Source organism: Festucalex cinctus, chromosome 11, assembly GCF_051991245.1.
Source record: "Festucalex cinctus isolate MCC-2025b chromosome 11, RoL_Fcin_1.0, whole genome shotgun sequence".
Classification (NCBI taxonomy): Eukaryota; Metazoa; Chordata; class Actinopteri; order Syngnathiformes; family Syngnathidae; genus Festucalex; species Festucalex cinctus.
The window spans coordinates 27,978,875-28,100,770 of record NC_135421.1 but is presented as its reverse complement, the minus strand read 5'-3'; the positions used below and the strand labels follow the sequence as shown (position 1 = coordinate 28,100,770).

General features: G+C 41.7%; 2 protein-coding genes across 2 annotated transcripts in view; one reads left to right on the top strand and one right to left on the bottom strand.

Moving 5' to 3' along the window:
* Window positions 1-2,874: 2,874 nt before the first annotated feature.
* On the bottom strand, window positions 2,875-80,080 carry anos1 (anosmin 1). Its single transcript, XM_077536987.1, has 14 exons — window positions 79,687-80,080; window positions 64,964-65,011; window positions 35,481-35,543; window positions 33,736-33,958; window positions 28,641-28,825; window positions 27,812-27,941; window positions 24,533-24,738; window positions 21,072-21,216; window positions 19,270-19,422; window positions 13,436-13,524; window positions 10,498-10,669; window positions 9,393-9,616; window positions 6,915-7,056; window positions 2,875-3,863 (listed from the first exon to the last, which is right to left on the bottom strand). The coding sequence occupies exons 1-14, from the start codon at window positions 79,897-79,899 to the stop codon at window positions 3,805-3,807; spliced, it is 2,052 nt and encodes a 683-aa protein (XP_077393113.1). The 5' UTR covers window positions 79,900-80,080; the 3' UTR covers window positions 2,875-3,804.
* Window positions 80,081-97,208: 17,128 nt separating this feature from the next.
* The window catches only part of tbl1x (transducin beta like 1 X-linked), a 30,257-nt gene continuing 5,569 nt past the window's right edge, over window positions 97,209-121,896 (top strand). Inside the window, exons 1-6 of the mRNA XM_077536249.1 lie at window positions 97,209-98,064; window positions 117,032-117,137; window positions 118,919-119,064; window positions 119,146-119,365; window positions 120,716-120,848; window positions 121,778-121,896. The exon at window positions 121,778-121,896 is cut by the window's right edge and continues 23 nt beyond it. Coding sequence (XP_077392375.1) covers window positions 117,080-117,137; window positions 118,919-119,064; window positions 119,146-119,365; window positions 120,716-120,848; window positions 121,778-121,896 — 676 coding nt within the window. The 5' untranslated portion in view covers window positions 97,209-98,064; window positions 117,032-117,079. The remainder of the gene's footprint in view (window positions 98,065-117,031; window positions 117,138-118,918; window positions 119,065-119,145; window positions 119,366-120,715; window positions 120,849-121,777) is intronic.

The following is a 121,896-nucleotide window of genomic DNA, read 5'->3' as shown; positions in this document are numbered from 1 at the left end:
GATGTTTAATAAGCAGTTTTTGGAATTGGACATATCAAAAGGTACGCGTTGAAAACCAACAATTGATCTTCTGCTATCCATCAGGCAGCACCGTATTAAAACTAGTCATGAGTGTATTCAGGATATTACTACTTGGGCTCAGGAGCACGTTGGAAAAATGATGTCAGTAAAAAAAAAAAAAAAAGTTTGTTGCTGCATCTCCAAACGTAAGCGAAGACGCCGCCATCCAAGGCGAAGGCCATAAATCATCAGCATCCACAAACGCCGCCGACGTCTGAGCTCATCCGAGATCCTCTGACACAAAATGGAAAAGTGTGCCTTGGCCTGAAGAGCCCACGTTTCAAATTGTTTTAGCGAGCGCCGGTTAAATCGGGCTTGTCAAGTGGAAAAGGAGCGTCCGGGTTATCCAGGCAACATCTTTTTTTTTTTTTTTGCTGGGTGTAACTAATAGGTAAAGTCGTGTTCCTTGCCGTCATATTGGCAATAACAAACAATTGCAATAAGACATGGAGTCTTCGTCAGGTTAATGTATCCGATACCTTAAATTAGCCGTTTGTTTTGTTTTTTTTTCGTACGTTTTTCGGACCACGTTGGAATTTGGTGTGTTTGTAAGAGTTTTTCTCAACATGGGCCAAAAGTGGTATGTTCTTCTTCGATTTATTTATTTTTCAAATGACAGTTTACGGCTTGGTTGGGTACCTGATATGGCGACCAAAATTTGTTCGTATCAGAAGTCAGACTCCAGAAATAGGTCGATGGTGAACCTTTTGGTCATGGCAGACTTTAGTGAGTCAACTGTGACTATGGTTGGGTAGGTTATATTTACCAACCGTGCTTCATGGTCAGTGGGAAGGTTTCAACCCAGCGGACCCGTCAGAGTAATGCCCTGAGATGGTGTCAGAAGTCGGACGGTTTTCCCGCACGCGAGTGCCTGTAAAGCAGCTCGATTCAGCTCTAGATTTTGAGTCCTTTACTCATCAGAGCTGCGTGAATGACGGTTTTCGGAAGTGGGATGCTTATGTCTCCGTTGAAGGGGGAAATGAGTGTGCCGTCACAATTGATGTATTTTTCTTTAACCTTTATTTATCCAGGTAAGGCAATTGAGAGCAGATTCTTTTTTTTACAATGCCGACTTGGATGATCTGTGCATGTCGTGCTGACACAACATTGGTTGTGTATGCCTGACTGCCTCCTTGTTTGTCCCTTTGGTGTCATGGTAAGTGTCGAAATCGTCGCAGGGTTAACAGTAGTAACAAGCAATGCGCTACCGGGATCAGGATCGCTTTTTTTTGTCCCCAGCAAAACGCACGTGCCGTCGCAGACATGACGTCTTACTTCCTGATTGGCTTACGAGGTCGTGCGGGCGGGGGCGTGGCTTACGGTAAGGTCAATTGGTGTTAGGAGTGAGAACGCATTGTAACATTTGTAACCACGCAGGAGGTGTTTGCTTGGTGCTGGATTTCACTTTGATGGACTGGATGTACTGGTTTCTGCGGATCTCACTCTGCCTCATCGATCCTTTCCACCTTCCTCTCTTTAGTCTTTCCTCTGCTCTCTTGAGATCTCTTTAATTTGTTGGAATTTCGAGGCTTCTGGGGTTGGCGTAAGACTTTTGGTTTTGTAACCACGGGGAAGGCAGGAAGTGTTTGGTCGGCGCAGGATTTCACTTTGATTTATCTTTCTTTTCCTTTGATCTTTTCTGACCTTTTCTCTGGTCTCCTGACCGTTTGAACCTCACGACTCTGGCGAGACTCGGAAGTATCTGGTTAAGGTGAAGGGTAATGGGATTTTTATTGGGTTTTAGGTGAATTAATGAGTATAAATTTACACGTATTTGTACGCACACGCACGCACACACATACGCGCACACACCCCTATACGCGCACGCACACAAACGCACACATACACGTAAAAAAAAAAAAAAAAAAAGAGAGCGAGAGCACGTTGAATCTGTAAGACTACCGAATGAACAATTCTGAGCTCTCTCACCAAAAAAAAGAAAAAAAAGAAAAAAAAGAAGTGAGAACACATTATGTAATAACTACAAGTGGATATTACTTAACACTCATTGAGTGTTGTTTTCAGTGGATGTCTACCCACACTCGACCCAGATTCCAATCTAGATTGACATATTTATACTGTACTTCCGGGATGAATGTCCAAAGTGGGATGGTTCACCGTAAGGCCATCTGGCCAACTTGGTATAGGACCCTTGGGGCATCTGTGTCAGACATGGGCTCACCTCCAAAAAGGGGGATGCAGTGGCCTCAGATTTAAAAAAAAACGAGACAGAAAGCCACCATGTAAACATTCTTGCAACAGAGATAAACAGACTCCTGATTGAACATATTTTATGCACAAACAAACAAGTTTGAGAGCGTGTCTGAGCATTTAAAACCCTCCTACGCTACTTGAGCAGAACTTTCCAGAAGAATTAGTCACATTAAACGATGTCAATGTTCTAAAAGGCTCCATTCTGCATTCACTTTTCTGCGCTCCACAGACGCTATCGTACGCCACACGGGAATCGACAAGTGGCGCAATTTTAATGCGGCAATCATACGACTGGATCCAAATTGTATTTTCTTGTATACATTTCCACCCTCCGGGTTTACGAGGGCGGAAAGGCGAGCGAGCGTAGGCGGCATTTTGATGAAGAGGTGCGCAACCTCCGCGGCGCTAACCGCTAACTGGATGACCCGTTTATTTGGACTCGGAGCGCATGTCGTCGGCTCCTGGACCCATCTGTGAATACGCTGCCACGGCGGGGGCTTCATTCAGCCAAAATAAGCATCGACAAGGGCCAAATCGCTCAAGCGCGCGTTTATTTACCGTTTTTCACACACTCTGATTGAACAAACAACACAAAGAGGATCTGGTTAAGGATTATTTTATTACTTCGCAGTTTGTACAGTTTCTACCATGGAAAAATAACATGTAACATAAGACCGTATTTACAATTCCATTTTTACAAAGTGTCTTTACAAGATTTGTGTAGCTTCCAAAAAAAAACCAACAACAACAAAACAAACGTGATACTAAAAACACACACAACACATCCACATCCACACATCCAAATCAAACTGGAATACACACATAAATAAATATAGACATTCACTGACTGTTCCACGACAAACATTTCTACAGCCAAGAAAGATGTACAATGCATCATTTCCACATGTTATAATTTCATTAATAAACATGACATAGTATTCCCAGTATAGTTCTTTGTTAATCCGTTAATGGCATATCACTAAACATATTGAAAAAAGGACCATTGAATTTATTTTCTTTTTTCTTCTTCTTCATGCCAACAGAATGCAAAACGGTCGTCATGCAAAACCACTGCAAGCTCTCCAATTGAAGCACATACTTTTTTTTTCTTTTTTTTTTTTTTTAAATGGACTCCATGCATCTGAACTATGTGACGAATTCCGAGTTAGTCAACCGTGACCGATCATCCATCGGTCAAAATAAATAGATCTCGTACCTTTCTTCACAAATCGCCTATTGATAAGATTTTGGACTTCCTTTGGATTTCCGTACTGACAAATTGCACAACAGTAGACTTTGTAGTAAAAGAGTCAAATGAAAAGTGTACACACGTCGTGAGTCAGAAAGCTTGAGAAGGGATGTTCTTGTGGTAAGGAAGAGAGGACTTGTTATTTCTGAAATGGAAACGGAGGGCGGCGGGGGCGGCGTTTTTTTTTTTGGGGGGGGCAGTTCACGATTCCACACTTTCTTCCCGGAGAGTTTTTGACAAAACGGGAGGGAAAGAGCCGCTGGATTTGCCTCACTTTTGACTCAGTGTCTTTCGACTGACACTTTCTGGTGATGGGGATGGTGTTGCCGGAGTCTGGGCCCTGGGAAAAAAAAAAAAAAAAAAAAACGTGCACAAATTAAGGAAAGGCAAAGGACTCTTTTATAGAGTGTTTTGAACGACATCAGAGTGTCACAAGCAGTTATTGCGCCGATACATTTCTGCTTATGAATCTCTTCAAGGCCGTGTTTTCATCACTGTCGGTCAATTTTGTGGTGTTGTTGGTTTTGTGTTTCACGCAGTCGTTGAATTTCATTGCCAGGCTCCACCCACACACAATGAGAACAACTCCATTTTTATCACATTGAACGTTGGCCATCTGTGTAAGTTGAAAGTGTTTCGCTACGTTTATTGAGCCAATGAAGGCGCATATTTCACGTCGGAAAAATCTCAAGGCACACCACCAAAAAAAGAAAAATGTCAGGAAAAGCGTATATATTGAAATAATGATGATTGCATGATGGCAACAGGTGGATGCAAATGTTAATTGTACCTTCTGCCATCTAGTCCAAACTTTTTCTTTTGAGGGCCACATACAGAAAATCAGAAGGACGCAAGGGCCACGTAATGTTATGAAGACAAATTGTGTTTAGTCCTAAAAATTGTACAAATAATTTCTTTGTGCTTTTGCATATTTAGAAAAATGCGACTTTTTGCAATTTTTCATTTTATTTTTCAGGGTGGTTCTGTTAGTTTTTTTTTTAAATTAGTTTTAGTTCTTTAATAAATGCTTAGTTTTAGTTTAGTTAGTTTCAATATTATTTTAGTTAGTTTTTTTTAAATGTGTATTACTCGTGTGCAACAATTAAAAAACACCATGAGTGTGATGTCATTATTCCAGTTTATATCAAAATAAATCTATGAAAAATCACATTTAAAATCATCCCCCAAAGGCTCATGCATTCAATTAATTACCAAAGACTAAAACGAAGGACATTTTTGCTATAATTAATTATAGTTTTATTTTAGTTAGTTTAGTAAACCTAAAATGTAGTTTGAGTTAGTTTTCTTTGTTTTATTTCGTTAACGAAATTGTTTATTGAATTTTAGTTTTCCGTTTTAGTCAACTAAAATAACCTTTAATAGCACCTGTTTTTCGATACCCTCCCTTCTTACTTTGACCATCTCCAAACATTTTTGTTTTATTTATTTTATTTGAACTGAGTCAAATGCCATTTTTTAGCATATGTCGCGGGCCACTAAAAAAATGGACGGCGGCCGCAAATGGCCCCTGGGCCGTAGTTTGGACACCACTGATCTAGTGGAAGAGAATTTAATAGTAGACATTTTAACCACTAAAGCAAAAAAAAAAAAACCTCAATGATCATAAAGTGGACTGAAAATGTCATTAAATATCATTAATGCAGTTTTGCTTTCAACTGTTATAACATCACTATCAGTGTCCCTGTCCTGTCTCATCCACTTACTGGTTATTACTCAAGTGATCCAGGGTTGCCATGACAACACATTAATTCTTATCGAAAGTCAGCGTACCATCAAAAAAAAAAAAACAACTTCTGAAGCCCTTATTTTAATCGTCAAATACACCATATTGTCGTTAGCGTGTCATGTTGCAGACTGATATATGTGCAAAGTCCGACAATAAAAGTCTATATTGTCACAATCATTCATGAACGCGAGCAACGCTAACCTGATTTAAAGAGACAGGCCTGTCACCGTGATTTGCGGCATCGTAGATTTTTGGCGCCTAATCGGACGCGCGTTCACATTCGTTTGAATTTTATATGACAGCTTGGAGTCGTAAGGAAAAGTACCGTGCTTCAAACGCGCGTGAAAATATAGACGTATATTGTGGTGTTTGCATGCATATTTTGGAACTGACAATATATATATATATATATATATATATATATATATATATATATATATATATATATATATATATATATATATATATACATATATATCGTATTTTCCGCACAATAAGGCTCACCGCATTATAACGCGCACCTTCAATGAATGACATATGTTCAACCTTTTTCCATATATAAGGCGCTACAGTAGAGGCTGGGGTTACGTTATGCTCCATTAGATGGTGCTGCGCTAAAGGGAATGTCAACAAAACAGTCAGATAGGTCAGTCAAACTTTATTAATAATTTACAAAGCAGCTTTCTGACAACTCCAAAATGAATAAACAGCTGTTTTATTATTTTCTCTGAGGTAAAGTATTAGCATTAGCTCGCGATCCAAGATGGCGGATTCTTCTGCGCATGCACGTCACCGATCGTGCAGGGTCACCGATAGCGTCTTGACAGCGAGACCTGTTGCGGCTCATTATTGATCCATATATAAGGCGCACTGGATTATAAGGCGCATGGTCAGATTTTGAAAAAATTGACGGCTTTTAGGTGCGCCTTATAGTGCGGAAAATACGGTGTGTGTATATATATATATATATATATATATATATATATATATATATATATATATATATATATATATATATATATATATATATATATATATATATATATATATATATATATATATATTAGAGTGCTACGATACAATTCAGTTAGCTTCAATTCAATTACCGGTACTTTAGTGTCACATTTGATTTTTGATTATTTTTTTTTTATGTAAAATTTTCATACTATTTTTTTTTTATTATTATGTATACGTTATTAGCTTCAATGCTGCTTTGATAAGAAGAAGAAGAAGCCGCTAAGATAGTCGAAGAAACACACTGAGGTTCAGAAATGCAAACATAGGAGGTTAAAAAAATAAAAAATAAAAAATAAAAAAAGGTTAAAAAGATGAGCTTCCACTTCCAGAGCAATTTGTCTGCATTTACATATTTTAACATTACTGCGTGTCTGTTATGGAATGGGAGGAAAAAGAATTCTGGGAAAGTCGAACGTTCCCAGCGGCGTTCCCTTGCTGCGATAAGACCGGAAAGCGGTCCAGCGTGTCGTCTATGCGGGATAGGCTCCATCTCTCTGCAATTCTCAACAGGATAAACGTTCTAGAAAACGGACGAGCGGTTCCCGAAAGGGCAAATCATATTGCAGCACGTCATTGTTCTGATCACGTTTGAAAGAGCTCGAAAAGGTTCGTCCTCGTCATACTTACGGTGTTGATTGACTGCTACAATGTTTGGAGTCTGGAAGGTCTTGACGGTGGCGGGGCCTTCCCCCCCGCTCGTTATTACTTGCACCTCCAGTCTGTAGTAGGTGGACGGTCGCAGGTTGGACACCACCAGCAGATTGTGATCCTGCCGAGCGATCACAGAGAACACGCAATCGAGATGAAATCCCCACCAAGGTTGGCAAACGCGGGGGGAGACTATCTTTGCACGAGACTCAGACAAAAAAAAAAAAAAAAAAAACAAATCAAGGCTTTCATAAGGCCGCCTCGCTCTCGTCTCTGCAGCCGGCGCGATAAAGCGTGCGGTGGGTGGCGTTATTTATAGTCGAGCTCCAGAGGCTGGGAGGCGCAGATAGGCGCACCGTGTTTTTGATGGGAGCAGATGATGTCAAAAGAGCCGCTTTCTCTTTCTTTTTTTTCTTTTCTGCAAAGGATGAAAGACGCCAAGGCAGATGAAACGATATGAGAGTGTGAGAACAACGTCGTCTCGGAGCTTTTCCCGAGTGTCTGTCTGCACACAAGATTCATGCAAAGGAGGGCCACGGGGTGTTCACCTAAAACCAGCCTCGGCGCTGAGAAATAAAACACGAGAGACGGAGCTTTTATCTCACGGGGGGAAAAAAACACAAGCGGCCTGTATCGTAATTCATCATGCGCCTCTTATAGGAGTTTTAAACACCGTATTGATTCATTGATTCAAGCAAGGGGATACATGTGATCCATAACTAGGGGTGTGCCAAAAAAATCGATTCATAAAAGAATCGAGATTCGCATTTATCAATCGAATCGAATCGATATTAATATCCAAAAGTCGATTTTATTTAAATTAGAAATGAAGAGGAAGCCGGTTGTAGCCCACATGGTGTTTTTTTGTGGAAAAAGGCACTTACAATACAAAATTAATACATGTTTAAACAAAAAAAAAAAGACACTAACTCTTTTACTGCCACACGTTTTCATAAAAAACTTTGATATGAAAAAGGCTTTGATCATTCACGCCATCCTTGAAAACGTCCTCAGATTCTGTCATGTTTCATTGTAATTTCGTATACCGGCAGCCCATTGAAAAGAGATAAAATTCTGACACCTGCTGGCCATAGTTGGAGTTTTTGATTCCACAATCCATTGACCAGGCAGTTAAAAAAACAAACAAAAAAAAAACGTTTACGTCATTTACCGTTTATGGTTGCATACATCGGGATTTTACTAATCGTTATTAAACGTTTTTGGCAGTCAAAGAGTTAATGTCATTTTGTCTGCAAAGCAGACTGGAGAAGATCATGACAATCTTGTTGTGCATATCTGTAAATTGAAGCAGAAATCATTTGTCAATCAAATCATTTTGAATCGAAAATCGTTTGAATCGAAAATCGATTCTGAATCGAACCGTAGACCCAAAAATCGTAATCGAATCGAATCGTGAGACAGTCAAAGATTCCCAGCCCTAATCCATACGGTCTGGCGTGGATCATAATTTGCAATATGTTTAAAGTGATTACACCACGATATTTTTAGACAGTTAACGGCACTATAGGCATATAATGATTAAATCTTACCTTTAACACCATGGCAACATAATTTTATTTAATTTTTTTTATGAAATACTGGGTGTTTTGCTGGTTAGTTTTCTAATGCGGAAGTAAAACGTCCGGTTCAGTAAAACCCCGCCCCCGGAGAGCCGACTGCAGTCTGCTGTTTGAGCACTCCTCTGAATGCAAGCCATCAATTCTTCAATAAACATTTGAAACAAAAGGGCTCCTTGCCGCAAGAAATCGTGGAGGAGGACAGGGAAGAAGAGAGAGGAAAGAAGGACGAAAAACCCCCGCCAAAAAACGTTGAGCTGGTCTTGAACCGGGTACTTGCTGCTTACAGAGCGAGCGAGCGAGCGAGCGCACTAACCATTATACTAAGCTCCAAAAAGTTGATTTTTCATGTTGCTGTCCCATTAACAGTAATTCTGTTTGGGTTTTCCTTTATGAACTCAGCATTTGTCGATACATTATGATAAACTATTGGAAGATTGTCTTGTAGTTGTCGACAACCATGCATCTCGCCAAAAACGAGCAATCTGTAGTAATATGACAGTTAAGTTAAGCAGTCTTTATTTGGGGATCATAATTAATCATGTGATTTGTTCATTTGTTGTTGACACAGAGCTGAAGGTGGAGGCAATTTTTGCAATTGCATATAGTTTCTCCACTAGAGCAAGTGAATATCAGTTCCAAATACTTCTCCTATACTGTTTCCTAATACGATCTCCTAATGATCAGTATTGGCTCTGGGAAAAAAAACAAAAAAAACAAAAACATATTGGCATATCTCTTGTGCATACCGATATCTCGTTTAAATGATACAATTGAGGCTCCAACACAAAGAAAGGAGACAACTACGAACGTGCCGGGATGACCGCGTTGCCCCGGTAACCAGAGTTGAGCAATGTGACAAAGCGGTGTTATTCCTTACCGGAGGCAAGATTTGGGACTGCGAAATGATGCTGTTGGGCAAACTGTTCTGTCGACTCTCGGTGGTGATTTCAGCCCAGGTGACTTGGAAGCCCGTCATGCGCTGGTGGGCCGCCACCCGAGACAGCCGCCACAGGAAGCTGCCGCTGATGTTTCCTCCTCCAGTGATGGAAAACGTTGCTGTCAGATTTTCGGGCTTGGCCAAAACTTTCGGAAGCGCTGCAGCTGTTCGGAACGAGAGAAAAAGAAAAACACTTTTTTTTTCTTTTTTTTTTTTTTCCGGTTTCTTGCCAAGTATTCGGTTAGAAGATTGATACCGTTTTAGGTCGGTATGCTATCGATAAAGCAAAGGGGATTCACTAAATTACACGTCAAAGTTGAATACCACCGCCAAGGACGTTGCTTTTTCATCCATCCATATGTGTGACGACATTTTGCAAAACCTCCATCAATCACAAGACGTGTTTTTGTACACTGGCCTTGCAGGAGGTTTGCGCTTCCACAGAGATCTACAAACCGACACGTAGCGCTTTACGTGCCAGACTATTTCTTGGCCCAATCAGAAGTTGTTTTTTTTTTTTTTGTTTTGTTTTTTTTTCAATGGCAAGAATCCCAAAATGTTGAAATATTGTTTTGATCGTTTTTGGACATTTGTGTCATTACCTTGATTAAATACACTTGCAGCGTTTAATTGCTATATCAACAGTAATCAAATGGCCGTCGGGGGGGGGCGGCTTGTTTGGGGGGGGGGGGGGGGGGGGGGGGGGGGGAGGTATGGGTGGGTGGGGGGTTGGGTGCTGGCAAGATTCTGAAGTACCTGGTTAAGGCGAAGGGTAATGGGATATTTATAAGGTTTTAGGTGAATGAATGAGTATAAATTTATACGTATTTGCACGCACGCAAACGCACGCACGCAAACGCACGCAAACGCACGCACACATACACACACAAAAAAAAAAAAAAAAAGAGCAATGATGACAAGACGTTGAATCGGTAAGACTACCGAATGAACAATTCTGAGCTCTTAAAAAAAAAAAAAAAAAAAAAAAAAAAAAAAAAAAACAGTAATCAAATGGTTTTTTTTGTGTCAAACGTCAAATACTTGCCTATCTCCCCCGGGCAGGGGATGTGTTTGTGAGTCTTGCCCCGGATGGTCGCGCAGGACGGCGTGAGGAAGGTGACGCTCTCCTCCTTGGAGCGTCTCTTGGACTTGAGCATGTGAACCGTCACCTTGTACTTGCAGGAGAACAACAGGCCCGGGAGGTTGATGTAGTTCTCCTGAGCCAAGAAACACACCATTGAGCCCCCGTTGATGACTTTGACGTGACATCGTGGGGGGCGGGGTCACGTCCCGTCGAGATAATTAAAAGCGCGGCGCCGAGGCGGCGGATCACGTTCCCGCTCGGGCTCGGTGAACGCGGCCCGCGTTACGGAACCTCCACTTTCATTTTCTTTGCGATGATAATTCCTGTAAAACCTGTTGGCCAAATAACGAGCGCTTTGAACGACTTTCAGCGGGTGAATTCTGGTGGTTCGTTTGATCGAGTGCGAATGATGTCATCCTAAACTTGGAGTACTTACACAGGTCGGAATCGGCCCCTTTTGTAACTTGAAATTGTGAACACAGCACCGGACCAGATGAATCAAATTGTAGAGTAGAAAGATTGGAGATGTCGGTATAGTTTTGTGCATGTCAATAATTAAGAGTATCATAGCAGAGCTCGTTTATTTCAGTAGTTCAATTTACAAAAGTGATCATATAAAACCATATTGTGTAGGGGTGTGAATCGCCGAGATTCGATTCATTCAATGCTTTTTACGAGACATCTTTTGGTCAGAGACTTTAAAGACTTAAGTGGATCAAATCGTTTCCTGCTTTGGTCCAGACCAGAGAACTAAATTATGTGAAGTTGTGAACACATCCTCAAACGTTCCTCATTTATCGGATTCAGCACCAAAAAAAAAAAAATGCATTCTCATCTGCTTTTTAACTCATTTGCTCCCAATAACGCATAAATACGTTTTTTTATAATGTTCTAAGTGTCCCAAAGACGTATTTATACGTTTTTTTGTTGTTGTTGTTTTTTTTTAATGCTAGAGCATACAGAAGGCTTTGATGCAGCCTCTCAACTGCAAAGAATGGTTGCAGAAATGGTAGTTATTACACAAACGGCCAGCAGGTGGCAGCAGAGCAAAGGAGATCAACCAGGGCCATGTAGAAAAAAAAGCTCAATTACTTACAATTTGAAATAGATTTGTGAAAACTGATGAAACTTAGCTCTCTTCTAATTGCTGCAAAACGGAAACAGATAGAAACTTACTTTTTTTCTCCTGATGAAAGAAGAGACTTTAATCTTTCTTTTGGTAGGTTCCATGCTTTTATAGCAATAGAACACAATATTCTGTGGGCCTTGCAAAATCAGTCAAAATCCAGTAAAACAGCCGGGAGCCAACGGGATTGCAAAATGTGAAAATGGTGGCGAGTGAATGAGTTAAGTAAATCACCGCTGATGTGTGAATTTCGATCTCTTATTGGCAAAAGTGAAGCTTCGACATGAACACGGCGCTCCCTGGAGAGCTGGCGTGTACGTTCTCTCTGATACCAAACATCTTTGATTAAAAGTGAATGAGGCGCCGCGCTCGCATGAAAGCGCAAGGCTGGAATCCTTCCCGGCCATCTATAGAAGCAGGATGTATATTTCCTAGCAACCACAGTCGGGCTCCCCAAAGAATGTGTTGATTGGCCAGGTCTCTGCCGTCCTGTATCAGCCTAAGCCCAAACAGCGTCTTCCCTTGACTCTCCTAAAAGAAGCCTGGTGTGGAGGCACAGTCAATTCTGTCCTCCATTCCGGGAACATTTGCTTGATTAAATGCCTTTTATTGGCCCATCAGCCACCACAAGACTGCATCAGAGCGTTCGCAACAACAGACATTGATTTGCCGAGTGCCACCGGGCTTCGGGTTCAGCGAGCGGAGGATTTGTCCGGGCTGAAGCGCCAAACAACAAAAAAAGAGGAGGCGACGTGCTTTGCATAGCGCGGAGCTGCCTCAGCAAAGGTTGTTGGCCAAAATTAGAATTTCGGTTCCTTTCTTGGGAGTCGAGCATGAACTAAAAAGCAGTTTGGCAAGAAGCTGCATGTCTGCTTCAAAACTGACCCACAAACCATTTTGGATCACAAACCAAATTTTAGAATGGATTGATACAACTGCGATTTTTGGCTCCCAAATGGCACAATTTGGATATGCGCCATGGCAGCATAACCAGGATGAAAGCGTAGACCATTAACTCATTTACTCCCAATAACGTATAAATACGTTTTTTTTTTAATGTTTTAAGTGTCCCAAAGATGTATTTATACGTTTTTTTTGTTTGTTTTTTTATGCTAGAGCATACAGAAGGCTTTGATGCAGCCTCTCAACTGCAAAGAACGGTTGCAGAAATGGTAGTTATTACACAAACGGCCAGCAGGTGGCAGCAGAGCAAAGGAGATCAACCAGGGCCATCGAAACAAAAAATCTAAATTACTTACAATTTTGAATAGATTTGTGAAAACTGATGAAACTTTAATCTTTCTTTCTTTCATGCTTTTCTAGCAACTGAACACAATATTCTGTGGGCCTTGCAAAATCAGTCAAAATCCAGTAAAACAGCCGGGAGCGAACGGGATTGCGAAATGTGAAAATGGCGGCGAGTGAATGAGTTAAATAAGGTCTAAATATGGTACATTAGAAGTACATGGACCGTTAAATAAGCAAAATGATTGGAGACGGCAGTCGGTTGGAGTAAGGCTTAACGTTGCCTGCATTTAAATGGGTGAAAAAGTCACTCCAGGCCAACTAAATAGATATTTGAAGTATTTAGCAACTCGTGTTTTCTCCCTGAATGATGGTTGACACTTGTAGACTATATGTGCATTTTGGGCGCTCGTCGGATGTTTCAGGCATTCAGTACACGTCAATATAAATGTCAACGGCAAAAATCATAATTTGGCATCAAAGTGAATCTCATTGTGAAAGGTGGGAAATGGCCGGCTGGGAACAAACCTGCGTGGAGGATTTTTCTGGTCCCCGCGTCTCGTTGTGGTGGCAGTACTCGGGCATCCACTGGACGTGGTAGCGGTTCATTCCAGGCTCTGGAAGATTAGACGGATACGAGGGAAAATGTTTTCAAATCAAAGCAATTGCAACAAGACCGTTGAAATGAAACATCCAAAATGGCATAATGGCGTTGTTTGTAGTGTTTTACAACGTTGTAGAACTGGCAATCAAAGCCAGAAAGCAGTTTTACTACATCAAAAAAAAACAAAAAAACATTGTCGTTTAGTGCAGCGGGCTGGAAAAAACGAGCAATTTGTCTGTGGGAATGAGTTGCTTTGACCATTTTTTACATTCTTTTTTTTTTTTTTTTTTTTTTTTTTTTTTTTTTTTTTTCTTTTTGAAGAGCTCAGAATTGTTCATTCGGTAGTCTTACCGATTCAACGTCTTGTCATCATTGCTCTTTTTTTTTTTTTTTTTTTTGTGTGTATGTGTGCGTGCGTTTGCGTGCGTTTGCGTGCGTGCGTTTGCGTGCGTGCGTGCGTTTGCGTGTGTGCGTTTGCGTGCGTGCGTGTGCGTGCGTGCAAATACGTATAAATTTATACTCATTCATTCACCTAAAACCTTATAAATATCCCATTACCCTTCGCCTTAACCAGGTACTTCAGAATCTTGCCAGAGTCGTGAGATTTAAATGGTCAGGAGACCAGAGAAAAGGTCAGAAAAAAAAAGAAATAAAGAGAAAAGAAAGGTGACATCCAGCACCGACCAAACACTTCCTGCCTTCCCCATGATTACAAAATCAAAGTCTTACGCCAACCCCGGAAGCCTCTAAATTCCAGCAAATTTAGCGAGATCTCAAGAGCCCAGAGGAAAAACTAAAGAGAGGAAGGAGGGAAGGATCGATGAGGTAGCGTGAGATCCATAGAAGCCAGTACATCCAATCCATCAAAGTGAAGTCCAGCACCAACAAGACCCCTCCTGCGTGGTTACAAAACCGGAGTCTTATGCCAACCCCAGAAACCTCATACTTCTAATAAATTAAGATCTCAAGTGACCAGAGGAAAAACTAAAGAGAGGAAGGAGGGAAGGATAGATAAAGCAAAGTGAGAACCACAGACACCAGCACCAACTGATTCAAGGGGCTGTGGGAGGGAGAGGGTACTTCTGTTGAGTTTCAGTAGATGCTGGTGCGACGGATCTGGCATGCATAAGGACCACCACCAAAGAAAGAAGCCGTCAACCGCGGTCCAGCAAAGCGAGCACCCCCCCCCCCCCCCCCCCGGAATCCCCAGGCCGCGGCAGCACCAAGGCCACCCCCAAGCCACCCGAGCGGACACCGGTCGGCGAGCCGACCCAGACACCCGGAACACCCCCGCCCCAGCCCCGGCCCACACCCCCGAGCCCAAGGCCGCAGAACGAGGCCCAGCGGGCCCCCACAGCACCCCACCGGTCCCCAGCCCCCATCCCCCCACGACCCCCCCGCACCCCACCCAAACCCGCCATCCACCACGACCCAGGCCCCACCACCCCCGACCCCCAAACCCCCGAACACACCCCGACCCCCAGCACCCAACCCCCCACCCACCCATACCTCCACCCCCCCCCCCCAAACAAGCCGCCCCCCCCCCCGACGGCCGCCACCCCCCCCCCCCGCGAACCCGGCCCCCCGCGAGAACCCCCCACCCCCCCCCCCCCGGAAACCGGCACCGGGCAGCAGCGCAGAGAGGGAAGATGTGCCCACCCCACCTCCAGCCGCGCGAGATTTGCACAGCGGCAGGAGGGGGGAAGCAGAGGAGGAAGCACCAGGGGAGAAGGCGGAACACCAGAACACCGAGCCCGGTGGGGAGAGGCCCCGGTCGTCACGCCAGAGTACTAGTGACCATTTTTTACATTCAATAGAGTAACTGCTTAAGAGATTAGTCAATAACAGTTCACTTTTCTATCGCCCGTCAAAGTGATGGCGGCCAACTTGGAGCAATTCTGTTTCAGCAAGAATTGAATGCAAAAATAAAAAATACAAATACTAAGTCTGCGATGTAGCGACGTACAAAGCTGTCCCATCCCCCCTGCCGCCTTTCCATCGTGACAGACTTTGATTAAACGTGCAAGATATTTCATTAGACAGGCTGAAATGATGAAATGACAACACCCGCAGCTTGAGATCAAGATAACGCATCTCTCGCTTCCTGTTTTGTAAAGCTCAGTCAAAACTTTTCCACTTACAAAGTTGCCACTGATTGGATTTCGAAATCTTTATTGATGAACCAATAGAAAATATAGTCTTGTTGTTTTTAATTTTCATTTAGCCAGGCTCTTTTTTTTTCCCCCCTTCACTAGTTTTTTTTTTTTTTTCAGCAGCTGCGTTTTGGAAGGAATCTCTTAAAAAGGCCACTTTACACTATCCATTTGGCAGCAAACGCACACAGTTAGCAGCTAGCTAGTAAGCAGAGCGAAGCGTTTAACAGCTGAAAACCTTTCCAGATACGCTCCTCCGGGACTTGCTCGAGACTTAAAACAGAGCTAACAGTGCGTAAATAGTGGACAGATGCGCAAGGCCGCGCGGACGCCGTCGTCGCAGCTGTTTGCTATCAAGTCGGCAAAGTGTCAGTTTGGAACCCCAAGTGACTGAAAAATAGGATCGTAGTCCTCTTCAGCGCAGTCGAAATGGCCTTAATTGGGCACGTTAAGCCCTCGTAAACGCGCTCTCGTGAGCTCATCGCCGACGCGGCCCTCATCTTATGTTAGCCGATTCATTATTCATTCAACTGTGTCGCCTGAATGTGTGCAAAAAACGTGTCTGATTAATAATTGAGCGACGCTCCGTTCGCCTTGCAGCGGCGGAGAGATAAAAGGGGCCCTTTGAAGGCTTCGATGCGGCGCTGGCACCCGGAGCCCCTTGAGCTCTTTGGAAGCAGAAGAGAGGAATTACAGGGTACCAGGAAGTAGAGAGGAGGGGTGAAAAAAAAAGAAAGAAGATATTGCTTAGCTGGTGTCTGGCACTGAGAGGAGGTGACATGTACAAGGAACAGGAAACGAAAAACAGGTAGAGAACAGAAGCAGCGCTCGGTGCGTCTCGAGCGATGATTTAGTCGTTCACGTCAGCTTGCTTGTTGATGCGAGTTGTGACTGTCTTGATTGGCAGTCCAGGTTGAACTACGACGCCTTGTGCCCTAAAGCCCATTGGGGGGCAAACGTAGCCAACGTTCATTTAACTCATTCACTACCAGCCATTTTCACTGAAGCAACCCACTTCAATATGACCCTGGTTGAGCTCTTATACTCTGCTGCCACCTGTTGGCCATTATTGGTAAGAACTACCATTGCTTTAATCGACCTCTTCAGGTCAGGGGCTGCATCAAAGCCTTTTGAATACTCAAGCATAAAAAAAACAAAAAAACAAAAACGTAAAAATGTATGAATAGGTTTTTGGGACCATGGCAATATTTAAAATAGAACGTTTTTATACGTTTTTGGGAGCAAATGAGTTAAGTAGTGGTGTTAACAAAAATCGATTCGGCAATATATCGCGATACTACAGCACGCAATTCTCGAATCGATTTTTTAATGTCCATTTTTGATGGAAAAATATTCAACAAAATGTCTAACTTTCACACCTTAAGCATGGAATATTAATATATTAATTTAGCCTTAATATTTTATTTCAATGCTGTTCTAACATGAAAAAGGTTACAACCTGTTTGTTAAATACAGTGGCTCACAGTTATAAAACTGAAGTTTCAGATCAATAAATAAATACATTTTCATGGTATTTTCTAAATTTGAGTAAAAAAAATCGCAACAATCGACTTGTAAATTCATATCGGGATTAATCGGTATCGAATCGAATCGCGATCTATGAATCGTGATACGGATCGAATCGTCACGTACCAGGCAATTCACACCCCTTAGAGTTAAGGTTATAAACGGACGCAAAAACATTCACCAAGTTTGAAAGGTTGTCGACAAGAAAAACCAGTCAAACTCTTGGCAAATGTCTGAACGTTTTTTCGCGACCGTTTGCGACCTTGAACAAACACCGACGAACCCTGACGAGAAAACATTCGCAAGCATTCGTCGCTAGGCGGGATACAGGCTTAAGTTCGCTAGCATCAGCTGATCCTGAACAGGATCAGGAGTTTAGAAAATGGATGGAAGGATAAGCGGGTGGAATCCATCAGAACGATTCCGACCAGACCGCCATCGCGTTGTCCAGCCTTTTGGTTTGGGTTTCAGGCAGACAAGAATATTTGATCTGATTTGCTTTGGTGTTCTGTGTCTCTGTATGTGCCTTGTTATTGACTGGCGACCAGTCCAGCGTCCGCCTTGTGGGTTTGGTTCCGTCTCCCTGTGACCCTGAACAGGACAAGGTGTATAAACAATGGATGAATAGATGGAATCAGTAAGAGCTGTTGTTCCGAGACTGTCGCCATCCTACAGCCTTTTTGTCTGCATGTTGGCTAGACTGCGACATATTATCTGATCAAGTACACAATCACTTTGTTTTGCGGTTCTACGGGCAAACCGGAGGCAAACCAAACGAGGGTTCACTGACTTGTTGACTGTGTGAAAAGATGTCCGTCCTTGTGTAAGTGCCCTGTGATTGACTGGCGGCCAGTGGAAGTGGCCTTTTGCCCGAAGTCAGCTGGGCTGCACTCCAGTTGACCCCACGACCCTGAGCAGGATAAAAGAGTATAGAAGGGACGGATGGAATCCGTCAGAACAGTTGCTACCAGACTGCCGCCACCGTCCTACAGCCTTTTGTCTTGCGTGGTGGCCAGACCGCGATATATTATCTGATCGAGTGCGCGGTGCACAATGCTTTGGAGTCCTGGAGACAACCCAGAGGGCCGAGCTGCTTTTGGATCAGGATGAATGAGAGTTTAATCACGGTCCAGTTAACCTGTCCCTTCATTTTGTCTGTCACACAAACCAGATGTCCTTAGACTGCAACTCTGGCGGGGCCATCTTTGTGTTTACAGTAGTAGAACCCGGCTTGCCGGAGCCAACGGCCGGGGTCATCCCTCAAGTCTAATGAATGGCAGCGGCACATACTGTAACACTGCAGACGGGGAGAAACGAGGAGCCTGGATGAGGATTTACAATGTTCTCGAACGCAGCGATTCCCCCGGCCGTGATTGATCGCAGTTTAGCGACACTCCAAGCCAACCTTTGCGAACAGTTTTGGGCCGACTCCATCTCCTCGCCTCTCTCTTCTGATTCAGCAGTTGGTGTCTCACCAGGCCCTTCCCTTCAAGCCAGGCTTTTACATTCTTGACTCCGGCATGTAGCGTTTGGCTCGGCCCATGACATAGATTAGTAACAGAACATCGAGCAGCCAATGGAATTTGACAGGTTACCCTGAGAAGCGTTGTTTTCAAGGCTTCCATATTTCCACCAAGACTTGGGAAACGGACGCCGCCGGGACAGGCAACGTCTCCGCGGGCAAACACGCGACCTCTTCCCGTGCCGCGTGACATCGGCTCTTGCGAAACAAAACGGAGCGCTTCGCCGCCCAAGCGAGGATCTATTAAAGGCAGCTGTCGATAAATCCCATCGCGCAGCTCCCGCTCCGAGTGTTTATTGTTCTTTACTAAACAGTGGCTCCGCTCTGCCAGCCTGTGTGCAGGTTTTACACCATTTTTTCCCCCCGCTTCAGCCCTCACACAACGACACGTTGATTCATTTAGTCCATCTACACAATCAGGTAACAACTATGAAGAGATTCTTCCATTGTTTGGCTGAGGAGAGCCAAGCATAACACATTATTATGGCATTCATCATTCGTGGCCTTAACGTGGTGCTAATGGGACTTTATTAAAGCTATAAATCAACATTCATACCTCCACGGTTCTTCCAGTAGACACGAACTTGCAGCTGGCCGTCTTGGTAGAAGGGCGTGCCCACCTCCAGCGGGCCAGAAGGTCGCTTGGCCTTGGCCACGGTCGGCCCGGCGTGGGGCATCTCTTCTTTCTTTGACTTGTGCACGGATTTTACTAGGGAGAGAAATGAGAAACGTTTGCTTGTGCAGCTGAAACACCACATTGATTCCGTCACGGCCGCGGCGCGGCGACACAAAGACAACAGTTTCCTTGTCAAAAGCGAGCAGCTACAACATGTTCTTTATGCATGAATGTGCTGGAGCTGGATGGGTACCAACAGGCACGATTCCAAATCCAGCCAACTTGTATGCTAACATAAAAAAAAATGCGTATGCGCGTAGCACTGAGGCTTAGTCTGTCTGCTAACAGTTCATAAGAAGAATTTTGTGTTCGCGGAATGCAAACAAACTTAAGGAAAACTGACTTCAGTCACGGATCAGCGATATCACACAGAGCACGACTTAGTCTTCAGATACTAAAGCCAATTCGGTTTGCTTTAAATATAAAGCACTAAAGTTTGAGTTATGGTTTTTCTTTGTTGATTCATTTCCAGGTTAGCTTCTTTTGCTAGTGATAAGGCTAATGCACAATGGCAGTTTTTTTTTTTTACCATAAGTAAATTACACTTCACAACTGTTAAGGGGGCGGCATGGCTCAGTGGTAGAGTGGCCAACTTGTAGTCACTGTTCATCAATCATCATCAGAACCATTGATCGGTAGCTCAGCATGCGCACGCGTCAGTCATTACTGTGGCAACCTGATCCGCAGCTCGACACCATTTTTTTTTTTTGCTTCATGTTGCAAACCAAAATTTGAATGATGAGCATGTTTCAGTGAAGTGAAAAAAAAATTAGTCGCCAATGCAGTTTCAGTCGTTTTTTTTTCTTCTTCTTTTTTTAACGAGTGAAACACACAAATACAAAACGATAAAACTCACAAGGATAGAGCAGACACTATTTACTCCAGAATGACCAATCAGAGCGGAGCCACAGCTCATGATGTCACACGCTGGGCACACAACATAAAAATAATGGACTTTGTATGACTTCTATGGAAGGGGGCTCATTTTGGTAACCAATATGGTACTACTTTCTGCTGCTTTAAATAATGCTTTAGTGCTGACTTGTATTATGTTCTTAACTCATTTACTCCCAAAAAACGTATAAATACGTTCTATTTTAAATATTACCATGCTCCCAAAGATGTATTTATGCGTTTTGGCTTTGATGCAACCTCTGAACTGAAGAGAATGCTTGAAGCAATGGTAGTTATTACAAAAACGGCCAGCAGATGGCAGCAGAGTATAAGAGATCAAAAAAATATTTTTTTTTCCCGTAGTTTTAAACAGATTTGTAAATAATGATGAAACTTAACCATATTTTAATGCTAATTGCTGCAAAATGGAAAAAGATAGAAGTATACTTTTTTTTTCCTGATGAAAGAAGAGGCTCTAATCTTTCTTTTGGTAGATTCCATGTTTTTATAGCAATAGGACACAATATTCTATGGGCCTTGCAAAATCAGTCAAAATCCAGTAAAATAGCAAAAATGTCCTGGGAGTGAATGAGTTAAATGGTGGGTAAATGACATATTTGGCCTGTTTATTAATATGCAAACATTTGCTTCTTTGTGACATGATGCATGACAATAAACGGAACCACTTTCTTGGACAAACACAGAAGTCACAGTGACACCTAATATGTCGTACAAGTCTGGCAGTTTGAACGAACGAGTAAATATTATCCACGTGCCGTAGTGTTTACCTGATTCTGAATTCTGGGCGGTGCTGAAGTGCAGCAAGGCCTTGGAACTCTTCAGTCGCACCTGTCCCCAGTACGTCACGGCCTGCAGCTCCACAGCGTAGCTGCTGTTGACTTGGAGGGCCTCCAGGTCCACCCAGTTCTGGGCCTGTGATGACAAGACAGCGGTTGGCATTTTCGAGTAGTGTCGCTAAAGCGCTTTCTCAAACGCTCGTCACCATCCAAGCTCGAGCTGTGCCAAACAAAGCCGGGCCTGCGGGAAAGCCCTTTCTTATGACGAACACATGCGGAGCCGCGGAAGGCCTCCTCGCGGTGAGGTCGATAGCCTTCAGGGGCCTCACGAGGGAGTCGTGTTGTCACAGCCTCCCGGGGCTTCCATCCCCAGCTTGGCTTTCCGGCATTCCACCGGCAGCGGTGAGCCTTGATGAGCTCTTGTTATCGACTGCGTGCGTGTTTTGACATTCTTCGGCCAGCAGGGTGCTTTCGAAGCCCCCGAGGTGCCAAAGTGGAAACCAGTAGTACATGTGTCAATAGGTGTCTGGTGTCTCGGCTCTCGGCGCGACATCTGCTCTTCATTTTGAAAAACTAATTCAGGAGAAGGCTCTCCGCAGGTGTGTGCGCGCTGTCTAGACTAGCAGGCTTTCTGCTTGCACCCCTAATGAAACGATTTTCACGGGCTCTAAGCGGCTCTGCGTGCTTGTACTGATAGATGAATGATACGGAGGAATCACAAGTTGTTGGTGTGCAGTATATGTACGGTAATATGTAATTATTACCGTATATAATCGTATATATACCGTATATAATTGTATATACAGTATACCGCAATATATACGGTATATATACCGTAATAATTGTAATTAAGTTCACTATTCCACTATTTGCTGTCACTGGTACCCCATCTGGTGTGTCATTACAAAAAAAAACACAAGGAAAAGACAAGTTGATTCTTTACATAAATTTGGCAAAATTGATTGAATTTTAGAGTGTGTCACTGTATTTACATATAAAACAAAATACAGACTTAAGCTAGTCAAATTACTGTGTTAGGAGTCATTTTGTTCAAACATTTCAGCCCTTAAGTGGTTTGTCACAGTCCATTTGGTAGCCGGCCGCAACCAAGAATTCCAGAAAAAAATGAACGTCTTTTGCCAGAAACCTGCACAGAATCTCACAGACGGAATAAATGTCAGAGAAAAGAACTAATACTGCATGCAGCCGTGGATTTATATTTTTCATTTTTTAGACCGGTTTCATATATGGTTCAGTATCACAGTTGTAAATTATGAGGGCTGGAAAAATTGCACAAAAAACACAGTGACCGACTCAAAAGATGGAGGAATGTGCTGTCTTATGAGCAAAGGATGTCTTTAAAAAAAATTTGGGTAGGTGACAAAGTGATTTTTGATCAATATAAAACAATGAGATGAAAAAGCACATATTCTTATGGCACTGTGCAAACTCGTCAATTATGTGGCATTCATAGCCTTGAAATTTCCTACGTCGGTCGTGTTTTCTTGTTTCTTACGTATTTTACAGCAACATTTTGACCCTGGAACAGATTACGGGCTGTCCTGGGTTTATGAAAGCGTTTCGTCACTACTCGGGGTTGATCGGACTAGTCGACTAGTCAAATTTAGGTGTTGAACGGACGAGTCAATTAGTCAACTTAATCACTCCACAATGATGGCTATAGGTTGAAGTTGACTGGTCAACTTTAGGGGTTGAGTGAACTAGTTGACTACTCAATTTTAGGGGTTGAACAGACGAGTCGATTAGTCACCTTTACCACTCCACAATGATGGATATACTGTAGCTTCAAGTGGACTAGTAAACTTTGGGGGTTGAACGGACTAGTCGACTCGTCAATTTTAGGGTTGAAAGGACTAGTTGATTAGTCAGCTTAACTACTCCGCAATTATATCTATAGCTACAAGTCGATTAGTCAACTTTAGGCGTTGAACGGACTAGTTGACTGCTCAATTTTAGAGGTTGAAAGGACTAGTCGATTAGTCAGCTTAACCACTCCACAATGATATTTATAGCTTCAAGTCAACTAGTCAACTTTAGGGGTTGAACGGACTAGTCAACTCATCAATTTTAGGTTTGAAAAGACTAGTCGATTAGTCAACTTAACCACTCCGCAATGATGGCTGTAGCTTCAAATCAACTAGTCAACTTTAGGGGTTGAATGAACTAATTGACTACTCAATTTCAGGGCTTGAACGGACTAGTCGATTAGTCAGCTTAACCACTCCACAATGATATCAATAGCTTCAAATCGGCTAGTCAACTTTAGGGGTTGAACGGACTAGTTGATTAGTCAACCCCTCCGCAATGCTAGAAATAGCTTCAAGACGACTAGTCAACTTTAGGGATTGAACAGTCCAGTCAACTTAACCACTCAGCAATGATACTTATAACTTCAAGTTGACTAGTCAACTCTATAGGGGTTGAACGGTCTACTGCACTAGACTAGTCAACCACTCTGCAATGCTAGCAATAGCTTCAAGATGACTAGTCAACTATACGGGTTGAACCGACTATTCGACGAGTCAACTTTACCGCTCCGCAATGACAGCTACAGCTTGCAGTCGATTAATTGCCACTCACGTTTCAGCATTAATAATCAACATGGAATCAACATGTGGTTGGTTGGTTGGTGTAACAAACGAGCACATTACATCGATCCATGTGAAGAAGGTATGGCCACTTTTAGATCACATTTTTTTGGGCATTATTCTCCTAGTGACACATGTTGAGTTGAGGCTACATTCCGACAGAGGCGGGTAATCCAGGTCCAGAAAGTAAAAACCCTGCCGCACAGTTTGGCTTTAGCCACAGGTGCATCGAATCAACCAGCAGGTAAACAAGTTACTTACCAATCGGTCAAGTAGAACCTCCTGTGACTAAAGCCAAACTGCGGCAGGGTTTTTACTTTCTGGACCTGGATTACCCGCCTCTGCATTGCGAACACGTAGCCTTGTTTCATCCAATGCTTCATCTATTTACAGCCGAGTGGATATGGCAATCATAATCACATTATCTGTTCATAATTTGTACTCGTTTGTTGCAAGTGTGACTAAAATGCCTACATGTAATAAAGCCACAGAAACAGACACCATGAACAACAAGACGGGTTGGCTGCCAGTAGACATAAATAAAGTCCCCGAGCAATTTTTAGCATCCCGAGTCTGCGTCGAAAGTGCAGTTAATAACGACCCAATAATGTATCTTAGTGGAAATACTCTATGAATCAGAATGAATGTGTCGTGCTTCAAAGCATAACCGGGCTGAAGGGTTCTTCAATCAGTCTGAGGAAGGAAAAAAGCAACCAACAGAATAGCCGACTCTGTTTGTGATTGATGGCTTCGCACGCAACGTTGGAGAATCCCGAGGAGGGGACCTCGAGTGAGATAATGCTGGAAAGCGGAAAAAGCGAAGACGGGGGAGGGCGCGTTTACCCCGTTGGTGGTCTTTCTCCTCCTCTTCTTGGACGGAACCGTCGACTTGGTGGGCACGGTCCAGCTCCAGAACACTTTGTAGTGATGTATGGGAATGTCGGGCTCCTCTGGCAAGCTCCAGTTGAGACGAACTGTCACCAGGCCTTCGTCTCCCTGCGTCACGTTGGTGACGCGCAGGCTGCTCGGGCGCGGCGGGGCGGACGGGTCTTGGAGGACAAAGAAACAAACGCTGTCACGGACGGGGGTGACAAATCTCACACATCTGCAGACATTTAAGACGCCGAGGTTTCTTTCGGGCGAGTCTAATTTAAGGTGGAGTACGTTTGCAGCCAGAAGGCCTTTCACCACTTTGGCTGAGGAGCGGAGGGCTGACTGGTATGACACTACGTAAAGTAATTAGCCCTCCGCTGACAATGCGCTGAGGAGATGTTATGACAGGTGTCATATCACGGCTACGGCAGCACAAGCGGTCACGGGTTAACAAACACGGCGGCCAGCTTTGGCATCGGGGCGCTGTGGAGCCGAGTCAATGCGCTCCTGCTTGCTTCTGATGTCAGAGAGAAAGAGGCGGGGCCACTTCCCAGCAGCCTCATAATGTAACAGCATTCAAATAATGAATTTACTTACGTAGAATTTTCACTGTATGTACCCTACTTTGTTTGTTTTTTGTTTTGTTTTTTAAATATATTTCTGGCTACTTTAACTTTCCCTCCACTACATTTCCTAAAAAACAGACAATGAGCGCGACACTGCCACCTACTGTAGTGGATGTGCAGCTACATTTTAATTTAGTACAGAAAAAATAAATTAATTAAAAAAAACCTATAAAAAACACATGACCTCCTATTTGAGAAGCTTCTTTTTTGATGAATTGTTCAGTATTTGCCTTCCTGGGTGGAGTTTGCATGTTCTCCCCGTGCCTGCGTGGGTCTTCTCCGGGTACTCCGGTCGCCTCCCACATTCCAAAGACATGGCAGGTTCATTGGGCACTCGCCTACTGCCCAAAGCCAGCTGAGATAGGCTCCAGCACCCCCCGCGACCCTTGTGAGGAATAAGCGGTCAAGAAAATGGATGGATGGATGGACTTAAATACAGCAAATGTCAGACTTTCTTAAGTAATATGCTACAAGGTGACCATAAATTCGACCCGTTATTTCCTATTACTATACGACTATTTTGTCACTATATCCAAGTATTGCTTTCAGGAACTGTAACAAAGACTCCTTGCTTCTAATGTCAGAAAGAGAGAGCAAGAGAGAGAGCGAGAGAGAGCGGCAGGGCCACTTGCCAAAGCACCAGAGCAAACGGATAATGAGAAAATCACTCCTCTCTCTTTTTCTCCTTCCCTCTCCCACCTGAAACACATTTAAGCCGCTCAAAACACACACATTCGGACACACGGGCTCTGCATACCAGCTGACGTTGGCGGCGCAAGACAAATAAGCCTCCCCTTCTTTACAAATTGCCCTAACAAAAATTGTAGCAGGGGCGAAATTGCAATCAGATGATACAGGTCGCTATGTGAAGAGCGATGCTGTGACCGAACGTCCAGGAACTCATCAGAGCCGTGACAGCTCCCATCAATCTATCAATGTCCTGCCGCTGATTGGCCTGATTGGGGGTCGCTTTCTATTCCCCCCCTCCCCGAGCGGAATCCCTTTCCCCCCCCCCACCTGGTGCCGCAATCTGTCGGAGCGCCATCCACAACGCTCTTGGGAGCGCATGCGTGATGAAGGATTGACAGTACGGGTCAACACGCATGTATTACCAGACACATGTACTTGTTTTTGGAACAGAGCCTCTAGGACTGGCATGTCTTTCCATAAATTGTTACATTTAAAATAATCACAAGGGATAGGGACTGGTCCCTGCCGCAAAAACTTGGAACTCACAACCTCAAACCAACCACTTCACACTACTAGTCTTTATACACATAGACACCGACAAATATATTCAAAAGATGGCCGCTGGTGATATTGTCAATAGCTGGCCTGGCATGCATAGCACAACATTGCGGGTCTGTGTGATCAGAATGCAAAAAAACTAAAAGCATTCCCTAAAGCCCAATTCACACTGACTGCGGAACGGCTGAGGTGCGTTTTCCGTACGGACGGCGGCAAGGACTGCAATTCACACCGCGTCCGTTGCGTGTCCGGAAATCTACTCCCGACAGACCACGTGGATCACGTGGGGTTCACGCTGGCGAGTTGAGTTCGTGTTTTGTCTTAAATGTCCGACTGATGTCATGCTACGCAGCTAGCTAGCTTCCCTCCCCAAAAAAACGAGTTCCCAAACGGTTTTATTTTGAAATATACCGGATTTACCTTAACGCGAGACGCTCGATTTCCTGTCCGGCTCGTGTCATTTCTTCAAGCTTCATGAAAATCTGCGGAAACATTGCAGCAGTCGTTCCGCACCGCACCGAAGCTGGTGCGAACTGACACGTAGACTTGAATGCGTTCTATGCTTTCGGCGTCCGTGCGGCCGCGTACGGAAAACGCACCGCGGCCGTTCCGCAGTCAGTGTGAATTGGGCTTAAGCGTACCACTGTTCAACATTTTTTAGGTTGACAACACAGATAGTAAGTAACTCACAGCACTAATCTACATGAAGTAGTCAGTGCATGGCCCTGCCAACATGTCAAACAAACTTGCTTCGCGTCATGCAAGGAGGCAGCGACATGACGCTAATCTGTAGCCAAAGATCTACAGCAACTAAAAAAAAACTTATGTGACTTTCTCCGGGAGCCAAGACTCCACTTAAATTCGTTTGGAGCTGAAATATCCCATCTAATTTAGACATATTACATTAAAGCATGACTGTGATGAAGCGGGATGGGGATAACCCCTCCTGAAATTGAATTTGGTTGCACTTAAATGAAAGGTTTTGAGTGTATTTAGTTTCACTTTGAACTACACAGTACACCTGCATAACCTTATGAGATCCAGTACAGTTTGCATTTGGCGACCTAGATTTTATTGCATCCAGTGGAGGCTTAAACGTCAAATCAACATTAAATCTGTAAAGTGGGCGGGGGCATTGATTGTGCGGCTGTACTTGAGGATGTTTGTCCCTTTAAGTCTTCAACAAATAAAACAAGTGTTTTGATTAGAACAAGCAATCAGAACACGGACATTTGCATAAGTAGGTCAATCAATCCGTAAGCCCCACCTACTCTGGGGTCTTAAGCACAACAAATGGAGGTCAGTGGGTGTCAAGCAGGAAGTGACACTTTAGTGCGTAAGGCCACACACCAAGCACACGCGTGTACGTACACACCTCGAGTGGAGCGGAAGTGTTTGCTTGGCGCAGTGAAGCCGCGAGTCCCGTGCACGTTGACCGCCGCCACTCTGAACTGGTACCATCTGCTTGCTCTGATGTCACCCAGTTGGACCCGCTCCTCGGCAGTCTGAGGGACAGATGGGGGGGGGGGGGTAGAACAGCAGGGGTCAGGGTTCGCGCCGGGTCAGAGTCCCTGTGTGAGTTCGCTGCCACATCAGTCATCCGCGTGTTTCTCCTCAGCGAAACGTTCAAAAGACGGCGTGACTTTGAGGAATGGGCGACTGTGTGGAGACGTCTGTCAGCGTAGTGCTGCATTTCCACAGCTGCGGCACTGAAGTTACCACCGTGCGTTTACATTTCAGTTCGCTAATCGTAGTTCGGTTCGGATCAGTCAACCTTGGACAAGCTTGTCCGTTCATCCATTTTCTTGTCCTCATTAGGGTCACGGGTGACCTAGGATCTATCCCACCTGATTTAGGGTGAGTGGTCATGGATTGGTCACTAAGTCAATGGCAAAGAATAGTTTGCGATTAGACAGCTAACTAAACATGTTTTCTTCCCATTCACAATTGGTCCGAAGCTTAGTTTGCGTTAGATATTTTGAGAACGGAAAGGCTTTACTACGGAAGCAAACCCATTGGTCCAGCAGGTAAACAAGCTCCCGAGGATCTCGTTTACTTGCTGCTAGAGTAGAATCACCTCTGGCTAAAGCCAAGCTCTGGCAGGGTTTTACTTTCTGGACCTGGATTTGACAGATCTCGTATAGGTTGAATATTGAACCACAAATATGTCGGGCATCACGGTATCGGCCGCGTAGTTTACCGACCTGTGCGACCGTCTCCCACTGAGTCGCATCATCCTCACTGGGGTGAATGCCAAAGTTCCAGCGCCGCTGCACCACGTAGAGAACGGGTTCCACCGAGATGTTGAACTTGGAGGACCAGCGGATCTCCAGCTGACCCGAGGACAGCTCTGCAAACACCAGCTCCTTCCTCGGCTTCAGCGGGACTCCTGCGGAAGACGACACGCCGGCAAGCACAGCGGTCTGGAAGTTAACGTTGCGTTTTATTCATTTGCGCAAAACGTACTTCGAAAATACATAAAAATGCAGCACGGACATTTGAGAACGAGACGTGATCTCACTGCAATAGTTGGGATCCACGCTGAGGGTCAACAACTCCTTCTCTTTGACCGTGACACATTGTGACACTTTTGGCCACAGCGGTGTGTTTTAGTAGCTGCGAACGTCAAAGTTCACTCGCGTCACTGCTCTTTGCAATCGGCCTTTGAGGTGAAGCCGCAGAGTGGATGTGTGCGTGAGCTTTATTAAGTGCAGGAGGTCAGACTAATGCTCATCCAAGACTGAATTTACTGCCTCTCGAGTAAAAGATGGGAGTAATGATAATGAGATAGTGATTGGACTACTTGGTCAGTAAGCTGACAAGCACTTTGGAGCGTTACATCAGAAAGTACAAAAAAACGTATTGAGTGCATCAGTTAGATTAACGATTAACAGACAACAAAGTAGAATGATGGTTTCTTGTATTTACTTCTCTGCATATTGGTCACAGTAAGGACACTGAGGGGAAATTGAGCTATTGATTTGTCTGTCTTTGTATCCTCAAATATTACAGTGATGCAACGAATCTGTTCGAACAACAAGCGCCAGCAAACCGGAGTCTACGCCAAGCAAACCAGGTACTAGAAACGCCTAGCAGTACCTACTTTTCACGAGCAAGTAGAGACACACCAAGAGGAATCGGGAGTACCTGGTAGGACCTCTGTCCAGAGCCTCGAAGACCTTTCTGGCGACCGTGATGTTTTAGCAGCTGCTCACTTTGCATCACTGCCTTCAGCCTCGCTCACGCTGTGTGCAGTAAATGTGAGCGTTATCACGAGCAGGAGGTCAGCCTAAGAATCACCCAAAACTGAGTTTGCTGCCATCAAGTAGAAGATGGGAGAGACAGGGACTGGACTACGTCGTCAATAAGATAAGACTTTCTTTTTTCTTTCAGAAAACTCTTCAGGCTTGCCTTTTTATGCCAGGTGCACGTGTCAAAGTAGTTCTGATGGCTTCATTGCCTCGTTTGCGAGCCTGTCACAACATATTACGCAGAGCAGACCATAAGTAGGACTACTGAGATGGATCTTGGAACCTTCTTCTGTCTCGTGATTTGGCCTGCACCCCTTTTTCGAAGAAGCTCTCCAGACATCTTTAATATTTGTACTCATTTTTGCATGCTTGTGGGCTCTCATTTTTCCCGGACGTGACTGAGATGAGCATTTTGACAGAGGCTTAAGCAGATGATGCACCTGATTTCAGACTGATTTAGTAAAGTTCAGTTGCTCCGTGCGACCTCTGATTAAAGGCCCTGTGGTCGGGTACTGGTCTACGGCCAGAGGTGGCAAATCCAGGTCCAGAAAGTTTAAATACCACAATTTGGCTTTAGCCAGAGGTACTTCTACTCAACCGAGGACCTGGATTTCCCACCTTAACAGCTAACTGAGCTTGGTTCCCTGCCGGTTTAGCAGAAGCATCTTTAGCTAAAACCAAACTGTGGCAGGGTTTTTACTTTCTAGACCTGAATTAGCCACCTCCGTCTACGGCCTTGTGGGCGGGCCCCCCAGTTTACACCACTTATATAGTGTCAGCTTGACACACTTAGTTCTACCAGCTTTTCCGCACCAAGTAGCGCCATGTTGAGAGGAGTAGGCACTACCTTGTAGTCCTAGACCTTAGGTCTGAAAGTCCGTTCCTCCATCACACCTGAGTCAAATGACCAGGATCATTGTCAGATTTCTGCAGACCTTGCTGATGAGCCGATCCTTTGAATCAGGTGTGTTGGAGGAGGAGGGCGGCGGCCCTCGAGGAACGGACTTTGAGACCTAAGGTCTAGGACTACAAGGTAGTGCCTACTCCTCTCCTTGAGACCTATGCTCTAAACTGCGATATTTCTAGCCACAGTGGTGTGTTTAGAAACTGCTCACATGCATGTTAACTTGCATCACTGCACTTGCATTCAGTCTTGCAAAGGTTCTGCACAGAAAATGTGAGCTTCATTAAGTGCAAGAGGTCAGCCTAAGGCTCACCCAAGACTGAATTTGCTGCCATTAAGTAGAAGATTGGAACGTCGGCTTCGGTGATAATGAGAGAGGGATCGGACCGCGTCGTCAATAAGCTGTCAAGCCCTTCCGAACGATATATTGGACCGCTGGCGTCCAAGACACGCTCGAGGCTACCGCAGCGCTTCTTGGTGGGCAGCGTGATCAAGACAGCGTTTTTGACTTCACAGCATTTCATCTAATTGCAACTCATAAAAAGGGGATTGGATGAACATGCTGGAAGATGAAGAAAGGGCCCCTTGAGCGGCATGAGCACTCTTTTGTTTAGTCCCCCGTGATAACGGCGTCGTACATGCGTGCAGCTGGGGGTCATTGCGTTGCGGTTTCACAGCTCGTGTGTGTTTTGTGCGCGCCAGCGGACCGACGTGTCACATTTCCTGCGCCACGACGTGCGCCTGGCGAACCGCAGCATTCCTCCCTTCCCCTCCGCCTTAGCTCATCCTCTCACAAAGTCACCCAAGTCCTGGCGCAGACACCCGAAACCGCACCAGCGCACATCTGCGCTCGCTGCCTGCCTGGCTTCTTCCGCAAAATATGGGAGGGTATCAAATGCGCTTTCTCGCAGCTTTGCGCCTTCCAAAGATAACTTGCGAGTCGGGCTCGCTCCCAAGAATCACACAGAATTCATCTTTCAATGGCCCCCGCATGCTTACTCCAGGCACCATGACGTAACCCTTCTGTCCAAGTGCCATTTGGGGGTGGGAGTGGGATTGGGGAGTGGGCTCCATTCATGTCTTCATCGTGCCAGAAATAATCATTTCCACCGCTAACACTCACGCTGTCGTTAGGACTGCGCTAATCACGGACAGGGGAAGAAAAACACTATGTAGGCGGAGGATGGCAGATAGGCTAATTAACTTTCATTCGATTAAATTCATTTGAATCATTTTGACGTCTAAATTTTACGCTCCATTTTTCACCGTCACATTCAACTTTATACGGAGCTATTTCAAACAAGACAGATTAGTAGCATAGATAATGAATTATCAATGGATTTTTGTCCCAGTACAGTTAGTACTGTACATCAATTATTTACACGCTTCCTGTTATCGTTGGCAAAATATTATGATCTGCTTTTAAATACAAACATGAGCTTTGTTGCTTATCACTTAACCCCTCGGGGGTCCCGAGATGCTCAGGGACACATCTGAGAGTGATCTCACCGGGGGAAATGCTCCATTTCACTCTGCTTGTGTTTGCTAATAGCTTCCAGCATCACGGATCATCATGGCAGTGACTGCACACGCATACACATCAGCCGCTTGTGCGCACATAGAAACAATCATACCCTTTAAACCATGAGCGACTAATTAGACCTTTGACACAGAGAGGCCACGAGAACAATTTCAGTGGAACGTCGGAGCGGAATGTCGGCGTAATTTTGAGTGTAAACGCGGCGGCGACGGCGAGCTGTCACGCGTCCCCCTTCGATGACGGCATAGGCGGGCCCGTATGTGAAGGTCTCCAAAAAAACACTGGATGGTTTTCATTGACCGGGTCACTGGACTGCTCCAAGGTTAGCGCTCTTTTCATCTTTCCACGTTAACATTCTGGATGTCAGTCTCTCTCCCTTGAGATCTTTCCACCATCTGCGTCCGTCCATACCCTCGCATTCCGGATTGCGTGCACTTGCCGGTCACGACTGAGCACAGCGACTGCGTGTGTAGTGTTGCCGCAGCGTGATTAAAAGCAGGCCACGGCAGCCGCCGTTCAAAGATCGATGCGGACTCGTTGCCCGCTTGCACTCTGTTTTTGGCCTTGAGCGAGCGACAGCAACGACGTGCTGAGAGCGGATGTGCGATGGTGCTTCAGTTAACAACTCGGCACAACAGCTTATTCAGCCCACTCAAGTGGCACAACTCAAGTGTTGGAGCAATATGCTGGAGCAGAATAACAACATGTGTCGACTTTGGGCTCATCCAGTAATATTCAGGACTCCAGATGACCACATTTTGTCAAATTCTGGCCTCTAATCTACTCTCATCTCTTTCTCCACAGACAAACGCATATATTTATATATAGGAAGTGCTGAGCTACCTCAAAACTGTTAGTCTTTCCCCGTCAGACAACAATCTAACGTATTTTCCGCACGATAAGGCGCATCTAAAAGCCTTCAATTTTTTCAAAAGCTGACCATGCGCCTTATAATCCGGTGCACCGATATTGAGCCGCAACAGGTCTCGCTGTCAAGACGCTATCGGTGACCCTGCACGATCGGTGACGCGCATGCGCAGAAGATCCCGCCATCTTGGATCGCTAGCTAATACTAATACTTTACCTGAGAGAAAATAACAAAACAGCTGTTTATTCATTTTGGGAGTGAATGGAGTTGTCAGAAAGCTGCTTTGTAATAAAGTTTGACTGACCTATCTGACCGTTTTGTTGACATTCCCTTTAGCGCAGCACCATCTAATGGATGCAGAACGTAACCCCAGCCTCTACTGTAGCGCCTTATATATGGAAAAAGTTTGAAAATATGTCATTCATTGAAGGTGCGCCTTATAGTGCGGAAAATACGGTATTTCAAGTAGGGTGTTCGTTCAACTGATATTGGGCTCGTTGAGTGTTTAGTTTTAGTTTAGTTTTTTTAGTTTATTCATTTTTTCCTTTCGGACACATTACAGCTCACATCAATCACATCACATCATTTGCAACATTGACATCCGAAAGAAGGGCTGACGGGTTTGAAGTTCCCCTTCCGATCTGGCCAATTAGTGTTGAAAAACAAGATTAGATTTAATCACAAAATGAGAAAATCCAGAGTCCCATAAATGCTTGATTTGTTTGCTTCCGCTTACCTTTGTACAGGTTCTTGGGAAGCTGACAAGTGTGGCCACAGCCATTGGAGCAGCATTTCTTGACGGCCGAGCACTCGCCGTCCTCCTCGCAGCTTTCCACGCAAGCCGCCGCGAAGCCGCTGGCCTTCTCCGGTGCGGGACAGTCGCCCTGCTTCACACCCTCGATGGATTTGAGGAACTCGCAGCTGGTGAGGCACTCGTAGTGCTTCTTGGGAAAGAGGGGCTTGTGGTAAGGAGGGAAAAAAAAACAAAAAAAATCCTCTTGTTTGCATTAAATCACAATTGAAGGATGAGTACATAAGTTTCATTTAGATTTAAAATATAATTTGTATAAATCAAATCACATCCAAAAAGTAAAAATAAATAAATAAATAAATAAAAAAACAAACAAAAACAAAACAAAACTTCAAAGCCGACGGAATTCATTACTGTTTACTAGTGTGAAGTCAACTCGTCACAGTTTTTGGCTTCTTAATTCATTTAAATTGTCGTAGTCGAAGCATAACGAAATTATTCCATGTGCCATTTTGCACTATAGGAGGTCTGTGATTATTTTCTAACATTGCAAATTCCAACCTTTTGTTAAGCAACTCTTTTTATTTTTTAATTGGTTGTTACAATATACTTAGTGTAATGCCCTCGCATGTGGGAAAGGAGAGCCACGTTTACCACTGCATTTTACAGTTTTCTGTTGAACGGCGGGAAAACATTTTTTATTCAAATATGGGTCTGGGACATATCTCCAAGTCTAAGACTGCAGCTATCATTTATTTTTAGAACTGAGTATTCTATCAATTGTTCCATTGATTAATCGAGTAAACTGTCCAAAAATGTACATGTGCAGTACAGGTTTTATTTTGATGGGAGCTTTCATCCTCTCGTTCTCCTGTAGTATTTTTGAGTGTGTGTGGCTTTAAAAGGTGGGGCTTAGCTTGGTGAGTGACGTGGGTGTCAGCAAACGAGTGTGTGGACTTGGCGGGCTGTTAACTGTCCGTTAACACGTTAGCCAATCCACATGTTGAGTGAATTGTAGCCATTGTCAGCTTGTGATGAAATAATAATGAATTATGTGTTTTCTATTCTTACCATAAGCTAAATAAAGTGACTGAAAGTGCACCCGTGGCTGTGATAATCCTTGAGCACTTGTGGGGACATTACAATGGGGTATATGCCACGGAAGAGGCGGGACTGTTTTTGCACATCAGCTTCGGTTCTGGTTCGGTTTGCGACGTGTGGGCTGCGTCAAAATACTTGTGCTTCCGACTTTGTGCTCATCGGTTGCGCGTTCGCAACCCGGACCGGAACCAAACTCATGTGCAAAATCGCGGAAGTCGGAAGTCCCGCCTCTTCCGTGGCATATACCCCATCGGCTCTAACTAGCGATGATAGGCTGTATGAAATGAGTTAACATCGATACGTTTCCTCATGTTGGCCATCATTTATGTGCTGTTGTCGTACCAACTGTATTTGATCTTCCTTAAATGTAAAATGATCCCAGACTTTTGACTTTCTCTGTCATCACCACAACTTATTTCTATATTGAGTTGGGCGCGCGACCGCAGTAGCATTAGTCCCCACGGAAAAATGATTCCTGCGAAGCTTTGAGGCAGAAAGTTTACTCCAACCTTTTTTTGTAATCCAATTACGGTGAGTTATTCGATTAAATGCTACAGCTCTGCCCCGGGCTATTCCTTACGGTGTCAATAAGGCAAAACAACTACTGTGAGCGTCTGCTAGTGATATACCTCGCATAGATCCTGGCACTGGTTTTCCTTCAGGTCCCAGGATTCCTTGCAGGGCTCCAGGCACTGTAAAAGCAAGAGAACAGGTGTCAGCAACATCAAAAGATGTTTGATTCCCAAAGGCCACACACACTCACACATGCCTCCTTTTGCTACAGATGCCCCGCATACCTTGAAGAGACATAAATAATCTCTATCATAAAGCAAACACGGCCGAGGGAGGTCTATTATGCGCAGGCAGACACGCCTTGTCTCTTGTAATCTAGTGCTGTTTGGATTCCTGTTGACGTAGCCCCTGACAGATTCCTCCTTCATGCCTTAACAGCGCAAGACCCCCACACACCCAAACCGCCACCATCCGCCCCCTCAACTGCACTTCATACTCTTCACTTTGCCACTTCACCTGCTCCTCATTTTCATGTCCAGGCCTGATTTTTGTCCATCTGGCACCAGTAGCAAACTCCTCCCCTTTACCAGCGGCTTCATAAAACAACACACTTTGCCTTCAAGTTCTTGGGATTCCCACATGGAACACATTGACGAAACATTTGGCACAGGTGCAGGATCAAATCGGCACGGCATGAAGCAAATTTTGACAAAACATAATGGGATGGTAGAATGTAGATTTCGTTTGAAAAGCGTTTAATACATCAGCTCACTCCAAATGAATCACATTCAATAAGAGTGATTGTGCCCAATAGAAGCTGGCAGATGCAGCCGAAGGGGGGTGGGGGGGTGTTCACACATGTGACCGGGATAGATGGGGGCGGGTTCGGGCACTCCGGTTCCGCGGGCCGCTGTGAAATCACACAAAAGCGATGCCAGACTGCATCTGCGAAGCGACCAGAGCGGCCCAAACCGCAGCGACCGCAGCCAACGCCACTCGCTGTTCGCATGCCTCATCTTAGCATCTTAGCGATGTGACGCTGGGACATCGCTGCACACATTCTTGATGTGTGACACTGCCATCATTTTGCATAGGGTGGAATCATGCTCGCTTTGTTGAAGAAAATTCTTGCATTTGTCCGCCTTTTTTTTTCTGTCGTTTGTTGGATGAAGTCAATCCGACAATTTTCCCTCTTTAGGCGTAGCATCGCATCGGCGACATGACTGTGTGAAAGGGTTGTCCGCCATGACTGAAGTGTGGATTTTAACGCCTGAAACTCGCTTTTTTTTACCCCCCAACCGGTTGTACTGAAAGCAAATTGCACTGACAACATCAACGTCAATTAAATTATCGGGGTTAACTCTTGTTGTCTGAAAGCTGGATGTACTTTAAAATCTATAGGATTGTTGTTGTGACATAGTCAGTTTGAAGATAAGTGATAGCTAGTTGTTGTGGTTCTAGAAATCGGTCTTAGTCTTAAGACCCATTTCCCGGTCTCGTTTCAGAAACAAAGACTTTTCAAAGGCATTTTTTTACTTGGTCTTGTCTTGGTCTAGGACAAGGCTGACTAGATTTTTGATCAAGACCAGGCCTTGCTTAGAGTTGTGATTTGTACAAAATTGTACAAAATTTGTCCGAAAAAAATGAAAGAAAAAAAAATTCTGCTCATTTTGTTCATGTGTATAAAGTCTCGGTCTTGTCTCGTCTCGACCACCAAAAGTCTTGGTCTTGTCTTGATGTCTTGGTCTCGTTTGTTGTGGTCTTGACTACAACACTGCTGACTTGAGAACAATTTTGAGCAGCCTTGATACGATTCTAATTTGGTGTTTTTGGTAGACTTCACCGTCCTTCACCATCGGCTGACATACAGTTTACCAGATAATGTAAGCTTTAAAGTCCAAAGATTGACGACCATGTTTAAACCTCATCTGCCGGCACCATCATGTACCAAATCCTGTACGAAAATCAAGAGGCTGCTTCTCTGAATATGTTAGAATAAGTCTTTCAAGTCTAAAGAACATTGGTTCAGAACTGCGGCCTGCCGAAGACCACGTCCCTGGCAGGCTTACCCTGGCTAACATGCCTTGTGGTTATGTAGTCAGTTATCCCTATAAGTTTGAAGATCAGTCGAAAACTCGGCTGACATGCTACAAGAATTTCCAGAAAGTACGAAGATACAGACGAGAGCGCCGAAAAGAAACTCGCCGATTTAAGATGACTGATTCTGATTAGATTTTTGGGCAGACCACCACTTCCTCAGCCATATCAGTGGACATGCAGGATCTGTTTTGGATAGTGGACAATTAGCAGTAAGAGTGTCCTTGTACTTTTTTTTAAAATCTATTATGATTGAAGAGCCATGTTCAGATTTGACCTGATGGTCATTTATTAGCGAACGGTGCCCTGTCAAGCACTGACAAAGACCAACTTCCTGGCAATATCACTTCAGATGAAAACTGTAGCTGAAAACAAATCTGTACCTTCAACTGGCTTGCGCCACTTTGAAAAGAAATAATTCATCCTGAGAAGTGTGAGGGGGATCTGTTGTGACTGGTAGAGCACCGAAAAGGAACTTTGACTCCAGATTTCACAGCGACCTTGTCGAACATCACGTTTCAAGAGAATCCAGTAGAACTGCCAGGTGTAAAGCAGTGTGGAATAACGCAGCAGGTCCAAATCCTGCGCAGCTCAGTCACTTGACGTTGACTACAAGCAGCTAAAAGCGGAATACGATACTTGTAAGGTGCGGAACGTGATCGTGGTTCTATTTGGCACTTTGGGCGGCACTGATTTGACATTTTCTGGGATTCTGCTTGAATGAGACCATCTACCGTCCAGAGTACATTGAACCCAATATTGAAAATTCACATTTGAGGGCTCATATTTATGAGCCTCTAATTTGGTCATTAGGCATCTCTGTTCTTATTCTGCCATTGCTGATGAAAAGTTTATTTGCATTTTATGGAGTTCAGCAGTGCGGGCGTATGATGAAACATAAATCTGGCTTCTGGAGGAAGGCGGCGCGAGCCCACGCCTGTCAGCTCTCGGTTCCACTCGACATGATGCTCTCTGTGGGCCAGGTGGTGGGTGTTTAACAGATGCTTTTTCAGGGAAGGGTTTATTTTTTTCAATCAGTAACTTCATGACAATATAGATATATGATCCTTTACCATGATGTCATGCATGCTGTGTGACTCAAAAGGACCAATGAAGGGGGGGAGGGGTTACGACCTTGTGGGAGCTCAGTAGTAAACTGTCTAGCCGCAAACGTTCGATGTGACAGACCAGCTGCTGCCTCCAAACGTTCCTTTCCACCCACTGCTGTATCATCATCTGCTATCGATGATAAACGATGAGCTCATCACGCCAAACCCGCCGCGCCTTTCAGGGATCGGACGGTAGTCGCAATCTCGCAACAAAGGCGCAGTGACGGCTGCGTCGAAAAGGACACTCTTCTGCTAAGGCGTCCACACGTTAAAGCCCAGCAAATCCCTCCAACAAATCACTGAACACACGCACGTAAGCCCAAGGATCAGGCTCATTTTACTCATTGAAAGGTCTGAACGCATTCCTTTGCCTTTTTTTTCTTTGGGGCGAATCTCCTTCTGGCTCCTCACAATCGCATCCATACAAGTGAAAATAGATTCATCATTACCTCGACGTGCTTGCGTGCCAAGCAGCATGAATTAGCGCCGGATATAGCAACACAAGCCTTTTTTCTTTTTTCCCCCCCTAAATGGCTCCTTAGTCTACAGTGCAAAAGGTTCCACTGAAAGAACATAGACCAGAACTCCAATGAAGATGAAAAAGCCTAATTAGAATTGGCACCAAACTGTACGCCGACATTCAGACCAACTCTATGCCGTTTAGTCTTTAGAATCTTCAACTTGATTGGACTAAAATTTCATGGGTTCATCTTGAGTACAGTGGTACGGCATGTCTCCCTCACAGTTCGAAAGGTTTGGGTTTGAACTTGGGCTCTGTGGGTTTTCTTCAGAGAACTCCAACTTCAACAATGTATTGCTTACGGTAACTGAACTCTCAATTGTGTGAATGGTTGTTTGTTTACATGAGCCCTGCAATTAGCTGGTGACTAGTCCATGGGTGTACCCTGCCACTTGGGCTTACCCCAATAATAAGGACAAGCGCTATAGAAAACGGATGGATGGAGGTTGCTAAATGACGAAGTCATCACGTCACAGCTCATTATCCAAGGTCAAATTGGGTATGCCTTGTTCCAATGTAACCGTAAACAATTATATATTACTTGTGAACATCAAGAGAGCTGTCAGCTCACCCCGCACAGGCCGACATTTACGGTGGGGGGAAGAATCGCACGTCGACGACAGATGTCCTGCCAAAGCAAATACAAAAGGCTGCGTATGGTTGCAAAAGGTGCTGCCATCAATCAGTTGCCTGATCGCTATTTTGTTTACGCAGTTTGACGTGCAGCCTAATCCGTGGCAACGGTGCCAACAACAAGCTTGGGAAAGTGCCGCAACATTCGTTGCCGCAAGCTCTGCACGCCCTTTCAAAGCATTTGTGCTTCCCAGCTTTCTTATAACGTTAGGAGGCGGGTAATTGATTGATCTGACGACATCACGTAAACTTTATACTGCACAGCCCGTCACCAAACTATTCAAAGACTTGCGAGCCTAAATGTTTGGAAAGAAACAGAGAACCAGACAGCACAATGGACATGGACAAGACATCGTTACCCACAACGCACCTGATGACCTCCCATGGCACACTAATGTGGTTGGGAATCACCCGGTGGATGTTGTGGCTTTGGGCGGCCACCTCAAACAAATCACCCGCTCCTCAAATACCATCTTGTGTGAACAGCACCGAGGAACGTGTTCAATTATCCAACGAGATTATGCACGGACAAATTTGTCCTCTTAAAAAAAATAAGACACAAACAGTGCATCTGGGAAGTAATCAGGCGCTGGGGGTTGTTTCTGTGGACTTCAGCAGTTAAGTCTTGACAAAAGCATGTGTGTTGTTGTGTGGCTGATTTCCCCTTTGTCCTCTTATCGGCCTCAACCCACCAGTGACACACTGTGCATGGTTAAGTAGGAACTTCCATAGTGGTCTTTCAAACCCCATTTCACGCTGTAATAAAATGTTTTGGTGGCGGTTAAAGGGGGCAAAGGGGGTGTTGATGAGAGAGAGTGGGAATGAATGGTCACTGGTGGAACAGCCCATCCTCACTTTGTCAAGGCGGACTGAAAGGGGACTATGGAGGAAGGAATTCAAGCGGGGTGTGCTAATTGTTGTGCATGGAACTCTTAATTATGAAGCAGTGTTATCCCTGTGTGAGTCACAGGAGCAAGAATTCAGACACAAAAAGTACATTCAGACCAGGGGCGTGACCCAGAATTTTTTACATTTACAAGTTTGTAACCGCCTCTGTAACCGAGAAGTCATTGTTTACCCACAGGCATCCTTTCATGACATAAAACGTAAACATATACAGAACCCTGCCCAAAACACTCATAATACAAGTAAGACCAAGTCGAAGTTAAAAGCAACGTTTTGCTGTGATTAATTTACCGTATTTTTCGTATTATACGTCGCTCCGGATTATAAATCGAACCAGCCCAAAAATGCATAATTAAGAAGGAAAAAACATATATAAGTCTCACTGGAATATAAGTCGCATTTTGGGGGGAAATTTATTTGGTAAAATCCACCACCAAAAACATACACGTCATCTTGAAAGGCAATTTAAAATAAAAATAAAAGAGAGAACAACAGGCTGAATAAGTGTACGGTATGCTAACGTTACATGACTGACATGCCTGGTAATGTCAGTAACGACGTAACATATTAAGAGTTTGTAGCGAGCAGTGACGGGAGTCGGAGGCGGAGTGTTGAAGGGCGGAGCCAAAGGCTGGCGTTTTATTGACATCAGCTTCTGAGGTCTTAACAGCAACTCCCCACTCAGCTAGAAGCTAACAGGCTAACTCCCCTTTTCCACGGAACAAAACCTTCCCACCCGGAACGTTCCGTGGGTGAATTATGTTCCCATCACTACAAGTTATTCATATAACTCTAGCATAAAGAACATGCTAACAAGTTTAGCAAACTATCAGTTTCACTCCAAATCACTAAATCCAATGAAAACTTCATCCTTGTGTCACTTTTAAACAACTCCCCCAACTCGGGAGGTAGACGATGCGCCGCTTCCTCTTCTACCGGCAATGTTGAAATTATCAACATAGGCCTAAGAGCGCCCTCTTGCGGTTTAGTGTGAAAATAACATGTAAAATGATATAATAATGTGTTAATTTCACACATAAGTCGCACCAGAGTATAAATCGCACCCCCCGCCAAACTATGGAAAAAAAAACTGCGATTTATAATCCGAAAAATACGGTAATAAGCACAATGACACAAATATGTTTAATCCTTAGTCTTTCTTCAAAATTGTAAACTTTCTTTCTTTCTTTCTTAGTTTTATTTCTAAAACCTAAGACGGTTTGGTAGGTTTCCAGTGGTCTCCATTTCAATATGATCTTTCTAACCGTCCTAACGCAAGATGTTTAAAGCTTGTGAAATCTTTTTATAGACGAATCCAGTTTTGAACTTCTCCGCAACTTCATCCCGGACCTGCCTGGTGCATTCCTTGGTCTTCATGATGCTGTTTGCTCCCTAAATATTCTTTTACCAGACCTCTGAGAACATCACAGAGCAGGTGCATTTATACTTAGATTAGATTACACACAGGTGGACTCCATTTATCATCATCAATCATTTAGGTCAACATTGGATCATTCAGAAATCACCAGGGAATGTCTGTAGTCAGTTGGCTGCACTGAGAGAAAAGGGGGTGACTCATTTTGAACAGCCTACTTTTCAGTTTATTTTTTATTTTTGGTTTTGTTTTACATATTTCGTTCCACCACACGTCCTGTGCCAAGCTCAGCTGACATTTCCAAGTTGCCTTTGGTCACCTCACCCATCGGATGTGTCGCGTCTCACCGCGTTGATCGCACAATTTGGAAATCTCACTTTTAATCTCACTGAGTTGTTGCTATTTTCCACTGCCCTTGCACTTTTCACACTCCCGGTGGCCACATACAATTATTCCTCCCATCTATTGACCCATCCAGGAGTCAGTGGCCTACGGACACTTATTGCACTCACTCCTCACTAGGACTGGGTATTGGCGCCAACTTCACGATACGATACGTATCATGATACGATGGTCACGATACGTATCGCGATACGTATGTATCCCAATACATGATCCTCAAGGCGATACGTATCCCGATATTTTACTAGCATTTTATAATAACAGTCATGTGTATACCTAAAGGATATGTTTATTATGCTGGATGACAAAAATGTTTTTGTTAGTTTACCAGCAAGCGGCATGCCTGGTCTAAATGTGCACGCTCTGTAAATTACAGCTCTAAAATGTGCTTACTTGAAATATTTGGGGAAATCAAAACAGCATTTTTTTTTCATTTTCATGTAACACATTTTATTTCGTTTTTTAAACAAAATATAGGAAATTTGGTACATTGAGACACTTGCCATGTTAAGTTTATAAGTAAATAAATATTGATATTCTTTCTCTGCTTTAATTTTTCTTAGCGAGACACAGTGTCCAATCACTGGTGAGCTATTTTTAGCATTAATTGAAGGCAATTAACTTCAAAGACGCTGCTGGTTTTTATTTTTTAGGTACAATGCAAGCTGCAAAGGAAAACGTTAACTGCCTATTTAAAGTTAATGAGCAATATCGATTCTGATGCCTGCGTATCGATACGTGTATTGTAATGAGGCCCGCAACGATATATTGCCGTATCGATTTTTTGAATACGCTACTCCTCACGGCATTTCTTTTTTTTTTTTTGATTTGGCTGTCATCGAGACGCTACATCCCACATTTCCCCGCCACCCCCCCCCCAAAGCCGCCGTTCAATCACCCTCTCAGGCCACGTCCGCTCTAATCCAGTTTTGAAACTCATCTTTCTCCCCCCCGGTTTCATCCCTTCCATCTGCATTAAGCCCGTGTCGAGAAAATTCATGTTTCCAAGCGTCTCTCCAGAAAACGATACATTTGACAACCGCAGGCTTGTGTTGCTTTTTGCGGGCACATTTTCTATCATGTGATATATCTTTCGGAGACACAAGCCAAAAAGCTTACAGTACTCCCTCGCCAGCTGCAGAATTATTTTTTTTTGACCCTATGGCAAGTCACACTAGCTAAGGATATGTTACACACATGTTCTGGTGTCACTCACTAAAAGAAGTTGTTCACAGTCAATGGAAAACTTTCGCGACCGATGACACATTTTGCAGCGTTGTGTTACCGTTTTGGCAAGTTGTCGCGAGTGCAACCAATTATGCAGTCATTATATTTTGCCTTTGTTAGCACTTTTCCCCCCCACTAAATAAATGTTTGTTCAAACAATACGAGCAAAATAATCTTGACGGGGGTTGGGGGAGAGTTGGGCCAATTCCGACGCACAGATTGAATGAACGTTCAAGCGAATTAGGGAAGGAATTAGTCGCGTTTCAGCGGCGCAGCTGCAATCGCAGCCTGCCAGTCACTTGTTCCATTTCTCGCTTGAGAGAAGCCACACTCGGCGGTTTTTCTGTTTTCTCTTTCGCACTCGACGGGCCGCACGGCGCACTTCGAGTCGCTCCAGTTGCAAATGAAACTTCAGCTTCTTCTTTTTACGGTTCAAAAAAAAAAAAAAAAAGACTAAAATCTTTTCGGCACGCTAGCGGCGGAGGTGTTCCCGTGATGTCTCTCCGGGGTGCCGTAAACTTTCAAAGGAGCGTTATAGGAGAGCGAGTAAATCAGCGAGGCGATATGTCCGTGTTCTAACGTCTAGACACCATTTCCTCCGCCTTACGTGATGTTCAAGGTCCACGAGATAGCAGCACTCTTTCCCGTCTGCGCAGGTGTGCGTGCGTGCGTATGAGCGCAACGGCCAGTGTTGAGGATCACGTAGGCTAAAAAATGATTCACAGACTTGAGATGTGACTACGCAACGTGATATGCGAAAGGATCGCTCGTTTGAAAAAGGCGAAATGGGTTTTCCAGCTCTGGACACTTCATTAGGTACACCCCAGATCCAATATGAGGGTTTTATCTCAATATTTTCTTACCATCCATCCGATTTCTATACTTTGGCTCATCTGGGGTGAGCTGGAGCCTATCCCAGCTGACTTTGGGTACAAGGTAGAGCATGTATCATATAGACAAACAACTGCCAACTCTACACCAAGACTGAGATTCAAACCCACATCCCATGAGTGTTTGGCACATGTCAGAACCAGTACAGTATTACACTGCGCTACCATGGTGGCAATAATGCACGTAAGGACTTATTAATATCAACTCCATCACTTCATCTGTTGGGTCTTGAGCCAAATGCAAGCCCAATGCAATCCTAGTTGATCTCTTATGCTCAGCTGCCACCTACTGGCCGTTTTTGTAATAACTACCATTGCTTCAAGCATTCTCTTCAGTTCAGAGGATGCATCAAAGCCTTCTTCATGCTCTAGCATAAAAGAAACCAAAAAAAACAACAACGTATAAATACGTCTTTGGGGGCAAATGGGTTAATTGTGGCATTTTATTTTTTGGCCATATCGGCCAGCCCTACTGTGAAATAACGATGGACTGCGGGTGGCAGAAACAAAATTTACTGACCTATGAGTAAAGACTAGAATGTTCAGGTACGGCTGTCCAGATTCGATGGAAATGAGTCCAAACCAGATCCCAATCGTGTAGCAATATCCTGCAAGTCTCTTCGACACCTACGAGAACGCTGTTTTTTTTTGTTTTTTGTTTTTTTATTGCTCATAAGCGATACAAGATGTAGATAACTCGGTTGAATAAATGAATTCACGCCGAGGCCGCTTCCAATTTCCTCTGGATGACGAAGTGTCGTTACACCAAATTGCCGAGTGAATGATGGCCGATTCGAGGAATGTTTGCAGTAAACTTTGCCAGTGTCATAACTCTGCGATGTTTACACAACACGGCTGCTCGCTCGAAAACGTCTCCAGCTCCTCAAAATGTGTTTTGCTGGGTGGCGTTGAAGTCTGTATGATTATTTGTTTTATCGTTCTTCTGACAAATGAAAGGCCCCTTTTTGGGACGCTTAACATGCATTTCCTGATGAAAACGTCCTGAACAGAACACCCCAAAACGTCCTCATTAGGACCCAACTGTCAAGTTTGGGAGGGGGCGGGGAAATTGCCAGTTTTGCCAACTCAGATGAAATTGGGTTGGACATGTCTATCACAACAGGATGCGCAAAAAAAAAAAAAAAAAAAAGTCTCAAGGACCAATCCTCGAAACAGAAAAGAAAGGCCATGTTAGTGTGAAGTCGCCATTTGGAGTGATTTTCAAGGCTAGCGGATTTCTGGAAAGTTTGAAGAATATTTTTCCCTACAACAGTTTCACTGACTGACACGAAATTTGGTGGGCACGTCTATTACAACAGGACGTGCCAACAACGCTCACGGACTCATGCCCGTAACTGAACTGGAAGCCGGCCGTGATAGTTTGAAGCAGCCATTTGGGGTGAATTTCAGGGCTCGAGGATTTCCAGGAAGTCTTAAAAAAAAAAAAAAATGCTGCAAACGGGAGTTGGACTTATTGACACGACATTTGGTGGTCAACTCACTGTGGATGAACTCCTCATGGGTGCCTTTCCTTACAGGGTACTTCTGTGCCCCGCCATGTTGTTGTGGTTTTCATGTGTTTGTTGGGTTTTGGGTGTGTCTGTGATCATGGGGATGGGGGGCTTTTTTTCTTTTTTTATTCTATTATGGATGTCCAGCACTTTGAGTTGCATTTTGAATGTATGAAAGGTGCTATATAAATAAAGTTGATTGATTGATTGACATGTATATCATTACCAGTATATACGGAAAAGTCCATATTGGCTCAAAGCAGCCATTTTGGTTCAAATTCCAAGGCAAACTCCTACTTGTTGCCAAAACAAAAATAAATCGGTGAAACTACATTTCCTGCTTTGTCAATTGTGGGCGAGCATGGCATGAAAAAATACGATCGCCATTTTGAGAATTTGCCGTGAAAAAAAATAAAAAAAAAGCTGCGTGGGCCCGTTGGTCGCCTCTTTAATTTTTAATCGACGTGCCGTGGAGGGCGCAGACAACAAAGAAGCTGAGGCAGAAAAGTGAGGAGGAGAAGAAAGAGGAGGGGCAGCGCATGAATTATACATTCAGCCCACAATCGGAGGTTGGCCTGCCTTATTTATGAGCAAGAGAGCCCACACAGCTCGGCCGCGGTGCCGCTTTGTCCGCCACTTAATAACTTCACCGCTCCGAAGTTTCGCGCGCACACACACACATCCCGGGCGACTCCTCTTACTGCCATCTCGCGTTTGTAATCGTCCGTCGGGTGACAAGCGGCCCGCATCCAGCCGCCGTAACAAGAGCCCGGCGTATCGAGCTCGGTTTACGTTTCGCCACGATTAGACTCAACGAGGACGTATCCATCCCGCGAGGTCAGATTGCCGATAAGGAGGCCAACTGGGTCTTCGGCATGGGAACGTCAAAAAACCTTGTTCGACGCTCCTCGTCGGGGGGGGGGGAGAGAACCCCGTCAGATCCGACCACGACGCATTACGATGATAGATGCACGGGAGCGAGAGATGAAAACGATCGCGTGCGACGCTTCCTCCGCACCATTTATTGCAACCGTCAAAAGGCGCCGATAATGAACCATACGGACGACCGAATAAATGCATCGCTGTCACGGCAGCCACGAAGAATTGCGCCTACAGCAGGGGTGTCAAACTCATGTTAGCTCAGGGGCCGCATGGAGGAAAATATATTACCAAGTGGGCCACATCGGTAAAATAACGGTATATAACTTTAAAAAAAAAAAAATTACCGTCATTTATACGCAGATTTGTGGATAAGCCCTAAAATTACGGAGCTCAACTGTAATCATGTTGTTCCGAAAAATAACACAAATGCAAATGGAATGTGGCAACACTTTGCTGGTATCCGTTCCGGACGTGTTAAATCGAACTGTTTTGCATATATACATATATTGTTCCCACTTCCCAGAATGCATTGCATGGCGAATGAAATGACAAATTTTATATATTTTGATTGTGGCCGGCTGATGAATTAGTCTGACAACACCATTTAAAAAAAATTTTTTTTAACTTTACAAAATCAATCATCTCGCAAAAAAATCATCATTTAACCCCTTTGCGGGCCTGATCCGGCCCACGGGCCGTATGTTTGACACCACTGGCCTACAGGAAACTGAGCTTGGGAGGAAAACGGAGCAGATTCCGCTCTTATCGCAAGACTTTTTGACAAGAAGTTGGCGTGGGATGCGGGCGTGTCCGCTCATGCAGAAGAGCGAGCGTGTCGGTTGACATTCAAGGTCACCGGCGCCGGATGACGGGCCTGGCGCTGTTCGAGTTCAAGCGTGATGGGCCGGACTGATGTGCGCCAGTCCTGGAGGTGGTGATAAACGTGCATTGCAAAGTGGATGTCAACACGGTTTCAACAGCAACTCCTTCTTGTCAGAGATCATCGGCGTTCATTCAAGGTCATAAACTAGGGGTGTGCAAACTTTTTCATTTGAGGGCCACATTACAGAAAATCAGAAGGACGCAAGGGCCACATCATGTTAATGAAGAGAAATCGTGTTTAGTCATAAAAAAAATTGTACAAATAATTTATTTGTGCTTTTGCATATTTAGAAAAATGCTACAATACAATAAACAAATTTATTTGTAATATGGCAGTAGGGTTATTATAGTTTGGGAATTTTTTTATTTGTGTTTTTATTTCGTTTTGAGTTTTGTTTTTTAAATTTAGTTAGTTTTAATTAGTTTTCAGGGTGGTTCTGTGAGTTTTTATTAGTTTTAGTTCTTTAACTCATTTGCTCCCAATAACGTGTAAATACGTTTTTTCGGGGTTTTTTTTGTTTTTAATGTAAGTGTCCCAAAGACGTATTTATACGTTTTTTGTTTGTTTGTTTGTTTGTTTTTTTATAGTAGAGCATACAGAAGGCTTTGACGCAGCCTCTCAACTGCAAAGAACGGTTGCAGAAATGGTAGTTATTACACAAACGGCCAGCAGGTGGCAGCAGAACAAAGGAGATCAACCAGGGCCATCTAGAAAAAAAAACTCAATTACTTTGAATTTTAAATAGATTTGTGAAAACTGATGAAACTTAGCTCTCTTCTAATGCTAATTGCTGCAAAACGAAAACAGATAGAAACATACTTTTTTTTTTCCTGATGAAAGAAGAGACTTTAATCTTTCTTTTGGTAGGTTCCATGTTTTTATAGCAATTGAACACAATATTCTGTGGGCCTTGCAAAATCAGTCAAAATCCGGTAAAACAGCCGGGAGCGAACGGGATTGCGAAATGTGAAAATGGCGGCGAGTGAATGAGTTAATGAATGCTTAGTTATAGTTTAGTTAGGTTCAGTATTAGTTTTATTTGTATTTTTATTTTTTTTTAATGTGTATTACTTGTGCGCAATATTAAAAAAAAACAGCATGGGAGCGACGTCATCGTTTGGTGCTTTTCTATTGGCTGCTGCCGATGACATCGCTTCAGTGTGACATACTTTCAATCGCCATTATTCCGGTTTTTATCAAAATAAATCTACTAAAAATCACACTTGAAATCATCCCCCATTAAATTAATGACCAAAGACTAAAAACAAAGGACATGTTTGCTATAATTAGAGTTTGTTTTAATTAGTTTTGTAAACATAAAATGTAGTTTCAGTTAGTTATTGTTTTTTAAAAAGCATTTTCGTTTTTATTTTATTTCGGTAACAATACTGTTTTTTGAATTTTAGTTTTAGTTTTTTCATTAGTTTTAGTGAACTAAAATAACCTGTTTTTCGATACCATCCCTTCTTACTTTGACCATCTCCAAACATTTTTTTTTTTTAATTTTATTTGAACTGAGTCAAATGCCATTTTTCGCATATGTCGCGGGCCACTGAAAAATGGACGGCGGGCCGCAAATGGCCCCCCGGGCCGTAGTTTGGACACCCCTGGTATAAGTGGTAAAAGCAAATGGATGGATGGATGGAAATATTATTTTATAAATGTTTACTAGGGGTGTTAAAAAAAATCGATTCGGCGATATATCGCGATACTACATCGCGCGATTCTCGAATCGATTCAATAATAGGCAAAATCGATTTTTTTTTTTTTTTTTTTTTTTTTTTTTAAGGATTCACACCTTAAGCATGGAAGAATGTTATATGAACGGCACATTAAGCCTTAATATTTTATTTTAATGCTGTTTAAACATGAAACAGATTACAACCTCTATAAGACTGAAATTTCAGATAAATAAATAATACATTTTCATATAAATCTTACACTCTACAAGCTTACTGATTAGTATTTTCTAAATTTGAATGAAAAAAAATCGCAACAATCGACTTATAAATTCGTATCGGGATTAATCGGTATCGAATCGAATCGTGACCTGTGAATCGTGATACGAATCGAATCGTCAGGTACGAGGCAATTCACACCCCTAATGTTTACAGGGCGGGTACAGCTCCAAGCAAAATACATCACGACCCTCAGAGATCTTCAGTGACAATCCGAAGTCAATCAGATCAATTGGAATGTTGAGAAACAAAAGCTGCTGCGGTGCCCCCTGATGGGAGAAGTCGCAAAATAGACAAACTGTCACTCTCTCCTCCATCACCAAAAACGAAACAAGGCCCGAGGCTTCGGTCTGGGCAACAGCATGTAAGAAGAAGACGCTGTTGGAAACAGGGAAGGGTGGGGGGGGAGTTGGTCTACTCCCACGGCTGCAGACACATTCCATCACTATCTGCATTTGTTTACTCACGTCGCAGAAACTGGATTCGATTCCGCTAATCCTACTTGTCCTCCCGAGTTGGGCTGCTGGCAGAAGCGGCTGCTGGGATTGTCGGGATCATTGTCAGAAAGCGGTTTTCGATGCATTCCATTTGCGACAAAAGTTGGCAGCGTTTCATCTTCAAGCGCGGATCATCGAGCCTCATTTCAGCTTCTTATGCCGCGCAAATGGCGGAGAAACGCGAGGAATCGAAGCCCGCCCCCTCAAAATATTTGGAATTTACTCGTCTTTTGTGGGGTCTCTCATAGGGGTGTGAATTGACGAGTGCCTGACGATTCGATTACTATCATAGGTCACGATTCGATTCAATACCGATTAATCCCGATACGAATTTATAAGTCGATTGTTGCGAATTTTTTTTAACTCAAATTTAGAAAATACTATTCAGTAAACTTGTATTGATTTGTATGAAAATGTATTATTTATTGATCTGAAACTTCAGTCGTAACTGTGAGCCACTGTGTTTAACAAACAGGTTGTAATCTATTTCATATTTGAACGGCTTTGAAATAAAATATGAAGGCTTAATGTTCCATTAATTAATATAACATTTTTCCATGGTAAAGGTGTGAATCCTAACCCTAAGTAAGACATTTTCTGGAATATTTTTCCATCAAAAATGGACGTTTAAAAATTGATTCGGCCACCTATTGAATCGATTTGCCGAATCGATTTTTTTTTTTTAACACCCCTAGTCTCTCATATTTAAAATAAATTGCCACGTGTACCGCTGGCATAGCTGACAGTGGGACTTAAATCAAAGTAGCGAATAAAGTGGGTTTTAAGTAGAGGTGTGAATTGCCTCGTACCTGACGATTCGATTCGAATCACGATTCACAGGTCACGATTCGACTCGATACCGATTAATCCCGATACGAATTTATAAATCGATTGTTGAGATTTTTTTCATTCAAATTTAGAAAATACTAATCGGTAGACTTGTACAGTATAAGATTTGTATGAAAATGTATTATTTATTTATCGGAAACTTCGGTCTTATAACAGGTTGTAATCGGTTTCATGTTTGAACAGCATTAAAATAAAATATGAAGGCTTAATGTTCCGTTCATATAACATTCTTCCATGCTTAAGGTGTGAACCCGAACCCCAAGTAAGACGTTTTGTTGAATATTTTTCCATTAAAGATGGAAGTTTAAAAATCGATTCGGCCGCCTATTGAATCGATTCGAGAATTGCGCAATGTAGTATCGCGATATATTGCCGAATCGATTTTTTTTTAACACCCCTAGTTTTAAGTCACTCTGCTGCAACAATCGACCTGAATTCAAGGGTCAATACAAGCTGTCGATGATGATGAGTCGGCCACAAACGCTCAAACAGATTGTGGTTTTTCCGTGATCCTGAACGCATCTCACACGCGCACGCTCGACTCGGGGATGCGGCAGCCGGGATAAATCGATGAGCTCGCATCTGCTAAGAACATCGGCTTCAAGATCCTCGTGATCTAATCTTCCCTAACGGCGAACACGACCGTCGACGTCGCCGCTTCACTGGCAAATTATGAACAAAGACAAGCAGCCAAAAACGGGAACCCGGACCAGCAAGACGAGCATCGAGTTGTGTCGATATTCATCATCCCAAGATGAACAAACAGTCGGATGACAGCGGATTGTCCGGGCGACGGGTCCAAAAGAGGATTTGACCGCAGCTTCCATTGTAATAATCCCGCAGCGGAATTAAATCCCTTTAAGACATGGAAAATATGAGGAAGGGGCTGACGATCTCGGTGGGGTCTGTAAACACACACGCATGTTGTTTTGCTCCACCGTCAAGTCGTGAGATTTGACCGTCGAAGAAAGTCTGAACTAAAAAGAGTCCCGCAGTCTTTTTTTCACCTCCTCTCCTGTGGCCTCGTCGTTGCCGTGGGGGGTTTCCACTTTCTGCCACCCACCATGTGAATAATGAGCTCCACAGATAGCAGCCGATGAAGCGACCCCCCAACCCACCACACCCCTTTGGCCAATGAAACTTAACAAGCATGTCCAGATCAGCTCCTTCCTGCTGGGACTGACCAGCCGACTTTTACACTCCTGTGCCCACACGCAGCCTTAACACCAACACAAATGAATTTGAGGTGGGATTTACACTGCCCAATTCCCATTTAAATGCCCGTATCCGTTTATCTTACTTTCTTTAGCTGGCTGTTTCCATATATATTAAAAGTGACATATAAGCTATATGGTTGTATTAAGTGACAACATGGAAGTACAATACACAATACATAACATGCAAATATTCAACTGACTCTTTTTTCCCGTTAATTTTAAATAAGGGTCCTCCATCAGTTCTTATTTAACTCATTTGCTCCCAATAACATGTAAATATGTTTTTTTTGAAAATGTTGTAAGTGTCCCAAAGACGTATTTATACGTTTTTTGTTTGTTTTTGTTTTTGTTTTTTTATGCTAGAGCATACAGAAGGCTTTGATGCAGCCTCTCAGCTGCAAAGAATGGTTGCAGAAAAGGTAGTTATTACACAAACGGCCAGCAGGTGGCAGCAGAGCAAAGGAGATCAACCAGGGCCATCTTGAAAGAAAAGCTCAATTACTTACAATTTGAAATCGATTTGTGAAAACTGATGAAACTTAGCTCTCTTCTAATGCTAATTGCTGCAAAACGGAAACAGATAGAAACATACTTTTTTTTTCCTGATGAAAGAAGAGACTTTAATCTTTCTTTTGGTAGGTTCCATGTCTTTATAGCAATTGAACACAATATTCTGTGGGCCTTGCAAAATCGGTCAAAATCCAGTCAAACAGCCGGGAGCGAACGGGATTGCGAAATGTGAAAACGGAAACAGATAGAAACATACTTTTTTTTTTTGCCTACTATTTGCCTTGTGACTGTGAGCAGTTTTCAATAAGTAACTGCAAATTATATCAACAATTTATAATTGCTTCATTGAGTTTTACTATTGTTTAACTCATTCACTGCCATTGACGGAAAAAGACGTCGAATGATGCATTTTTTTTTTTGCTGGTCTGGCAATGAATGTGTTAATAAATAACAAATAAATAATAAATTTAAAAAAATCAAAGTGGCCCTTGCAGCTTTCTATTTTTCTGGATGTGGCCCTCAGAGGAAAAAGTTTGGACACCCCTGCTCTATGTCATCAACATGTGGGGGACTAGCGTGCCAATAAAACAAACACTTTCAACCAATTACAACCTCTGACGAATCACATAAATCTGTCATCCCTGCATGAGTCGCGAGTGAATCGTTTGGTGTGCAGCAATTTTAGCTACTGAATATTGATACAGATTTTCATTTGTCAAGTTGGTTCTTAACCCAAACCGGCTAAAACGAGAATATCTTGAATGTTTAGGTCGAAACGTTTGGAAAATAAATCATTTCTATGGCATTGAGGTGTACACGTGGTAATTACAGTCGGTGTAATTGCTGTTGGGATTATGAGAGGTAAAAATTTCTCCCGATCGAGACAGTTGCTTTTACAATTGTAGTGGGTGTTTTTTTGTGTGTATTATTTGTGGAGTTTATATGCGATCGGCGCATTTTGATGACCTCAACAGGGTTACCCCCAGGCTTTCCGAAACGGGCCAGCATGGCTCCGTGGTAGAGTGGTCGTCTCCCGTTTGTGAGGTTGTGGGTTCGATCCTCACCCCTGGCAACCGTGTCGAAGTGTCCTTGGGCGAGACACTGAATCCCGATTTGCTCTCAGAAATTAGAAATTAAACTAGCAATTAGAAATCGTGGCTTGTCAACGGTCGTTGGACAAACGACAAATCTGATTCGGCTCATGTCGTACATCGTCCGCAGTCGTTTGTTGTCGACAAAAGGATATTTTCCTGGGCCAAATTTTGTTCCCAGTCCGTCCCTGACCACCACGCTTGGCATTTTTTCTGGTGGGTGGGAAACCCTTCTCAAGCTCGCATTCCCGTTGTACATCCTCTCCGTGCATTTACGCTATACGCTCGCTTTGGCAGAGATTCAAAACGTATCAGATTTATATCCACGTTTGGAAAAGGCCCAATTCCGATCTGAAAGAACAAGTGCGCCCGCCCCCGCTCCAGACGGCCCGAGGAGGCGTCGATGCCGGCAATGTGGGCCGACGCGGCGAGGTGACAGCGTCGTCTGGCCCCAACCAGACCAAAAGGTGCTTTGAAGTCCGTTTAAGCGGCCCGCGTTATCACGCCTTTTGCGGCGTGTCGCGGGATATACGAGCGGGCCGCCGGAGACGAAGTGACCACACAAACGTCTCGTAAATGGCGCTGACACACTTTCCAAAGCTGCCAGCGACGCTTCCTTCTTCGTGGATGCTACGCGCCTTAAGAATCATTGAAGACTGGGCGGCTCCTTGCAGACACTCAATGGGGAAGTTGAAGCTATTTATTTTGGCGTGAGAACAGGTTGGGGGTTGGGGAGGACGCTGGGCTTTGGGAGACACGTCCTGAATGAGACACAGTCGCATTCCACAGACTGTTGTTCAATTTTAAGCACTTCCAAAGATGTTCTCACGGGACTTTAGCCGCAAATTGTACACAACAAAAAAAAGTTACACGCTACTAAGCTCGCAATTCTATAAGCGACGAACGTATGCCAGAAACATGGTGGACAAATTACAAGTTGAATATTTTGACGTCTTGTCATTATTTTGAAATCAAACTTACTGATAAAGGACCGCATCGTTCAAAGATTCGCACCAATGGGCAACTTAACTCTTTTAGTGCCACACGTTATCAAAAAAAAACAAAAAAAACAGCTTTGATATGACAAAGGCTTTGATCATTCATGAATAAAGTTACAACGCTTCCATCTGTTGGCCATAGTTGAGTGTTTTTGATTCCACAACGCATTGACCAGGCAGCGCTGCACTTAGACGTTGCACTGAGGTAAAAAACTAAAAAAAACGTAGTTGACGTCATTTAATGTTGTTCAATTTTAAGCACTTCCAAAGATGTTCTCACGGGGCTTTAGCCGGAAATTGTACAAAAAAATTACCCACTACTAAGCTCGCAATTCTATAGCGACGAAAATATGCCAGAAACTTGGTGGACAAATTACAAGTTGAATATTTTGTCACAAAAATGTGACGTCTTGTCATTATTTTGAAATCAAACTTGTGATAAAGGACCGCATCGTTCAAAGATTCGCACCAATGGGCAACTTAACTCTTTTAGTGCCACACGTTGCCAAAAAAAACCAAAAAAAACTTTGATATGACAAAGGCTTTGATCATTCATGAATAGAGTTACAACGCTTCCATCTGTTGGCCATAGTTGAGTGTTTTTGATTCCACAACGCATTGACCAGGCAGCGCTGCACTTAGACGCTGCACTGAGGTAAAAAACTAAAAAAAACTTAGTTGACGTCATTTAACGTTGACGGCAGTATACGTCCTGATTTTACGAATCGTTATTAATCGTTTTTGGCGGTCAAAGAGTTAAAAGCCTTCGTTTCTGGAATTTAAAGGAAGCCGTCGTTCCCAGACAAAAAAAAAACTCGTAAGTAAGAGGATAACATGTCAACTCCACACGGGAAGGTCGGTGCCCGGATTCGAACCACCAACTAAGAATGTAAAAAAAAAAAAAAAAAATCAGTTTCCTACAAATGATTATTTTGTACTAAATTCTACAAAATTTTGGTTGCATGTGAAGTCTTCCTATTCATAAACTGGCATGGGAAGCGTCGGTAGAAAGTGGAACATGTGACATATCCATGAAAACTGAGAGCAGACAATGTTCTCTTCTTAAGCTCCCAATCCCCTCCCACCTCTGCGGACTCTTTGTAAATAAAATGCAAGGTACGGTAAAGTCATCATCCGTAAAACTCAAGGTTACGAAGCGAATGATGTTTTAATTCTCTTCGTGGCGACAGCATAACTCACGGAGAGGAGAAACAGCAATGCCACCTTTTTTTTGTTATGAAAACGTCGAATGTATTATTTATATAAGACAAAATACAGCTTCGACAAGGCCGACTTCCTCGGGAAAAAAAAAAAAAGAGGCGGAAGCCGAATCAGACGTGCGCTTTTAAAAAATATACGTTTCCTTGGCGCGCCGTTCGGCTCCCTCGGCCAAGCGGTTTAAATTAAAAACAGGTAGAAGCTGTGTCAATTTTGGAGAAAAGTTTTTTTTTTTTTCAAATTGGTTGTGTTTTTGGGCCAATCAAAACCGAGCTGTTGTTGATAATTTGGATAATTGGCTTGACGGCGCTTCTCTTGTGAGAGTCCGGTACGCGATTTCCGTGACAATTGCCAATCCAAATGTCGAGAAAAAGACTATAAAAATGAACAAGACGTTTTTCAAAATTTGGCAAATGTGTCCACTGTACCTGAGATTGAAGGTTTAGATGACAACAAAGTGTTGTTCTCTTTTGCATTTTCAGAAACTTTTCATGTAAAGATGCCAACTTGTCAACCTTAGAAAATGAACTGAAAATACTCGAATATGCTTTCCAGGTCAGTAGTTGGCCTTAGTCGTATCCAAAACTATATATTGAATTAGGGGTGTGAATTGCCTCGTACCCGACGATTCGATTCGTATCACGATTCACAGGTCACGATTCGATTCGATACCGATTAATCCCGATACGAATTTACAAGTTGATTGTTGCGATTTTTTTCATTCAAATTTAGAAAATACTCATCAGTAAACTTGTAGAGTGTAAGATTTATATGAAAATGTATTATTTATTTATCTGAAATTTCAGTCTTATAGAGGTTGTAATCGGTTTCATGTTTGAACAGCATTGAAATAAAATATGAAGGCTTAATGTTCCGTTCATATAACATTCTTCTATGCTTAAGGTGTGAACTCTAACCCCAAGTAAGACGTTTTGTTGAATATTTTTCCATTAAAAATGGAAGTTTAAAAATCGATTCAGCCGCCTATTGAATCGATTCGAGAATTGCACGATGTCGTATCGCGATATATTGCCGAATCAATTTTTTTTTAACACCCCTATATTGAATACTGCATGTAGGCTACAAAATGGGGCTACACAAAAGTAACAGTTGTCGTAGCTATTCGGGTTACATATCTCGCCAAAAGATGATTCGATACATATCTTGATACGTACAATAAGATTCACGGACGAATCTTAGCGTGGAATAATTCGATTTGGCTTGATTCAGTCACGTTACAATTTGATTCAATATGGTTCAGTTTGAGCTGATGACTTGTTCTTCTTTTTAAAAGTCAAGAAATAAAAGTAGGTTTTTAAAATGACCAAAAAATACTAAAGTGTACTGTGAAATTAATTTAAAAAATATATTTTAAAAGACCTTATTATCGGCTAAGTTTTTGCCCCGGATTCAAAATTCTTTACACTCGGGCCTGATTCCACTTATGTTGGCAGCTTATTGCATTTGTGTGCAGCATAACAGATAAATGCTGCCTCACCATGTTTGTTTTGATCTCCGAGCTCCATAATTGACCCAAGTCTGCAAACCCGAGAGCCCTGCTGGGTTTATATTCAATCAGCATTTCTTGAACGTATTCATGACCATTCAGTGATTTATTGACCAGTAGCAGAATCCTAAAATCTATTCTACAGCTGACTGGGGGCCAGCGTAAAGCCTTTTCGGACTGCGGTACCGTAATATGTTGTGATCGGATCGCAAGCTGCGGCTGTTTGATGCTCTACTGAGGAAGACTGTTGCAACAATCACGTCTACGAGAGATAAAAGCATGGATCAGTTTCTCCTATAGTGAGCCTGGAACATTGCATCATGGGAACCATTACCTCGAGAGGTCTATTCATCCATCAAAATCTATTTGAAATGAGAAAAATCTGTTTTGTCATGTCCAATATCTGTATTTGATTCAAATGTGCTAAATTGCAAAACATGAAATTAATTTGATTTTCTTTCGTTTTTGTGTGTTAGTGGTCAGTGAGCGAGTAAAAAAAAAAAAAAAAAAAAAAGTTGGGGACCGCTGGTGTTAATGCCCCCTAAAGCCCGATTTATGCCTCCACGTTTGCTCTCACGTTGATGACCGGCGTAGATCACATGATCTACGCAAGCCATGAATTTTAACTCATTCACTCGCCGCCATTTTCACATTTCGCAATCCCGTTCGCTTCCGGCTGTTTTACTGGATTTCGACTGATTTTGCAAGTCCCACAGAATATTGTGTTCAATTGCTATAAAAGCATGGAACCAATCAAAAGAAATATTAAAGTCTCTTCTTTCATCAGGAAAAAAAAAAAAAGTATGTTTCTATCTGTTTCCGTTTTGCAGCAATTAGCATTAGAAGAGAGCTAAATTTAATCAGTTTTCACAAATCTATTTAAAATTCAAAGTAATTGAGCTTTTTTTTCTCGATGGCCCTGGTTGATCTCCTTTGCTCTGCTGCCACCTGCTGGCCGTTTGTGTAATAACTACCATTTCTGCAACTGTTCTTTGCAGTTGAGAGGCTGCGTCAAAGCCTTGTGTATGCTCTAGCATAAAAAAAACGTATAAATACGTCTTTGGGACACTTAGAACATTAAATAAAAAAACGTATTTACACGTTATTGGGAGCAAATGAGTTAAGTGCCGCGTAGCTCGTAGCCGGCTGCGGCGCACACGTCGCCAATCCTTGCACGCCGTAGCTGGTGGGGTGTAGCTCGCTCGTGATTGGTCCGTTCGATGGCGTACTCTGCTTTTTTTTTTCCTTTTCTTTTTTTTTCTGTCTTTCTGCCCCCGCCCAAATAGTTTCCGTGAAGGAAACTGTTTGGGCGGCGCAAATCGACTTCCTGCATGGCTGTGCATGTGGATATGTGCCTGGGACGAGAGGCGGAAAACAACAACAACTAAAAAAATAATAATAATAAAAAAAAATATATAAAAAACTGTGTTCGCTAATGTGGCTGTTGTGTTTTGGCGAGTTTACGGCCGACACCGGTGCAAATTGGCAATAAATAATTGCCACGGTGATGTACTTACTCCCCACAAACCCAAGTATACTGAGGCCTTAAGCCTTTCCCCAATGAGCTGTAGTCCTTTGGGACCCTGCATGGGATGGTATTAACTCATTTACTCCCAAAAACGTATAAATACGTTCTATTTTAAATATTACCATGCTCCCAAAGATGTAATTATACGTTTTGGCTTTGATGCAACCTCTGAACTGAAGAGAATGCTTGAGCAATGGTAGTTATTACAAAAACGGCCAGCAGATGGCAACAGAGTATAAGAGACCAAAAAGCTCTTTTCCCCACTATTTTAAACAGATTTGTGAATAATGATGAAACTTAGCCATATTCTAATGCTAATTGATGCAACATGGAAACGGATAGAAATACATTTGTTTTTCCCTGATGAAAGAAGAGACTCGAATCTTTCTTTTGATCGGGTCTTTGTTTTTATAGCAATAGGACACAATATTCTATGGGCCTTGCAAAATCAGTCCAAATCCAGTCAAACAGCGAAAATGTCCTGGGAGTGAATGAGTTAAAGATGGACGGACGGACGTTGAGTTTAATATTCAACTTGCTGCCCCCGGAGACCTCCGAATTTTTGGTCGTCTCGAAGCGGTCGTGGCAGACAATAAAAAAGAACTTTGCCCTCCTCGCTCAACGGCACGATAAAAATAAAAGACCCCGAATGAGGAGAGCAAATTAGCATGATAAAAGGGAACCCCGCGACACGCCGGACGTCGCATGCGAGGTCGACCGCGATGACTTTGCGGAACTCTCGGAGTTCCTAAAAGGCAGACAGATGGAAGTGGGGGAGGTCACCGTGTCTTTGCTTCCCCTCCGTGATTGGCTGCTGGCTGGACCGCCCTCGTGTCCCCCTCCGCCATACTCGGGGGCACCGTCGGCCTTTGTCGCCCTCTGTTTGACTTGGGCGCTCTTCATTGAGGTGGAGAGGCGAATCAGCGACTGCGGCGCCATTCACCGATCGCCACTGTACCGCATTTGTCACCGATTGTTAGCGCTCGGGCCCTCAGTGGGCCCTCGAGGCCCTCGAGTGTGCTCCTGTTTGTTAACAAATATTGACTCTTGGCCTTGAATGAAGACCTGGCTTGCATCCTGATGCAGTTAAACCCATTAAACCAGTGATTCTCAATTATTTTCTGTCATGCCCCCCCAGTAAGAAAAAAAACATCTCCCCCCACCGCCCCCCCCGACTATAAATAGTAGAATTTGTCTATAAAATTGTTATAAGCACACCTCTGCATAACACTGTATCCGTATTCACATATAAGAGATTAAAAAGAAAGAAAGAAATATGGACCAACTTACAACAAAGAATAACTATTAACTGTAACAGAAAAGATTTAAAGCGCATCTGAAATTCACAAATAAAATTAAATCCTTAATTAAACTATAAACAATTTTTGACTGACCACGTCAAACCATATGAAATAAAATGACATAAAAGCAAGAAATAATAATACGTTCAAACTAATCAGCAACATTAACTGAGGAGCACAATATTAAAAAAAAAACAACAACAAAAAAAACTTTAACCTGCAAAACAAAAATATATAAAATAATTTGTGCAGATTTTTTATTTTTATTTTTTTTATTTGCTGTGTGCAAAGCGGGCATGCTCAGTGCAAACAAAACCCCTACGCCACCGAGCGAATGCTCCCTGCGCACACTCTGCCAATAATGAGAGCGCCACCGCCCCCTAATGTAGTGGAGGTGCAATTGCACTTTATTCTAGGACAGTAAAAAAAAAAAAATCTAAATAAAAAAAGCATGTTCGCCGAGGTCAAACGTGCCCCCCTTGATGGAGCCTTGATGGGGGGGGGCGCCCCAACTATTTGAGAAGCACCGCATTAAACCAACATTTGTCGAGCACTTGGTTGTTTTAATGCGCAGTCACAACAAGCTATGAAAAGTATTTGGACCGTTGCTTCGTTTTGGGCAACGTTCGCCGCTCTTGGATTTAGCAGCTCTCTCTCTCAAAAAAGAAAAAAAAAAAAAGCCCTTTCAAAAACAAAACTGCCGCATGACGAGGGAACGCAGAGTGCCAAGAGTCGATATTGGCCATCTGAGTGGAAAGCAGAGAATCGAGCGTCTTCATAGCGCACTGGGGGAGGTTGGCCGACGCTGTTAACTTGAAAGTACTCAGGGGGGTCACAGTAGGAATGAAGCTATAAAAGCCCATTATTCGTTAAAGAGGCTGTCAGGCAACATGCTTTTCTTCGCTCAATGACCATTTTTACACAACCGATGAGGACATTTTATTGGTGTGACGCCGCACGAGGAAATGCGCGTGATGTGGACTCCGAGCACAGCAGCACCGCTTGAACAAACTCTCATTCGTGAGTCACAGTGGCGGAAAGTCAGCAAGTATTTGTACTTTTTTTTTTTTTTTAAGCTATCTCCACTTGAACGACAGTAACAAATTCGCAGATGACATTCAATATCGCAAGAGAAGTTAGACTAGCTAAAAGTAGGTCTAAATTGTGGCGCAGGCGGCGTAACGCGATTTGGGTGGATTTGCGCTAGACCTGCCCTGGGCCAGAAAATAGGACCCCAAGTCACTCGATTTTGAGTATCTGCTGTTCCGATCCAAAACCTCAGTAGTGTATTTGAATTTGGAAAATAAATAAATAATAGATCAGATCCAAATATTTTCAACAGTCTTAATTTGTATTTGTTTGATTAAAGTCATCATCAACATGATACCTTTATATTAGGGATGATCGATACCACTTCTTTTCAGACCGATACCGATACCGATACCAACTGCCGATACCAGTAGTACATTTTGACAAGTAAAAAAAATAACTAAAATATATTTTTTAACAAATATATTTCCTTATTTTTTATTTTCTTCTTCTTCTTCTTCTTCTTATTATTATTATTATTATTATTATTATTATTATTATTATTAATTCAATGTCTGGTGTAATAACCTTATTTATTGATTGATTGAATTTTTTTTTATTATTATTATTATTATTATTATTATTAATTCAATCTCTGGTGTAATAACCTTATTTATTGATTGATTGAATTATTTTCTATTTTATTATCTGTTCTCATTGCTGCTGGACATGTAAATTTCCCAGAGGGAGCCCATCCCAAAGGGATCAATAAAGTCAAGTCTAAGTCTAAGTCTAAGTCTCTTTTAGCTTAAGATTGACAATTTTGAAGTATTTCCAAACTGGTGAAGTTTTGGTGAAAAACTGCTGCACGCTAGCGCCACTTACAGGCAAGGAGGACTCACTTAACGTCTTCCACCCTCCGCCATCGCTCGCTTGTACTCGTCTGCGTCACGAGTACTCGAGTAATTGAAAAAAAGTACCTGGTATCGGTACTCGCCCATCCCTACTTTATATATAGCATAATCTAGTCTGGTGCATCAGTGGTTCAATCCAAGTAAACAGAAAAAAAAAAAAACGCATCTTAGTGGTGTAGCATAAAAATAATGACGTACATAAACTAAAATCTTAAAAAATAAAATATACAAAATGACACTTGTAGTAATTGCACCATATTGTATATAAGTGACAGTAACTTTTGTACTTGGGCCAACTCAATTTTAACTTTGACTTAAGTGGAGGAGTTAAATCAGAATTTCTACTTTTACTCAAGTATTTGTACCATGAGTATTTTTGCCTCCTCAGGTGATCGCAACGGTGATTTTTTGCGAAGGAAGTTGCGCCGAGACGCTGACTGTGATCAACAGCTGCGAGGCCGCGTTTAAGCTAGCAAGCGCCTTTTCCTGCATTTCCACTTCATTCGCGTCATTTATGGAGTTTGTATGCTTTGGAGAGACGAGCGCTGAGAGAAATTTGTTGAAGGAAAATGAAATCATACAGTATTTGCCACGACTTTGGGTCTACCACATACGGCGTATAATGTGACGATGCGAAACGCTCCGCTTATTTGTACAAGAATTTATTACAATTTTTTAACCCCCCAAAAAATACACGGTAGTGATTTTTTTATACAAGGTTTATTTTGAATGACATTAATATGTCTTAAACACTTTTTTTTTTTTTTTTTTTTTTTACTGCACACAAAATTTTTGGAATGTGTTTATGAAACTTGTGTGCCTTTAACTCTTTTACTGCCACATGTTATTAAAAAAATTAAATAAATAAATCCCAATGCCAGTGGATTTTGAGCTTTTTAACTCATTTTTCAAAGCAAACAGAATATTGTGTTCTCTTGCTACATAAACAACATGAGTACCACATGAAAGATTGCATTCCATTCTTTCATTAGAAAAAAAAAAGTATGTTTCTACCTTATTCGGTTCTTTAGTAATCACCATTTGGGTCATTTGAGTGACATTGAGCGACTTGTTCGAAATCCGAAACATTTTTCCCCCATTATAATTAATGTAAATAATTTTAATCCGTTCCAAGTCTAAAAAAAACTTTTTCCAAGATTTTTTTTTTACTATTTTACACCATAAACTGCACTGTACTGTTTACCAAAAATAGAAAAGGGTAGAAATAGACACTGTTTTATGTAGATATGCTATCTAAAATGATGAAAAAAAACAAACAAAATGCAAACATTTCTTTTTTTAAATTCAATAGTTCTGCGCACTACTTTCCTCTTTTCTTCACCAGCTTTACCACTTGCACTTGCTTTCTTTGGACCATGATTTGAAGGATATCAAAACTTTAAAAAAAATAAAAAATAAAAAATTTGCGTAAATAACAATGAACAGTTCTGCTCCGAACGAACTTTGAACACGAATGTGCTACGGAGGAAGCATTCGAGTTAGCTTGGCTCCCGAGTGAGTCGCATTCAGGTCCGCTCGGCTTTTTTTTCAGTTTGGCTGAGAGCCGAATTTTTGGACGAGTTCCGAGACGTAAAATTCTCAGATTTTCTGGTTGAAAACCGATTTGGTTGAGAACAGAAGCGTTCGAAAACCGAGGTTTGACTGTACTTCATGTGCAGTTCAAACAACCCATTTGTATTATTTTGCCAATGTTGTTCAAGGTTGTCCAATAAAACGAGACTGGGACACTGAAAACGTAAGCTGCTTGTCATCAAAAAAACAAAAAAAATCGGTATCTGCAAAAATCGGGAGCAGCAGGTCAGACTTTAAAAAAAAAAAAAAAAAATTGTGATCGGTGCACACCCCTAGTTCTCACCGCATATATTTTAGGCCACGCCCCTCAGCTGACACGTATTCGTATCGACGCGCGTTCATAATGTAGCAAAACCAAAGAGAATGTCAAAACTCTCGTCATTTTGCTTTGAATCGGCGCGGGCCAAACAGCTTCGCATTCCGCTTTCACGCCGCGCGAGGAGATGAGCAGCAGCCGACAGCCCGAGTGGGCATTTGTTCACGTTTCATAAATCGGAGCGCGCCGCTGCGCGCCGGCGTAAGCGTTGTTAGTTATTCTCGTTCGAAAACAATCTCCGAGGGATCCTGTCAACAGATCCGGACGGGCCTGTCAGCGCCATCTTTTCAGGCGGGCTGTCAGCAGCGGCTTTATATCAGACTTCTTAGGGGGACGGGGGCAAGAAAAACAAACAAGACCTGCGGGGAGAGTTGAGGTGGGGGGGGTAGCACAATGCGTTCCTAATCCACATTCCGAAGAACAAGAATTTCGAAAAACCCATCGGAATCATTTCAAGTCTGAATGATGAAGATGTTTTGGGGTTTTTTTGCGTCAAAATGTCTGCGAGCGATTCCTGCAGGCGTGACTCAACTAGTCCTGCCGTGACTCCTGCACTTTATGTTGTATTATTCCCCGACACACACGAGATAATGAGGCACGCACGCGTGGCATTCATGACAGGAGTGTAACCACATTACCTTGGAGCACTGCTTGTGATTCTGGCACCACACCAAGGATCCGTTGTTCTGTGGAGAAAAGTAGCACCTGTCATCACACCGCATGGACTTATTCAAAGATTGAAAATGCACTCGCAATATTGCTGTCACAACTAACACATTCTTTTTTAAGGCGGGGAGGGTGCGCCCAAACACTGGGTCGGGGACCACAAGGATTCATGTTTTACCTGTCGAGTAAAACGTTTCAAGTGTTTATCATCAGTCATATGATTTTGAACTCATTTGCTCCCAATAACGTGTAAATACGTTTGTTTGTTTTTTTTTGTTTTTTTTTTTATGTTGTAAGTGTCCCAAAGACGTAGCTTAATGTCAATATGAAATTTTGAAGACAGGCAATGTAGTAATACTCACAGGCACATGTTCTTTATCCTCTGCGTCAAAAAAAAAAAAAAAAAACAGCTTACTGAGTCAGTTGTGAAAGTCTTTGTTTAGTATGAAAGTCTGTTTCAATTGTTTTTAAGTTTGTTGTTACTGACTGAATTAAATTCAAGTCGCTAAGACGACTTTTTTTTAAATAGTATTTAAAAAAAAAATCTGTATTTACAAGACTGTCTCAGAAAATTAGAATATTGTGATAAAGTCCTTTATTTTCTGTCATGCATTTAAAAAAACAAATATGTCATCCATTCTGCATTCACTTGGAAACACTTGCAGGTGTTTCGAGTTAATTAGACGATTCAAGTGATTAGTTGAATAGCCGACTAGTATACTTTTTCATGATATTTTAATATTTTGAGAAAGGATATTTGAGTTTTGTTTAAGCTGTAAGCCATAATCAGCAATATTAAAATAATAAAAGACTTGCAATATTTCAGTTGATTTGTAATGAATCCAGAATGTGTGGCATTTTTGTTTTGTTTTTTTAATTGGATTACAGAAAATAAAGGACTTTATCACAATATTCAAATTTTTTGTAAGACAGTCCTGTAAACATTCTCATAAGATGTACTTTTTTTCAGAAAAATTTGAATTTTTATTGAAAAAAAAATTCAACTTTATTATTGTGAGATTTCAACTAATTCACCAGAAATATATATATATTTTTTTTTGTTAAAAAAAAAAAAGAAGAAAAAAACCAGACTTAAGCCATTTAATTAAAGCCATACCCCGCTTTAAGCCACCGCCTTTTGTGCTCAACTCCCATGCGGCTCACACACAAAAGCGGCGCTTTAAGTGTGTGTAACTCAAGCAGGAAAGTGGGGTCAGCGCTCCAGATCCCCCGCAGGGCGAGCCTCTGGTCAGCTTCAGGCCCGACGCGGCGACCTCGGCTCTTCTGACCATCCCTTTGATCTCTCAGCAGACGTCCCCGAAGGTCAACCGAGGCGGGAACCGATGTCAGAGTGCCCGCGAGGGCTGCAGATACCGACCGTTTCCCCCCTAATTGCGCTGGAAGTGCCACCTTCGCTCCCGCCGTTGCAAAGCACGCTGGAAATACGCAAAGCCGTCGAGTGAGAGAGCGGCGGGTCATTTCCTGACTTCTATCACTGGTGACGAATGACGCTGTCACTCTCGGCCAGCTTAATTGCGTTTGCGTGGCGAGTGCAAAAAGAGGCTTCGGATGAAGTGGTCAGCTGATGGAAAACATGAAAGAGACGAACATAACGAGGGGGAAAAACATGTTTTTGGCCTTGCTCGGATGGTAAACAGGCGCCGTAAGAGGATTTGCGGATGCAAACGTTGAATCGATATTAGCGCAAAGAAGATTGAGAGCAGCGAAGGTTTTTAGGTCACGCTTTGTGGACGCTTGATGTTTTTTTGCGCCGCGTCCACTTCTTATCTCGCCGTCCCCGCAAACTCGCAGGTTTCATCTGAGAAGAATACACCACGATGTTGAAAGCCAAACCACACGGGAAGACGTGATGTTTTCATGCAGCTGCGGCTAAGCTATTTTTTTGTTTCTAAAATTACATTTGCAAGCCACGACACAAAAACAATGCAGTTCCACGATACCAATAATTAGCACATCGTTAAATTAATGGCTCTTAAAACCCGAGCATGACCATCTCCCTGTCCCTTTTGAAGGGTCAAAAGCGGGAATCGCTGTCCAAGAAGTTAGGAAGAAGAGTCCTACTCCAACTGCAACTATGAAGTGAGTTGTCTCAACCAATCAGTGTACTTTCACAGAGGGACTAGAGGGATCGATTTCAAATCCTATTAACTCATTGACTCCCAGCCATTTTCATTGAAGAAACCCCCTTTTGACAGATTTTACAAGGCCCACAGAACATTGTGTTCTACTGCTATAAAAACGTGGAACCTACACAAAGAAAGATTAGTCTCTTCTTTCATCAGGAAAAAAAAAAAAAAAAAAAAGAGTATGTTTGTATCTGTTTCCATTTTTTCATCCATTAGCATGAGAATATAGCTAAGTTTCATCAGTATTCACATTCCTGGTGAAAACACTGACAAACAGAGCTTGTTGCAACATGGCCCTGGCTGATCTCTTATACTCTGCTGCCACCTGCTGGCTGTGTTTTTAATAACTAGTATTGCTTTAAGCCACCTCTTCATGTCAGAAGCTGCATCAAAGCCTTCTCTATGTTCTTGCATTAAAAACCAAAAAACAAAAACGTGTAAAACCGTTTTTGGGAGTGAATGACAAAGTATTAAAAACATTTTTACACGTTTTTGGGCTTGAATGAGTTAAATGAATTCCACACATTGAAATCATCCAGTTTTTGTATCCTTTCTCATGAGGGTTGCTGGTGAGCTGGAGAGAGGTCATGTGCACCCTAAAATGGCCGTCCGACAAACGCTCGTATTCATATTCATGCCTGTGGACAATTTGGTCATCAGTCAACCTGACAGGCGCGTTTTTTGGATGAGGTAGCAAGTCGGAGTAGCACAGGGAGAACACGCAAACTCTACACAGGAAGACGGGACCCGAGATTCGTTCGTATCTCTCTCTCAACCCAAAATCAGCCGAAATAGGCTGAAGTCGCGTGGAATCGCGAATAGATGGATTGATTGGGGAAAGTCATCGCCATAGCAACGAAAGTCAGTCGGTACACCGATGTACGGTCGACAATACTATTAAAAGCCGTTTTTTTCTGCGGTTCAAAGCGAGCTTCTATTTGGGCGGAGGCAGAAGATGAAAATGCACTTATTGCACTTCAGACCACTAATTGAAGGAAAATTGTTGTTGTGTTAATGAAAGTTATTTTTGCGCCTCCAGGTAACAGCTGTAAATCAGCGCGTTGACACCTCATTAAACACTTTTCAGACATATTACGTTTTGTTGTCATGCAATGGTTTGATAAACATCCGCAAGTCCCAGCAAGTCAGGTCATAAATTCTCTTGCCATGTAACACAAGGTCATTTGATCTATTGTTCAAATCCATCCACTTTAAACCCAAAGTGCCTTATCGTCCGCCTTTATTTGATGCAGCGCGGGAACAGGCCATAAAAACGTGATGAAAATTTTTCAGATTGAAGTCATAAAGGACTTTCATTCCGGTTAATAGGCTGGATCGGAGGTTCACTTGTGGACGCGCGGAGGTTGTGGGATTCAGAGCCAGACTTGATGGGGTCGGCAGGCACAAAGTCTGCTCAAGTTCAATGTCAAATTCAAATCCGTTTCCCACAACGTAATCCAGAAGAAGAAGAAAGAAAAAAAATCCCATGAGACCTTTGGAGGGAACTTATCATTAAAGGGTTTTAATTTGACATCCAGTGCCGGTAAGTGCTGAGCTTAAGAGTCAAGGGTACTGGTCAAATGGCTTCAAAGGAATTTGTGATTGTATGATCATGTCTCCAGAGAATCTCTTCCACACACACGCACACGTACACGCAAAACTGCAGATAAGAATGAAAAATGTATGAGTGAAAGTGGCGAGGAAATGAGAAATCTTCCCATTCATGGGGTAAAAATGAGCACCAGCTTGGCCGGGGCATGCATCAGCTGCTTCCCGGTCCTGTTGTACGGTAATGGAACATTCTGTTTGGCCAAGCGTTGATTAAAAAGTGAATTATTCCTCGCCAGTGCATCATTCCGTTTGGTGGGGGATGATTAAATCGCTGTGGCGCTCACTAACTTATGAGGAATGATCGATACAACCGAGCTCAATCTGCTGTTGGTGGCAACCCGTAAATAAGACCTTGACATGCAGACTGGAGGCAAACGCCTCCGCTGGTAATTTATTAAGACTTGTCATGACTCTACACCACTTCCAAAATCATTCATCCTGTTCCCCCGTCCGTCAATAAAACGTTGACAGGGACCACCACATCCACGGATCCACGGAGGATCTAATTTGGTTCTGTGACAGCATCTCTGAAGGAGAGAACGCGGCAGGATGTTGCCCCAGCTGTCCAGGGTCCGACCCCACCATGTCAGGGACCGACGGGGAATAATTATAGGTCAGGACTTCGTCGCCCTGACTCACCGTGACATTCCTCCGCAGAACGAACATTACGCAGCCGTGACTGTCAAGGACCCCCCCAACCAATGAATGTTTTCCAGATATCCTCCGATGTGATTTCTAGGGTCAAGGAGAAGGAGGCCCAGGCGGCGGTGAAGCCTGTTGCTTTGTATCTGGCACTGGGTGGGTTGTGTAAACAGGACATTAATCGCAGAGGTACACGGCAGCGCTTGTCAGCTGAGAAGTCGGAGCAGGTGGCCGGGGGGGGGGCGTGTTGTATTGTCGAGACAACTGAGGAACATGGACAAAACCTCTTTTATCTCCGGGTTCTACCTTTTGAGAAACAGTTGGCTTTTTGTTGCCTGCGGGCTGTTGGTTTGGATTGAATGACTCTCAGTTTACATGGGAAGGCTGTTATTTGAATAGGATTTACGTTTGGAGGCGTTAAGACTTCGGATTCTTTGCAGGACAGAGAAGAGAAAAGGAGTTGAAAGGAGAACGGTGTCCAATGTGTCCTTTGTCTTCGTTTTAGGGATCCTCAGGCAACAGCAAAATAACGCGCTTAAGGTCACATACGTTGCACCTAAATAAAGGCCCTAAACCAGGGGTGGCAAACTGCGGTCCTCGAGGGCCGGTGTCCTGCAGGTTTTGCAGATTTCCCTACTCGAAGTGCAGCTGATTCCAATTAACAGGCTCGTTATCAGGTTTCTGCAGAGCTTGCTGATGAGCTGATCATGAATCAGCTGTGTCGAAGAAGGGAAATATCCAAAACCAGCAGGACTGCGGCCCTCGAGGACCGGATCTCGCCACCCCTGCCCTAAACAATTGGGATTTGAGGGCCTTTGAAGTACTTGGAGGGCCGTCTACCTATTACCTAGCAGGAGAGATATCTTCCGATATTTAATTATTCAACAAAGCAGTCTTGTTTCTTGTCTCAGTCAAACGGTTCTTTGGTCTTACCAAAGCTACAGACCACATTTAATTGAAACCATCCATCCATTTTCTTGACCGCTTATTCCTCACAAGGGTCGCGGGGGGTGCTGGCGCCTATCTCAGCTGGCTCTGGGCAGTAGGCGGGGGACACCCTGGACTGGTCGCCAGCCAATCGCAGGGCACACAGAGACGAACAACCATCCGCACTCACAAGCACATCTCGGGACAATTCGGAGCGCCCAATCAACCTGCCATGCATGTCTTTGGAACGTGGGAGGAGACCGGAGTACCCGGAGAAGACCCACGCGGGCACGGGGAGAACATGCAAACTCCACCCAGGAAGGCCGGAGCCTGGACTCGAACCCGAGTCCTCAGAACTGGGAGGCGGACGTGCTAACCATTCGACTAATTGAAACCAGTTTGCTACTTTAAAAAAATAAAAAATGTCCACATTATTAGAATATCATCAAAATGACTCAATTCATCCTTGGGTCCTTGGCTCGGACCAAGGCTACATATCACATAATCCTCACAAAGAATCACTCGTTCTTGGTTCATACAAAGGTTGAAAACGATCCATATCCACACTGTTGGGTCTCAAGGCTGCAGATCAAGATTCACTGAACATGAATTCATTCATTGAATTCCTTGCACAACTTTTTTTTAGTAGCATCCGTGTCTTATCATGCTGATCTTTACTGCAGTTCTAGAACATGATTAAGGTTCGTTGGTCATTAAAACCCATTCACGTTTTTCCCAGAAACATCCACATTACCCAGATTGCCACTATCGATCTAGAACTCAATCAGAATGACATCAATTCATCTGGAGTCTTAACAGAGCAACATACCAAATTGCATTCACAAAAAAACAATAATAATCCAGAACCACATTTCCTCAATTTAATCGGTTTGTCCTTGAATGATACCCAGGAAGCTTCAGCCGAAATCACATTTCAATGTTCCCAACTTTTTGAGCAACATCTGCGCTTGAAAATAAGATCAAAGTGCACAACACTGTCGAAAAATCAAGCCAAAGAAGCTACAGTACATAACAAATGAGTTTCAGAAACACCCACGTTAAAGATAATGATCCCCAGTCCGGATCCCGGACATGAGCAGAAGTTTTATATTTGTTCTTGGGTCCGAACAAACGTCCATTGAAATCTGTTGACAATTTATTGAGTTGGATGAAAGTCACAGTTTCACACTGCAGAACACAATCAAGCGTTAATCAGTTCGTCCTGTGGTGCACCATACTGTAAAGTCAGACAAAAACTCTGATCCGCAATACAGATTGAAAAGACAATCGAGCATCAGCACCTTTGCAAGAATAGGTAAAAAACTACTTCACTGATGGGTGAAGGGTGGGCAATCTTAGACACCTTACATTTCAACAACAGATCAGGCCAACGGCACTATAAACTATCAACATTTCTGTACTCCAATCAGTGAAGATACATGAATATTAATGATAACAATCAATAAGCAGGAGTTTGACGTTCATGAAGGTGAATAACGCAACCCTAGAAAGACATCAGTATTAACTAAAGCTTACATTGTCTTCATTAAAACTCATTCACTCGCAACCATTTTCACTGAAGTGTTCTCCTGGATTTTGACTGATTTTGCAAGGCCTGCGAAATATTATGTTCTATTGCTATAAAAATTTGGAACCAACCAAAAGAGAGATTAGAGTCTCCTCTTTTATCAGGAAAAAAAAAGTATATTCCTATCTGTTTCCGCTGTGCAGCAATTAGCAATAGAACATAGCTAAGTTTCATCATTATTCACAATTCTGCCTAGAACTGTGGGGAAATCAGCTTGTTTTAACATGGCCTGGTTGATAATCTGCTGCCACTCAACCATTTTCTGCAGTAGAGAGACTGCATCAAAGCCTTCTCTATGCTCTGGCATAAAAAATAATAATAATAATTTAAAAAAAACGTGTAAATACATCTTTGGGACACTTAGAACATTTAAAATATGACGCATTTATACGTTTTTGGGAGCTAATGAGTTAAGAATGAAGTGTCTTCCATTTATCCGCTGTCTTCATCCATGAAGACCTCCGCACGCGAGACAAGCCTTGGCGGAGGTCTGATTTCCACTGTGACCAAAGTTATGTCAAAGTCACAAACAAAGACTAACAGTTCTTTCCGAAGTTTTTTTTTTTTTTTTTTTTTATTTCTTTCACTTAAAGGAATAAAACATTCAATTGAATGTGTCAGATTTTTATGGCTTTTACAAGAGCTTCACTGGACACTCCTTGCTTTTTTATTTTGGTTCTTCGCACAAATAATCCCCGACAAGACTGACACTTTCAGAAAGCCCACTTAGCGCATGCCTCCCACAGCTTGCACTCAAACATTCGGCCAATATTTACAGAACGCTTGGGTGTTGCCCCCACTGTCAATTATACGTGGGGGTGACAAACTCGGCAAACGTGGAGAGACGTGTCAATAAATCTGCTTCTCGCGACCGCTATGACATCACTAGCTCGTCTGCAACGCTGGCAGGCGACGGACGAAACCGTACTTGAGGCTTCGTTCTGACATTTAAAACAAAGATTCAGTTGACCACATTTGACACACACACACACACAAAAAAAAAAGGTTCCTCAACTGACATCTGCAAATGCTTCAATCCTCCAAGTGTTAGTCCAGTCAAGATGATTCAGAGAATGAAAAACAGATCTTGAAATTACATTTGATATATCTCATTCAGCTAAAGCACCACCAACGACTGACAGGTTCTATAGATTAACAGTGACATTCAAAGAGACGGATTGTGCACTTTTTTTTTTTCCCCCCCACAATTTGAAAGAGTTCCCAGGTTTCGTATTAATATAGAAAGGATAAAGAATTACAGCATACTTAATATCCACTTGTCACACTTCGGTTCCAATCACTCGGTTTTGGGGAGTGGTTCCATTTCTTACAAATGCTAACTTTCGCTAACCATGAGGACTGAGATAGCAACTAGGCGACGGCCAACAAACCGAGCGACTTTTGTTATTGGAGACTTCTAGAATCCCACTCTAGCAGATTTTTGCGTCCACCCCCTCATAAAGCGACGCACGCATACAGATTCACTCAGATTCCACTGTGACGTTAGCATGTCATCGCAACGCTAATCCGCGCTAACGGCAGCTGCGCTTAGCTTGAAAGGTACTCTGTGAATTTAAGATGTTATTATTAATAGTGTCGTTTGACAATCGCACATCAAGGGAGACGATAGCTGCCAAGTCCTGGGCAGAGAAATTCGCTGTGGGGGTTTGTTATTAAGTAAATTAGCTCAACTGTTACGTAAGGCTGAGACAGAAGTCGAGAACAGCTTGCTCACAGACACATGTTCGAAAATAGCCAGATAAAACATGTACTTAATTTCACACTTAATAAGTGGGAAGGCACTCCAGAGACCCGACTATTTGAATACAAACAACAAAGACAAGCTTTCCACAATCTGTCCCCTTTAAGACAAAGCAGACTTCTTCAGTTCCCTTTTCAGTGTAAGGTGCTCCCAGTCACGTATCGAGTGACCCCCCCAAATTAAGAGCTTAGTCATTTAGAGTGGCAGTCTGAGCTGTTAGCGTAATGAGATCGTCGGGAAGCGGATCCACCCGCAGTTTACGCCGACCGTTGCGGCGACGCCACGCGGGAGCTTAGCGCGTTTAGCGCAAATCAGGCGCCAGCGTTTAGCAGGAAGGTGACCTCCCTTGCAAGAAAGACAGCGGTGGTCCTCCGCACAAGCTACATTCTTTGTTGGTATTTATTGGTGGGGGTAGAGGGCAAGGGGTGGGGGGGGGGGGGGGGGGGGGGCAAGTGCCATGTGTTTTTGCAGCTGACCGGACGCTGAACAACACTCAACACACCCGCGCACCATTTCCACATGAAAGGAGTGTGCATTAGACAGTCGCATTATTATCAACACCGGCCTTCTATTTTTAGAGGTGTCCGTGCAGCTTCGCCTATCCTAAATTGCACTGAAGTCCAACGACCCAAAGTGTTTGAATTTTAACTCTAAGATCGCACAAAAGCTTGTCGTTTAAACGGTGCAGTCAACATGGAGGACGCTCCACAAAACATCAACGTATCGTGTCATACCTCACAGCACTTTGCTTTTCTTTGTCGTTAAGCCAAACGAAGTGACCTCGACCAAAGGCTGCTACGAAGTAACAAGGATCGAATTCAAAGACTCTGCGGCGTTACAAGACAATGCAGTCTTACGTTAGTCAAGAGACAAACCATATGTATGCTTAATACTTTGGCTTTTTCGCACACTTAAGTTACAATGACAGCGTTCGACTCACTCAGTGTTGCCAGCTTTAGCAACTTTTGGGACTGTATTTGGCAACTTTTCTGACCACTCCGGCAGCTACTTTTCAATTACTTGAGGATGTTCTTGTAGCGTTATTGGAATCTTCTGGAGATTCTGAGATTTCTGATGCAAATAAATGGTGCTCGTGTGAAGCCACGACTGACTCATTTAATCACGGACACGTTTTCAGGAATAGGCAGAACACAAAAGATTTACGAAAGGTGGTTTCATTTCACACTTTATTGAAATGCCAATAATCCGTTCCTGACTTCCAAAATAAACCAATGATCATTTTTATAGTGGAAGTCAACCTTCAATATTTACAGTATTGACAATAAGATGTTATATGTGACATCACTATTAGTCTAAACATGAAATTCTGATTAATTTTACATCTGTGGGATATGAGTTAAGCAGCAAAATCCAGCTGTTTTTATCCAGCTCAGGGGGCGGCCATTTTGCCACTCGCTGTCGACTGATGACATCAATGTTGCTCAGGGCTCAGGCAACGACCAATCACAGCTCACCTGTTTTCTGAAGCTGCGCTGCGATTGATTGTTACCTGAGACCTGAGCAACTGTGATGTCATCTTCAGTCGACAGCAAGTGGCAAAATGGCCGCCCCCTGAGATGGATAAAAATGGCTAAATTTTGCTGCTTAACTCGTATTCTACTAACGCAATATTAACCAGAATACCATATTTAGACTAGTGGGGCTGCATAGAACATTTATTTAAATAAAAAATAAAAAATGGGGGGTTGACTTTCCCTTTAAAACATGTTTTTAAGAAGAAACATCGCTCTAGTAATTTATTCAAACAGAGAGTAATAACTAGAGCTGCAAGTTGCAACTACCTATTATTTAACTAATTGCTTAAAATGTCAATAATTTTGCTGATTATTTGGGTGTTTTTAAAAACATGTTTTAATTTCCATTCTTCGTTCAAAAACATGACAGTGAGGAAAATGCACAAAAATAAATTTATTAGGATTGAATTTTTTGTTTGGTCCAAAACATGTCAGAAAATTGGCAAAAAATCTTGATTATCAAAATATTTGTCAATTAATTTCATCGTATATTAGCTGTCAACTTGTCATTGTTAGTTTTATTAGCACACCAATTGTGTGTTGAATCGTGTGTTAGCTTTAGGCTAGCAAGCTAAAGCAAAGACAAACGCTCATAACGTCGCTCTTTGTTTCTTTCTTCTTCTTTTTTTTTTTTTTTGAAGAAGAAGAATTGTTGTTTATGTGCCAGACTTGTGCTTGTTGTGAAGTGAACTGAGATGAGAAAAAAAAATAAAAAATACTGAACCTCATAAATCGGGTGGCTCACAAATCACTTTGGGTGGGGACAGATCGTTTCAATTATTTCCAAATCGGAAGTGGACCTGCGTGCTGGAATGACCGGCGTTCCACCCGAGAGGCATCGACCGTCGAATATTTGGGGGGGAACATCCTCCATCAGCCCGTCGGAGAGCACGGAGCCAGCTGGTGGCTGATTTAATGTCGTAACTTCGCAAAGCCAAAGCAGCCATTAAAAAAATAACTTGGACAACCCCACGAACAAATTCTCGACATTTCTCGCCAAGTCGCGCTTTAATAAGAAACACAGTGTCCTCTGGATGTTTTTTTTTTTTCTCTCTCTCCTCATTACTCGAGTGCCTCCTTCCACTCGGCGCGTGCATTCTCCCGCATTTCCAACCGCCGCCGCTTGTCCAATTAGCGCTTTCAAAGTGACAACCGAGACAAAAGCGTTGACCTCTTGATTAATTAGGCCTCATTTACAAATGTGCCCGGGTCCGGCGACTCTTTGCCGTCAATGGCTTTATGCAAATGCAAATGCGGCGAGCATAAAGAAGAAGAGGCGAGCCCGGCGAACGGACGGCTGAAGGATCGGCGGCCGCTTCTTTTCTCCGCCGCTCCCGGGAGAGAACGAGTGAGTCCGCCGGAGTGTGAAAAACAACTTGTGACACCACCACACTGACTCATGCGCAGAATGCAGCTAGCTACTTTTGCACCGGCGTCCCTCTGCGGGAGCCGCATACTAGTGACAGCATCCCCCCCCCCCCAAGATGAGGGAAAGAGGGGGGGTCGTTCTCACATCACTTTTGGGAGGTGCTGACTGAAGTCAAGTTTTGGTTCATTTGCCTTGATAGAAATAACACATGACAAGCATCCATTGGATTTAGGCTGAAGAGCTGCAGTTTCATATTGTTGCTTTAATTAAAGCAGACCTGCCCAAATTTGGGCGTGTGGCCCATAATTGTTGCGATATTCATCAAGTAGGTACACACGTTCATGGAAAAGGGCTTTTTCCATTCACATTTGTTGTGAATGTCTTTTGTGTTTGTTGCCATTCATGAATGCAATGTATTATGGAAATGGATGATATATTTGGCAAAGTTTGTTTTTTTTTTTTTTCATTTGTAAATTGGGTCTTGAATGGAAAGGATTGAGAAAAATTGAAAGAAATTGGAGAAAATTGGAGAAAACGTAAATATTTGACACTTCTACAACAACAACAAAATGTATGTCAATGTTGAAGGCATAGTTTCCCACACTTTAAAAACCCAATTTGGGTCAATGTAAGTTAATTTAACCCAACTTTCAAGCTTGTTCTGTACAAAATGACCCGATTTTCTGGTTTGTTTGTACAAAACAACTCATCTGGGGGGGAAATTGAGTCAACTTGACCCAAGTAATGGATTAAGGTGTGGATTTGGGCTATTTTTGACCCAATATTTTCCCCAACATCTTCTGCTTGTGACCCAATTTATAAATCCAAACTTGAGCATTTGGGTTTAAAAAAAAAAAAAAAAAAAAAAAAAAAGGGGGGGGGGGGGTATTTTTTTTTTTGTAAAAGAACCTAAAAATGTGTGACCCAAATAATGGATTTTTTTTTTTTTTTTTTTTTTTTAACGTAACTTTTTCTCAAACATTTTCTGCTCAAGTCCCAATTTATAAACCCAAACTTGCACTATAAAAACACTTGGAGCAAAACTAACCAAGTTTGGGTAAGAAAAAACACACAAAAATGGACCGATTAACTACTTGAGTAAAAAAAAAAAGGGTCATTTTGTATCAAAGAATGTAAAAATTAAGATTGTTTTGTATAATAATGGATTGGTCCATTTTTGACCTAAATTGGGTTATTTTTTACCCATTTTTTTTTCCAGTTTAAGTTTGGTTTTATAAATTGAGCCTTGAGCAGATGTTAAGAAAAATTTTGAGATAAACCTGATTCATGAAAGGGATACTTGACTCATTGAGCCATTTTCAGGAGTAAAAAGTTAATATTTTTATCCAGAATGAATCTGATAACTTCATTACTTTTCATGTACAATTAATACCTTTAAAAAGTAATTTTTCCAATTGACGTCGACTGAAGATGACATCACCTGTGTTGAGGAAGTAGCTAACGACCAATCATGGCTCAAGTTTGCTGACCAAACCCAGAAAACAGGTGAGCATTATCGTTAGCTACTTCCTCAGCACAGGTGATGTCATCTTCAGTCGACAGCTGGTGGAAAATCGTTTTTAAAGGTATTAATTGTACGGTACATGAAAAATAATGAAGTTGTCAAATTCATTCTGGACAAAATATTTACTTTTTACTGCTGAAAATGGCTCAATAAGTCAAGTATCTCTTTAAGCATAAAATCATATTCGAGTGAAAAGCATGTATATGTCCAAATTTTGGATGGCCAAAAATGAAAGGAAATTGCTTTCAATATGTTGATGTTATGACAATACATATTTGCCCAAGGTTGTGTGTTTCTCATTCGTGGGTCTTGGATGCAAAAGGTTGACAAAATTTGTTAGAAATGCCAAATTTCAGACACCGTAATTCATAAGTAAAAATGTTATCCACTTTACCTATAGAGTCGCCTTCCAATGAAAAAGCATGTACCAGTATCTGAAAAAATTAGATTCCCAAAAAATTAAGGCAAGTTTAGCTCAATATTTGTCAATATTATAACATAATTGGGTTTCCTCGTTTGTAAATTGGTCATAATACTTGCCATTTTAATACATTGTATTTATCCAAGGAAACGCATGTACATAAGGGGTGTTGAAAAAAAATCGATTCGGCAATATATCGCGATACTACAGCACGCAATTCTCGAATCGATTCAATAGGCAGCCGAATCGATTTTTTTTTTAACATCTATTTTTGGTGGAAAAATATTCAACAAAACGTCTAACTTTCACACCTTAAGCATGGAAGAATATTATATTGATGGAACATTTAGCCTTAATATTTTATTTCAATGCTGTTCAAACATGAAAAATGTTGTTAAACCCGTTTGTTACATACAGTGGCTCAAAGTTATAAGATAAAAATACATTTTCATACAAATCTTACAGTGTACATGTACTGTATAAGTTAACTGCATGGTATTTTATAAATGTGAGTAAAAATATCGCAACAATCGACTTGTAAATTCGTATCGGGATTAATCGGTATCGAATCGAATCGTGACCTATGAATCGTGATACGGATCGAATGGTCAGGTACTCTGCAATTCACACCCCTAATGTATATGTGTCCAAATTTGGTGATTCAAAAGTGTAGACAATGTTCTGTACATATGCCAATATTTTTTTGTTCCCCCCCCCCTCATTGGTAAATTGGGTCTTAAGTGGAAAAGTTTGAGAAAATTGAAGAAAAATGTGCCCTTTGATGGGTTGGTCATCAATCGAGGGTTGACCCCGCCTCTCGCTCAAAGTCAGCTGGGATGGACTCAAACTCACTAACCACCCGAATGACAACAAGCACTACCAAAAAAAATAAAAAATGATTGATGGATAGAGAACATTTTTTTTGGAATCCATACACATTGTTGCTGTCCAAAAGCATCATCCTAAATTGTTTCCAAAAAAAAAAGAAAAGTGAATTGGATTGCAGTCTATAAGGTCCAGAAACAGTAGCTTGAAATAAGAGTTAATGAGGCTTTGCAGCAATAGTAAAACCAATTGACTGGTTCCGATGAACTTTGCAAGCGCCTCCATGCGTTGGACGCGCTTTTTTGATTGGCACACAAAAGAAGACGAATGAGCGAGTGAGTACCTGCGAGTGCTTGAAGAAGGCGGAGATGCGCGTGATGTGCAGGCTGAGGCAGCGGGAGGCGCACCGGGCTCGGTACACGCTGGACGCCGCCGACGCCGCCGTGAACGAGTCGTCCTGCCTCCTCGCGCCCACGCCGCCGCCGCTCCGCGTGCTCGCCAGCGCCGTAATCCACACGCAAAGGGCCGCGCACGCCCGCAGCCTCCCGGGAAACATGGCGGTGGTGGTGGTGGTGGTGGTGACGGTGGCGGTGGTGACGGTGACGGTGGCGGTGACGGTGGTGCTCGCTGCTCCGCTGTTACACGAGACGCGCTCCGCTGTGCTCCACTCGCCGTGGTTGTTTTTAATCCCTCCGCGGTTCGCGCAGTACTGACGCGCAACGCTGGGAGCCGGGAAACTAAAAAAGAGAAACTTCCATTTACACGCCGGGGGGAGAGGGGGCGGGGTCGCGGGCAAGCGCGTCCCGTGATTGGCGGGCCGAGTTGTGAGTGACAGGCGCGAGGGATCGTGGGGCAGGTGGACTGCTGACAGCGCACAGCGCGGATTTGGCAGTACAGTCTTCCCTCGCTATAACGCGGTTCACTTTTCGCGGTCTCGTTGTATCGCGGATTTTTTTTTTAACTCATTCACTGCCAGTCATTATAGAAATTTTTTACATTTCCAATACTCACGTGATATTACATTCAATAATTATATATAAACCAAATCTACCAAATAACAGAATAGACTCCCTACTTTTTGTCCCGTCCCGTTCTTTTATAATTGACAGCAGAAAAATGTAGGTTTGCCAAAATACAGCCATTTCTCCCATGGACTCTGAAACTGTGTTTATTTCCTATAAAATGGGGCAATGATGTCATCTACCGGTGGTTGGGCATCAGTAAAGTTGTTTCCAAGTTTGATATTTACAGTGGAGCATGCTCAGATTCGCCCCCATTTAGCACCGCTCTAAAAAATACAATTGACAAGTATACTTGTCAAAGGCAGTGAATGAGTTTTAAGTGCAATTTTGCATATTTTTTTACAGTAATATACCCATTTTATAAAATGTATGAAGTTTTGAACCTTGTCAATGTTTGAACAAGAGAGAAATGTGAGAACATGTAAATGCCTCAATGAGAAAAGTGTATAAATTGTGCGGTCGGGGATTTTAGAGCCTTAAAACATTTATAAGAGTTGTAAAATATAAAGCTAACTACTTCGCGGATTTCATTTATTGCGGGTATTTTTTGGAACCGAACCCCAGCGGAAAACGAGGAAACACTGTACAGTGGACCACCGGCTACTTGCGATTCGACACACGCAGATTCACTTATTGGCAGATTTTTATTTATTTTTTTTCAATATTTTTTAGGCCTGGGGGGTAGGGAAGCTTCTAACACCCCTTTTTTTTTCTTTTTTTTTTTAAGGAAAAGGCTTATTGGCAGTATATATCTGTTTTAGGTTTAATTGTTTTGTTTTTTTTGTTTTTTGTTTTTTTTCCCAAAGCATTATTAATAGGCATCAAACACACAATATTTTTTGCATTTCCTGTCACCCGCAAATAAAAATTGAATGGGTGAATGTGAGCCTTTATTAAAACGCTTTAAGCACCAAACAGTGTAAGATATAGCAACTAATTGCAATCCAGTTGTGTTTAGTGATAGCCGGAAAGAATCATTTAAAATAATAATAATGATAATAATAATAATAATAATAATAATAATAATAATAATAATAATAATAATAATAATAATAATAATAATAATAATAATAATAATAATAATAACATAAAAAATGTCTATGTTATTTTTAGTTTAATAAAATATTTTAAACATCAACGTCAAAAATCCATTTCCATTTCTTTATTGGCAGAACCGGTTGTCAATTTTAGTTTGTTGGATGTAACTAAAGTAGTTTTTAATCCAACTTAGTTACTTTTACAATCAAGTAATCGGTAAAGTAACTCCGTTACAATTTCAAGGTAACTGGGCCAACTCAGCTTCCAGCCACCCCCACAAAATATGGTTTGTGTTGTTGTTGTTGTTTTTGTTGTATCTTTTAAATAAGAAAACAGCACTGTATTGTATCGACGTTTACAAACAAAATCAGTTTACAAACAAAATATACAGTTCCAACCATTATGCAATGTTTCATCATCATTATTATTATTATTATTATTATTATAAGAAGAAGAAGAAGAAGTAGAACTTTCATTTTAACAAAAGTAACTACAAGTTGCTGCGATCGGCTGTCAACCAGTCCAGGGTGTGCCCCGCCTACTGCCCAAAGCCAGCTGAGATAGGCTCCAGCACCCCCCTGTGACCCTTGTGAGGAATAAGCGGTTAAGAAAATGGATGGATGGAACTACAAGTTGTAAAATGGTGATCTAGGTAATACAGAAACATGAAAAACTCACAAATGAATCAATAAATTAAAATAAATTAATTATTTGATAGGATGGGGAGGCAAAAAGAAAAATACATGAGATTGCCGTTGTAATATCAAGACAAAAACGGAAGTCTTATGAAATAAAGTCACTGTATTGTAATAAAAAAAAATCCTAATAAACGTGGTACATCGTAGTGGTCAACTATGATATTGCAGCACGAGTTCCCTGGAAAGAAACAATGACTGTCGCTCTTGGACGGTTCAGTTCAGGTTTGTGTGTGACTTTTCACATTCGCTCGGTTAAATGACAAATTAATTCCAATAATATTGTGACTTTTTTCCCCTGAAAAATAACTTCTGAAACGACTTATTTTTTCCACGTTGCACACTGCTGCTTTCATAGTTGCACAATGGACAACAGGTGAGGCCTGCTGCCATCTACTGATGACACGCAACACTCCAAAAAGAAGCTCACAGTCTTCCCACGTGGATTCAAGTTTTCCCAGCATCTCAGGGAAGCCCTCGCTTCCTCCGCCTGTCTCTTTATTTGTTTTCCAATGACGCATGGAAAACTATTAAAAACCATCCCCCCCTTTCGATTAAAATTCCTCAAGATGGACTCCCGATTCCTGGCACGGTTTCATCGCCTACGGTACGGAGCGAGCGCGGCGGGGAACAAAAACGCCGCCAAATTTATTAGAAATGGAGGGAGTGTTTATTTAGCACGTTTACGAGACGCACTTGCTTTTTTGTCAGTCGACGGAGAATTTCCCCCGAGCTGTCCGTTATTCCAATGTCGTCGTAATGAGCTGTTACAGGTAAAAACGTCATCGGATGTTGACATGTTGCCCGCCTCGACTTGTTCGTGAACGGATAAACAGTTCACCCGTGGCCAACCAAGATGGCTGACTCCATTCAATACGAACGTCACGCAACTGCGAGACAGTCGAAGGATTTCACTCGCTGTTCTTCTGGACACGACAAAAACGCCATCTTGAGACATTTGTGGCGCTTTCCCAGGTGGTCCCAGACAAACAGTGGAACTTTGGAGAGCGAGCAATCCCTCGCTACTCTTAAAACGATTTAAACACGGATGTCTGTGTGGCTTAAAAGCAGCTTAATGGCTTAATTTGTTGCCTTATTACAGCCATGTGTGCTCGTGGAGGTTTATAGCGCGCGCTGAAGGAAAGGCGCTGTCTGTGTGCGGTCCTCGTGGTCCGGACCCCTCCGCGCCGTCAGGGTCTGACCTAAGCAGCGCTGATGTTGCATATTGTAGACAACATCACAGCACAAGTACAATTACAATCTTCGAAAGTCAAACTCAGTGGAGCTTCTGGAAACGTTTCACACTGAAACTAAATGCAAAGTGAATTAATTTTTTGTCCAGGCTTCAACTGTTGTCAGTGTAAAAACTTGATTAACTGTGCACATACTGTAATATTTTATGTAACGTTTGAACATTGTTAATGGATGGATGGATGGATGGATGGATGGATGGATGGATGGATGGATGGAATGACGGATGGATGATTGACAGATGGATGGATGGATGGATGGATGGATGGATGGATGGATGGATGGATGGATGGAATGACGGATGGATGGATTGACAGATGGATGGATGGATGGAATGACAGATGGATGGATTGACAGATGGATGGATGGATGGATGGATGGATTGACAGATGGATGGATGGATTGATGGATGGATGGATGGATAGATGGAATGACGGATGGATGGATTGACAGATGGATGGATGGATGGATGGATGGAATGACGGATGGATGGATTGACAGATGGATGGATGGATGGATGGATGGATGGATGGACGGACGGACGGACGGCTGGATGGATGGATGGATGGATGGAATGACGGATGGATGGATGGATGGATGGATGGATGGAATGACGGATGGATGGATTGACAGATGGATGGATGGATGGAATGATGGATGGATGGATTGACAGATGGATGGATGGATGGATGGACGGACGGATGGATGGATGGATGGAATGACGGATGGATGGATTGACAGATGGATGGATGGATGGATGGATGGATGGAATGACGGATGGATGGATGGATGGATGGATGGATGGATGGATGGATGGATGGATGGATGGATGGATGGATGGATGGATGGAATGACGGATGGATGGATTGACAGATGGATGGATGGATGGAATGATGGATGGATGGATTGACAGATGGATGGATGGATGGACGGACGGATGGATGGATGGATGGAATGACGGATGGATGGATTGACAGATGGATGGATGATAGATAGATAGATAGACCTAAGTGACCCCTTGATTTATTTAAAAATAAACTTTTTTTTTCAAACAAAAACACTGATTAACAATAATTGTACATTTTCCACAAAAACAGCGGGAAATTGGGATAAAATCCCAGAAAACCTAAAAAAAAATAAAATTAAAATAAATAATACAAAATATTGAGAGAAAAAAAAGGAAAGAAAAAAAATCTGTGAATATGCACCTATAGTTTTAAGTTGCAAAATCATTATTCACCACTAGATGTCACACATGGCTTAGTTGTGCTTTATTTTGTTTCCTTCATTGACGCGTGTGTCGCAAGGATCAGAGAATGACGCCATTCGGATCCACGCAAGTGCAAACTATAACCACACAATAATTGAACATATTGTTAAATTATTACATCACTGGCAATGTCGATCACAAGTCAGCAATATTTATCTATCGTCATGTAAAGCCTCAAGGTAGTCGTATAAAATGACCTTCACAACAATAATCCTGTAGCTGTTGAGCACGTGCGACTTGACTACACCCGTTGATCTCATCTCCCATCATGCACTTGCAGCGCCACAACAGGTCACCGCTTGCTTGCTTGCTTGCTTGCACGCGACTTCAAAGACTTTCCACGTCAGTGGTGGGCCGACGCACTTGATAGCATCAAGACGATTACGACTAAAGAGGCTTTTGGCTCCCAATCTTGCGAGCGATGGTAATTGTGAGGAAGACGCTCGAGGCCAATCTGCCGTCAACACTAAATTAAAAAAAAAAAAAAAAGATCTATTTCTGACGTGAATGCCGCAGATAACATCTGCAGAGACGGAAGATTTGCACTCACATGGAGCTTTCATGCTTTCGGCTAAGTTGGGAAACGTCGCATGCGAGACGTCGTCGTACGTCTTTGGATTCATTAGTTATTCCCGTATCTGTCGAGTCATTAAATAATTACAGTGCAACCGCCCTCTTGGCCTCCTAAATCGGAATCTGGCCAAACATTTGGGGAAAAAATAGGACGCACAAAATGTTTGGCATCACAACGTACCTTTGAACCTCTAAAATCAAATGCTGCTTAAGATAGACAACGCATACATTTCGGTAGTTAGTTTATGATGACCACAACTTGTACTAGAACAGATTAATTGTTTCTATTATTTCCTTTTGGAAAAGAAAATGTAACTACGCAGTAAATTCTGTTGAATAAATAATACTCTAAACTAGGGCTGTGCAATTAATCGAAATTCAATTACAATTTCAATTATTACACTCCACAATTACAAAATCAGCATAATCGTAACAAAAAAAATAATTTTGATTCGTTTGTGTTGTTTAAATGTATACATTTGCAACTTTTTTTTATTTGATTTCAATTTAAAATAACACATTTAATACATTTTGTTTCATCCAAAAATAATTTGAATACTTATAGTGTTTCGAAGAATTTTATTTGTCTTTAATATTTTTCACGTTTAACACATTTTCTTGTTTTGAACCAAAAAAAAAAAAAAGATCATCCTAATCGTGATTTCAATTATTACCAATATAATTGTGATGAATGTTTTCTTAATAATCGAGCAGCCCTTACACTAAACAGAATCTATTTGGTCTCACTCTAAACAGAGTCAAATTTTGGGGATTACTTGGGAGAGAGTAAAATATTCAGAGTAAATTTTACTCAAAGTATTTTTTTACGAGAGAAGTAGCCTATCTATTCCATAACAAAAACCTAGTCATTTTTTTTTTCACTCAGAAATTCTAAGTATTTTATTTATTTATTTATTTATTTATTTTTTTATTTTTAATTTTATTTTTTTGTACATTTTACTTGTTTATTAAAAAAAAAAAAAAAAAAGTTATAAATGGGTTGGGCTTTGCCACTAATAGCCACAAGGGGACCAAAAACGAGTAGAAATTTCGTCAAAATCTCTCCTTGCAAAATTTCCGTGTGAAAAATCTTTAATAGGATTTTTATTTTTTTATTTATTTTTTCTTATGTGATAGGTAAATTCTTTCGTCCACATTTTGAGTAAAATTTACTCTGAATATTTTACTCTGTTCCAAGTGTAAATTTTACTCTCTTCAAAGTGGGACCAAATCGACTCTGCTTCATTTACTCTCCAGAATCGACAAATCAGAGGAGATCGGGTTTGACCTCAGAAATTCTGCTGCATAAATGGTGCAAGCGTGGAAGCGATCCCTCATTATTATTTACAACATGACCTCACCTGAGAGAAATCACATCATTGAGCAAGCGTCAGACTTGCAAATCGAGCTCCATTCCAAACACGCAAACTGCTGATTTAGTCCGTTTGCTCTCCCTTCTTTAGGACATTCATGTTCCTGAAGCTGAGCTCTGCTTATTCTTTTCAGGTGAACCGTGAGTGGCGCGATGTGTCCTGGAATTATCCAAATATTGTGTCTCCTTTTCACAGCTTTAGATAGGCCGTCTGCCCGGACAGCTGCTCTTTTGTCCATTCACCTTTTTTATTTTTTTTATTATTATTTTTATTTTTTGTCTTGCACACTCAGCTGGAAAAATACACTTGTCATGGAAGAACTCCACTTGAGGTTTTATATATATTTCTTCACTTCTTTTTCCATGTAGCACAGGGGTGTGCAAACTTTTTCATTTGAGGGCCACATTACAGAAAATGAGAAGGACGCAAGGGCCACATCATGTTATGAAGAGAAATCGTGTTTAGTGCTAAAAATTGTACAAATAATTTATTTGTGCTTTTGGCATATTTAGAAAAATGCTACAGTATATAAACCAATTTATTTGTAATATGGCAGTAGGGTTACTAGAGTTTTGGAATGTTTTATTTTAGTTTTTATTTAGTTTTCATTTTTGTTTTTTTTTATTTAATCAGTTTTAATTCGTTTTTAGGGTGGTTCTGTTAGTTTTTTTTTTTTTTAATTAGTTTTAGTTCTTTAATAAATACTTAGTTTTGGTTTAGTTAGTTTCAGTATTAGTTTTAGTTTTAAAAAAAAATGTGTATTACTTGTGCGCAATATTTTTTTATTTTGTTTGTTTTATTTTAGTTAGTTTTGTAAACATAAAATGTAGTTTCAGTTACTTTTCTTTTTTTAAAAAAGCATCTTCGTTTTTATTTTATGTTAACGAAATTGTTTTTTTTTTTTAAATTTGTTTTTCTTTTTGTTAGTTTTAGTTAACTAAAATAAACTTGAATATAACCTGTGTTTTTCGACACCCTCCCTTCTTACTTTGACCATCTCCAAACATTTTTGTTTTTATTTTATTTGAACTGAGTCAAATGCCTTTTTTTTTTTTTTTAGAGCATACGTCGCGGGCCACTAAAAAAATGGACGGCGGGCCGCAAATGGCCCCCCGGGGCCGTAGTTTGGACACCCCTGATGTAGCATAACAATGCGGCATTGTGAAACCGCACGGTCATCATCATCAGCTGCTCTTTTCACACGCAAAGAAAAAACATCCGCGCGTTAAATGTTCAAAGCTACGTTGCGCCTTCAAGTTGACACAGTGGCGGTCTACTGGCAGTTCACTCGCCCTCAGTGGTCGTTGTCCAGCCAAATGTTTTGACATACATTATATATGATGTGAAATATTGGCAGCAGCACGGTTGACACATTCACACCTATGGATGATTTAGAGTCGTCATTGAAGCAAGCATGTGTGCTTTTGGAGCGTGAGGAGGATATGCAAACTTCACACAGGAAGGCCTCCTCAGGGGTTCAAACCTGCAGCCTCCGAACTGTGAGGCAGTCATGTTAACCACTAGGCCGCTGCACATTCTATACTTGAATAAAAAAAACAAAAGGAATGGGCTTGATTTTGTTTCTCAACATCGTTTGTATGATTCCAGGGGTCACCGACCCTTTTGAAACTGGGAGCTTATTGTGCTTCTTCACATTTGTTCACGTTTGTCACGGTCACCATGTTGGTAAGCCCCTGATCTAGACGAAGACTTCACATTAAAATATATTCCACACAAAGGGGGATTGAGATATAGTACAGTAGTGTGACGATAGATGCAGTGCGGTATGACGCCACTAGATGGCACTGTGACCACAGGAAAATAACATTCTTGCCTCTCTCTCACTCTTCAGCACGCACATAAACACTTTTTTTTTTTTCCAGGGGATAATCCAGCATTAAAACTCAACAATGGAAATGTAGCAGTTTTTTTTTTCCTTCTTTCTTTCTTACTTTTTTTTTTGTTTTTTGTTTTTTTTAAGCAAACAATGCCTATGGAAAGTAGACCACATTTTAATATGGGTATAAATCCGGTGTTTTTTTTGTTTTTTTTTTAATTTCCTGTTTTGACACCCTTTTATTTTTTTTTATTTATTATTATTATTATTATTTTTTAACACATGCTGTAATCCCGATGGCATGAGCATATTTTTGAAAGTCCATCAAACCATTTCTATGGTTCTATGACGTGTCACAAGTTAGATCAGTGCTTCTCAATTATTTTCTGTCATGCCCCCCAGTAAGAAGAAAACATCTCACGCCCCCCCCCCCCCCCCCGCGACTATAAATAGTATCATTTGTCTATAAAATTGTTATAAGCACACCTCTGCATAACGCTGTATCCTTAATAATGTAAAAGAGAATTAAAAAAAGAAAGAAATACGTACCAACTTACAACAAAGAATAGCTTTATTATTACATATAACAGAAAAGATTTAAAGTGCATCTGAAATTCACAAATAAAATGAAATCCTTAATTAAACTATAAACATTTTTTGACTGACTATGTCAAACCATATGATACGGAAAAAGAAAATTACATAAAATCAACAAATAATAATGCATTCAAACTGATCACCAACATTAACTCATGAGCACAATATATATATATTTAAAAAAAAAACTTTAACCTGCAAAACAAAAATATATAAAATAATTTGTGCTGATTTTTTTTATTTATTTTATTTATTTATTTATTTACTTATTTTTTTGCTGTGTACAAAGCGCGCATGCTCAGTGCAAACAAAACCCCTACACCACCGAGCGAATGCTCCCTGCGCACACTCTGACCATAATGAGAGCGCCACTGCCCCCTAATGTAGTGGAAGTGCAATTGCACTTTATTTTATTTTAAGACAGTAAAAAAAATAAAAATAAAAAAAATAAAAACGCATGTTCCCCGAGGTCAAACGCGCCCCCCTTGATGGAGCCTACGCCACATGATCTTGCAGCGACAGGCACACCCAAGACTGACAAAATAACCACTCACACTCCCATTCACACCGATGAGCAATTTAGCGTACGGGTGTCAAACTCGAGGCTCAAGTGCCCAGATCATTTTATGTGGCCCGCTCAAGCGAATAAAATAAACTACTTTCATTTTTTGCAAAGTTGGTTTTCTTTTAATTTTGGCAGAAAATCTACACAGAAATCCCTTCTTGATATAAATTGGATATTAGTTGTTTGATTTGTTGTTAAATATAATACGTCTCTATTTTTGTTTTAACGGGCATGAGGAAAACCAAAACTGATGCGGATTGCGGCGAAAATGACTTTGATACCCCCGATTTAGTCTTCAATGAATCTTAACATGGATGATTTTTGGAATGTGGGAGGAGCCCGGCGTACCTCGAGGCCACTGTACTACTTCTGCTTCAGTGAGTCATAATGTGTAATTATTATGAAACTCATTTTTTGTGTATGTGGGTGTCATTTTAAAAAATGTATACATAGGTGCTTCACGTCAGTACAGTCAAAGCAGCTGGCTGAGTTATTGGCTTAACCTTGATGTCAGTGTTGGGGCGAATATGTTTGAGTGACGTGTCACAATGCAGGACTTGTTGTCTTCTAGCTAAGTGGAGGCCCATTACGCAGCATTATGGCGCCCTGACAAAGCAAGGAGGCGGCACTCATACCCATCCCCCAACTGTTATCGCCTCCTCTATATACAGTGTAAAAAAAAAAAAAAAAAAAAATCTAGTGGGGGCGGGGCGTTGGGCGATTCATGTAACATAACCTAGTTTCTGCAGAACCAACTGAACTTAGCTAGCGCCATTAACGGCCACACAAAAAAGAATGATTTGTTGTATCAAGATGTCATCATCGGATTCAATTATTCAATGAATACAACGGCGAAAGCTTTGCCGAGCGGGAACATGTCGAGGTTATGACTCACACAATGGTCTCCATGGAAACGCGTCTGTGATGATCGATGTAACATGGACCCTTGAGGAGAGGAATGAGAGGTTTTGGCCGGGAATAAAAAAATTAAAAAAAAAAAGTGCTGTGAATTAATTGCAGTTTTACATTTGAAAAGAAGATCACACGGTATTTAAAGCATAGTTGTCATCAGTGTTCATTAGTGAGCTTAAAAGGTGACGCAACGTGACATTTAAGTCTACGTATGCCGTGTTTTTTTCATTAAGCTATGCCATGGGGCTCCTGTTCTCGTATTTACCGTAGGTTGTGCTAAACTGGCAGTTAATCCTCTCTGGATGACGGGAAGGACATTGCCCAGTTTCATCAGTTTCGGAACACACACACACACACACACACACATTTTCCCATGATTATGTATTCATCATTTCCTGTAATAATGAATACATAATTATTCCATTCCGGACTAAAATTGTTGCCATCTTAACACATTTACAGCCAGTGTTTGAAGTGCCAGATAAATAGATGGATGGATGGATGGATGGATAGATAGATAGATAGATAGATAGATAGATAGATAGATAGATAGATAGATAGATAGATAGATAGATAGATAGATAGATAGATAGATAGATAGATAGATAGATAGATAGATAGATAGATAGATAGATAGATAGATAGATAGATAGATAGATGGCTAGCTAGATGGCTAGCTGGCTAGCTAGCTGGCTAGCTAGCTAGCTAGCTAGCTAGATAGATAGATAGATAGATAGATAGATAGATAGATAGATAGATAGATAGATAGATAGATAGATAGATAGATAGATAGATAGATAGATAGATAAGTCAAGCGCAGTGTAATTCAAATACTCATCCTGTAATGTCATGTGATGGCGATGTCACGTTGAAGGAAATAGAGAAGCGATCCTTGCCTAACCGCCCTGCAAGTATATAAAAAAAAAAAATCCAAATAAATGTAATTGTTTGCTCACCATTAACTCTGACAATGTGTGACAAACGTACAAAGGAGCAATCCTGTGTAGGATAAGGTGCGGTGGTGCACATTCTTGTTTTTTTGTTTATTACTGTTTTCACATTACGACACTGAGCAGCCAGAAGAGGAACCTGTGTGTCGCGCTTACCACTATACTACCGCTATGTCGCAATAAGTTCCATTTCTACTCCCAGTGCAGCACTTTTCTTTTTTTTTTTTGTTCATCACTGGTGACCTTTGTACCCGTGGTGTGTAGCAATGGCCGCCAATAAAGTTCCTCCACATTACTCATGTATCTTAACCTGACCCACTTTCGTCCATTGATACGTGTTCTACAGTGTTGTGTTTCATTCTAGATTTCTTATGCATTAAATGCTAATTTTGTCAAACTATCTAATGTCAACGAGAAATCTGGTATCTTTGTGTTAAAGAAAAAAAAAATGCAGATTTTGATTGTTTTGTCTGTGAATCGCAAAGTGGCCTGAAGGTCTGTTCCTCCTCTTATGAACTGTAAATAGGTCCATTAAAGCATTTAGTTTTGGCGGTAAGGCCAAACCAAACGTAAATAAAGACAAGACTGAGGATGAAAATAGCAGCCGCCTCGGGTGGGAATTCCGACAGAGCGATTTAAAAGTCACTGTAAGAAGAAAACGTTGTAAAGTCATTGGCTGCCATTGTAGTGCGGAGGGGGGGGGTTCAGGCAAGCCCTCATTTGGCCAGGTCACCACCCCTTGACCTCTGTCCTCGACCCTGGAATCTCTGACATCTGTCAGCTTTTTCCCGCCTTCTTCCAAACCCATCCCATCCCCCCCTGCGCTTTCAAAGGAATTTGATTACAGCGGGGATGGGGGGGGGGGGGAGAATGTGACTTCCTAAAGTAGCAGAAAAAAAGCCGGGGTGGGGAGCCTTTTTCAAGTCTTCTGAAGGCCATACTACATTCTACAACCTAATAACAGAATCGCCAAGGTCGTTTTTGATTTAATGTTCCAAAATTAATAAAAAAAAAAAAAAAAAAGGTATTTGTTATAAATTGTGTTTTTCCATGTTTTCTGGAAACATTCAAATATGATGCTATAATTAGGCCCATCCCAAATTTAATTTGTCTGTTAATAATAACATAAGTCGCACTTCCACTCTTATGTAACAGTAGGGCAAATTTACCTAATAACCGCCCCCAAACTGAGTTTGTCTGCCCGTGATGTGATCCGCTAGGCTATACAAAAATTCAGAGCCACTTTCTATCATGCAAAAAACACCCACATCAATATCGTGTCAAAGCCGAAACGTAAACAGAGCTGCACTGAGTTTTGTTGGATGCATAGATTAGTGTTGGCTGACAGCGTTCGTTTCTGATAAGCGGCATATACTCGATTGCTCGCTGTTGATACTGTGGCGGTAGAGACGGGGGAAATATTATTTATTCGGTGCATGCGCCACACGAACACAGCGTACTAAATGAAGTGCTTGAAAATGCTTTTTATTGTCTTTATGGGCGCCTGGCATTTTGCTCACTCCGGGCTCTGCTCTATAAGTAGAAGCCTCTGTAGTTAAAAGTAGTAGTAGCGGTAGTAAGCTGCCCCTGGTTGTCATGGTAACAAAAACCATACTCGCCATTGGCTCAGCAGTACATGAGGCGGGGTGTACAGGTTGCTCGCTTGTATGAGGCAGCGCCAGCCCCTTCAAACAAAAATATTATATATTTGAGCAAGCGGCAAATGTGCCAACATAAATAGCATGCAGTTGAAAGCGTAATGCCGGATCACATGGTAGCAACATCATGTGCTCCGTTTTAATCCCTTTGCAGCAGCGCAGACACCCACTGGAACCCACGAGACATTTCAATAGGTACGCTTGTACAATTTAATCAGATCCAATACACCAAATTAATGCATCTCTATAATAATGCTCAGAGAGGTGCATGGGTTAGCTATTATTATTATTATTATTATTATTATTATTATTATTATTATTATTATTATTATTATTATTAATAGTAGCAGCAGCAGCAGAGTCGTGCGAAAGTCCTCCTAAAATGACTTTTGTTGCTTTGTCATTATTATTCTTTCCCATAGTCAGGTTTTCCGCACGCCTGCAAAATTTGGAGAATATTTACAGTATGTTAGCAGCACCCACTGGGATTTTTTTTTTTTTTTTAAGCTCCTGAATCCAGTTTCACTTAATAACATGAAATCTGATAGGCATGTCTATCATGTGTAGACCCACAAAAAAAAAAAAAAAAAAGCCTCAGGAATTCATGCCGAGAAGATACAGGAAGTCTGCCATTTTGGTTTGACAAGGACATTATCGGCTTATTTTGACATTTTTTGTGTGCTGTCCAAAAAAAAAAAAGAATTTAGGAACAAGATTTTCTCAGGTCAGTTTACAATGGAGGTCTGTTTCTACGGTGGTGACATAACTTTAATGTTTATGGAGTCGGAACGCACAGTTATATTACTACTAACTTATGCTAATGCAGTAGTGAAGCCATAATAACAGTAACTCCCTTTATTTGTGGGATATAATGAATAATATCTACCACCAATAGCAACAAAAAACTACAAACTATTGACCCCTCCCCACCAAAAATTATCATGACCTATATTATATATTCTAACTTTCACTAACAGCCAAGAATAAACTTAGCTCCTGAAATGTGAGTTTCTCAGTTGAGAGGTTACACTTCAGCATACTGTACATTCATTTGATGCCACTCTTGAAGTGGACTGAATAAATCAGGATCGGTTCCAGAGGCAGAAAACGCAAATCGGGGTCTTCACATTCGCAAACCGAGAATAGGCAACGTTCACAGTGAATACTGTATGTATGGTTAACACTTTTAGGCCATGAGTCTAAAACTATCAAATTAAAAATAGTAAATACAACCAACATATTATCTTCATTGTTCATTGTGCTATCAAGAATCACTTTTGTGTGCCAATTGACAGCCATATTAGTGCATTTGAATTTACAACGCGCCTCAAGCGCTCTCTCTCGGGCCACATAAGGCCCGCGAGCCGTACATTCCTTCCCCTTGAACAAAACAATGCAAATGAGCTCCGTTCAAAATAGCTCGTTATATAAGAGGTGCGCTTGTTTGCCACAAACCTTTCTCTTTCCTTTGCTATTGTAAAATAATCTGGATATTTTTCCCCGCACTCGGCTTGGCTTTGTGTGGAAAACGAGCGTGCGTGTGTGCGCGCGCACGCGCACGCTATGACATAACAGTGCGCCACAGAAACCATGTCTAGCCGCTGGAGATGGAAGCAGCGGGGGGAGGGGAGCTGTCGTACATTGTGTACACAAAGCTCACTCTCTTCTCACTCTCCAATGGCTGTCGTACAAAAACACCGAATGTCGAACAGGCCCACTCCCATTGCACTCGAAATAGAGGCAACCCAACCCAATGTCAATGGACGCAACGAGGAACAAATATCCCCCATGTTGGATTTTTCCCCATCTCCCCCCCACCACGCCTTCCTGGCCTAATAGCTCCAAAACTGTCTAGCGACCCCCTTCCCCCACTCTTACATATCACCACTGCTCCTCGGTGCTGTCTAGAGAGGTCATGTGACCTTCATCAGCCCCCCCCCCCCCCCCCCCCCCCCGGTGGGGGAGGGGAGGCACATTGAACCTGTTCTTTGTTAGGAGGTCAGCCCAGACTCTGGCAGGAAGTGCTCCAACCGTAAGCCACCTAATAGAGGCGCACGCCACATGTTTGTCGGGTGGGGGAGGTGCGTCCGTCTGCCGGAGGCTGATTCTCCCAACAAATGTGTCGATTTGGAGCAGTCTTCTTGCATGCAAGTTCAGTCACAAAAGTTTGACCGTTTCATAAAAGTGAGTGTCAAAACAAAATGACGGTGATGTAAGATGAGGAACTGGTGGTTCAGTAAATGTCAAGCAAATGATTCATTTAGTTTTGGAAAATTGGCATTTTCCAGAGGTCAGAGCACAGCAGAATGTGAACGTTTAAGTAATTATATTAATAATAAAATTGTCACACCAAGTGCCGCGCTGTGCTAAAAGGATGTCTGCTATGGTTTATGTAAGTGTTGAGCAAGAAATGGAAATAACTATGACTTGTTTATTTTTATGCAGTTCAGGAAGACTTGCATATGATTTGGCAAAATGTAACAAAAAATTATTGTGGGAAGAAAAACAAAAATTTCCTTTCAGGGAATTTAAAAAAAATAAATGTATCAATTTAAGAAAAAATATTAAATGTAATAAATAAATAAACTGTCAGAAAATAATAAATCTGAATTTCATAGAGACTATAAATGCACCTTATGAAGTGGCTGTTTTTATTCAGGTTTCCACCAAGTTACTTGTCAAACTCATCTATTTACTATATTTAGTGAATATCTTTGCTCCCACTTCATAAAAAAATACAGGGTGCAACTCTTCAGCAGACATCAGTAAGCTTGTAAGCTGGAAACAGGAGGTCGCAGAGTGCTAAGAACGAGAACAATTTTGGTCTTTTCATGTATATAAATAAAGAAAAACGTGGCATTTCCGTTCTAAGCGTGTGTGACACAAAAAGGCCCTTCAGTGAATGCCAGGCGGTGTTATTGTAGGTCTTAGGTGGCATTGTCACCATGGTTGCCATCTCATATTTTGTACAGTGCTGTTGGTTGCTGAACTGCCTGTGGCTTAGTGTAAACAATAGAGAAGAGCTGTTCCACTCCCACTCAAGTTGACATGTCACGTGACAACATTCCAGACTAAGATGACAGCCCATAGGATTAAGAAACTGAAGTTGACCTCTTCCTTTTGAGAAGATAAAAGTATGTGTCCTCCAAAGCACATTGCCAGGCCCCTTGCAGTTTGGAGAGTGAACAAAAAACAACTTTATTGCCAAAGTACTACAATTAACCAGAGAATCAGGAACCACAAGAAAATCTTCATTGAATTCAATACATAACGCTGGATGTGATTCATCAACAAATTACATCACACATAAGAATGTAAGCCAAGTGTATTGTCTGTACTCACAGCAGCCATTTTGAAGTGAAATGTCCAATGTCACACACATTAACCACAAAGTCGGAGAACCCATTGAGAACTGGTGGTTAAGATATCATGACAACCCCCAACTCATTCCATTCAAGTTAGCAAACAAACAAAAACAAACAAAGTTTGGTCATCCATCACTTTATAAAAAAAATAGGACATTATTTCATATTGATTTTGAATGATGATTCAGATGCTGATTTAATCTGTTACATGTCAGAAAAGAGGCTAAGTGTTGCTAATTGTTTCCCAAAGTATAAGCAGATGTCTGCTAATGTTTTATTTCATTCAAAACGAAAATAATCAAAACACTTTCATGGACTACTACAGAAATCGGGCAAAAGATACTTCAAAATTCAAATACACATATAATTCACTTTGTTTTACATTTAGTATGAAAGTGTTATTCATTATCTGCCAAACTGCACTAATCTCAAATTTTCGCTCGTGAATCAAACAAAACACACAAATCGTCCAAGCAGTGGTTCGTGTCTTGAAAAACTTATAAGGTTCTTGTGTTTCAAGGCACCACTGTACTAACATATATTAATAGTTTATATTTATACAGCAGCCATTTTTCTATGGAATGGACAATGGCAAGCAAAACAAGACTTTTACATGAGGCATACAATGCAAATGGCGCTATCTTGTTGCGCTCATATTGTCGTAATTACGGTAACCAAAGGAATGTGTCACACTCGTGTAGAGCCGTAATGATGTCAACTTGTTATTTACTTTCCAAATCTGAATGACTGGGCAAGGCGAAAGGAGAATTAATCAAGCGCCGGGTTGACCAGGCAGGCGAAAAAGAGGAGCCGCGCGCATGGGGGGAGGGGAACTTCGCCTCGAGGCCTGTTAACATGCTTGCCTGTACTGTATAGCCGGTGACACTGTAGCATTACACTCCAACCCCAAATATAAACGGCGACATTTTACACTTTGGTCTATTTTACGTGTGTGAAGCAGCGAATGCCGTTACGAGCCCACGTACGCCCGAGTGTCTTGTTGGTGAAGTAAGCAGCCGCATTGAAAGCTTGGGGCTTGTTTCATAAAACTACAAGACGGCCAAAAATGGCCGCTGTGAGAGATAAGAGGTGTAAAAGGGCAGACTGATGTAATTAATTAGCGTATTCGCTCTGTATATGTGCGTTCAATATTCAGGTTTAAGGTCAGTTAGAAGCAAGCTCCCATCCCCCACACCGCTCTCTCTCGCTCTCTCTCTTGCTGTGTTCGAAGGTCTCTCTACCACTGGCGTTGAGCGCCTGCTTGCTGCTGTCTCTTTTCGCGTCCCCCCCCCCTCCCCCCCGTCCTCAGTGAACGGCGAACTCCTCCGTAGTAGCCCGCAGTGGCGACACGCTAACTCGGCTTTTATTATTATTTTTTTCTTTAGGCCCCCTCCCCCCCTTCCCCCCACCACCGCCACCGGGGACGTAGCCGATTTGCCCCCACTCCCCCACCCCGGAAAAAAAAAAAAAAAAAAACACCAGCGGTCGGAATTTGAAATATGACGCTGAGTAAAATGGGAGGAAAGTCGTCGCTAGCTTGTTGAAGTTGGAGAATCTCCTTGTGGAAGAGGCGGCGGCGGTGGACACCACGAGTTCACTCTCGTGATATCGAAAGGTACGATTTCAAGTTGCTATTTCAAATAAAAAGTATAACGCGGGGTCACGTTTATTGTTGTGAGGAAGAAACGAGTGCTTATGGCGCTGATGAACGTGTATGTGTGTGAGAAGAGAAGGGGGGGCTACCGGCTCATATCCCCATTGACTCCACACGTGTGTTGAAATTCCTGCCTGTCCCCCTTTAATTCCTCAAATTTTCCGTCTTCAATAGCCCCGTATTGCTCCATGTTTATAACTGTTTACCCTTGGGGATGTTTACACATGTTCCATGATCCTCTCAAAGTACAAAAACAAGTTTAAAACACTTTTTTTTTTTTTGCTCAAATGACAAGAATAAGTACTTAGCTTAAAATTAACAACACTACACCTTCTTTATACTAACCTACTGCTACTTTCTTTGCTTTGCTATATTTTTTAAGTATGGTCAATATTTATATTGATATGCAGACTTGGGAGACAGTTGAGTGGGGGAGGGGAGTGCCATTCAACTGTACTATAGGTTGCTTCTCGGTTTTCAAGAAACTGTTCATGTTACTGTACATACATCTAATGTTACTCCTCCCAAATGACTGGGTGTAAACGCACCAGTGGTTCCAGTTGAAACAGAATAAACAGATTCTGCGTATGAACCTTATTCAGACCAATACGTCTCACTGGAGCCATACAAATCCACTTACTTATAACAAAAAAATGACATTATTATTATAATCTGCATTTCATACTTACGAGATAAAGTATGGGCATACACAGTTCGTAAGTACCTTCTGAGGGTTAGTCAATACAGGGTAAGCAATATCACATAATGAAGCCAAATGATTCAAATTTAATGGATAAGTCTGATTGGGCCTGCAACTTGTATTATGTTACCAGTAAAATTATTCCCTAACAGTTGATATAGTCCATCTAACCCAAGGCCTTCTACTCCCAATCTTACTCAACTAAAAAAAACGTAAGTCATCGAATCAATTAGAAGAAGGGAAGTTGTTTACATGCAGTCAATAGTCTGGTTAAGGTCAAAATTCCTGTTTCTGAAACATTGGGGATAACCCGTCTTGAGCGGACGGTTACTTACGTATATATGGTCATTGTGCTCAATTGGAAAACCTCGTTCAAAAGTGCGACGCACGGACAACGTCATTACGCAAGGTGATGTCAGTTCTGTAAATAGACATCATTTCCGCTTTTAATTCTATGGCCAATAAAACACATTTATGTCACTCACCGCGCCAAATGAAGTAGCCTGTTTTCTCCTCGCTCCAAAATGTGGTTCTTTGCTGCTTCATCATGTGCCTTTACCTCTGCTCGAGTGTTTCCTTATGTTTGTATAGATACACACGGTGGCATTTTTGCCACAGAGAAAGGAAATAACATGAAAACGCAGCAGAGAAATCATTGTATTCAAATGACGCTCGTTTAGCGGGTGGGATAGCACCGCACATATAAGTTGTTCCTGTACGCCAATGACAAAGATTCCTTGCGAATAGAGCAAGTGCAGACTGAAAACGCGATGTCCTGTTGAATCGAGTTACTCTGAATGTGTTTATCTAAACAAATATTCCGGTTACAAAATGGGTCGTTTTCGGGTCTTTAAAAACCCGAATAAGAGCATTTTTGGGGTTTTGCACATTTTGACATAGCCTTTAAAAACCTGACTATTGCCAATATCTGGGTCTTTAAATTATTGGCTGCATGTAAACGTACTCTGTGTGAATCCAGTTTAACCAAACCACTGTCCTACTTAACAGCTTGTCCACCAGCTTTCTCACCAAAGTTGAGCATTTGCCATGAACCCTTAATTGCGGTCATTTTAAGAAACTGTTTTAGTGCCAGTCATTAAAAGAACAATAGTGTTTTATGACCGCCTTGCAACTACTCTAATGTTCCCATTCACCAACTTTGTTAGTGTGTACATTGAATGTCATTAATGCCTCTCATTGAGGGATAGATAAGTTGTACATGTTTATGTTGCCATAGTGTCTTCCACTTGTGTAATTTCCCCAAAATCGTGGATTTATTATAATTGCTTTGTTTAGATTTTTTTTGTTTTGTTTTTTGTTTTCTGTGGACCCTTACATTTTGTACCGTTATATCAAAGTATGAGCTGTGTGATGATGCTACCACATATTACAGTATGCTTTAGTCGAGAAACAAACTGAAGACATCATCTGATGGATTATAGACCCTCGTCTTTTGGCCAAGCCATTCAAATCTGCTGGGGCACGATGAGCCAATTCACCGAAGAGACAGATGCAAATCCATTGCTTCATTTAAAAGGACTCCATGTTGAAAACAGCAATATATCCTGTGCAAAAGTAGGGCAAGGAAGTCCCGAGAAAGCCAGTGACGACCCTCTGCTGCTGCAAAGCCTGTATCAAGCTGTCCAAATATTTTTGTTGCAATATTTACTTATGATAGGCCATTGGGGGGGAGGTGGCTATTCTCTCCCTCCAAAAGGGACATGCAGTGCGCATGGGCCTCCAGCCAACTGGCAGACTCAGTGGTTACTCTGAAATAACGTCCTTACAAGTACTGGTCAGTGGAAAGCTATAATGATTATTTACGCTTATTTTAGATTTAGTGTGGCTGTGTTTATAGTCTTGGACCCATCTGTTACCTGGAGTAGATCTGTGTAGATGAAATGTAAATAAAAAGTTGCAGTATGGAGTAGTTGAGGTTGATGGAAGAGAGTGAATGATCCAGGATTTGTGGTGACATATCCAGAAGGTTTGGGAGTTGGCTTCTGTTTTTGATCTAATGTGCCTCATGTTTCAGTTGGTGATATTGTGCTGGCACGTGTATTTGTCCATATATGGTCAATTTAATATTTTTACACAAATCAGTATCGGTAACTAATGGTAGGTAAGTCCCCACAAAGTCAGTTACTGATGCCCATGTCACTCACGGGGATAGTGATACATGCCACATTTTGAAAGCCATACACATTCAAAGTCACAGCTACTGGAGAAGAATGTGAGTATGACCCCAAGAGGACAAATATACCTGCACCTCACATACATGTTATTATTGTATAATGCAAAATCAGTTTTATTAGAACACTTGATTTAAGTTATTGGGTTAATTGGTAGAATATTCGAGTCTAAAACTTTGATAGCTGCAGCTAGTTGCCGCCATCATTTTATCTGCGACTTACACATACTCAGACGAAGATTCATGCGCAAGGCTCTTTGTTTTCACAGAGCACCGTTTTCAGCTTTTACAAGCAAACGGTCCTACTACCATAGTCCAAAAACTTTCACTTTGTGACGCATTTTGAAATGTTCCCATTTGCAGTCTCCAGAAATTTGTTCACTTGTCACATAAAGTAATGCCTAAATTGACACTGTGATTAATTTGCTTTCAAATTAAAACCGTGTCAAGAAATCAATAAAAGTAGTAGATTTTAATCCAGATGGTTGAGATGTTGACAGTAAAGGTTTGGGCACAGTTTGCTTTGAAGACAGCAGTGGAATGATAAAAGAAAGAGATGTGCAGGATATGGAAAATTTGTGGGTTAGGAACGAATTGAGTGATCTGAAGTGTACAGTAACTAGGGAAAAGTATTGGTGTGTTTTTTTTTCCAACATGTAATCAGCAGGATCTCGTAGTGTATTCTGAGTCTTGTAGAAAAGCCACTGGATGTATTTCTGGGACCTGCATTTCTAACCATCTCTATGACATTGGCCTAACTTAGGCGTTTGAGATTGGTTGATGGTGATATATTGCTGGGGATTTAGACCTTGAGAATAACACTATTGCCAATAATCCTACAAGACATAGATTGTCAACGTTATGTTTGAATTCTACCAACAGGCAAAACTCCAGTTTTAAAGAAATTTATGTAAATAGAGATCCAATTTTTGGTTGTCACTCTACAATCATGGGAAACAAATACGGCAATTCCCTTCTCAGCATGTTTATGACAAGACTTCACTGTCCCCTAACTTTCTCAAAATACAAAATCAGATCATTTTATTTAAAATGTGTGTGTGCATGTCTGTGTTGTAAAAAGCCAAGGCTGATTGAAGCTGATTTGAAGCTGTTCTTCGCGTCGGCGCCGCACGCCACACAGACATTTTACGTTATATCACTGGTGGAACAGCTGCATGACGATGACTGAACTAAAGTCCCAGAGAGAACTGGCCCAAGGGCAGGGCCCGTGAAGGACTCCACGGTGGAGAGCTGACTCATGATTACTGAAACAATCACTTAAATATGTATTAGCAAAGTAAGAATTGAACCAGTTATGAGCTGAAGCAGAGATGCCAAGACAGTTATGCAAGCTATTAAGTAAATTGGCATGGTTGATGGCTTGAGAGGCAGCAGTTAAATGGAGTGGTAGAATGTAGGGGAGTTGCTGCTAATGGAGAGAAAGAACGCTTGGATGCAGGATGGGGAAATATTTGTGAGTACAGTAATCCCCACTCCACTCCAGGGGTTACGGTCCAGACAAGCACCCCACACCCCCCATCCAAAAAGAAGTGAAAATACGCAAAATATGTATACCCTGTTTAAATACACCCTTGGCATGTTCAATTGAGTAAAGAAAATGGTCGATACAACTCACTCACGCTGAATAAAGTTTTAATTTGAGGAATTCCTGTGCATGTTTTTTGTTGTTGTTTGTCAACATTGTCTTACTTTTGGTTCCACAACATAGCGTGTTTGAAGATGGGACATCATAGTCAGGCTCTGGAAAATTAAGCTTTTCTTTGTTTTATTGTTTCTTTTTCATTTGTGCTTTTATTATTTTTGGAGATGACTTCTAAGACAATCAACAGGCCCGTTGCAATCAATTCAGTGGCCTGAGAAAGTTAGCAACACACATGATTGGTTCGTGTGTGTTGTGATATGGAAAAAGTTGCCATTATCACAAACTTGTTGCTCTCACGTCTTATTGGACATAACATTTTGGCAACGAAGATAGAGCTTTAATTGGCACCACTGCCCTCATTCCTCGCCACCACTGACGTGGTCCCGCTGGAATGAATATTTTAAGCCTAGTGGCAACTGGCAATAGATATAGCTGAAACCAGCGATTCTTCTCGTCCACAACCATCTTATTTTCATAGTACTTTTGGACCCGAACAGATGTAGGAAGATTGTGTTGGCTTTTTGGCCAGACATTTTGCTGCTCCACAGACTTTTCTAGTTCAGCGATGGCAGCTGATTGGCGAGTTGTAATTCTTTTGTATCTTGGCCAATTGGAAGTTGAGATGCCATAAACGTGATAAAATAAATACTGTGCAAAATGTTAAGAATCCCATCATATATATAAAATAGATTGTTCTGTTATCAGTTTAAAAATGTATGACTTGAAATATTCTCTTATGCCTTATTGAAAAATGCAAAATAATTTATATAAACCCTTGTAGTTCCTTTTCATGACTGTTTTATGCTTTTGTTTCTGCATAAGATCTCAAATGAGATGGATATTTTAACTGAGGCAAGAGTACGGATAATTTTCAGCAGATGACTGTGAAACCTCTGCATGGAGTTTGACACATCTTAGATCTTGGATGATCATTACTTGTGAGATATTTGGTACCTTCTGCTCTAGAGGGAGTGAAGACAGACTGCAGTTAAAGGTGACATGGCGGATTAATGCTGTCTGATTCCATCTTCGACTCCATTACAGTTTGGTCTTTATCATATACGATTGTACTTGGATAATCTCTAAGTATGAATTGTAACATTCACAGATTTTTCGGTAGCACGTCTGTCATAGTCTGTGATTCCAATCTCGCAAACGTCTTCACACCAATTAAGAATGTTCTTGCCCCATGAAGAGGTGACAGAACGGTACGCTGCTACAACAATACCGGTTACAACACTGCATCAATGTCTCCCTAAAACAGAGTCCCAGAATAGAACGGGAAAGGGCAGCTCAAACACAACCAAGGTGCAGCTAACAATGTTGTTTTTCAGTATGTTGTAGTAATTAATATACTGGATGGCATTATGTTGCCATTGGTACTTTCTGTATAAACAAGCATAACAGTGGTAAATATTGCAATATTACACCAAAGTCTCTGAGGTTAAAATGTTCCATTAAAAAAACAAAAACAAACAAACAATATGTAGACATGTAATTTTCATTTTCGACCTTGGCTGTCCTAAATCTTAAAACTTCACATCCAAAAGTACATTTTCTGCCCATTTTTTCCCCCCCTCACACATCCAATCATCGATTGAATTTAAATGAATAAAATGACCATGAGCATATCTCAAAAGGATAGCTTTTTCTATTCTTTTCAAATGAAACCATGTTCAAAAGAGATGAAGTCATAACTGTGGAAAATTGTCTGTGAATTTCGAAAATTAAGAATTTCATTTTTGGGAAGAGCTGCTTCTGGTGACTTTTTTTTTTTTTTTTTTTTTTTACCGATTGAGATTATATATCAATGGAAACACACCAATTAAAATACCAATACATGATCACTATATCGCACATCATTACCTTTTTAGTGATGCGCTGAAAATTTGGTCTCCAAAGCACCACAGCCAAAAATGCACTTTTAAGGCTTATCGAAAATTTGGTGACTGAAATTTTTTTGTCCAAAAGACTGTTACTGAAACTGTTACTGAATCATGGGGCTGAAACAGGATGTTGTGATGACGCAACCAAATATCCCCCAACCCCCGGCGTGGCAGCTGGTCATTGGCCCAGGGCGAGAAGGCTGCCCGGCTGCCTCTCTGGCAGCCTTGTGGATGCCAAATAATCCGATTTGGTTATATTTTGTTACAGGCACTTGCCATCCATGATTTACTTGGAATTTGCAAATGAGTGTGTCAGTACCGTGGTTTGTGATCGCTTGGCATAAGATTTGAACTCTGCTAACCATTCGGGATAATGGTTGTTGATGTTATTGCAGCTTTCCCCGTTTGCGAAACTAGTTTTGCAGTGCTGCAGCTGGCTAGTTAGCATGGTGGCTAAACAGCAGCTGAGTCACTAATCATTGTCTCCATGGCAGTGAAATATATAGAATTCTGACAAGTGCCGTTAACCCGAAAGGATTATGAATAGTAAATAAGAGGAGCAGTGATGCTAAAGCTTAGCCATGCTAAACCGGTGCTAAGATATCATTAAATGTAGTCACAAAACATCGGAATAATGATTGGCGCTACGGTACAATTTTTCCTTAAGTCTTGCTTGAACCGCATTCATTACAGCGGAGAGTAACCAACTGTGAACAGCAAATTAATAAGTCTCTAGAGAGAAAAATTAGAAACAGCATCATGGAACCTCTGAGAAAATAGACTGCACAGCCATACACCGTACAGTCCTAAAGCCAGAATGGTTTATGTTATTGCATATGTAAGCAAAAAGGAGGTGCCTCTAAAAGGTATATTAATAATTATGGTCAGCAATGTTATTTGTTTGTTTGCAGAATAGAGTGCTGAGTTTTGAGACTGCACAATAAATGTTCTTAAAATAACATTACATCCTATTTTTCTCATAAAAAAAATGCTTCCTGTGTTATGAGAGACAATTAAGTTATTAGTCTGAGGTTCCGAAGCATATACGGTAAGTGAACAAAAGTTGTTTAAATAGATATAATATTGCTCCATCTTCTGATCGAAACGGTGATCGGTGATAGTTGTTGTTTTGTTTTTTAAGTTGCTCATTGGTGATTGGCCACAAAATCCCGATCACAAGGAAGTGCCATCTGAGGAACCAGGATGCAACCATAAATAAAAGCATACTGATTCTATCTGATGTTTTTTTGTACAGAAGTCAGATCCTCAGACAGCAATGATTATCAAGTATTTTAAGAATTACAAAGTATTTAAAGTACAGAATCTTTGTTTCTGGTGTATTGTGTTGAGATCGTCAGAATTCACCACACACAGTATGGACCAAGACTGTTAAATTCATGATATACCGGTAGTTTATTTTATTTTATTCTAATAGTGGGATGAGTACAAGGAAGGAAAAGCACATGTTCTAAAGTATACCACAACAGCTGTCAAACATGGTATATGTTGTGTTGTAAGATGAGTATGTCGAGCTGTGAAAAGGCAGATTGGCTTGCCTTTTACAATAACGACGTGACGACCGATAGCAGTAGTAAAATGGATTCTCAAGTGTCCTGGGATTGCTATCTGCTCTGGTTAAGCAAAATTAGGCAGCGTGTATGATGCTTCATTACATGGGTGGAAAATGTCCCTTAATGTACGGTCTACACAACCCAAGACCTCCTTAAGAAACAAATAAATACATTTTGCTTTTCCTTTTCTGGAGACAAAATCTCCGTTTGCACCAAGCAGTGCAGTTTGACAAGCATGTTTTTTGTTTTTTTACAAGATGCCAAAAAAAACAACTCATCCATACTGCTTTTTGGCACCTGTTCATTGGCATACAAAGCGCTTTTGATACCGATCTGCAGTGTGATGATTGGCTGATGGAGAATAACCTCTGTGAGACAACCGAAATGGAATAGGAAGAAAACAACTAACAGAGCTTGCCTTCTTCATGTTATAAATAGCCTCATGCCAAGAGGAAATAACCAAAAATGTTGGATGTCTTCCATTGTTGTCCTCTGTTGACTGTGTCTCTTTTTAGTTGAATTTGTTGGCGGGTTCCGCTGTGTTGAGCTGCTGTGATGTCACAATATTTTTGTGTCTTACCCACCCACCCCGCAGTGGAAACGCAAGCCACATTGGGGTTTACCTTCTAAAGTGTGCAGTGGCTCGTTGAACTGCAGCGCTAAGTGAAAACATGGCTCAAGGTGTCACCTTCTCAAGGAAGCAAAATACAGCAGTACCTCCACTTACAAGTTACTGGATGTACAAGATATTAAAAGTTGAGTTATGAGAGCCAGATATTGGCAGGTAACTATACAAAAACAACAGATAGTGAAGTTAAAAAAATGTACTTCACACTCTTTATTGCCACTACCAGTTGAAGTTTATTGTAAATCTAAACAAAACTTAACTGCCTCATGAGCGTCAGCTAGGTTCATGCTAAAACACAATGCAAAATGCCATTGTTGGGCAGTACAACTAGCATTAATGTTGCAGTAGTTATAAGCCTTTAAGCAATGAGTATTTGAACACAAACAGCACAGCGTCACATGTAGAGATGATGTCGCTGTCCTGTGGAAAACACTTGTCCTTTTTTGTTTGTTTGTTCGTTTGTTTTTTGTTTTTGGTACGTATGCATTCACTTTCATCCCATAAATGTAAAAAAAATAAAATAAAAAATCACAGCGTATTTACATTTTTTTGCATGTTTGTTCATTTGCATATGATCTTGGGAAACTGAGGGCTGTGTCTCAAAATGTTCTTTTAAGCCTCCTTGACTTTGGCAGAAACGCTTAGCCTCTACACACCGTGGTTTTGTTTGAATTTCATTGAATGCCAAAGATGGAGAAAAATAGTTCAAATGGTAAAACTGTCCAAATATTTACGGATGCGACAATATTCCTGTCTGTAGCTTGTAGCAGGCTATGTTAAAGTGATAAAATGTCTTCTGAGTGGGGAAAAACTCAAACACTCAATCCAAGGAATAATTTAAATAAGTTTTACAAATTACAATGCTTTCATATTTTGGAAAATTTTGTAAGTCACAGGCAGTTACACTGAAAGCACAGGTTGGGTACAGTGGATATAAAATGTCTGCATACAGTATCTCTGATCTTGTTCAAATGGCCAGATTATTGTGATATTAGAATATGAAACCAAGATTAATTTGTCCTAGGCTATAACCTACCTGTACAACTCGGTTAAAAAAAAGAAACAACACAAGTGTACCCACCCTTTTGCAAATGTAGATGTGGCTGTGTTCAGAATTAACCAAATACATTTTCAATGGCACACACCACGGGCAGCCCAATGCTTCGTCAACCTCAGAGGGATCTCATTGTTCAAAGGTGTCAGTGAGCAGGAGGGTACTAAAGAATTTCCAAGTAATTACATATAGCATGAAACACAGTGAAGGCGGTCATCAATCATCAAGTGGAGAAAACATGGCACGCAAGTGAAATTTCTAAGAACTGGACTTCCCTCCAAAAATGTTGAAAAGACCAGAAAAACAGGTCAGGGAGGCTGCCAGTAGGCCAAAAGTAACACTGAAAGAGCTGCAGGAATTTCTGGTAAATACTTACTGTTTAGTACAGTAGTTCTCGACTGTTGTTACCAGGGGACCTACAGCATCAACAAGTCACGACCCACTTTTATGTAAGTCAAGAATAAAGAAAATGTCTTGTTACAGAATTCCCTTTGAAAATGATATATTAAGTAAACATACTAATACAGTAGTAAAATCATAATTATAGTAAAATCGTTAGGATAGTTCAGCTAATGGATGGATGGATGGATGGATGGATACTATTTGTGTATATATATATATAAAAAAAAAAATCTAAAGTATAGTACTGTATTTTTCTCTCTGCCATTTGAACATGTGTGGAAAGACTTATATCCACTGTAGATGTAATTGATCCCTCGGGAAAATGGTAATATGAGTATACATTTGTATAACAATCATAGCAACAAGCACCATTAGTCTATCAACTTACTAGTCTATACTATAGTGAATATTATGGAATGGACATTTACACAAGACTGTTTTTAATCCAAAAGAAGTGCACACCCAACAGTTTTTGTTTAACATGACAACAGTGTTTTGGAGCCGGAAAACTGATCTCAAATTCGTAATTTTGAAAACAATACTGTTTTTTTTTTCTGCCACAATTCTCCAATTTTGTCAACAAAGATGAGAAGTTTTTGCTATTATGTACATCAACACAAAGAATAAAATCCAAGTTTTACTTGGTCATTGTTGTATAAAAGCACTGAGTTATAAATCATTCATTTTTTAAATGTGCCATCTGTATTAATGTACTAATATTTCTTTGACGTTTCAATTGGAATCGGTGTGTTCATGTGAGGATTTTTTTTTCCCTTCCCCGGCAGGAATCGGAAAGTTCTGCTGCATTTGTCGCATGCACTAAAACTGAGATTATGTGGGTGTAGTATTAGCATTGCGCTGTACGAATACAAGGAAAGGCATGACTCTGAATGAAGATGAGTATTTCGGTTTGACCTCGATGTCGGATGGAAGGGAAGCGCAAGGAGTGTGGGGGCTGCTTCGGGTGGCATGAGCAGCTGTTGACAGAGAAGCGAGATCTTCCGGTTGCCATAGTAACATTTGTATTGCCCACACTGCTGTGCGTGTCACCGTGTTTATAGCTTATTTGTGCAGCCTTCATGATGCCGAAAAAAAAAAAAACTAAAATAAATTGCCTGGCCCAAGATTGTGTGTTGACGACTTGCCACCTCAAGGACAGTTTTTCTTTCTTTTTGCTTTGCACTTGGGAATATGTGTGTACTAAAAGACATGCCTGCAAGGAACTAGTGTTTTCCGTCATGTAGAGAAAACTTTGCTTGCGACAGACCCATTTATAACATTTCCTTTTGAAAAGTGATAGTTTCACTTCCTGTCAGTAGTGAGGTTTGCATCATCACTGTCTCTCGGTACTCTCAGTTCTCGACGTACGCTTGCCGTATCACAGATGCACCTTCTTCTTTGGTACATTACACAAGATAAAGAACCTGTCACATTGTCTTACGGCAGCCTAGATTTAATGTTGCCTTATGTTTCCTCTACTATCTTGTACATGTACAAAAAGCAAAAGTGATGGCTACCATGTTGAACTAGAAGCTGCTCTATTTGGTTTGTATAGCAAGGAGTCATTAAGATAGAAGATTATATATTGTATGATGTATAGCGTTGCACGGAGGCACTGTCTGTGTCTCGCAATCTCCTCCACACACACACACCACTCGCACAATATATTCATTGCCACCCACCCCCACGCTGTTGTAGACACATGCAGGCCTGCCTGATCTTACTCCCAACAGCATCCATATCAGGCTGTTTGACTAATAGATAGGATAAGGTTGGAAATGGGGGCGCTTGGATAACTCATGCACTATATTGGTTCATCTTTTGTACAGTGGTACCTTGAAGGTCAAGCACCCTAAAGCTCGTTCTGAGTTGAACCAAAATTTTCTGGAAAATAATGCTCTTAATGTCATACAAGTTTTGGACATTGAACAATTGTAATGCGTGACCTCCGCGGATATCAATCGACTTGATATCAGCCAGAATTGAACGATTAATTTTGCATGTGTTTTGAATATTCCTCTGGCAAAATTTGTGACTTTTTTTCTTCTGAAAATAATAGAACAGAAATGAGCAGACACTGGTAATGAAATAAGTTGTGACCGGAGGTAATCGTAGTGTGAGCAGACTCATGTCAAGCAAAAAGACTCAGGCAGTGTCAAAATATTTAAAGATTTTTCCATGCCAGTCGGAGATTGTTGTGGATGATTGACTAAAAGTGTTTAGCGATGTTTAGCACTGTTACCCGCAGGGCTGGCTGGGTGTTGCCAACAACCCCATGATGCAATGTATATCAAGATATGATACATCTAACAATGCAAATGTATCCCGATTCATGGTCTTCAAGGCGATACGAATCCTGATTTTTGTTTTTTCCTGCTTAACATACATTTTAATGAAAACAGTCATATAAATGATGTTTTGTATTATGCTGGATGTCTTCTTTCTTTTAATGTTAGCAAGTGTTTCCGGTTTATCGCCAACACCACGCCATGGTCAAAGTGTGTGCACACTGCGTTGCAAGAAGCAGCTTTCAGAGACAGGCTGCAAAATGTAATGAATGAATGTGTAATATCGATTCTGACACCTCTGTATCAAAACGAGTATTGTCAAGATGCCCGCAACGACATATTCCCCTATGAATTTTCTGAGTACACTCGTAGCTACTTGTCTAAGTTTTTGTTTTCTACTTCCTGTTTTTATTCTCCTCCCTTTTGGCTTGTTAAGAACAAAGGACCTTGGTTTTGCAATTCTTCGGCTACGACTCGGTTTGAATCCTATTTGTTTGACATCATAAAAGAAGGCACACTTGAGTTGTAATGTAGACTGCAATGTTGTCTAGTGGCTGCTCACATTAGCCTTGGAATGGTAAAATTAAACATGCTTGTTGCTTGTGGTTGATTTCTTTTTATACCAGCGTAACAATGTTTAAAAATGAGACGTGAAAGCATCTTACACATCTTTATTAACCCCCCTCATTTGCCATTAAAATTAATGTCTCTAGTGTTCGACCTTTTTGAGGTACCACTGTACCTCAGTTATATTAGCCAGATAATGACTCGGAGCACTATAACAACTTGCTGGCGATTAATCCCCCGGGGCCATTTGTTCAATGTCAAAGCATTTTTATGCATTTTCCCCCATTTGAGTCAGTGAAATGATGTAGGTGTCTGACATGGAAATATGAGCCCTTATATTATGGATGCATCTATAAAAAGCAGCAGAAGTTTCTCTCTGAAGTCTGGTTTGTTAAAGGAAAAAAAAACAAAAAAAACAGCAATGTCGACATGAGTCAGATTGAAGGCAATTTAAAGTTAGGCACTCTGCAATACGACTGTTGAAATGATGCAACCATAATGGCTCCTTGCTTGATAGCACTGCACCATACAAAACCCGTCTAGAGCTGCACTGTATGTTTTTTTTTTTTTTTTTTTTTTTTTTTTTTGACATTGTTCTTTCATCAAGGCAAGCATTTCCCACAGAATTTGATTTGCCCAATGGTGACTGTATGGGCTCTTTTTGTGTGATCATACCATCCATATCGTCATTTGCAGGCATATCATTCATCAGAGTAAGCTATCTCATGTTCAAATCTGTCTAACTGTTGCTTCTTTGCAAGCTTGTTTCCGACCACCCGTAAAAGCGAATCACATGATCGTTTGCATTGCTAATCGGGTGCGAGATACTTGGCACATTTAAAGTCATCAATGTGGTCGTTTGGAACACGGGTGCTGATTTGTGAATCAATCTAGTCCATAGATCAGGATCCAAGTATGGAGAGAATTGATGAATTGCAGTGCACCCATGTTTCCAACACATCAACAATCTTTTTGTTTTTTTTTGCTTTCAATGTGTACAACAGGCAATCAACTGAACCACCAAATTGTATCCAAATACTTCCTTTCCTGTTTGCATCACTTGTTTCAGTTCTGATCAGGACAGTGCGTGCTCTATGCATTAATTTGCTTTTCCAACGTAAATGGTGCTATATATATATATATATATATATATATATATATATATATATATATATGTGTATATAAAATGTTCATTTTGTTTGCCATCTCACTGGTGTGGTATGGATGGAAACGCAAGCCTGATCAGGGTTTACCAAGACGAACCATAATGTGGCAAACTAAACTAAACTGAACCGTACCGCTTGATGCGGAGTTGTATTTTTGAGCTGTGTGGCACTGAATCAGGGCAATGAGAGAAATAAATTCATGAGGAGAATTCATACTATGATATATTTTTGTCTTTGAACAGCATTAGGCTCTTGATGTTTGGTTTCTGCAGCGGTTATCAAGCAACTCCAGTAGGCAAAGTGGAAGTTTGCTAAGATGCTCCCATGCGACCAAGCCTTCCGTGATGAACCCTTTCAGCGATCCTTGTTTGTCACCATCCCCATTTATTGAGCAGTGAGTAAGTTCACACGTCCATATGCAGCAATAGCATTTGCAGTTGTTTGTCAAAAGAAAGCTTTGTTTTATAGAAGATCTATTTTGGAAAAAAAAATTGTGCTTTGGATCACTATAACCTGGGTGACAAGCAGCTTGTGATACCAGTTGATGCATGTCCATGTGAATCCGCTTGAAGTAGCTGTAGGTTGGGGGCCCCTAGTCGCCTGGGTGGGCAGCCAGGGAAAGATCTGTAGTCTGTAGCTTTGCAACTGATCATCAGCAGGTAATTTCATTATCTGTCGTGACTTAAAGGAATGTTAACCAGTGGGTAATTTGCTGACCTACATTGCTGGCTCTGAGTGACTCAGAGACAGACTGGCACATGTTGGATCAGGAAACACATCACAGAAATTGGCAATGCCAGTTGTGGCTGAAACCAGTTTTTTTATTTTCCCCAAATTCATGACCCTGAAGAAATAGTGCAGTGTATGTTCTCCGGTCTTGGGATATAAATTGAGTGGTCCTCGGTGTTTTCAGTTCTCACCTGTGTTTTCCTGCCGTATGTCAGACAGAGGGAAAACACACTATGAAGTGCACAAATTGTTGTTGTGATTACCTGTTTTTAGGATCATAAATAATCACCCTGCCCCCATTCCACCATTCCTCTCTCTCTTCTGCTTCCCATCCCCCAACACTCCCTGGCCAAGCTTCCCCCTCCCCCGCTCAAGACTGCAGCCCAACCAGAAGCTTCAAAGGCGGGTTTTACTCAGCAGAGCAGTTCAAGAGAAAATGGCTGCTGTTTCCAGGTCTTGTTTGCACATCTGTCAGGAGGTGACTGTTCAGGAGAAAATGGGGTCCCTGGTATGCTGGTTTTCAGCGGCATTCTTTCCGCAGACCTGCATGTGCTGGAGATTGCTGCTTTTTGTTTTGTACATTTAAATCAACATCCCATTCGTTGAAGTACTGATATTTTCCAGTTATTTTAAGTAACACTTGGTGCTGTTTTGTTTTATCTGAGAAGCCATGCTCCTATATACAAGCCTTCTTTTTGACACACGAGAGTATGTCAATTGAAGGAATGCTTGAATCCACATAATGTACAGCAATGAATAAATTTTGGCCTACAGCTACTTAATGGCCTATTATCTATTTTTAGACTGCCATAAATGCAGCATTGTCGAGGCTCAGTAGCTTTATTGGTAGCAAAAGAAGCCTTGGCATACAACTCATTTTCCATAAATGTTAACATTGCACCATTTTTTAAGGCCTCGCCTTTCCGTGCATGATGCATATAAAGGCAAAGGGGAAGTGGGGGATGGGAAATTGCAGTTATGCTCAAAACTGCACAGGGCGCATCCACACATCATCACACATTTGTCCAGAGATGTTTTTGGTGGTGGGCAGTTGCGTGCCATGTGTTTATTTTGGGTTGCATACACAGGACATCCTGTCATTTACGCTATCAATTCCACAGCTGTACTGGCTATTATGTATGCATATTGGACCACAAATACTAAACGTGAGCATTTGACTAAATTGGCGGAATCCCCTATGGGGGATGTTGTATGCTATGGATGTCTTAGCATTGACGTTATTCTTTTACCGGTGTAGATACACTGCTTGTGCTGCAAATTATTGTGACATAGTATGTTGTTGTTGTAATAGTAGTAGTAGTAATAGTAGTAGGAGAAGATCTGTCGTCAGAGATGCGCAATTTGCAAACATTTTACAGGTCTGTCATTAGCAAAACATCAGTGACGGACAGACAGCTCGTTACTACTGACGGAATGATACCTTTGTTTGTTGGTCCTAAACTACTGGTGACGAACTGTGATGACGGAAGCATCGTTTAAAATAGCATGATGGACGGACGATTACAGTTGGGTCCATCTTGACAACAACTGACAGGCGACCAGGGCACTGACGAATGACGAAGTCTCCGTCGCTCGCCGAGATGGTAGGCTTGCGAAGTGTGGTCTCTCTGAGGCACCGTAGTGTGCGTGCTTCTGCGTGGTTGTAAATACATGCATTTTGGCGGCATTCTATGCTATTGCAACATCTAGTGGTCAGTTATTACACTGTGCCTTTATTTTATTTTGTATTTATTTTTTAGTTCTTTGCAAAAATGTCATTGCCGCTGGATTTCAAATTGCATTCCTCAGTAACCACTAGGGATGTAACGATAACCAAACATCATACGATATTATCACGATATGAATCTCACGATACAATATTTATCACGATATTGTGGTAGGGTTGGCGATATTTAAAAGATCACAATATCGTAAAAAAAAAAAAAAATACTCATACTAAAAAAAGCACAATATTGTGCTTTTGTACATAACAGCAATGCATATAAACCACCTGCAATCTCTAATAACAATATTGAGGCACTTACATAATATGCTGTAATAACTGTCCTGCGGTTCTTGACATGTCAATTTTTTTTTTTTTAACTTTGTGGAATCTACAGCAAATTTTCCTTCAAAATTTTTATGTACCATACACATGGAAAAACAACCGAAAGTTGACGTGTTGGAAACGTACCTGAACCGCTCTGGAAAGGAAGCACGACAGTGGAGATAATGCTTTTGCTTCCCATGCTTTTTACTCATGACACTGATTTTGTTTGGTGTGACTGAGCTTGAGTCCAGCAAGGCAGACATTAGCGTTTCCTTGACAACAAGGTTACACCACTTAAAGTTCTACGTGAGTGAGTAGTCACTTGTATAAAGATAACGTTTATAGGTGGTGGCTGTTTCACGACCTGTGTTTTTGCATGTTTGGGTGCACCATTCATTTTGGAAAAAAATATTTTTATCTCAAATGAGGGGATTATGGTTCACATTTCGTCAACACCTGTAACACCTTACTCTTGGCCAATTTTAAAAATAGCAACGAGAGAGCCACACATAGGACAGTAAAAGAGCTTGATGATAGCTTCATAAGCTGCTAACTATTGCTTAAAACGATTGCTCTTAAACGGATGGAAACAGATCTGTATCTCTTTTTATTTCTCGCCCCGTAGGCTGTTTCCGTCCTTTTCTCCTCTCAAGTTCAAATGTTACCAGAACTGACAGGCTAAGCAGAGAGCCTTTCATAGTCTACTCATCACTTGAGTGTGGATAAACCTTCAAGCATTTTGTCAGAAACGGAGGCCCAGGTAGTAATGTAACAGAGCGTAGCCAGTCTGATTGATGCTGATGCCCTTCCTCCATCTCTAGCGGGGCCTAAACCCCTCCAGGCTTCCTGGGAATTAAGTGTGCAGTTTGGTTTGCTGTTGTTGCTCTTGTTGTGACTGCGCTTTCATGAGGCTAGCCCCCTCAAGTGTAAGCTAATGGGTTTTGTGGTCAACTCAGGACACAGGAGCTAAGACTCACGAGTGTTTTTGTTTCCATGCAGAGGGAGGGCAGAGACATTTTTGGCTTTTTGAATTAATTTGTTCAAGCCTAGTGATGAGTCTGAGAAGTGAAAGGTGTGGTAATACCATACAAATGCCGTTCGTCTGCTTTTCTTCTTTTGTAATTTGCTGGACATTTTTAATCAGGTGCTTCCTTTTAATAGCTCAGTTTGTCCCACTGGGAGACAGTGGAACAAAACACATTGTGCCTGCATGAATTAAGAATGTTGGTTTAATTACAGAACCTCTGCTGTGGTACATTAAGGTGAAGTCCCATAACAAAGATTATAGCAAGGTGAAAGAGTTAATAATTCCTTTTGAGGAACTTGTTCACCCCTCTGGCTGTGCGCTCTTTGGTAATTGGGACAACACCGTTGTCTGTATTTTGCTCCATCGCTCTTGTTGCTATGTTACCAAAGGGGAATTGGAGTGGCCACGGGCAGTGTTAGCAATTCAAGTTGGACAATCATATGTTCCTCTTACCTGATGCAATCATGCAACATTGATTCCTCTTTGTGAACCCTCTTTGATTTCTCTATTTTGAAGGAAAAAAAACTAAGCAAGTGTTCACGACTCATTCTGGGTGCTGTTGACTTTGTGTCCCCCTCCCTTTTTTTTTTTTAAACCATAACCTTTGTGTGCTTATAGTACAGTCAAATTCCACAGCCACTTTCCCTACATTGATGACAAAAAATTAATCTAATCTAGCAGAAATTGTATGTTGCTTCATATGACTATTTTAATTATTATTTCAATCTTGTGTAAGTCCTGGCGTTTTGTGCTTTATCACAGTTTTTTTGCCCTCACTCTGGCTTGCCAGGTCACGAGGGGCATCACATGGATTTCTGTGTGGAAAACCAAACAGGTTTATTCCAGCAATGGTAAGAAAATATGAACCATGTCTGCACATGGTCATCTGGCAGACCATTGACATTCTTGCTATTTTTGTGGGAAAGATAAAGGGATGCGTTGCTGCAATGATGTTAGAGCCGAGACGTCATATTAATGCTGCGTCTATTTTTGTATCTCTCTCCAGGAGTGAGCCGAGCCTTCCAACAGACCTCCACTGTTTCTTTGGGCTAAAATGAGTATTACCAGTGACGAAGTGAACTTCTTGGTCTACAGATACCTCCAAGAATCAGGTTGGACTAGAAAAGCATGGATTGAAACAATTCATTCATTCTGTCCTTACTGAACTGATTTTAAAAATTAATGTCATTTTGGCTCTAACGTTACATTAAAATGGCTTGCCAAACAGTAGTTTTTAACACACCACTATCATCTTCTCTTTCAAGCGTCGTGAGGTTAAACATGCAGAGAATAAGCAACAATGGGGCGCACCACAGCACGGTTGTAGTGTGTGTGTTTACTACGCTACCACTGTGCACTATGACTTAGATGAGAAAGTCAACATGCACACTGCAAAGTGATATCGCCAACTACTGGCCCAGCATGTGCATTACAGCCTTTTCATTTATTGCGACTCCATGACAATACTGCCGCCTGAATTTCTACAAACACAACAAAAGGTGGCCGTTGTGTAAATCAAGGTAGGACGCAATCCAGGAGAAAAGAGTCTATTAAAGACAGAGAATATCCAAAGTTTGAGATCATTTCACAATTATTAAAGAAGATACCGCGTAATGTGTACCTCAATAGCTAATATCAAGGATCACCAATACAAGGTAATGGTCACCGCGCAGAATGATTAACGGTTTAGCCAGTTAATAGCCAACCAACTCTGCAATCATTCACTGACACCCATGCCACTCACCTGTCCAGGCGTCGCCTTTTAAAGCAATACATACCTACAATCAAGCTTATACAGTAGAATGTGAGGACGCCGACCCTAAGGGGAAACAAATCTTCTGCAAACAAATCACGTGCATATCCTTTTGTGTTTATTAATGCAAAATCAAATCGTATCCAATTATTCAATTACGGTAATCGATGGATGATCAGTAGAATACTCCATTCCAAAAATATGCATGTTAATATGCATACGCATAAATGTTCTTTTTTTTTTCCGTGTGAAGTTGCATTTTTGCAACACCCCACCTAATATACTGTGTAGCTTTATGCTATATGACTTGTGTTGGGTCACATAATGACTTTGGAGTGGATTTTATTGAAATAAAAATCCTTTTGAAATGTCAGTATATGCGTCAATCATACATAGAATGTAGGCATATTATTAAAAACTTGTTTTGAAATGTCAGTACACATTTCAATCCTGCATAGAATCTCGTCATATGATTGAAATCTATGCTGGTGTCATTTATTATGAGCTCTTTTTTTTGTGTGTAGATTCTGTGTAATTTTAGTTTAGTTTGGCAAATCAGACCATTGCGGATGACATTTGCAGTAAGGAAGGTACGTCTTTAGAATGTTGACTAGGTTGTATTGGGAGCATAATGGGCTGTTCCATAGCTGTCATAATCAGAAACAGCCACTTAAAATGTAATTTCATTCAAAACAAAAACTTTAGAAAAAAATTTCCTCGTTTGTCTGTAATATAAACGGTTTTATAATGAAAGCAAAAGAGGAAGTGAACATGTCAGCAAGATTTAGTTAGTTGACTGAGTATCCTTCAGAGGTTGGCCTCTCTCGGCGGGACATGACTGCAGTGCACTTTAGCACCTCATCCAAATAAGGTTCATCTCCGGTGTGACTTAGTGTGGAAGGTGCCTTTTCAAACTTGTATGCTATACATAACACAAATCTGCGTGCTTTGGTGTAGTCAAACATAAATGTTAAGAAAAAGCCCTGTTAGCCTTTATGACCGCAGCCTAAAAGAAATCTGTAAATGCTCTAAATAGAAATAGAAATTCGCATTCTCAATGACTGTGAGATGTCATACGTGTTATGTAACTAGGTCTGAAGAAGGAAGGGACTGATATATGCTTTTATTTTTTTTTTTCAGGTTTCTCCCACTCAGCATTCACCTTTGGCATCGAGAGCCACATCAGCCAGTCCAACATTAATGGAACACTAGTGCCCCCTGCAGCCCTCATCTCCATCCTGCAGAAAGGGCTCCAGTATGTGGAGGCAGAGATTAGCATCAATGAGGTGAGATGATATTTGCCGCAGCTTACTGGAGAGTCATGCAACGAGTCTCGCTCACAACACTTTGCGGTATTTCACTCACAGGACGGAACGGTCTTTGACGGCCGGCCGATCGAGTCGCTGTCGCTCATCGACGCCGTGATGCCCGACGTGGTGCAGACGCGGCAGCAGGCCTTCCGCGACAAGCTGGCCCAGCAGCAGGCCTCCTGTACCATGGTGGCCTCCACCTCTGGCAACCAGTCCAACGCGCCAAAGAACGGTGATGCCACCGTCAACGGGGAGGAGAACGGCACCCACAACATGAGTATGTTAAAGGCCCCGGAAAGCTGTGTTTCTACTTATCAGTTCCGTTGGTTGGCAAAGAATGGCTATGTCTGTGTTTCAGTTGTGCAAAAAAGTGATAATAAATGTGGTGATGTACGGAGATGCATGCACTTTCGTTTGTGTTGCTTATGTATAAATTGTGCTGTGTTTTTAAACTGTTAGCAAGCGACATGCGGTCATGCTATTTTTTTATTTTTTATTTAACCTTTATTTAACCAGGATAGTCCCGTTGAGATTAAGAACCTCTTTTTCAAGGGAGTCCTGGCCAAGAGGCAGCAAAACAGTTTTCATTACAGTTACAAATAAAAGTTTCACTTACAATCACATAAAAATTATATAAAACAGTTAGAAATCAATGAGGTCGTCTCAAGTGCTCTTAATCTGGATCTAAAATCGTTCAATGAAACAAGTTCCGTTAGTTTCCAGTCCTTTTGCAACATGTTCCATGCAGAAGGGGCAGAGAAAACAAAAGCCTTTTTCCCCAGCTCAGTGCGGGCAAATGGAACAGAGAGCAACAAAAGATCATTGGAACGCAAAGCATAAGAATCAACACTTTTCAATGTGATTAAATTACAAATATAAGAGGGCAGCAGTCCAAGCATAGCCTTGTAAATAAAAATGTACCAGTGAGTCAACCTCCTGGTGGACAAAGGAGGCCATCCCACTCGAGAGTACTACTATTTCTGTAGCTGAGGCAGCTATCAGCCATCTCGCTTACACAGCAGAAATACACTCCTTATCAGGTGTACTGTCCAAAAGCAAACCATGCTGCCTGCTGGAAATATGTCTTTGTTCGCCTTTTGTTTTTCGTCCTTATTTTAATGGACCATATACACAAACTTTCCATTCAAACGTGCGCTGAGATAAGAGGAGATTGAGGTTACTGTCCTTATCTATATTTTTGGATGTATGCTGCGTTATCTACCGGCTCACCAGTTCCTCTACTTCAGAAGTACAAGAGTGGCGAATAATAAGATCCTCGCAGAATGTGCTATAGTTGGCGCTTTGCAGCTTGATGTGTTAGTGAAACCTGAGAGGTGTGGATCAGGTGGATTGCGAGGGAGAGAGAGAGAAAGGATGTTTGTGTCAACATGGACTCGGGGGATTTAATTTCAAGGTGTCAGCAGCAGAGGAAGTTTAGATGTGAGTGAGGCTTTACTTTCTGTGTTAAAACTCGGGTTGTTTTAAGGCTAAATCCTTCACATCGACATGAGGTGACAATTTTGTGCTGATGTACAATTTTTTTTTTTTTTTTTAAAAGCATGCAGTTGCTCCTTTCACAACACCAAAATCCTATTTTCACGTTCCATGTGTTGACGTGTGCTCTCAGATAACCATTGTGAGCCGATGGAGATGGATGTGGACGTGGAGATACCCGCCAGCAAAGCCACGGTGCTGCGAGGTCACGAGTCGGAAGTGTTCATCTGTGCCTGGAACCCTGTCAGTGATCTGCTGGCCTCAGGGTAAGCTGTAAGGCCTCTTGTGTGACTGCGTGTGCGCGAGAGCGTGCGCGTGTGTGTGACCAAGCTGACCTGAATTGGGGGTGGGGGCAGATGAATAACGCCTCCTTATATGCAGGCCTTGGCTCTGTTTCCTAACACGTATTCACTGCTCAGACTGTTTACACCAACAGTGTGGGGCTTCCAGCCTGTGGGCTGCGAGAACATTTGATGTGATTCGCCATACCTTTCCAAAAATGATACAAAAAACACACTATATATAGGTTTTTGGTGTAGAATGCAGCGTCATAACCTGAATTTGAGCTAAAATCTTGTAAATGAAGCAGCCTCTAAAAATGAACATTTGTTTATTATTGCATCTTATTTTTTCCCCTAAATTCTGGAGGGTTTTAGCACAGGGTTTCCATGGGTCATAAAAAAGCATTAAAAGTCATTAAGTTGATTTTGCTAAACAAAAAAATCAAATCAAATAAAATTAAAATTAAGGTCTTTTGTCAATGGCATTAAAAAGCATTAAATACAATGTCCAGGGGCATTAAAAATGTAAGTACAATTGAAACATTGTTGTCCATGTTTTAGAGTCACTAAAAGGCAATTTAGCAATAATAAATGTGATTAAAAAATATGAACTAATATTTGTTTGTGGAGACTGATGACTAGTTGTACAATGAACAAAATGGCTGAGAGTGCACGAGTTGCTTTATGTTCCAAATAGAAATTGCTCTGAATTTGACAAGAAAAACGTACTGTTCCTGTCACCAACATCCAACATGTAACACTAATCCCACCTAGGTTTGATTTTCATTAAAAACAGCATTAAATTTGGCTTGCTGATATCTGCAAAAACCCTGTCGAAATTCAGAAACGCCACTTGATAGGAAAAGGCGGGTTAAATGATGATCCCTAACTAACGATCTTGCTATCCCGTTCAGTTCAGGGGACTCCACCGCCAGAATCTGGAACCTCAACGAGAACAACAACTCCAACTCCACCCAGCTGGTGCTGCGCCATTGTATCCGAGAAGGTGGACAGGACGTCCCCAGCAACAAAG

What these genes read in the sequence shown, in the direction of transcription:
- anos1 (XM_077536987.1), bottom strand. Translation starts at nt 79,899, where the DNA reads ATGTTTCCCGGGAGGCTGCGGGCGTGCGCGGCCCTTTGCGTGTGGATT. An exon ending in CGCCCAGAATTCAGAATCAG is followed by an intron (nt 19,423 to 21,071) that starts GTAAACACTACG and finishes TTCTCTCCCTAG; the next exon opens with TAAAATCCGTGCACAAGTCA. An exon ending in CAGAAAAATCCTCCACGCAG is followed by an intron (nt 10,670 to 13,435) that starts GTTTGTTCCCAG and finishes TTCTTGGCTCAG; the next exon opens with GAGAACTACATCAACCTCCC.